General features: G+C 43.1%; 11 protein-coding genes across 28 annotated transcripts; 7 read left to right on the forward strand and 4 right to left on the reverse strand.

Annotated features, from left to right (window-relative positions):
* Positions 1-205: 205 nt before the first annotated feature.
* LOC128754479 (prostaglandin E2 receptor EP1 subtype-like) lies at positions 206-4,986 on the forward strand. Of its 2 annotated transcripts, none has more exons than XM_053857127.1 (3): positions 206-282; positions 3,157-4,037; positions 4,432-4,986. In XM_053857127.1, exons 2-3 carry the CDS (start codon positions 3,264-3,266, stop codon positions 4,690-4,692), a joined length of 1,035 nt encoding a protein of 344 aa, XP_053713102.1. In that variant the 5' UTR covers positions 206-282; positions 3,157-3,263; the 3' UTR covers positions 4,693-4,986. The 2 variants fall into 2 exon arrangements, with proteins under 2 accessions (XP_053713102.1, XP_053713103.1); XM_053857128.1 differs by lacking the exon at positions 206-282 and adding an exon at positions 1,369-1,754.
* A 275-nt stretch (positions 4,987-5,261) lies between these two features.
* Positions 5,262-15,585, forward strand: LOC128753834 (interleukin enhancer-binding factor 3-like). Of its 2 annotated transcripts, none has more exons than XM_053855958.1 (20): positions 5,262-5,351; positions 6,274-6,405; positions 6,552-6,663; positions 6,799-6,989; positions 7,061-7,235; positions 7,673-7,805; positions 9,102-9,193; positions 10,417-10,512; positions 10,592-10,703; positions 10,999-11,096; positions 11,314-11,407; positions 11,487-11,624; positions 11,767-11,957; positions 12,037-12,150; positions 12,381-12,512; positions 12,579-12,734; positions 12,803-12,932; positions 13,003-13,041; positions 14,818-15,096; positions 15,165-15,585. In XM_053855958.1, the coding sequence occupies exons 1-20, from the start codon at positions 5,326-5,328 to the stop codon at positions 15,254-15,256; spliced, it is 2,532 nt and encodes an 843-aa protein (XP_053711933.1). In that variant the 5' UTR covers positions 5,262-5,325; the 3' UTR covers positions 15,257-15,585. The 2 variants fall into 2 exon arrangements, with proteins under 2 accessions (XP_053711933.1, XP_053711934.1); XM_053855959.1 differs by lacking the exon at positions 5,262-5,351 and adding an exon at positions 5,814-5,903 and having other exon boundaries at positions 15,165-15,584.
* Positions 15,586-15,648: 63 nt separating this feature from the next.
* Positions 15,649-18,387, forward strand: LOC128753835 (tartrate-resistant acid phosphatase type 5-like). 8 transcript variants are annotated; one of them, XM_053855965.1, is made up of 7 exons: positions 15,649-16,035; positions 16,137-16,236; positions 16,298-16,388; positions 17,128-17,327; positions 17,408-17,532; positions 17,597-17,942; positions 18,005-18,387. In XM_053855965.1, exons 3-7 carry the CDS (start codon positions 16,298-16,300, stop codon positions 18,248-18,250), a joined length of 1,008 nt encoding a protein of 335 aa, XP_053711940.1. In that variant the 5' UTR covers positions 15,649-16,035; positions 16,137-16,236; the 3' UTR covers positions 18,251-18,387. The 8 variants fall into 8 exon arrangements, with proteins under 8 accessions (XP_053711940.1, XP_053711941.1, XP_053711939.1 ...); XM_053855966.1 differs by having other exon boundaries at positions 16,140-16,236; XM_053855964.1 differs by having other exon boundaries at positions 15,650-16,035; positions 16,095-16,236.
* Positions 18,388-23,112: 4,725 nt separating this feature from the next.
* On the reverse strand, positions 23,113-27,172 carry LOC128754189 (glutaryl-CoA dehydrogenase, mitochondrial-like). The gene is made up of 12 exons (XM_053856628.1): positions 27,085-27,172; positions 26,666-26,769; positions 26,517-26,549; positions 26,300-26,440; positions 26,155-26,217; positions 25,919-26,089; positions 25,720-25,849; positions 25,399-25,615; positions 25,229-25,332; positions 24,793-24,918; positions 24,566-24,726; positions 23,113-23,998 (listed from the first exon to the last, which is right to left on the reverse strand). The coding sequence occupies exons 2-12, from the start codon at positions 26,763-26,765 to the stop codon at positions 23,925-23,927; spliced, it is 1,320 nt and encodes a 439-aa protein (XP_053712603.1). The 5' UTR covers positions 26,766-26,769; positions 27,085-27,172; the 3' UTR covers positions 23,113-23,924.
* Positions 27,173-29,036: 1,864 nt separating this feature from the next.
* Positions 29,037-50,139, forward strand: LOC128753488 (choline transporter-like protein 2). Of its 3 annotated transcripts, none has more exons than XM_053855239.1 (22): positions 29,037-29,194; positions 36,483-36,531; positions 36,611-36,684; positions 36,762-36,846; positions 36,934-37,018; positions 37,244-37,363; positions 37,436-37,496; positions 37,567-37,693; positions 38,939-39,022; positions 39,125-39,237; positions 39,303-39,434; positions 39,516-39,615; positions 41,128-41,220; positions 41,295-41,379; positions 41,452-41,714; positions 43,037-43,131; positions 43,286-43,389; positions 43,458-43,531; positions 43,606-43,676; positions 44,652-44,740; positions 45,145-45,229; positions 49,020-50,139. In XM_053855239.1, the coding sequence occupies exons 1-22, from the start codon at positions 29,158-29,160 to the stop codon at positions 49,127-49,129; spliced, it is 2,136 nt and encodes a 711-aa protein (XP_053711214.1). In that variant the 5' UTR covers positions 29,037-29,157; the 3' UTR covers positions 49,130-50,139. The 3 variants fall into 3 exon arrangements, with proteins under 3 accessions (XP_053711214.1, XP_053711211.1, XP_053711213.1); XM_053855236.1 differs by lacking the exon at positions 49,020-50,139 and adding an exon at positions 45,444-48,487; XM_053855238.1 differs by lacking the exons at positions 29,037-29,194; positions 49,020-50,139 and adding exons at positions 35,419-35,535; positions 45,444-48,487.
* LOC128753490 (ral guanine nucleotide dissociation stimulator-like 1) lies at positions 48,493-79,347 on the forward strand. 3 transcript variants are annotated; one of them, XM_053855241.1, is made up of 18 exons: positions 48,493-48,503; positions 62,663-62,895; positions 68,933-69,222; positions 72,345-72,389; positions 72,504-72,673; positions 73,293-73,402; positions 73,478-73,777; positions 73,856-73,959; positions 74,037-74,121; positions 75,674-75,742; positions 75,871-75,957; positions 76,515-76,547; positions 77,148-77,269; positions 77,341-77,436; positions 77,670-77,775; positions 77,858-78,127; positions 78,206-78,320; positions 78,437-79,347. In XM_053855241.1, the coding sequence occupies exons 2-18, from the start codon at positions 62,728-62,730 to the stop codon at positions 78,580-78,582; spliced, it is 2,316 nt and encodes a 771-aa protein (XP_053711216.1). In that variant the 5' UTR covers positions 48,493-48,503; positions 62,663-62,727; the 3' UTR covers positions 78,583-79,347. The 3 variants fall into 3 exon arrangements, with proteins under 3 accessions (XP_053711216.1, XP_053711215.1, XP_053711218.1); XM_053855240.1 differs by lacking the exon at positions 48,493-48,503 and adding an exon at positions 61,613-61,803; XM_053855243.1 differs by lacking the exons at positions 48,493-48,503; positions 62,663-62,895 and adding an exon at positions 66,839-68,261.
* LOC128753492 (outer dynein arm-docking complex subunit 3-like) lies at positions 50,312-55,056 on the forward strand. Its single transcript, XM_053855248.1, has 12 exons — positions 50,312-50,516; positions 50,734-50,864; positions 51,000-51,161; positions 51,228-51,329; positions 51,426-51,551; positions 51,621-51,743; positions 51,817-51,954; positions 52,046-52,206; positions 53,079-53,235; positions 53,321-53,470; positions 53,758-53,845; positions 53,909-55,056. The coding sequence occupies exons 1-12, from the start codon at positions 50,447-50,449 to the stop codon at positions 54,028-54,030; spliced, it is 1,530 nt and encodes a 509-aa protein (XP_053711223.1). The 5' UTR covers positions 50,312-50,446; the 3' UTR covers positions 54,031-55,056.
* Positions 55,531-61,144, forward strand: LOC128753491 (outer dynein arm-docking complex subunit 3-like). 4 transcript variants are annotated; one of them, XM_053855244.1, is made up of 13 exons: positions 55,531-55,662; positions 55,876-56,006; positions 56,570-56,731; positions 56,812-56,913; positions 57,083-57,208; positions 57,278-57,400; positions 57,488-57,607; positions 57,680-57,840; positions 58,703-58,859; positions 58,932-59,081; positions 59,168-59,255; positions 59,338-59,448; positions 59,556-61,144. In XM_053855244.1, exons 1-13 carry the CDS (start codon positions 55,593-55,595, stop codon positions 59,633-59,635), a joined length of 1,581 nt encoding a protein of 526 aa, XP_053711219.1. In that variant the 5' UTR covers positions 55,531-55,592; the 3' UTR covers positions 59,636-61,144. The 4 variants fall into 4 exon arrangements, with proteins under 4 accessions (XP_053711219.1, XP_053711221.1, XP_053711222.1 ...); XM_053855246.1 differs by having other exon boundaries at positions 55,534-55,662; positions 55,862-56,006; XM_053855247.1 differs by having other exon boundaries at positions 55,534-55,662; positions 55,862-56,006; positions 56,575-56,731.
* An 8,329-nt stretch (positions 79,348-87,676) lies between the features above and the next one.
* On the reverse strand, positions 87,677-95,040 carry LOC128754706 (uncharacterized). The gene is made up of 2 exons (XM_053857512.1): positions 94,716-95,040; positions 87,677-91,259 (listed from the first exon to the last, which is right to left on the reverse strand). Exon 2 carries the CDS (start codon positions 90,789-90,791, stop codon positions 88,980-88,982), a length of 1,812 nt encoding a protein of 603 aa, XP_053713487.1. The 5' UTR covers positions 90,792-91,259; positions 94,716-95,040; the 3' UTR covers positions 87,677-88,979.
* Positions 95,041-101,515: 6,475 nt separating this feature from the next.
* On the reverse strand, positions 101,516-102,838 carry LOC128754625 (nuclear factor interleukin-3-regulated protein-like). 2 transcript variants are annotated; one of them, XM_053857363.1, is made up of 2 exons: positions 102,726-102,838; positions 101,516-102,531 (listed from the first exon to the last, which is right to left on the reverse strand). In XM_053857363.1, exon 2 carries the CDS (start codon positions 102,525-102,527, stop codon positions 101,697-101,699), a length of 831 nt encoding a protein of 276 aa, XP_053713338.1. In that variant the 5' UTR covers positions 102,528-102,531; positions 102,726-102,838; the 3' UTR covers positions 101,516-101,696. The 2 variants fall into 2 exon arrangements, with proteins under 2 accessions (XP_053713338.1, XP_053713337.1); XM_053857362.1 differs by having other exon boundaries at positions 101,516-102,527; positions 102,726-102,774.
* A 2,867-nt stretch (positions 102,839-105,705) lies between these two features.
* On the reverse strand, positions 105,706-108,090 carry LOC128754408 (Kruppel-like factor 1). Its single transcript, XM_053857007.1, has 3 exons — positions 107,966-108,090; positions 106,678-107,494; positions 105,706-106,607 (listed from the first exon to the last, which is right to left on the reverse strand). The coding sequence occupies exons 1-3, from the start codon at positions 108,023-108,025 to the stop codon at positions 106,432-106,434; spliced, it is 1,053 nt and encodes a 350-aa protein (XP_053712982.1). The 5' UTR covers positions 108,026-108,090; the 3' UTR covers positions 105,706-106,431.
* Positions 108,091-109,072: the final 982 nt, after the last annotated feature.

Here is a 109,072-nt window from a genome sequence, read left to right on the forward strand (position 1 = left end):
CAAATAAAAAAGGTGCTTTTATCCCCAGACTAAAGAGTGTTCTGTAATCAAACAGACACTTTGAGTCTTCCAAAATATCTATAAACATATCCAAATAGTTCCATCCTAAATACCTGACTTTAAAGATTCCAGTGGTTTTGGAGATCTTTGTACTTTGTGGTCTAAAGAGCCTCAATCCAATAAACCTCAGACTTATTATTGGAAGAGTGAAGAGGCCAGATGGCAGCAATGGAAGAACAGAGGGTGAGGGGGACACGAAGGTTTCTGTTTTCAAAGGAAAATGTGAGTGAAGTCCATATGGTTTATGTTCAATGAGTCAAAAAATGTGGGTCATTTGTTCTGATAATACCAAATATTTACGTTTTTGTTTGCTTGAGTGATTTTGTTTGTCTGAAATTCACGAGCTCAGTGAAGACACTTCTCATGTCCTCAAAACACCTTATTTTCTTTCTGGTCTTCACACTTAAAATTCACGTTAACAAGCTAATTTCAGAATCCCTCTGCGAACGCCTCTCACGCTCCTTAAAAATACAAAAAAGTCTTTGTTTCTCCGTGAGCTTGTGCTCTCCCCAGCCGTGAGCCCAAAACAAAACTTGCCAAAGCCATAACCAGTGGATTTGCGTGACCAGCGTCGCTGGCTGTTCCTTGTCAAATTAAAACAAGCTCATGGAGTTCGTGACGAAAAGCCAGAAATTGTAAACAAATTATGTCTCATTATGATTTTCTCTTTGCAGCTGCCAATCAAAAATAAAGCAGCATGTTTTCCAGCAGCTGCTTAGACCTTGATGAACATATCCACAACAGTTCTTAGTTAATATTAAATGCATTATTTCCATGTACAAAACAAAGACATCTGCAACCAAATCATGTTGTCACAAACATTCACATGAAATTTGCATTGAAGGTGCACATTTCTAACCACACTGTGTTCTTTAAACAGTGCTGATGACAGGCTTTGAATGCCTTCACTTTTGATATGTCTTATCACAGAGGCAGGCAATTCACTACTGTGTGTACTGTGCGGGACCAAAAGACCTGACCAAAACACTTTGAAAAGCAAAATTTTTATTTATATATTTTTGTTTGATATTGTGTTTGATTATAAAATATTATTTCGTTGTATACAAATATTGACTAAATATAGCGAAATCAATTGAAATGTTCCGAATGCAAATAGATGATCCTGAATATCTATATGGGTCAAACGTGGGTCAAGAAATAAGCATTTCTTATTAGAAGGCAAATATATAAATAAAGAAAAGGTAGGGAGACCAGCGGGTCGACTTAAAAGGTATTACTCCAGTTGAAAGATCTGCGCTTCAGAAAACTGTTGTGGGAAACCTCTTGCAAGAACAGTGTTACTTTTCTTTTTTTTTTTTTTTTTGTTCATTCCCAGAACATAACGGCCGTGCAGCCGTCGCGCAGTGACGTCAGAAGGCACCGCTGCTGCTACAATGGGGTGAAACGGTGACTGAAGTGAGTCGAGATTTAACCATTTATAGAGAGATGAGATACACCCGCGAACTCTGGAACAAAGACTTGATTCAAAATTCAAATCTGCGCTTAAGAGTCGGTTTTGACATTTCGGCAGCATGAGAGAAACGCACCCCCGTGGTGCCTTCACGGACCCCGGAGCAGAGGACTTGCAGACAGGCGGGCATCGCTTCTCAACAGAAGGAAACCTCAAAATGCACTTTCTTTCGGCGGCTTAAACCAAATATTTCAGCTATTTTCAAACTTTGAGTCTGGCGGCGGTAAGTTTATGCACTGCATTTGCATGCGTTTTGTATAATGGGTCGTTTTTCTTCTGAAGGTTATTTAAAATCATATGCACAAGTGGGGTCCTTAAACTTGCATAACGGCTGACAATGGAAATATAAACCTTTTTTTCATGTCCTGTGATTAAATTGAAACAGAAATTGGAACAAATTTTTTTTTTTTTTTTTTACAGTATATTATAATATTAGATTTGCATTCAGATTGAATGTGATTTACTGGTGTTACAATTTGTTTTTGGCCCTGTTAGGCCACTTAAAAATGATGAAAAACTCTTGTGAAGAACATGTACTTCATTTACCACAAGTACTGGCTGACTGAAGATAGAAACAGCTCATACTGTGACGGTCTTTGATCAAGTCAGCTGCCTCATTCTCGCACAATATGAAGCTAACATGTCACACACTTCATGGTTGTCATCCTTTGCTGTGAGCAGTTCCACAGCCTGGGTGTGTTTCTGTCTTTCAACACAGGTTTTCTGCATGACTTATGGCATGGTCATGGTTACTTCTTGTATTTTGACCAGTCTCACTGGAATGGTATTTTAGCCGGTGCCAAATCTGGTTATGAAATGTGGATGTCATTTTGGTCCATGTGGAAGAACAGCACAAAAACAAAATAAAATGTCTGTCAGGGTTAAAAATGTGGGGTGGTGTTATGTGCCATAGTTGGACCTGCCAAATAAATACAATCAGAGGGGGTTTAGTGAAATGTGAAAAACACTGTGTATCACCACGGATCAGGCTGTTGTTGACGTCACCTCAGAGGCCGATAATGACTTGTTTTTTCATCCCTGAATTGAAGATAAGTTTCAAGGTGATGTTGCATTGACCAATCCAAACAAAATCATGTGACCAAGTCCTCCAGTTATTAGTTCTAGGATCTATACAATATCTTGTACTCTAAATATCACCTGTGACACTTGTAGATACTTGTGATTCTTGTTCCTTGGCCTATTGATTTGTATAAGCTTTCCAAAAGGTCCATCCAGGAAACTGATCTCCTTCTTGTCTGAGGTTGTGTCTTCAATCTCCTTAGGTACAGCTCCTCCAGGTGAGTACAGAGGCGTTGCCAGGCCAACCAAGAGTTATAATCTCGCCAGTGAGGCCATGGCCTTCTATGTGGGCTTCCTCCCTTTTAGACCACCTCACCAGTATGGTGTCGACTGGATGCATGAGCATCCTCTGGCATCTCTGGAGTGGTTCTTCTTTGAACATCTCCCACTAACCCTAAGAGAATGATGACACTCTGTATTCAAGTACATTAGTAACGTAAATGTTTCAGTGCAAAGAGTCGTGTGGCAGTGTGTTTTCAGAGACAAATGCCAGACAGCAAGACTGCACATGTTCATTCTATCATCAACTCATCATTGTCTTTCAGATGGCCGTCACGATGGACCACCTGCCGACACGGGCTGCTGACCTGTTACAGCTCCTTGGCTTTTTATCGCTCGTCTCTTGAATGACAGTGGAGGGCCGGCGCAGGACATGGAGGCAATTGAGGAGCCGCAGGGAAACGTCTCCTTGCATCAGTCCACCACCAGAGGAGTTATCATGACCGTCTTCTCCATGACTCTTGGAATCATCTCCAACATCGTCGCCCTCTTCATCCTAGTCGACGCCTATTCGCAGCAGCGCCGCCGCTCCAAACCCACTTTTCTGTTGTTCGCCGCATCACTTGTTGTGACAGATTTTTTTGGCCATGTCATCCCCGGGGCCCTGGTAATCCAACTGTATGTGTCTGGTGGTGCGGGCCCAGTTAGCACGTCGGATGGCATGTGTCAGTTCCTCGGGGGTTGCATGGTGTTCTTTGGCCTGTGCCCTCTATTCATGGGCTGTGCCATGGCGGCAGAACGCTGCCTGGGGGTGACCAGGCCGCTCCTACACGCCTCCCTGGTCACCACCACCCGGATTAAAGTGTGTCTGGCTGGAGTCTGGCTGGCAGCTCTGTGCGTGGCCTTGTTACCCTGCGTCCACCTGGGCTCCTATAGCTACCAAGAACCTGCCACCTGGTGCTTCATCAAAGTTCTCAGTGACACCGAAGCTGTGGACGTCGCTTTCATGGCCCTCTTCTCTGGACTGGGTCTGGCCGCGGTGGTCATTGCTCTGGTGTGCAACACCATCAGTGGACTGACGCTGGTGCTGGCTCGGATGAGACGGAAGCCAGGCTCCCATCATTCCACACATTCACATGACATAGAGATGGTGCTGCAACTGGTGGGAGTCATGGCCACTTCTTGTATCTGTTGGTGCCCCCTGCTGGTGAGTACGTGGAAATACAGTTGAACGATACACTAACTCAGAGAAACACTTTCAGTTTAAAGTGTGAAAAAGAGTTTCCACCTAAATTTGGGGAAATAATTTGATAGATATTAATTTGAAAGAGAACAGCACAAATAGTTGAAAGTAGAGAGAAAGCGACCAAAAGTTATAATGTCCCATAAATAAATTTACCTTTGTTGGTTTCAACCCCAAAAGAGCACCACAAAATTCATTCTCAGCATTCATAATTCAAAATGTTTTTTTCTCGCGTCATAATGATGATATTATATTTGTTACTTCTAATTTTAGCAGAATATATTCATGTTGGTTCGACCAAACATTTAGTTTTAATATGATTGCTGTAATTCATTACTCTTTTTTTCTGTGTCTGCAGATCATCGGCCTAATGTCAGTGATTCAGTCGTACACAGGATCCCTGACTGAGGTCCATTCCCACTACAGACTGTTGATGACTGGGGTGAGGCTGGCTGCCTGGAACCAGATCCTCGACCCGTGGGTCTACATCCTGCTGCGACGCACTGTCCTGCGCAAAATCTACCTCTTCATTAAGTGCCAGTTGGGATGGGGAACAACCAATAGCCAATGGGAGTCTTCGTCATTTGCCGGTTCAGACAAGAATGTCACTCAAGTCTGAGTCGAGATCGATATTCATTCACGTTTCCAAAAAAAAAAAGCAGCTAGGTTTTGATAAAGGTATTACATAAGACTTCAGTCCCTCTTGATATCAAAGCACCAACTTTCATGAAAACACTTCCCAGACCACATGTTCCTCTTATGTAACCACGCTGTAACTATTCGCTTTCAATGTACAGAACAGCTGAATCATTGCAACCAGCAAAGGTCGCTTGCATTTATAGGTGGAGTGAGTAATGACCATTGAATTCTCGGGCATGCGGTTCAATGATATGTTTAACTGGTGTTGTTTCAATGTTAAGGGAATTATATTGTTGCGTTTTAAAAGAATAAAGTGATGAAACATGTTAGCTGGGGACGACAATCTTTTGTCAACCATTATCTTCCACAGGTGTGGAGGCGGAACGTGATGCACGTCTGGAAAAGCTTGAAAATCGATAAAGGAGGGTGGGTGTCAGCATATGCCTGATTCCTTTATGACAGCAAAATTGTTTTATTAAATCATTAAAGCGTCACATGACGTCACATAGACAGGTGCTGAATAACTACAGGTGAAAGGCATAAAAAGATGCAGCAGACACAAGTGAATAGTTGTGAAGTGAATTCTACTGCTTTAAAACCCACTGCTCAAATTATGGAAAGTGCTCGTCTGAATTCCAGGTAAGAGTCACATTCATTGAGGCAACACGTGATGAAAATCAATAACACAATTTGTATTTAAATGCAAAAGCTTGCAGGATAATGTTCAAGATGATCTTAAATTGAATTTTAGTGAAATATTAAATGAGTTTGGCCCATACACTCATATATTTTAAGTCAATGGTTTTTGCCAGGCTTTCCAGCAAGCATAATAAAATAATTTAATCTTTATTCTGTAGGCCTAAAATACACTACTATATATTCTATAATGGAGTCCTATAATAATACAAGGCTTTATAAGGCACTGCTTTTTAAGTATGCTTTATATGGGCTACACAAATGACATATAACAATGAATCAAAGATATTCTGCCACTAACGTCCAATCGTATTTGGTGGCATTATCGAATTGAAATAGACATTTCGTTGTTTCAAACCAGAGTGTAGTTGCAACGCCTTACCTCATGAGGCCAGTAAAGCGACATGTCCCTATTGACATTACATTCCCAAATTTAGAAGAAGTTGCTGCACTCCATGAAAAGGACGATATAATTCGTTTTATTTGCAAGAAAGGGTAGGATAAAAGACTCTTGTCGTCTGTTCAACAAACCAAATGCTTGTCGTTAAGATAGACATGCTGTGCTTTGCCTGGTGCGGCACAACGTTACGTGCTAACCCGTGTGTAGCATACGTGCTGGCTAGCTCAGCTCAGGTACAAATAGAAACACCGCAATGTGCTGTGGTCATTTGCTCATTGCACAGGGCAGAATTATGTGTTGTTTTGAATATATTCGGGGGCGTATTGTTGTCACAGATCATATTGTTGCTGCTGAGAAACACCCTACGCATGGCTACTACGCTGCTAAAATAAAACATGGATGAGGGAGGCTGCATCAGTCTCTGTCGGCGATGTTTTAAAATAGCGTCTTTCTTCGGTTCCACAGACGTCAGCTTGGTCGCGGAAGACGCAGGGAGATGTCGCACTTTTGGGATGAGCGACAGGCCTACGAGGAGCTTCTGTACTGGGACAGCTTGATCCAGCAGGGTCACCGCCTCTTACCAAAAGACTTCGCCAGGTGATGTTTGTCAACACATGTTGCTGACGTCTGAGTGTCCCTCTGATGTTCACTGTGTTGTTTTAGGGTTTAAAATAAAACGGTGCTCTGTGTGCAATATCAAAATATATTTCGTTAAAAAATATTTTTTGTTTTTATGGTTTCAGATATGATGAACTGCGGTATTGGTATGATTGTCTTTGCTATGAGGATGAGCTGAGAAAATACAATGACTACGTTGCAAGGATGGAGGAGTCACATGATATACGTCCACCAAAGGTTCCACTCAAAAAATCCTATCTATTGCTTCCATTTCATCTAAACATCTGCTTCATAAAATCTGAGTTACTGCTGTTTTTGTCAATCAATACATGGATTCATAAATGGTCTGACTCAACGTGACTTCTGTTCCAGGAGCCTAAGCCGATCCAGGTTAAGCAAGGGCCTTATGATCGGCGGGTGTTGTTCAAACACTCTGAAGTGTACCCCTCCACAGAAGAACTGGAAGCTGTGCAGACCATAGTGTCAGACGTGGAATGTGCCCTCAAGAATGTGTCCGACCAGATGGATAGAACCGATGTGAAAGTAAAAACAGAACCTGGAAGGTAGGGGAATGTTTTTATTTCTCACCCGTGTCACCTGTATGGAAGTTGAATTATATTTTTCCTGTTCATAGTAAAAGTCTGGAGAAGAAAGAACGTATTCTTCGGGGGGTCATGAGGGTCGGTTTGGTCGCCAAGGGTCTGCTGCTGAAAGGAGACAAGGACCTGGAGCTGGTGCTGCTGTGCTCCAACAAACCAACCACTCACTTGCTCACAGAAGTGGCTGAGAAGTTGACCACACAATTAGAGGTAGACGACCACAAACAAGTAGTCTCTTATTGCTTGCTCTATCTATTAAGTGATATATTGAGTTTACATGGACTTTAATGGTATATGTCAGTAGGTGTCGAACTGCAAAATACCATCCAAGTGGAAGCAGATCTTGAACATGATGAAGTTTCTTCTTCTGGTTTATTGTAATCCACAAGTTACTGTGACATAAAATAAACTGACATTTTCAGTTGCATTTCAATGTTCACTGAAAAAAATCAATGCAACAGTAAGCAGATACACGTCAGCCCGTTGTGATGAGTTCAACGTCGTACTTGTGCATGTCTCAACTGGCGGTTATTGAAGAATGTGTTTTGTCATGTTTGAATTACTTCAGAAGACATTATCGGCCCTGTTCTAGTTATGGACAAGATCTGAAGTGTAGTTATGTCATGTGGTATTCCTCTCTGCTCAAGTCTATTTCAGCTGGGTCATACGTTGTGAAAGAAAGTCAGAGCGACGGTGACATCATCGTGACGAGCACAAAGGAATCCCCCCTTGTTCTGACCATCCACCTCACGTCGCCTCTTGTCAGAGACTGTGCCGACGGTAGGTCTTTTAACTGCAACTACATTGTCGTGTCTTGAACTGTACTGCTCCGCTGACCTGCTGCCAGATACTAATGTGTGGCACATCAGATCCTAACTAGATCTCAGTGGAACAGAAACATGTTGGATTAATGCCAGTGAACATCACAGGAACAGCGGGTCTTCACTGGCATGAGACGTTTGCTGCACGTGTTGGTGGCAAAATCAGTAGTCACAAAATCATATTAGTGTCTTCTTCCTGAATTATTTTCATGTTTGTAATGAAGGCTTTTCAGGAATGACAAGCGCGAACTGCATGTGCTAATGCTAAATTGGTTCATTGGTACCAGCTGCAGCAAAAATGATCAGTAGTCCATGCAATTTGAAAAACAGTGAATAAGGGTAGTCCCAGATGTTTACTTTGCTTCCCCTCTTATATATTGGTGAAAGGCTGCATCAGTTTAGATTATGTTTTAGTCAGAGTCAGAGTTCATTTCATTTTCCGTCACAATCATGAACTAGTCATGTTAGTGAAGGGCTAAATCCTAACAGAGGAAATAACTAAACCTTGAGTTTACAGTTGCAGAGGAAGAGGATTAAGGGGAGTGGGGCTCACCGGAAAAGGGGACATGGAGAGTGTGGCAAGCAAGTCCATGAGCAATCTGAGGTGATCAAACTTGAGCTGTTGAGGGAGCAGGGCCTAAGGATGAGAATTGTCTTGGCTAAGATTTGTTGTTGTGTAATGTAAGTTTGTGTTGTAATTTTGCTTTCACTTAAAACAGATAGGTATTTCAGCTTAAAAAAAATCACAGTCAAAAATAAATTGTTCATTGGGAAAATTCTGTGCAGTGTAGAAAATGAGATTCAACCTCGCCTCTCACTCAGTCACACAAGTAAGTCCTGATTCCTATCAGTTCTCATGATCAATTTTGCTGCAGAGTGGTGCAGAGCACACAGCTCTCCATGTTTGTGATTGACAGTTAATTGCCCTCTAGTTTGTCAAGTTTTTTTAGGAGTGCTGGACCTTTGACCAACTGGATACACTGTCTCAGAAGTGGGAGAGCAGCAAACCCAAGCTTCACAGAGAGAAGGGGAACATATTTAGTCACCCCCATAGTTGCTTTGGAACCAGACAGCACATACTTCATTGTTACACCCGAGCAGATCCGTATTCAGGGGAAACAAGAGCAGTAATTCTGGCCCCCTTCCCTCGCTGCTGATGGTTTGTGGCGGGCTGCGACTCCCTGAGCTGCAAGACAGATCCGAGAACCCCTTGGTCAAACTGTACCTGTTTCTTCTTACCTACCCTCGTCAATAGAATCGCAAACTGCCGACGATCCTCTGGATGTTCTGGACAGGCAGAAATGCCTAGCTGCCTTGGCGTCTCTCCGCCACGCCAAGTGGTTCCAGGTTTGGATTCACGTCATTATCTATTCGCTGGTTTTGCTTTCTATTGAGTTTTTTTTCCCCACACATTTGGAGAGAAAGAAGACATTTATTTTCGGCTCCCCGCTAAAGTCGCTCTTATCTCATCCAACTTTTTTACCTTGACTTACTATCCAGCTGTCCAGTTGGTGATGATGCTGTCGTATCTTCATTGGTCAGTAACAGAACCTTCACACTGGCTGCTGATTTACTGCCTGTTTTCCATTCCATTTTTTATCCTGGTGATCTTTTGCTTCGCATAACTGTCGCATATTTATTGTTGTACCGTAACAAATGTAACGGAATATAATCTGGAGATATTAGTTGCATTCATAGTTCAGCACTTACACCGGTTTAACTTCAGTATTGGTTTGCTGTTTTGAAATTTTGAATTTGTGTGTGTACGTATGCCCAGTATTACAAGTGACTTGCTTTAGCCAGCACATAATGATGAAACACAACAACAAACAAGCCAGATCCATCATTCGACTTTTTTTTTTACCTTTTATTTATGTGTTTACAGATGCACTAGACAACAACCTTCATTTTGCTAGTTAAGTCAGTAGCTACAACCTAAGTTTGCTGACTTATGACAAGTTCAGACAAGAAATGAAAAAACCCTGTGCCTTGTACAATTTAAAAATGCTTAACAAAAAGACTATTCATAATGACCGAAATTAGTTGTTATAAATTGTTTGTTGTTTGGATTGACATCAACTCAAACAGGCTTGACCACGAAGCATCTGCAACTTTGTGAGCTCTTTAGTTGGTCCCCAGCTGTTGACCCTCTCATGCTGCAAATCTGTTGACAGTAGGTCTTTTCAAGGTCTATGAGCTCAAGTGCAGAATCCACGTGAAGGATGAAAACAAATTCACTACATCTGCTGTCGGGTTTTAGAAACTTGACAACCATATTTGTCTCCCTTTACTGAACCTGAATTCATAGATTTTGAAACGCCATGCAAAGATGGTTGAGCCCAGCAGCAGTTGATGCAGTCAGTGTGAAATAATATCTGAATTATTGTGAGCTGACAAATTCATCATACTTATGTTATTTTTATTTGTGCAAATTAAGAAAAAAAACTGGTAAATGATGTGTCTCAATAATTGCCTAATATAACTTCAAATCTTGTTTTATTTAACTGTTTTGTTGTTTTGTGTGTGTTAACATCTGAAGCACCTTGAACCCACCTTTTCTGTGTCTTCAGGCTAAAGTGAATAAACTGACATCTGCCATCGTCGTGATCCGGATATTAAGGGACATGTGTGAAAGAAGCCCCTCTTGGGCTCCTGTTTCTGGATGGGTGAGGAGACCTGACTTGGTTTTGCTGCTCTCCTCCATCAGAGCTTTGAAGTCATGGAGTCCTCGTGATCTCTTCACAGCTGCTAGAGCTGCTCGTGGAAAGGGCCATCAGTACGTCTGATAGGCCGATGGGAGTCGGCGAGTCGTTCCGCAGGGTGTTGGAGTGCATTGCCTCTGGAATCCTTTTACAAGGTGAGCTCTGAGGTTATTACAGATCCGGTCACTTCTAAACCCAATTCATGGTCTTCCGTGGTGGCCTTGGATTTTTGTTGCCCCTGTCATAATTCCTGTTTTAATCCCTGCATGTTGTGTAAGTGTATTGTAAAATAGACTTATGTAACCATTAAGCCTGAGTTTGTGTTGGTTTTGAATTTTGGCAAAATCACAAAAAGACTCTCATGACCCGACCTCGGATAACGGGGAAAAAAATGATTGAGTTGTGCAGTGGTCGCTGATGAAGCTAAACAACTTTGTTCTTTGTTATTAGGGGGGCCTGGTATTAAAGATCCTTGTGAGAAGGAACCTGTGGATGCGTCCGATGTTCTGACTCTTCAGCAGCGTGAAGATGTCACCCAACAGGCTCAGGTAAAACAAACTGAAATATCCTCTTTCATATGCAGACTAGTGGATGTCGCTGGTTTGTTGCGCTAATATTGTTGCTACTTTAAATTTGACATTCAGGGAAGAAAGCAAGGTGTGAGTCGAGATGAAAATGATCAGCTTTCATCTAGTACCGTCCTGAATGTATGATCAGAAGGATGTGCTAATAAACAGCTTTACGTTTTTATTCTATTTCCCCTAGATTGCCTTGAGGCTGTGTGCTTTTGGCCAGGTGTACAAAGTGCTGGGACTGGACCCGAAGGTCGTTCGAGCTGGGAAGCCCTACTCACCTGGCGGTAACTGACTTCTCCTGCTTCATCACCAAATGGTTTCTTTTTGCGAACTTAACGTCACTTCTGACTGTGTGTTAAGCAGACCAGATCCCACCTGCCGGATTCTCCAGCACGCCTTCGAAAAGACGCTTCACAGAGGAGACTGCTGATGAGGAGGACCATCTCGATGGCAAACAGAAGAAGTTTTTTAAGTTCCAGAAGCGTTTTCCAAGGAAATCATGTAAGTCTATGCCATGAGAGATCCTTTATGTCTTGTAAATGTGGAGGTGTTGAAGGTCAAAGATCAAAATAGTGACATTTCTTCATGCATACAGGAAGCAGCTCCCTCTTCTTTCCTCTCATCTGTTTCTGTGTTTCTCCAGTAAGCGACGATGTCAACTTGAACGCAGTGATGCGTCTTAACCAATACAGACCCGGACTGGAATACCGCCTGATATCTCAGACAGGTCCGGTTCATGAGCCGGTTTTCAAAATGGCTGTGGACTTGAATGGAAAAACGTACGAGGCCACCGGACCGTCCAAGCGTGCGTCCAAGCTCAATGTGGCGATAAAGGTGAGAACCCAAAGATGATTTCCTCCGTGACTCACAGTTTTATCTAAACTGCAGTATTGTCCCTCTGATTGTTTCACAGGTTCTGCAGGATCTGGGTCTTCCAACTGGTGTAGAAACCAAGACAGAGTCGGCAAATGTTGCTAAAGAAGGACAGGAATCTGCGAAACCTGCTGCTGCTGGAGCCTCAGAAGACGTAAGTGTGTTGACCCGATAACCCCCACCAATCTATCAGTCATGGTTAGGTGGTACTGGTGCTTGTGTGCTTCACTGAAGTGTCAACTTTCTGCGAATGCAACAAGATGTTTAAGCCATGAAGTCTGCTGCTTGATGGGAAAAGTATTTAATGATATGTCTGCCAGTTTTGGAGTCTTCCAAATGACAGTTCAGAGCTGTAAAGATGGACTTTGGACTTTCTCTGTGCAGGCTGGCCAGAATCCCATCCTGACCAAAAACGGAAAGAACCCTGTAATGGAGCTGAACGAGAAGCGCCGCAGCCTGAAGTATGAACTGTCTGCAGAGACGGGCGGCTCTCATGAAAAGTGCTTTGTCATGGAGGTGAGACAGAATCCACAGTTGTGTCACCATAGATCAACACTTAATAGTCTTCATCTGTTTCTTCAGGTTGAGGTGGATGGACAGAAGTTTAAAGGGCGGGGCTCAAATAAGAAGGAGGCAAAAGCCTACGCTGCACTGGCGGCTCTAGAAAAGCTCTTCCCAGACAACGGAAATACATCAGAATCTAGCAAGAACAAGAAGAAGATGACCTACACTGACATGGTAGTGGTGTCGTAATATTTCATACATGTCACTTATGTGACAATAATTCACCAACTCTGCCCTGACAGCACATCCCGGGGTTTGGCACCATCCGTGGGATCCCTTCAGACTCAGGGTCCCGGGGCTGGGGTCATGGACGGGGCTGGGGATGGGGCAGAGGACGGCAGTATTCGTCTTCAGGACCTTCATACAACAAAAGTAGGAGATATTCCTGGCTCAACGTCGTCTTGCAAACACCAGACATTAATTTCCTGTTTTATTTTGAAAGCCAATTACAGTTACGAGAGCAAGACTGGCTCTGGCTATCGTGAGTATCACCTGTCTGTCCCCTGTCCATGACTCACATGTCCTGCCACAACACACTCAGAGTGTGAGTCACATGTCATGTTTGTGGAAAACAATGCAGAGGGAAACATTGTACTGGAATATCTATCGACTGTTGATGGAGTTAAAGTAGCTGCAATAATTGCTTGATGTTTGACATATTAAACTTCAACATGAGTAAACTGTGAGGTCCCAACAAAACCCCTGCAGTTGACCTCAGTGGCCGTGCAAGACAGTTGTCCAACACAAGGCCCTTGTTGTTTTGATGGCCAGTGTGAACTCTAATACAAAAATGAACTTTATATCATTTTAATCTAGACACATTTTATATACCTCTTCAAGGTGGCAAAAATAGAAAAACCTTGCTGAATGCAGCAATTATTCTGTCAAAAGGACAAGTGAAAAACATTTAATTTGATATGAGACGTGGCAGGTGAATCTCTAGAGATTGTGCTATGTCCGTGAAATATTTGAGACAGAGAGCACTGCATTTATGAAAGTTTCCACTCCGGATGTTTTCAAAAGTTTCAGATTCAGGTGGCTAACAAACGCTGCACCCGACTCCAAAACGGCGACGGATCCTGTTGCTTCCATTTCCGCGTAAATGACACATGAGAAAGGCTGGTCATCTAACACGGTGAAATAAATGATTATTTCTTAACGTTCCAAATGTCACACTCGGACCGGCGGGTGTTACTAAGCATCAGCGGCGCTAACAGCCTGCTGCTGAGGAACCAGCGATCTCACTTTCATGAGCCTATATCAAATCCAGCAAATGGAAGATAGCTGGGGTGTTTGCTTCACACTAATATTTGTCTCCAGTAATTAAAAGGAAGACCAGTCGATCTGCACGGTGACACTTTTAAATCGATTCCTAGAGAGACCTGGCCTAGAACCAGTGTAAACAAACAGAGTCACACACGACACAACAGTGGGATTAGGTGATTATCACCCAGGGCAGCAACACGATCTGATTGCACCTAATTCTCTGTTTCCTTGCTCTGTATTCCTCTGGAGTTACTTGATCTGTCAATTTGAACTCCTTCTGTACACGGTCGACATTGAGCGGCTGAGGTTGCCGCTCGTGTGTAGACTCACAAATGTGTGGGCAGAAGTCCCTGAATTGGTTTATAAATAAAGATCAGCGCGTGAGCGACGTGTGCAGTTGCAGATAGGGAACAGTGAAGTTAGCTGATACAGTACTATAACTAAAAACAATGACTGCATTCCTTTAGAAACACGTTTAAACATTTAAAGTGGTTATAGCAGGTGACTATTTTATCTTAACCTCATGAACTGTTAACAATTTCGGGAAGATGGAGTTGAGTCAAACAGGACTAAACCAGGAAGGAAGGAAAGAAGAGCTCGAAGGGTTTTATAGCAGAAGATGAACTTCAGCATTATCTTAAAAATGGGACATAGCATCAGACAAGTTATCGCAAAGATTGCTCAGATTCATTGCTATAGACAGTGGCCCTAATACGGAGCCTTGGGGAACACCCTCCACAACATGAAGGGAAGCAGAAGACCAGACAGCGTTTGCGCAGCGCGCAGAAGTTTGTGGAGTCTTCGTGACTTTCATGGTGGACAGTGAGTTTCATGATATTAGGGGCGGAGTATCACAAGCCTCCTGTTGCAGACTGTTTAATAAAAATGCTGTTTCTTTTCTGGTCACCATTTGTGTCCTTTAATGGCTGCCTCACTAGTTATTAGTCCCACGGAGGAAGCTGAGGGCTTCAACATCCACCTTTGCTTCTAGACAAACTCTTCACCAACAATGGAGCAGACAACAGCGGGCACACCGAAGGTTACGGCACTTACTACCCGGAGAGCAGCACCTCTGAAAAGTCCAAGGACAACACGACAGCAAGTTACCAGTCCGTCACTTCTTCTGCCGACCAGCAGAGTCCCTACAGCTATGGCTATGGCGAAGAGAAGAAGAAGCAGCTGACCCAAACTCAGAGTCAGGGAGGAGCCTACTCGTACAGCACGGCGTACCCTGCCTCTGTGACAGGGGCGCAGGGCTACAACGCCTACGGTACGTCCCGCAGTAGCAAGTCTCAGTCCTTCTGTAATTCACAGACTAAATGAAATGTCTCGCCACAGGTTGGGGAAGTCAGTCGTCATGGACCAATCAGCAGGGTTACGCGTCAGTCCCGGGCGCCGCAGCTCAAAACCAGGGTTCTTTCTACGGATGAAACCTTTCACTCTCCTGGTCCAGCTTTTCATTTCAGGAGGAGATGGTTGATACTACTGTTTGTTTGCTCTTGTTGTGTAACCGTTTGTCTTTGAGTCAGGCATATATATACATATAAATATATATATATATATATTAAACATGTCTTTTTGAAATTGATTTTTTTGTGTGTTTGATTCATATTTTTGTGCGATTACAATTCAAGCCTCTTCAAAAACATAAATCGCTAATTCTTCTTAGGTGGTGAAAGGGCCTTAGTACTTAGCACTCAAAACTGGACACTAGCAGAGAAATGTTTTTCACTTTTTTGTGAAACTGCAGGCAACACTCAAGCTTGTTTGACATTCAAACCTTGGCCAACTTAAACCTGAGGTCGTAATGTTGTGGTTGATGGTGTTGGTTTAACACCGTGCAAAATTGGCGCCTTGTCCCTTTAAAAAGGGTTTGCATGTCTGTCAATCGAGCGAGTCAGAGTGGCCAGTAATTCGCTGACTAAGACTTTCCTGTCGTGTTTTCTCACCAGCCTGTGAGGAAGCGAAATAAAGAGGCTTTGTGGCAAACATGAGTTTATCTCTGGAAATGGGGTGCACAACAGGAACTAGAAAACAGGAACTGGACAGAGGTGTCTGGACAGCAGCTATTATAGTAGCCATAGTGGGTCAGGAGACTGAGTCAGGGTGTGAGCTGGGATCATGTGCCGGACTCTGGGCTGGTCCCTCTGCTGCGGGCTGATAAAAGACTGAGGTGGAGCTCAACCAGGACGCACAGCCCCGAACCCAAGTGAGTGTTTCTGACTTCCATTTCTGCTGCAACTCCTTTCTTGACACTCTTTGCTCTAGGAATGTGTGGAATGACCTTTGACCTGCTCTGCTTCTGATCAGCAGCAACCAGCTGCAGCTGGGTGACCACAGCACAAACAGGTGAGGTTTCAACAGAGAGGTCTTCCTGCCAGTAGGTGGAGGAAGCGGAAGATTACACAGTGTGAGTTTGACTTCTCTCTGGTGCGTTTGGAGTTGTTCTCAGGTTTGGTTTGTTCCCACAGATGGAGCTCAGACTGGTGTCCGTCCTGATGGCGGCCATCCCTGTGGCCTTCTGCTTCCCCACGGCTTTCCAAGACCTGGAGGGAGCCGCCAGTGAGTATCTCATCATCGTATTTGAGAGGGGTCACTTTTTTTTCCATTCACAACAAGCTCACTGAGCTAACACAAAGCTTTTGTAATGAGTCATGTCATCACTTTAGCAACCCACCAAGGAACTGAGCACTACTCTCACTGCGACAAATATTTTATAAGATAATGTGGAGGTGCATTGTTTGGTTTATAAAATAACTCAACTTTGACTTTTTCCATCCTCTTGGTGATTTGTTTTTTACACAGTGCTGTTGCCCTACATCCATTTATTTTTTAGCTGACCTTTGTGTAGCATTATAAATTTCATTGCATGCTGTCAGGTCAGTTAGACTGCAGGTGGCACTAGAGCTGAATATCAAGACCTCAGCTGAAACTTCAGAAAACCACCACCCTTTCTTTACCTCTGTCCAAGTTTAGTCGCCATGTTGCTGTAACCCGTCCATCCCCATATGAAGGTTTGCTGCTGTTCTGTTGTAAACAATTCAGAAATACACTGATGTTTCATGATCTAATGTCTGTTTTGACTTTCAGTTCATAAATTATTGAACACATTCTGAATGAAGTCATGTATTTGGAGTTGGTGAATCAGAGTAAAAAATGATGAACTGAGGTGAAGAAGAGGGTGCAGGCAGGGTGGAGAAGCTTTATAGGGCTCTCAAACTGGAGCAGGATACGGAAGGGGAAGACAGCCGATGCGAATAGGTGTGACTCGGGAGGATGATCTAGATTTCTCCATCGACAGAGAACAGGACCTCCATAAAGTTCTTGGCTGTGGGGGACTGGGGCGGGGTGCCGTACCCACCCTACATCACTGCGGTGCAGAAGGCCACTGCCCGGGAAATGAGTAGGATAGCTGCGCAGATGGGAACCGACTTTGTTCTGTCCCTTGGCGACAACTTCTACTACAGTGGCGTGGACAGTGTGGACTCCCCACGGTTTAAGGTCAGCTCAGTATCCCTCGTGACCCTGGAGGTGTTCTGAGAATCGGATGTTCTGTGGTGACTTGTCTGCTCTGAACTCAGGACACGTTTGAGATGGTCTACACAGCGAAGTCTCTCCAGGTGCCTTGGTATGTGCTGGCTGGGAATCATGACCACGCTGGGAACGTTAGAGCTCAGATCGAGTACAGCAAGAAGTCTGACCGATGGTGAGGAGCTTGGCCTTTCTTCCGCTCTTGCTGTCGCTTTACTCTTCCTCTGGCCGTGCATCAGGAGGTTTCCTGGCTACTACTACGAGCTGAACTTCCGCATCCCGAGCACAAACAAGACCCTGACCATCATCATGCTGGACACAGTGCTGCTGTGTGGGAACTCTCTGGACTACCTGGACGAGAAGCCGCGAGGGCCGCTGCGCGCTGTGGACGCCAACCGCCAGCTGACCTGGCTGCAGCAGCGGCTGGCTCAGAACAAAGCGGACTTCCTGCTGGTGGCCGGTCACTACCCGGTGTGGTCCGTGTCCGAACACGGTCCCACCGAGTGCCTCCTGCGAAGGCTTCGCCCCCTGCTGTTGAAGTACAAAGTCACCGCGTTCCTCTGTGGGCATGACCACAACCTACAGGTAAGTGCTGACCAGGCACTTTTCTTTCAATCCGGATTTGACCGGCTCCTTCTCCTCCTCAGTACATTGAAGAGTTGGACGTGGGCTACATTGTCAGCGGCGCTGGAAACTTCCTGGACCCCGACGTCCGACACTGGAACCGCGTTCCGAAAGACTCTGTGAAGTTCTTCACCGGTCAAGCGTCCACACTGGGCGGGTTTGTCCACGCCGAGGTCACAAAAGACAAGATGATAGTGACCTTCCTCCAGGCCAAAGGAACCTCCCTGTACCGCACCGTCCTCTCCCCGCGGGACAGAGATGCTCTCTAACGCACCAGATGCCCTCCAGATATGAAGCCTAGTCACCAATCCAGTCTTAGCAATGCCTGTTTTTAAACCCAGATTTTAAATTTGATTTTGTGTCACAAGAATAAATATGTCGTTTTTAAGTGTTCAGCAGCAACTTTTCTGGTTTCGTAAAACATTTCGACGGAATCAAGCATTCATTCTCATTCGGGGGTTTAAAAGTCCGAGCCAGTGATGCAGGTCCCTCTTCAAAATCCAGTCATTAAATATTCATCCTGGTGTGCGAAGGCTGCAGCAATTCTTCAGTATGGAGGCGTGATCTTGTGTAAATCTCCTACTCCCTTTTAGAAAGAGGCCTCTGATGGCCTGGAGAGGTCGTGACCTTCACGGTCATTATATATAAACCACATGACTTGCCAGAAGAGCTTTAACCTGAGTGGCAGACACTGATACCAAGTTAATCCAGGCCGAGCGATGGCTCACCAGTGGGACCTGTTAGAGGGACTCGTGCTGTTACCAGCCACGTGTTTGAACCTGCATTCTCATGATGCTGAGGATCGGTACCACGTCACCCGGACTGTGTCCGGTATAAATAGAAAAGCTGCTTAGGTATTTGCGTGAAAACAAGTTCCGATCATACTTTTGTGGAATTGTCCATCATGAAAAGAGCATTGTTTATAGAAGCAACACTATTGTGGGTTGCTGTTTTCTTCTTCCACTGTGCACTCCTGTTTCCTCCCACGGGCCAAAAACGATGTTCACAGCAGATTCAAAGTCAAAGTACAGCTGACTCTTTGTGTGTCACAGCTTTAAAGTGTTGTGGCCGACATGTTTTTTGGTTGACGATTTTAATTTAACCAATTAAAAGTCTGATTTTACAGTGACAAGAGGGAGAATCATCTACAAACGGGAGAAGTGAATTGGTAGCAGTCACAGGGATTCACAACGAGCACCGCTGAAGGATCTGCTAGACAAGACACAACAGAGACTCGGCCTCTCTGATCTGCTCCGATGTGGACTTGCCGCCAACTTTACAGCTCACTGACGTACTTTTCGAATGTTTAGCTGAGAGTCGCTACCGTAGCACAACAAGGTGTCATGGTTGAGAACACTGAAGCCCAAACCCAGTGTTCAGGACTCGCATTGGCGCTGTTGGTTACGGAGACTGCGGACCACACGTTGGTCCCCAGTGGCCCCTGCGCTTTAAGCGTAACAGCCTAAGAAAAAGTGCATCATGGGACCATGTGGTAAAAATATATTTTTTAAATCCAGAGTGCTTTGTACCGAGACACACCTGACAGTCTAATTCTGTGTCTGAAAAGTAATAAAGGGATATTAAAGTTAATCTTCTTATCTAATCTGCTCTCCCTAATCTCAATCCCTGACTGAGCAGACTGGGCAGATGCACTGTTTAAATGAAGTTATAGTTTAATACAGAGAAATCTTCAAGACTGAATGTTGTTTCCTCTGTAGCAATAACGTTGCATGCTAATGTTCATCTGCCATGTCGTGTTGAAATCCCTCTACATTGGGAGGGATTTGGGTTATGTAACTGTTGTTTTAAGATTTATGCCAAATGATATCATCCAGAAGGACAGCTTCCCGGCCTCACACCCCGACTGGATCGTTTTTTTAGATTTTTTTTAGGAGCTATTTTTGAAATACTACATTCATCTAATGCAACAGAAACATTTAAAAACTAATTTCTGAGGTGTGTTTTCCCACTGGCTTCAATATATCGCCACTATTCTGGTCATTGCTCTTTATTTTAAGCAAGAAACAGTAACAAAAATACATGAAACACATTTGAGAAGTTTAACCGACTCATGTCCGGATTATGACAGTATAGTATTTTGTGTCACCAGAGTTCAAATCCCAAAAGAAGTCCATTTTCCTCCTGCTTTGCCTTTCTGTTCCAGTCATCTGGGTCTCCCTCAAAGGGTGATACCAGCCTGTGTAAAGCAGGTCAAAGGTCAGGGGTTCATGAAAAAGCTGCTCTGGAATGTCTTCATTGCATCATGGGTTTTCAGGCATCAGTCTCCTTGGGGATGTGCAGGTTGAAGGATGGGCTGCTGATGTTGAGGCTGGTGGGGAAAATGGAAGGTATGTAGGGGATGACAGCCATCAGAGGGCTGGTCGATGGGCTCTCGTCTGGGGGGGTCACGGGGATGATGACGTCATCCTGATCCCACACGTGAAAGGCGTTCGGGTGCGAGTGGGTTAGAGATGGGGGGATGTTCAGGGGGCTGACCCCGTCCACCTCTCCTTCTTTTCTCTTCTCGTCCGTCTCGACTGGACCGAGCAGACAGTCTGCAATAAAATGCACCAGACAAGACCTTCATGAAGAGCACAAACGTCGCTATAAAACAAAGGGCTGTCCCTAAAAACAAGCATGCAAGATGCTGATGATGAAACCATGATCCGTCTGAGGAAACATGCAGTTTAAAATGTGTAAAAAGAAGTCTGGATAGATTTTACAATTTAAGACCCACGATCGCACATTATTGTTTATCAATATTAGAAGCCCAACAGCATGGTACAATGCCCACTCCAGTTTAGGAATGTGCCTGTCGCAAGTCGGTCAGCTGACCTGCAGAGGGAGGGAGCTTATCAGTGCCTCCCTAAAAATGTGCTGCAAATGTCCTGCACTCTCATGTGAATGGATTACACGTCATGGGGGGCCTCAGTAGTCCCTAAAAAAAAGCAAGATCCAGGCTGCGGGCCACATTTCTGTCCACTAAAATGCTCACTAGTTCAAGCAATGCAATGGAAGAAAGTGATAACTGAAGTGGGCTAACATGCACTGGAAGAGCTGAGAGAGGGAAAATCCCTAGATCAATGATGGTTGTTCCTTTTGTTTGGGCCAGATGAAGAGCAGCGACTCACTAGATTCACTTGAATTGAAGTAATAATATTGAAGCAAGCGATGATGCGTGGCTGATGATGTTTAAAAAGCAAGGTCAGAATAGCGGGGGTTTACTCGTCACTTACCCATGATGTCCAGCATGAGGTCTTTGATAAGATGACCCACAATGGCGTAGGCTACGGCGACCACAACCAGGCCAGCCATCAGGAGATAAAGGACTGACTTAGGCAGCTGGATCAGGTCCCTGGGTGGAGGGCTGTACTCCTTATAGAGGGGCTCCATGCTCTTCACTATAATGGGGAATGTACGTCGCCCATCTGTGTAGTTGTAGCTCTCCATGTCCCTGGTGCAGGGTCCACTGCTCCTCCACTTAGTCCATCAGGTCAAGCGTGAAGAAAGTCATCAATTCTGAGCTAAATCAGAATAAAAAGTCCGGCTCCATTTGGGAAGTCCAAAACAAAAGTTGTTGGGTTTTTTTTGTGAATGACCAAATAATAATAAAGAATATTTACAATGAACAAAACATGTATTACAGGAGGCGGACGTCCATCAGATAAGCATGAAGCTGCCCATCCAGGTCCAAGTGCTGTGTGTCCTTAGTGAGGTTTAATCCAGAGTGAGGGCGGTGACTCAGGAGGCGATATGAGAGGGATTATGCTCCTAATCACGGCAGAGTCCAGAGAGCCTCTCATCCCATCCAGCTATGATTAGGCTGCGTGATCTGCAGCTCACACTGAACTACTTCCTTCACCTGACACGCCAAGAGGCCTGAGCGTGCACCCTGAAACAGAAGAATGACATCTTGCACGTACAAAAATAAATAAAAATAAGTGCTTATTGCTCATTGAAATGGGGGGCTGAATGTTATGCAACAACTTTCATTCAACTTTCAGTCACTCTATCATGGCAAGTCTCACTAAAGTGCCTTGCCTGCACGCTCTTCATCACCCCCCTGGATCTCAGCCTGTTACTCTCCTTGAATCATGCCAAATACAAAAACAATTTCCCCTCTATATTCCTATTCTACTTCCTGCCTCTGTCATTCACACGTCTCTGTTTAATTCAACCTTCTTGTGCCACTCACACTCCACTCGTTTTCTACAACTCTGTCACTCCAATGCCAACAGAATGCAAACAGGTTAAATTTAACATGGAAAACAATTCACAATTTATTTTTTCATAATCTTCAGCAACATCTTTAAAGAAAAAACATGGTCAGTTCATATTATAAATCAACACAGCTAATGCTGCCCTCTTGTGGAAGTGCACTTTCCCTCATGTAATAATTTGGCCTTTATTTTCATTCAAGACGAGCATGGTAAAAGTGAAGTGATAGGGAAAAACGTTTTGTGCTTTATTGTTTAACTGCGCATGCAACAAATTATTATTTTCTCAAAATACTTTGTATATGATTCAATATCTGCAGTGTTACATACTCTGTAACCACGAAAAAGCGATGTGAGATGAAACGAATAAACAAAAAAATCAAATAACAACATAGTGTTCCTTCCTTATAGTCATGTATTTCTCCTATTTATTTATTTCTGTCACTTGGACTGCGACACGTCTACGACCACACTATAAAGGCACGTAACAGGATTCGTCGATAGGGGTCGCCATCACATCAGCTTCCAGTACACTGTCACTCACAGGATCCCAGCCAATCAGCGTGTGAGCTTTGAAAGGATGGGCGGGCTAAGCTAACCATTTTAGCTACACGGTTCATTGAGTAGTTTTGTATTAGCTCCCAAAAGACATTAATTGGAGTTTTAACAATGGACTTATTCTTCACCAAACCTGCGTCCACCCCGCAAAAGGACGCGGAGACGGAAGAGGAGCCCTTGGTGGTAGCAGAAAGAAGCGGGTTTAATAAAGTGACTGTTAACAACTCATTTATATGAATGTACCTCGCCTATAGCTCCTTAAATGTTAGAAATATTGATTGAACACTAACTTTTTGCCATGTTTTCTCGCTACTTTATGTGTGTAAGCAGCAAGCAGAAGTTGAAACTTCAAGTGGGAGGTGGCTGAATGAGAGTCAGATACAAGATTCTAGGTAGAAAAACGGTGTCATCGTCTGTGTTTGAAACCCAGGTTTGACCCAGTAGTTCATTGTTCTGCAGTTCGACCATTGACGACATCAGACAGCAAGTCCAACTCTTGGTGGAGAAGATCAACGACAGGCGAGCCGGTGACCAGGACGTCATCAAGAACTTCAGCAGTAAACTGGTGGAGGAGGTAGCTGTGTGCTTCACCTCTGACCGCTGAGGTCTGTCACTGAGAGCCGCTGCTCTGCTCTGCTCTGCCAGGCCACACGAACATGCCAGCTGATGCAGGAACACATGTTCACCTTCTACGAGGCCAACAGCAATGACATGCAGGTGAAGCTGCAGGAACTGGGCGAGATTTTCGAGAGATGTAGCACCCTCAACAAAGAACTGATGGAAGCCATGAAGATCCTACGTTTTCTCAGACCAGCCATGAACAAGACAGCTGAGCCCCAAGATTAATTTGCGGTTCGTCCTCTTCCTCCACTCCAGTTTGTGTTGGAATAATACTAAAATTAAGATGTTTGTTTGAGCTCGCAAGACATTCCCACTCATATGTTATTCATCAGTTCACGGCATGAGTTAATAAAGAACAGTTCAACTCCCGCTGATCTGCAGACTCTGGCTTCCAGCTTTTATTTACAAACCATAAAATAAACCTTCCCTTGCTTCTCTTGAGGTAAATATTACCTGTACAGATTAGATCTCCTTTGGACCCAGTGCTATATTCAGGAGACACTAACAATCCACCCAAGACTGTCTGTCTAAAACGCTCCGTCTTCTTTTACTTTCCAACGGTGAACGACTGAAGTCCAGTGATGGCTCTGCCCAAGATCAAGGCATGGATGTCATGAGTTCCTGAAAACAATGAATGGATTAGACACATTATTAAGTTGTTGGTCGGGACAATAAGTAGAACATGAAGAAAGATTCTACACACCAGCTCATTCAAACAAAAAGAACAATTGAAAACCAACATATAATGTACTTGTAATTTCAAATTTTCAATATTTCAATATTAATTAATATTAATTTTCAATATTTTTCAATCAGTGTTCTGTTTGAATAGTTGCCTTCATAGTGAGAAATGTGCCGAGCAACACCTTCACTGACACAACGCCTTCACTAATATGACATGTGACATAATGCTCATTTCACGCTCATTTTTTGTGTCGAACAATGGCTCAGAAAACAGTGGGTGTGAAACTTTAATAATCTCAATTACTACAATTCATTACACTGTGTTCAATAGAACGTATAGTGTTACAATTTTAGGAAAAAAATATTTTTTAGAAAACCTTCCTCAAGTTCTTGTAGGAATGGAATTTATATTTAAACTTGAGAACTGAAATATGAGTCTTCTAGTTAAGGAACATTAAAGTCAATGACTTGTTCTCACTGCATAAATGTCTGCCGTCTCCTCACCTTCATACGTGTTCACCGCCTCCAGGTTCATGACATGACGAATAATGTGATACTCGTCTGCGATCCCGTTCCCTCCCAGCATATCTCTCGCTTGTCTTGCAATATCCAACGCCTTCCCACAGCTATTCCTCTTCAACATGGAGATCATCTCTGGAGCCGCTCTATTGGCACATAAAAGGCATTTTTACCATCTGGACCAAAGTGCCAAGTCTTGTGAGCTGCCTTACTTCTTCTCATCGATCAGTCTTCCCAGAGTCAGGCACGACTGAAGCCCGAGTGTGATCTCTGTCAACATGTCGGCCATCTTCTTCTGCATCAGCTGGTTTCTGGCCAGTGGGACTCCAAACTGAATTCTGGTTGAAGGACAGAAATAGTTATTATTAGGATATTTAGTTCAATAATTTGTACATTAAAGGCCAAACAATAGCCTGAGCATCCATGTTAACTGGTTTTCAGGCTAACAAGACAATTCAGTTCTGTGGTTTTGTTTTTCTCGATTCTTTTTTATACGTATTTCTCCCACAGTTATTTGTGAACTTTGCGAAGTGTGAAGCCAGGGGAAGTGTGTTTGTGCTTCAGAAGTGTATGGATCCATGTTGCGCTCTCCTAGTGTGGACTTTAACTTAAGTAAACATGTTTGAGGGTTGAGAGAAATCCATGCACCTGTCCAAAGTGTACTGCCTGGCAGCGTGGAAGCAGAACTCAGCCGCTCCAAGAGCTCCCCAGGCAATTCCATACCGAGCATTGTTGAGGCACCCGAATGGACCCTGGCAGATAAACAGTTCAAACATTTCACAATCTCACATCTGTTTCCATGAGGATAAGATACTCACAGCCAGGCCGGAGACATGGGGCAGCATGTTCTCCTCGGGGACCTCCACCTCATCCATGAGGATCATGCCAGTTGCAGACGCCCTCAGCGAGAACTTTCCCTCGATTTTGGGGGTCGTAAAACCTTCCATGCCACGTTCAAGAATAAAACCACGGACCCTTCCGTCTTCACACTTGGCCCACACAACTGCAATGTCAGCCACGGGAGAATTTGTGATCCTGGAAGACGACAAAAAAAAATGTCATAATAGTGTTGTTTAATATGAGTTGAAAGTCTTATATCATGTGAAGTCAAAATGAAATGATAGCAACAAGCTGCTAACCATGTTTTGGCGCCACTAATAGTGAAGGTGTTACTGGAAGAGTTGTACTTGGCTTTGGTCTCCATGCTGCTAGGATCACTGCCGTGGTTCGGCTCTGTCAGACCAAAGCAGCCCAGGATTTCACCGCGAGCTGCCCAGACCAAAACACAACAAGTCAGCCTGCAGTCAGGAACGTTTTGACCTGCCACTCGACTCTCACCAAGCCTGGGAAGATACTTCTCCTTCTGGGCTTCTGTGCCGTAAGCATTGATGGGGTGCATGACCAGGGAGGACTGGACACTCATGACCGAGCGATAGCCGCTGTCCACTCGCTCTACTTCTCTAGCGATCAAACCGTATGCCACATAGCTAGTGCCCGCACACCCATAACCTGTCAAATTCAAACATTAGGTGAATATAAACGTTGTTAGGATCGGATGCAGATTGACGGGTTACCTTTAATGGTTGGCCCCAGAACGCCCAACTCTCCCATCTCTGAAACAATCTCACGGTGGAAATCTGTAGTGAAGATTTTAGAATTTTTATCATGATATTAACTAGTCTGATGAACTTCTTTTTTTTTATGTTAACTGTCGCTTACGTTCATGTCTGTTGGCCATGAGGATGCGGGGCATGAGTTTGTCCTGACAGTAGTCACGGAAGGAGTCCCGGATCATGATCTCCTCTTCTGTAAGTCGACCCTCCAGGTCCAGGCTGTCGCGCCAGCTGAATTGCACCTTTGCTGAGGGTTAAAACATACGCACTCGTGAAGGGTCACCATGACATGTGCCCGAAGGACATTCAACAGTTGTACTTACATGGCTTCCCAGATTTTTTCACCTCTTCAGCATCTTAAATAATCAAAATGAAAACATAGTTATAAAGAGAAACATGATGAGATTTGTATTAGAAATTTAAATTAAAGTAATTCTCTTAACAAACAAAGGTTTTCCATGTGCATGTGTACCTCTGGCGGCTGTAGCAGCAGTGCCTTGGGTTCTGCATGCATTGACAGCAACACACTTCTGGGCACTGGAGAGAAGACGACTGACACTTCTGAGAGCCATGGTACTGAGAACAGGAGAACAACAACGATCAACAACCAACCCGCATGTGTTACTGACCGCTATATTGCCGACTCCATGTCGTTCACCGCAAAGATCAGTGATGTCTTGTATCGACATTCACATCAAATAATAAGAAGGTGAGTTATAAAACGAATTAAACGAAACGAAAGAGTAGACCAAATATATACAGTTAGTTATGTCACTATATAAAGATACAAGGTTGGTAGTTAGATGCCAGATTGGTTCTGGACGGTTATCTACAAATAACGTAGACGAACTTCTCAAACAACATCAGCATCAACAGTCTCTTGCGATTTACCTGATGTTTATCTCAGTTTTGCTAGCTGTGGAGATCCTGCTTTATTCAGCGCTGAAAGTTGCTTAAGTAACATACGCCTGTGTGTGTTACGTCACTGTGTTACATGATGCTATATGTGGGAACATTCGTCCGCCATGATAGTTGAGGCAAACAAGCGGCTGGTGTCACGACCAGATGATATTCTATACAAATATCCGTCATTTAAAGAAAATATATACAATTTCAACACGTTAGTGTAACGAAAATGTGTGCTAATTTTATTTTTAAGCGATAGTAAAATACATGGCATGGCATTTGCCACATCAAAGATGGCGGCCTCCTACTACCGCTTGTAGGGGGTGTGTGGAGGGAGTCAGCAAGTTAACTGGCTGTTAAAAATAAAGCTCCACACTCCGAATGTCACTTGTGTAAGTGCCACGTTCGTTGAGAACATCAACAACAGCAGTCATGGTCATGGGACTGTTCTTCCTCAACCTTCATTATATAACTGCTTTCTGTTGTGTATACAATTTGAGTAGTGAGACATGTAGTATTTCCTACTACTTATTCAGTGTGGCATTAATTCGATTCAAATACTTTCATTGTCTCCCAAGACTAAACTCCACACTAGTGTAGTACAGCTACCACATTCCTACGGATTACTATGGTGTCAATGATTTTTTGTTAAATAGCATGTTTCTTTTTTTTTTTTTTTCTTTTCAAAGAAAAACAATTTGCAATATGATCCGAGAAAATAACTTTCTAGTCTTGGGATTTGTCCCAGCAGTGGATCAATTGTGTCTGGCTTCTAGCGTCATGAGAACCAGTATACGTTTTTAACCAACTACGTCAATTAGGTTTAGGTTTTGGTTAAGAGTGCTGCTTAAGTTTAGCCAATTCTTTTGGAAGGTATGTGTGAGAGGCTGGGGAAAGCATTATGTCAATGAGAGTCCTTGCTAAGATACAAGCACAAACATCTGTGTGTGTGTGTGTGTGGAGAATATGGGTTTAAAAGATGATTTAAAAGTTGTTGTGAGTTTCAGTCACTACTTTGGCTGTAAAAAAAAATCATACAATATGAATTCACATTTTTCAGAAATTAAATACTGTTTCGCACCCACTGATCTTGCCCACACATGCTGGCAGATGACATATTCATGCCTTTGCTTTGAAGTCAACACATGCTTCATTTAACAGTAGGAGGAGCAGGGGTTAACGTTCCCCTTGACTTATATAATACTCATCTAAAAGGTATGCATATTTTAAAGTGTTTCCTGAAGTTATTATTTCATTTTCTTTACTTGTGCTGATGCAATCGTGACTGAGGGATCTGGTAGAATCAATGAAGAACAGAGATCTTTGTAAAAATAAACGTCAGTGTTATATTTTCTCTGTGTTCTAACCTACTGTAAAATCTCACCCGGATGCGTTATGGGACAGAAGGCCATGTGATGCTGTGGTTTTAAATCCCTCCTACCAAGGAGGTTCATCCAAGTACAATAAAGAAAAGTCAATGACAAATATTTAATTCAGAAAAAATGAATCTTGTTTGGTTAGAAAACAACAACTAAATAAGTATACATTAACACAGGTGTATCCGTGTGACTTCCAAAATCTTTTTTAAAGTGTATTTTGGCTTCGTCGTGCTACATAACAAACCAGTGTTAAACTGTATTATGAAATGAATAATGGATTATTCATCGTAAAATATTTTAACGACTGAAACACACATCTCAGCTGAATAACAAATGGCAAAGTAAATTATCAACCCACACGAAGGCTCAAGGGAGGAGAGGATTTGTATTAATAATTCTATTAGCAGCACATTAGCTGTCGCCCTCAGCACATTCCACTGAAGTAGCGGTGACATGAACGCGCGCTATGATTGGCTATGTGGCCTGGTCGTCACAAAACAAGGGCCTCTGATTGGCTGGCCACGCCTCGTCGGTAGCACGTAGTGCACAGTAGCCAGAACTGGGATGGTCCCTCGCCGCCACGGAGCAGTCCCCGCCACTGACATCGACGTGTTTTTCTCCCAACATTTCCATGGTAACAGCCCAGTCGAAGGTCTGAGGAGCCGAACGCGGAGTGAAAATGGAACTGGAGGAAAAAAATCCCGACCCCAAATACGGTAAGTAGACAGTTCTGCTGTTGTTCCCGCCCCGGCGTTTGATAGTTGACGAACATGGAAACAATGACTGCAATGGATGGATGGGTGTGGACCCCGTGGATCTCCTGCGGATCTGAAGGCATCTCCAGCCTCATTTCCCGATGGAGTCTCCACATTTCCCTCTGAACTGGAAGTTTTATGGTTCAATAATAAGTCTCTTCGTGTGGAGTGATGTGATCGCGTCCCTTGTTCTTCCACCTGGGCACGACTCAACCTCATTCAAAGTTAAACATGACGTACCCGAGCCACGTTCTCGTGATCTGTGAAAACAAATCGAGAGCCCAGATTGTCTGAGCGCTTCCCGCAGGAGTGAACAGAAGCAGTTGGTGTCCTGACATATTGCAATTTCACCCACCGATGCACAAACACCTCCGAGATATACCGCTGATATATGAGGTCTATATTAAGAAACTCCACTGGAGTGTGTATTGGTGGCAGCCCTCACTTGCTTCTGTGTCTGGGCCCCAGTCATCATATGGACTGTTGAGTCATCAAGTTTCAGTCATCGGTGTTGTCTTTGCTTTCAATCCACCGTTTGTGGCACAGTGGGAGGACGTCCACAGCCAAACCCAAGCACGCAATGCTTCTCCCTAACAGCCCTTTCTTTCACAATGATCAGACTCCCACACCCACGACCTTGTGTGCACATCCCCTCCAGACAGTCTGTGGCGAACCCACAGTGGATGACTTTACCTTCCTGTTTCTGTTCACGTTCATGACTTCACTTATACATGTCTTCCCTGTGTATCTGTATGGCTCCTCTGCCCTCATGAGATCAGATAGTGCAGACAGGCTGCAGCATGCACAGTCTAGTCTGGCATCCTCCATAAGATTGATGTGTCAATATTAAACTGAGAGTCGGGTAAATTGCAACAGTCTAAATGTGTGCAGTGCACACACACACTGCACACAGTATCAGTAACACGCCATCTATTACGCTGATTGTGAGTTGTGTGTACTTATTTAAATGGCCATAATAACAGTGTAATTGTCTACTAAAGACACTGTCTGACTTTTCAGCTGTATCACTCCTGCTGTTAGTCTTGACAGCACTAATATGACCACCCACCCATTCATTTTCTTCCCGGCCATGGACCTAATTCCACTCATAGAAACCACAGTTCCCACTATTCCATTAAGGTAGGCTGAGTAGGGTCATGTGATAACCCCTTTGGGCCCATAAAGACCTGCATCCGACGTGACATCACTTACGCAAAACACACTCTCACATCTGAAAGACACACCAGGCTGTCTGTGAGCATGTAACGCACTGGCAGTATGAATATTAGGTCACCATTTCTAGGGCAGGATCTCCAATTTATTTAGCCATTTCACACCGCTTTGCATGTTTCGCTCATGTCTGTCTCTGAAGAAATGAAGCGCTTTTACATTTGTGGTCACATGAAGACATTTTTTGTCACTTTTGTCACGCCCATGTGTCATCATCTCATTGTCTCATTTGTTTGCTGATCTGCAATGTTTAAGTGTGAAGAAACTGCAATCTCAGGTCTAGCTTCAGTCAGACTTCACTGATAATCTGATCTGACCACCTCACTACTGTCAAGTCAAAATGCCTCAAGGTACATTTACTCACATACTGTCATGCACTTTCTGAGCCTAAGACTCTTCTCCTACGATCTATCTGATTCATTTCAAAGAAATGTTCTTCAGCTGTTGTCATATTTTGTAGTTCTTTCTACCTATACGCAGGAAACACTGCAGTCTTGCAGCAATACAAGGCTGAGTGGTGTGCATGCAACCAAACATAAACAATGATGCTGAATGCGGCACAGCTTTATTATTAACCTTCAAACTTCATTTGTCAAATAATTCCATAATCCGACTAGAGCACACACACAATAAAGCCAACCATTTGAAGTCACCTCGAATGTTTTTCACCCGGCATGAGGAAACACCAGGTGATAAAATTAGAACGGCCTGTAGAAAGAAAGGGAGTTACTTTTCCCAAAACATTTTTAATGTCTCCTGGCTGACTTTTGTGACGACCTGGACAGCTGAAATAGGAATAACAAAAACCAGCACAAAAAAAGGTCCTACTCTTGTCACAATTCAGTTTCCATTTATCAGAAGAAAGGTTTTATGTAACAGTTGGCAGCTTTGTGGCGGCATCTCTGCTGGGATTCTGTTCTACACAATCGAGTACTGTTTTATTGGACGGAACAGGCAAAGACTCGTTTTGTTTTCACAGTTTTAATGAAGCTGCCACTTTCTCAGTCACAGATGGTGCTACAATGAAATCGTTGGGCAGACACATCTAAAGTTTACCCAGTCAAGATAACTGGTTTGCGCACATGGTCTGATGACGTAAGTGACAGCTCAGATAAATCTACTTACACACGCTACTATGTGTCATCCTTGGCATCTGGTCACTAACTATGAGATTGGATCTAGAGACAGTTGTTTTTTTTTAAGTGTGTGGTGGTGCTTTCGAGGACCTGCTCGTGCACAGGCATCGCAACTGCTGGTAGAGACAGAGGAGGAAGCATTGGATAAAAGGGCAGCACCTCTTGCAGCAATAGACTGGACAACTTGTGGCATAGATCATTTTTATCGTACAGACTTATGCTTTTCTGTATTGCTCAGATTTGCTTACAGGGTTAAAAACATGGGTCCTTATCTTAGTATGCAGGCTGTCGTGCAGTATGGTGGTTTTATCATGTACTGTTAAGAGTGGATCCATTAGATTTATAGCATATACAGTATAATAGAAGTGATTCTGAATGGGTTATGTAATCTTCAAATTAACAAATAAAATTAAGCAAAATGTGCTTTGAGAACTCTGGTTGAGCATCTCAAAACTCAACCTTAAAACTTGGGAAATATTTTTTAGTAGCTTCATTTATTCACGATAGATGTTTTTGGGGTTAATAAAGTGCAAGAGTGCGATATTGTTTCGTATGTTTGTCCCCACCAAAAAAGAAAATGGCAGCAGATGTGTGTGCTGTTGGAAATATTAATACATTATGTCCGCTTTGTCGCAGCATCTCTGCTGGGATTCTTTAATTTGCTGAGATGAAGTTACAAACATCTGGGATCACTCAGGCGTGCATCTCTTGTTGTCACTCATCGTCTCATGCAGCCACAGTGTAACCCCACAATGAACCTCACAGAACAGAGTGTGTGACGCCCTGAACACACCAAGGTTTTACACCCCTTGCAACTATCTCAAATTCTCCCACCAAGTCATTCTCCTGGCTGCTAAATCTCCAAGATTCACTCAAAGTTACTGTTCTTCTTTTGCCCTTGTATCTGGGCACGACCTGTCTAAACGCTGCGTTCCTTTTATACTGTCTCAGCCAGGCCTTGCAAATGGGAAGTCGTGATCGTGGATTCTGACAACCGTTCTGAAATTAGATTTTGAATTATTCATAAACCTTACTGGAATGATGAGAAAAGAATGGATGTAACCAAACTCTTTCATGAATTCTGTTTCAGCATATGAAAGACTGAAGGTTTCTCCTCTAAAAAAAGATTTATTTATTGTTATTTAATCCGACATTATGTTTGATTTCTCCCACATGATAGTCGCAAAACACTCAAACAGGAAGTGTGATAAAAAAAAGTTTCCTTGCCTCAAGTCAACGCTTGAATCGGTGTCTGCAGCCAAAGATACTGTTTCTCTCCATGCTTGAGCAGCCAGCTGAGCACATCTGTGACATGAGAGCCACACCTGGATCCCCATGACCTTGTGAGTTGCTCACCAGGTTTCTCTTGCATCGCGATGTTTGGCATCTACAGAGAGACTAATCTTCTCATCTTACCCAGAGATATGCTGAACACACTGTACTCTATCTTAGCCTGTCATCACATGACTCTGAAGTCTCAGCCATTGTACACAGCAAAAGATGATAATTCAGTGTTGCATGAAAATAAAACAAACAAGTATCCAAATTAGCGAAGGAACTGAAAGAGTAGGAGATAACATCATTATTGTCTTTAAAATATCTGTGATCTCAGCCTCCAAAATATCTGCTTTTCGGTCCCAAAAACAGCTTTAAGACCAAAAATATCCAAGCATAATATTCCCTTCCCTTTTCTTGACACTTGCCGGCAGTGGTGCTACTTATTACTTTATTAGTCATCAGACCAAAATATACTAGTCATGTTCCGTCAATATATTTACTCAGAAGTCTTGTAGGCTCCTGCAGCAGGATGTACACAGCAATATCACAGGCTTGAACCAGATGCTGGGTATCTGACCTTCAGTTTTGTCTATTTCTAGATTGCTGGTGGTCACCCCACTGCATTCCGGTGGCAGTGGGCAGCTGGAATCAGTATCATGTGCGGATGATCTTTATCAATTGAACAAGTCTTTGTGTATTGTACATGACTCTTTATGAAGGAGCATTTGAGCTTTTTGGCTTCGTTGTGGAGGTTATGTGAGCGTTGCTCTGCTAGCTTTTCCTGGAGCTCACTGAGATGACAAATAAGAGCCAACATGCTGCACATAGTGGTCGTCTTCTGCTTTGTGGAGACATTCTTAAACTAGTGGTAACAGCTTGTCTCAATCCTCCCACAGTGTGAAGTCATGAGAGCGGACTGACTCCCTGCACGTGGGTGTGGTAGTAGTTGGCTGCTGCTGGTGTGTTCACCAGTATAGCCACCACTTTCTAATCTACCCATAGGCTGCTTATATGTGGCATCTCACTTTAGTCTATGTATCCAATGTGAAATGCTCCCGTATGTTTTGAGTTGCGACTCTGGTCCCAGAGTGAAAGCCATTGTTCCATTTTCTGGAATTCGTGTGTAAACTGAATGACTTATTTAATAGTTGACTATCGTCGACAATATCTATGTCTCTAATTGTTAGTGTAATGTTAATGCTCAGCTAATGCTACACTCACCTAATGAATTGTATTATTTTTAGTACAGTGGTACCTCGGTTCTCGACCACAATCCGTTCCAGACGGCCGTTCGAGAAGCGATTTGTTGGAAATCTGAATCGATTTTTCCCATTACAATGAATGGAAAAAGAAAGAATGCGTTCCAAGCCTTAAAATAGTCTTTTGTAGGAGTGAATGTAGAGTGTCTGCTGCAGGTGCGCTGTTCCTCTATGTGTGTGGCCGCTGCATGTGGGAGGGGTTGCTGAGTGAGTGAGGTCTCTCCAGAAGTGAAGAGGTGCCCGGTGCGTGTCCAGTTCTGAATGTGCGCTTCTGTGCAGTTTGGCTGTGACAAAGTCATAAACCAAGTCACGCTCTGTCCCAGACTCGCCTCATCCCGTTCTGGGTTTTCGTTGGAAATCATAAGCAAAAAAATCTCTAAATTTTTGTTCGAACTCCGATTTGTTCGAAGTCCGGGACGTTCGAAAACCAAGGTACTACTGTATTTCACTGCTTTTCATTTTTATTGAACACAAATAAAACCTGCCTCCACCATTTGCTTGAGCTGGCAGTTAAAGGGTTAATGAAGAAGTTGACGTAGCTCTTGCCACTGGACACTAGTGTGAAATGGTGAAGCTTCATTATGGTTTACTTCTATACACTTTTACATCACTGCTTGGACAACAATCTGATAACAAATACACAATGAGTTCATAAAAGGTATAGCACGCTTCACTCTGATCAATGAAATGTATGGGCCAAACATGGTTCCTGGTCCAGTGGTTGAGAACATGTTTAGTTTTTTCAGTCCAGTCGATTCTCATCCAGTCAAGATCCAGTCAAGTGGTTTCAGCTTCAAGTCAGCAAGTGCGACTGAGAGTCCCCACACTCTTCTTCTGAAGTGTCATGTTTAAACTTGAATGAACTTCTCTGCACAGTATTTGGGTTCTTGAACTGCTTTTTTTTGTTCCAGAAATCACAACTGGGACCTCATTTTGAAGTCACTGCAGCGTGGCAGCTTGTATTACAGTCCTAAATACTGTATTAGAATGTAGCCTGCTGGCTTGTTGATTTCAGCAGCGTGCTGGAATATCCAGTGGAGAGGGTGGTTACATTACATTTTCCTGGCTGTAGGCTATAAAAAGAAAGATAAACTTGACTGGAACATGCATCAGTTGATGGACCTTTGGTTGTAAGAGGGGAAAGGTTAGTTACAATGATAATCTCTCAGGCTGTTACTGTATTTCAATGTTGTTTATTAGGGTCCATTGGGTTGTATTCCCTGCTGGTTTAAGTCCGTTGTGACGTTGATCCAGGAAAGGTTGTATCAGGGCGAGTGCAGAGGTTACAAAAAGAAGGAAGTGAAGACTCTGCAAGCGGAGTGTTAAAGAGCCTCCGCATGCTAGTGTCACTGAGAGAACAAGACAAAGACCGTTGGGATGGAAACACATGGCAGGAAAGGTAAAAAGGTTTTGTGTTTTTATCTGTTGAAATCAATTCTTTTATTTTGAGGGTTGAGTGCAACGATTTCTGTATAGAAAGTGCGGCTTGACTGTGGGAGCACCAGAGAGAACAGGCATATTATATTAGATAATTGTGGCTGTGGTCAGATGATCAGCGTATGTGTTTAAAGTGTGACAGTGTTTACCGTGTAACACCAGCATGCGATGAGGACAGCCACAGGAAAGGAAGTCCCCCTGTGACTCTGATCTGTTTTGTTTGTGGTGCATGTTCATGAGATCTGGCGAGGCGTCGCCATTAAGTCTCGATCATGATCTCAGTGGGCAGAAGTGCGTTTAGTCAATATTTCCCCTTTGGCATTGCTGAAGGGTTTCCATGGCGGCCGAGGATGACTGAGAGATTCTAGTCACCAGAGAGCCTCTTGGCTGGTTGCTAGGTGCGACAAGTCTTTGTGTTTATAGTGAAAGTGTTTCGCCAACAAGCCATCAGCTTGGATCTTCCTCTTAATTTTAACTCAGATTGATCTTGAAAAGTCATTGATTCAATAGAGAAATGTGACCGTTATAAATGCAAAGTGGTTTCGTTTTTTGTTCATGCCTGGGTTGCTTTTGTATATCTTTTTTTCTTGTCGTTTTTATATTACCACCCCTCACCCTGACCATCAACCCACCATTTCCTGTCTATATTTACCTTCTGACTGACATTTGCAGTTAACACATTCTCATTGTGGTATGCAGAGCTCTGGACTCGCACACAACTAAACACACCACCTGCAAGCCACATGACCTACTTATCTTCCTTCCTATTGACTCCTTGAACTGTCCAGTGACAAGCTGACTTGGACCAACAAACTGACTTAAGCAGCCCCTGAGTCCAGTCCCAGGGAAACAGAATTCATACCCTCTATCTTGTCTGCCAAAATTGATCATCAGAAAATGTTATTTCAGGGGAGTCCCGGAAGTACGACCCTAACTTCAAAGGACCAATACACAACAGGTAAGGCTCCAGTCAATTTCTCTTGACAAAACTGAACATGAAATTTGTCAGTGACTATGTTCCTCCACGTTCTTCTCAGGGGGTGCACGGATATTCTCTGTTGCATTCTCTTCATCCTGGCTGTGTTGGGCTACTTTGCTGTGGGAATCATAGGTAGGTTCTTTTCAAGAATCTAAATCATCATCAAGCAGTGATGGTTGGTCGTGGTTTGACAAGACTTTCTCCATCAGCCTGGTCCCAAGGCGACCCTCGGAAGGTGATCTACCCCACGGACAGTCGAGGGCAGTTCTGTGGGCAAGCAGGAACTCCACTGGAGTGAGTGACCACTTGAAAATTTAGATCAAAGCAGGGCTGTGTGATGGCTGTGACTTGAATGGTGAATTGTCCTCTTGAATAATTCAGGAAGAAGCCTTTGCTCTTTTACTTCAACATCGTGAGGTGCGCCAGCCCGCTGGTTCTGCTTGAGTTGCAGTGCCCCACGACGCAGGTGAGGGATCTTTTCCTTCTTAAAATATTTATTAAAAATCCACTTTATGCGAGCATCACTTTTATGATTAATCATAATAGCTTTTTGAATGCAGTATTTGATAAAAACGAGTAGGTCTAATCTTAATCTTAGCTCAAAATCTTCTCCTTCATCCCCCGAAATATCATCCAAATCAAACTTGTACTCACCGAACTTGTGAACTGTGTGTCGTGTCTTGTGTTCCAGTTATGTGTAGAAACCTGCCCAGACAGACATCTCACTCTGGTGAAAGCCAAGCTGGGCACCAAAGAAGACCGAGAGTACTATCAACAGTACTGCAAAGCTGGAGTAGACTTTGCCAAATTGGTACGACCAGACAAAGAACAGCATTTGCCTTCAGTATTATCGACTGACTGTGTTCTTTGTGCCTTGATTTAGAGCCCCCCGGAGCTGTTGAGGGATGGTCTGTGTCCCGCCATGCTCATGCCCAGCAAAGCTTGTAAGTGACGTACAGCAGAGTGAAGTTAAAACCAAACAAATGAGTGATGAACTTCTGCTTGTTCCTGAAGTCACGCGCCGATGCCTTCCTGCTCTGGGAACATTGAAAGGCGGGGTGGTGGTGGTGGGCAACGAGACCTCTTTCGAAGATGGACAGGGCGTCACTGTAAACGCAACCGAACTGCTGGATGCATCAAAGTAAGTGCCTTAGTTAAATTGTAAACATAATAAAATAAGCAATGAAAGGTAAAATTCCTATTTACTGTTTTCATTCATGCATGATTAATATTTATTATGCAGCCACACACAAGTAAAGTGAAGAAAAAATACGTGCTACATCTTTTTTTCCAAACATTTACTGATTTTCAAATATACATATAAAGACACAATGTATACAGTAATCACTATGCAAGACATTAAGAGAGTTGTACATGAATATAAAGCAAACTATGCATTTTCTTCTTATGCAAATATACACAAGAATCAGAAAAGATCATTCAAATTGTGCATGAACAAAACTAAGCAAATCATAAACCTCGAGCAAATAAAATGATTCTATATGTGAGTGAATAAACTTATCAGTACTCTTCTGCTGCAGTATTGATGGGCAAGTTGACACCTAGTTTTGCCCTTGAGACCAGAACTTTGACAAAGCCAGACTTGTGGTAGCCCAGAAAGATGAACGGGACTCTCCTCACCAGTCTCCAGTGCGTCACTGATCTCACCCAGGTTGTAAAAGCAGATGTGCACCAACAGAGCTGCTGAAATAAAATAAAAAAGATGACGGCTTGTGTTTTAAAAAGTGAAGGGCAATACAACACAACAATGAACCTAACTAGCACGTGAAAAGCTCGGCAGACGACAGAGAAGAAAAACATACTCTGAACTGCGGCTGCAAAATCCTTTGCACGGAGCTGAAACCCAGCCTGCTATCATCTCCTCAACCCACTGTGCCCGTTTGACAGCCTATGTAATTGGCCTATTTATTATCCTTGCTCCATAATTGCCTGCACGCTGCTGTCCGCCCACTTGTGGACTGAAATGTTCCTCACTCGTTGATAATTGAGGCGAGAGTGATGCAGTTCTGCAACAAGACAAGCTGTGGAGAGATGGCAAGGTTTCACTTCTTGTTTCGGCCTCATAAAAGCATTATTATCTGTTATTATTCAAAGCCCTGAAATATAAATGAAGCGCCATCTATGGGACTGCGAATATAAAGACAACTTGAATAATTGTGTCCCAAATGTTTTAGTTGTTATTTATTTTACGATATTGCTCAGATAGTTATAGCGAATATTGAATTGTGACTAGTGAAATTAAAGGAACATAAAGTCAAGCAAATTATATGTGTTTAAATCTTAAATAAATCTTAATGGTAGTCCAGACTTGCCATTACATTCTTAGTTGTTGCTTTTTTAATGTGATATTTTGATTTATTTTAAGGAAGTCCAACGTGGTTGTCGAAGCTCGTCAGGTGGCCATGAGGATCTTTGAGGACTACACACAGTCGTGGCATTGGATTCTGCTGTGAGTGATTGTTGTTTTATAGCACACGTTTTACACACACATTATAAATAGTGCACACAATGTGTTTTAGCCTTCTTCTTACGATGTGGTTTGTCCTTCTAGCGGCCTGGTGATCGCCATGGTGGTCAGCTTGATTTTCATCGTCCTGCTCCGCTTCTTGGCAGGAGTCATGGTCTGGGTCATGATCGTGCTGGTTATTCTGGTCGTTGGATATGGTGTGTTCAGGCACAACACGGTGCAAGTGGCTCTGCCTTGAGTAACCCATCATGTTGTCGCTTAGGCATTTTCCACTGTTACATGGAGTTTGCGAGCCTAAAGGGGGAACCAGGAGCTGACGTCACCATTCGAGATCTGGGCCTCCAGACAGACTTCTCCATCTATCTACAGATCAGACAAACCTGGCTTGCTTTCAGTACGGCAACACACACGCTCGCCTCTATTTGCATGAGGCCAACTGATGATGAGTTCATTTTTTTCTGTTTTTGTCATGCAGTGATCATTCTTGCCATTGTGGAAGTGATTATCATCCTGCTGCTCATCTTCCTCAGGAAGAGAATCATGATCGCCATCGCACTGATCAAAGAATCGAGCAGGTCAGTGGGGACTGTTATCGATCAGCAGCAACATTGTGATGTATAGCATTCCCTCTTTTAAAGGGTTTCCTATAAAACAGTGTGTGAACATGTCACTGAAAAATAGGTGAATTAGTACTCAAGCCTGACTAAGGGGGACAACGCAAACACACTAACTCAAAAGGCCCAATATACAGAAAATGCTCTGTGGTGGATACCACACACGACGACACAATGATAGGGAGAGGAAAACAAAACGTGAGTTTAACGAAACACTTACACATGATGTAACTAGAGAACAAACCAGGAACAGAAACAGAGTGAGAAGAATGAAACTAAGGAGGCAGCTGAAAATGAAATGAAAAAGCACGCACACAATTTGGAGAGATTCAGGGAGACAGACCGAGAGAGTGGAGTCGCAGCAGAGTTTACCATGGGAACGCGAAGTAACCATCTGGCGACAGGAGCTGACGCCGAGGTACAGATATCCAAGAAAACATGATTAGCAGGTGAATGCCGGCTGTGTCGCTCGGGAAGCTGGAGAAAAACAAGAAAACGGAAACACAGAACAGAACCGGAAATCACACAAATAAAAGCACGAAAGACAATGGACATGACAAATTTACTAGATCATCATAGGTTTCAAAAAAGACATCTATTGTCGCTTTTATTGAAATCCGATTGATCTGTATCTGGATACATGGGTGCATGATATGAGACAAAAGTGAATTAGAAACAGATTTTTGCAGTCAGGTAAAGCTAAAAAAGACAGTGATACATACAGCGATGCCACATAGAATTCAGTTCAGTTCAGTATTATAACCATATTTTTAAGCCAAGAAATTGTCTGTAAATATTTTAATTGAAACATGTATGTTCAGGCCACGGCAGCGGTCCGTTCAGGTGGATGTTGACTCCTCTTGCTCGGTGCTGACAGAGAAATAAGATCAAGATCAAGCTGATGTCCGAACTATTTTGTTTGTTGCGGCTCCAGCTGAGTAGAGAAAAAGGACGGAGCGTATCAGACCAGGTCCCTCATGGCCAAAGATTTGCAGCGTGAAAGCCCTGTTACATTAGTGCCCCACATAAATTCAATATAATGAAATAATAACTTGTTTGACTGGTCAGGTCTTTTCATATGGTTATTGATTCAGAAATGAAAAAGATGAAACAACAAGAGGATGTAGCATATGTAAAATTCAGTTAATCCACTTCCTGACAAGAGATGTTTGAACCCAGACAAATGAGTGGGTGCTCCAGAACGGATTGAGATTTGGCACTTGACAAAAGCCTCAGGTTCTCATCAAAGGAAGCCGCCTTCACACAATTTTAGCGCTTGTTTGTGTCATGTGTGCCAAACAAACTTTTAATCTTTAGGTTTCATCATAACTGTGTGTGTGTGTGTGTCACTATCCCTGTCATCTCCACAGGTGATTCCATCCATGTTGTGTAGTTGTCCTCAACGTAGTGGGATTTCTGTATATTTATTTTATCACGTTTCTAGGCCACGTCTGAGACGTGTTTTTCTTTCAGGGCCGTCGGACATGTGATGTCGTCCTTGTTCTACCCACTTCTGACCTTTGCCCTGCTCTCGCTGGTCATTGCTTACTGGGCCGTCACTGCAGTGTATCCTTCGAAACAATGTGATTTTGACGTGTCACAGGCATCGATTGCTGTTGTCGTCTTGACTCCCTGGTCAGTTTCTTGTCCACGTCCAACGAGCAGGTGTATAAAGTGTTCAACAACTCCGACTGCGAGTACGCCAGAGAGACCTGCGACCCCAAGGTGACCTACCTTGACCCTGAAGTCACATGTTCCATTTCATAGAAGCTAACCAAATGTTCTCTTCTCCTGTAGACATTCAACACGTCGAACATCTCGGCTCAGTGCCCTGATGCCGACTGCCTCTTTGCCTTCTACGGTGGCGAGACTCTCTACCACAAATACCTCATTTTGTTCCAGTTTTACAACCTCTTCCTCTTCTTCTGGTGTGCTAACTTCGTGACTGCGCTTGGTCAAGTTACTCTGGCTGGTGCCTTTGCATCATATTACTGGGCCTTCAAGAAACCAGATGATATTCCTGCGTACCCCATCTTCTCCTCTCTGGGACGGGCGCTCAGGTGAGGTGTCATTTGCTTGGTTTGGGATCCTTTGTGTGTGTATGTTGTTACTGATTCATTTTTCATCTATCAATGTTTTGTTCAGAATAAGACCTATAATTATCTCAGATTTACTTTCAGAGTATTTTCAGGGCTCCTCTCTGTTGCTTTTGTTTGTTAAGTGCGACTCAGTAGTTCAACCAAGTTGTCAGTCCACAGTCATATCTGCATGCACCTTCCGGGTGTTATGCTAATGTAGCACGAAGCTTTAGCATCTTGCTGCGGCATGATGGCTCACCTTGTTGTTTGTTGGCTTAGGGTTACACTGCCACCCACAGGCCTGCGAAGCCATGGATTGGCTTCATTATATTTGGCCTTTAAAATACAGTGGTACCTCCGTTTTCGAATGTCCCAGAATTTGAGCAAATCAGAGTTCGAACAAACATTTCGAGATTTTTTTGAACGCCCCCGAAAAAGCCGGAAAAAACATAATGGACCGATCAGCTGACCCACGACACGCTTTGTTATTGTGTATAATGCAGCCTCTGTATGCAGACGTGTCCCATTTACTGACTGTTTTTTCTTCATATTGAGGTGTCAAACCTTTGCTGTCTCCACACTGGACCGTGGTAGAGTGTCACAGGGGAGGTGCTCGCTCTCCACACCACTCCAGGGTTTGATGTCCTGTTGTGGGCTGGAGCTGGGACAGGGATGAGGCGAGTCTGGGACAGAGCGTGACTTGGTTTATGACTTTGTCACAGCCAAACTGCACAGAAGCGCACATTCAGAGCTGGACACGCACCGGGCACCTCTTCACTTCTGGAGAGACGTGCAGCGGCCATGCACATAGACGAGAACCGGGGTACCACTGTACTGGAAATAGTGATTCTGAGTGTGATTTCTGGTGCCCAAAGATCCCCTTATGATGAGAAAAAAAATACTGGACCTATAACTTTATATTTAATTAAATTTAATTTAATTATCCATGAAAATAAGGATTTAAACTGGATCTTATTTATCAACAAACTATGATATCAAAACAAGGCAATATGTGAAGAATCACTTGCGTTTTTTTTTCAGAGCTGCCTTTGTGACTTTTTTTCTGCTGAGTTGAAAGAATCATAAATAGGAGGCAGATCATGCTTTGTGCCAAGTTGTGTTTGTTGTGGTTGCCGATACAGAGACAATCAGCACTGTTTGTTCATTTTTTTCAGGTTCCAAAATACAAAGGTGCATCACCTTATACATAAAATTTATTATTTATAATGGAACAAAAATCTGTTGAAACACAGTCTAGTCTTGAATAAAATTTGGATCATTAATCAAGTTTGCCCTCCTCTCAGGTACCACACTGGATCTCTGGCGTTCGGCTCTCTGATTCTGTCCATAGTGCAGGTCATCCGTGTCATCTTGGAATATTTGGATCAAAAGTTAAAAGGTGAGGAAACTGAATTCAGTGCACACACAACTGAGTTCATGCAGGTAATATTTAAGGGACCTGCAGGTCTGTCCGCTAAAACGATAAATAAAAGTGTGGACCGATCCTGAATGATTTTGTGTCAACACTTCTTCACTGTTCTGTAATTTTCTAGGTGCACAAAACAAGTTTGCAAAATTCCTTCTAAGCTGCATGAAGTGCTGCTTCTGGTGTCTGGAGAAATGCATCAAGTTCCTCAACAGAAACGCCTACATCATGGTGAGTGCTGTCGATCTGGACTCTGGTCGGACTGACGTTAAACCGACGATGTCGTGTCGCGTCCCCAGATTGCCATCTATGGGAAGAGCTTCTGCACATCAGCCCGAGACGCCTTCTTCCTGCTCATGAGAAACATCATCAGGTTAGTGTTTGTTTCTGGATAAACATTGAAAATAGAAATTCATTTGATATCTAGACTGTGTTTTCTGAAAACAGGGTGACTGTTTTGGACAAGGTGACTGATTTCCTGCTCTTCCTGGGAAAGCTCCTCATTGTTGGCATTGTTGGTGAGTGTGTCATTTAACTCCACATCTTTTTGAGATTGTATTTACTTCACTGTCAGTGTCTGGTGTGTATAATGAAAGCGCACGCTGGAGGGAGTTGTCAATTTCCTATTTATGACTGTTCTTGTGTTTAATTTCTGTTATATGAAGCACCTTTGTTGCTGGTAAACTGGAGGGCTCTGCTATGAAATGTTGATCAGCACTGTCAATGGGCTTTTAGCTAGTGGTGTGTCTGGGCGTCCTGGGGAGGCAAAGCGGCAAAACCTGAGAACCTGGATGCATGTATTCTCAGCAGGACGCCCTAAATTTCTGATTCTTAGTGCCTGTATAATACCTTACTTATAGTGTCAGGTTTCCATGAAGATGGTGACAATGTCACCGGATATGATCGAAATCTGCTTTAGCAGCTGCAATTTGGCCATGGTGAGCGCCATGTTTGTTTACAGGCGTAATCTCCCGGTTATCCTTTTATATTGAATATTGAGTACTACAATTTTTTTAGGAGGGCAGAGGACTATTTTGGCATTTTTTCGGCTCAAAGCCCACTCCACCCGCTGCTCAGTGCCGTGCAGAGAACTGCACTGGGGAGCCGAGGGGTCACAGCGCTGGGGAAAAAATAAAAATAAAAAATGTAAGGAAACCAAAACAAACCAAAAGTCGGAACAAATAAAAAAGAAATTTGCAATGAATGTCATGATAGACTTCAAACAGTTGCCATATTTGCTCAAAACATCCGAACCTACGCGGTGGGATACATGCAGGGCGACGAGACTCAAATATTTTATTCTATATTATTTTCTGTATTTTTCTATATTATTATTATTATTATTATTATTATTTTTAAATTCATTTATGCTAAAAGCTCCAGTGTTGTTTTTCGATTCCTAAATAATGTGGTTTCCTGATGCGTCCTCTGAAAGTGAGTGAGCTAATGCGCCCTTGTCTTTTGATATAAGAAACTCTTGCTACTCTCCTCAGGGATTTTCTCGTTCTTCTTCTTCTCTGGGAGAATCAAAGCCGTGGAAGACGCCGCTCCCTCTCTCAACTACTACTGGGTGCCAATTCTGGTGAGAGAGGCCTTTCGACTTTCCCAATTTATATTTAGACTTGAAGAGGAAGTAGTAATAATTCACCAGGGCTGACAGTCCCGATGAATTTCCGCCTATTTCAATGAATTATGAAGCTTTATGTGAGGGTTTTAAATAGCTTCTGGATGGTGAAGTCCACTGACACTCTAATGAAAAATGCAGGCTTCAACCTTGTTTTGAACCTGAGTGAAGAATGTTTACATTCTATATCTGGTACATTCTCTCACCCTGAGGCGTGATTGTTCTTTGCACGTAATAAGTAAGTAAAGTGAATTGAAAAATATACATTTAACAAGCATTTCTGTCTCTATGTTGGGGTTAATTTTTAATTGCTATTATTTAGTCACATTTAATGCTGACCATGGATTTTTTCCTCCACTCAGACGGTGGTTTTTGGATCTTATCTGATCGCTCACGGCTTCTTCAGCGTCTATGCCATGTGTGTGGACACTCTCTTCCTCTGCTTCTGTGAGTACATCCGGACCAACGCGGAGTGTTCCATGAACAACTGCTTCTCACCTACAACTGAGCTTCTGCCAGTGCTTCTTCCTGATCTGTTTCTGACCTGTCTTCTCTTTGTCTCCCCCATTAATTTCACTTTTATTAACCCTCTACGTCACATTTCCATTCCTACTAATCCCTCGTTTACGCAATATCACATCACGGCATGATGAAAAATAAGGCGAGGATTTGGAAAGAAACGACGGCTCGTCTGAGAGGCCGTACTACATGTCCCCCGAGCTGCACGAGATCCTCTCCAAAGCCGCGCGGCTGGAGGAAGAGCAAGACGGCGAGGTGCAGGCAGACGGCGTGAAGCAGGTAGACGACGTGAAGCTGGAGGAGGAAACGCCTCTTCAGACGCAGCAGGACGGAGAGGTTGAGCTGAAAAAGCAGGATGTACTAAAACAAGGCACGGAGGAGGAGCAGCCCCTGCAGACCAAAGTCGATGACGAAGCAGCGAAGGAAGAGGAGACAAACGCTGCAGTTGCAGAGGAGGTCGTAAAGAAAGAGGAAGCAAAGGTAGGAGAAGTTATCGAGAAAGTGGAGTCGCCCAAGGAGGAGAAGATGGAGCCCAGTGTAGAGGCCGAGAAAAAAGAGACTGCTGAGAAGACAGAAGAAGCCAAGGTGGACGCCCCTCCTTCCTCAGAGTAGAAAATCGTTAAACTCGCATAAAGAATGAAATAACTGTTTTCAACGTCGTGGTTTGGGCCTTCTTAGTGTGTGACGTGACAAAATTGACATTGCCTTGAGCGGGTGTAGCGGGTCACAGGTGTCATGGTGTGTCCATCCGTTTGGGGGGGTCGCAGTTCAGTGCAATAGAAAACAACTGACACATAACTCAATATTAGTCAGTGAGCCAATTTAGTTGTTTTCTTTCTCACTTTTTTTCGTACAGGTTTTAAACAATTCACTACATTTAGGGGCTGAAAATGAAGTAATTATGCATGTACGGAAATGTATGCAAACCTACTGCAAACACAATTTTTCAAGAGTGCATGGAAAGCTTTGCGTGCTTTGATACTTTGACACATTTCTGCCTCAATTTTGCGTGTTGTTGGCTGAGGAAGTGCCGATTAATTTAAGTCACGTGTCACAAGACACCACAATGGAAGGCGAGAATTTGTGGCAAAAGTACGAGTACTTTTGCCACAAATTAGGAGCCGATAGTTTACATGTCAGAGCTTCTCAAGGAAGTGGATCTGGAGTCGATCAGACAAAATATTTTTCCGATCAAGTTTTTTCACAGATGCTGTTGCCAGTCCTAAATCAGTTGTGGCACTCGGAATCTGATTTTGAATATAATGTCTTCTAATATTTGACGGACAGCAAGCTCTATAAAGTTCCAGGACGTAGGTTGCAGGTGATCTTGACCTTGAAGCTTTCTGTAGATGTATGAAAGCTTTTATATCAGAAATTGTGCCACAAGTGAAAAATGTCATTGAATGCAATGCATCAACTGAAACAGTATAGTGCTTCATGAATATAAACAAACTGAGCTGTGACCTCCAAAACGGGGCGGTTGGGGGTCGCTCCTATCCCCTTGTAACGTTGGTGATGTGATGTCCCGCCGAAAGTAGCCGCAGCTTCAAAAGCCCAGCGCATCTCGGTAGCGGTGAAGAAAATAAAACGCTCTCTTGTGTTGGTTCTTTACGTTGTGAAGATCTGTCTGTGAGTGCTGACTCTGTGCCTGATACTACTGTCACTGATGTTTGCTGTCTCCCGTCAATGCACTACACAACCTGTTTACAGTCAGAGCAACCCGTTCGACGGCGAAGTCACAGCCGCCGTTTACAATAATACCAGCTGACGCCAAAATGCTCCACACGTTTATAAACTGGATGAAAGTGTGTCATTCTTTTCTACATACGCACAAATCTCTGTGTTGTGTGTAATCCTTTTGGCTTGTAAAGAAATCCTCGCCATTTCGGCATCCCACGCATTGTAATGCCACCTACTTGCCTTGGTATATCAGACTGGCGTGAGTTCCGTGATTGTATCTCCTTGACGCAGCCGTCGTGACCTCATGAACTCTGTGGACCCCCCCACTTGTGAGTCCTTCTGCCTTGCTCTGTCCTTCTATTCCAAGTGCTGCATGATGTTTATATGACTGCTTGCAACTAACATCTTACTCTGTGGATGCTTTTTGTACATTTCTCTCTGTTTTTCATCTTGTGTACGTTCTACTATTGATATCTACTGATGACATTCCATATTTATTGGGTGTAAATCTTGATTAAAGTGATTGTATTTCATGGCTGTGTGGTGGTTAGAATCCAGCGAGCAGGTGAGTCGTGACTTTCAGACCTTGTAGTTCAGCGCTTAGATGTGGCATTATTAAGAAAATGAAGAGGCCCAGAATTACATCTCAGTGACCACCTCTTGCTCCACCTGAAGAACACAGAGCCCCTGGGGCCTCTTTTCTGTTGAGGTCACGGAGCCGCCCCATTTGGCCTCTTATGCTGTAGAGGAGCAGTAATTCTACTTTGAGTCACAACTGGAGTGCAACTGCGTTCACATCAACAATATATACAGCAGCTGATTTACATGAAAAATCATCGTGGAGCCACGATTACATGCAACCAACTGCTGTGCTTTGAAATGGGAGCAGTAGGTGGAGCCGTTTCAAGGGACATTTGTGGCATAAAATGCTGAAAATTCATTGTCAACATGAAGAATTGACTGTTGACAACATGAATAGATGGTAGCTCCTTTGATGGACGCAAAGGCGGCAACGTCCTAAACATTTCTGGTTTTTCATAGACTTCCACCGTTGATATGTGGCTACAACTCTGCATCATCTGGTATTTAACTTTTGTTCTAGTGCAACAAGTGTGAGAGCAAGAGAAGAAAATGTGTAGTAAGAGCTCAGACAAGGCTTATTTCCGCTAGTCTATCTATCTATCTATCTGTCCGTCAAATCTTTCTACCATGGGTGGTGGTGAAAATGCGGCACTGATCTGTCAGTCAATGCGCCAACCTTTGCTGACTCATGAACAAAACCCTCCTCCTCCTGGGGACGTAACAAGGCTGATCATCTCCTGAGATCTCTAGCAGATCCCACAGGACTATAGTAAAGCCCAGACCTGGGCAAAGCGCGGCCCGGGGCCATATGCAGCCGGATGCCTGCATTTTCGTTGCCCTTTTGACATCAAACTAAAACGATAGCGTTGTAATATGTTTAATAATATGTTGACATTTTTTTTTTGTTCTTTCTTTTTTAGTCACCACCACCACTTCAACAGTGAATATAGCATGTTCTTGTTTGAAGACTATAGTTTTCTTCTTTTCTTTGGCCATTTTTGTGTGTCTTGTTCCTTGAAATACATTGAAAGAATATTGAAAATATATTTTGAAATAAATTGCCTTTTAAAATATAATATTATAATAAAAATTTACACTTCTTAACATCATTACTTACATTTAATTTTGTCCTTGTTACTCAAGTACATATTTTGGATATTTTTCCGTCATGTTTTGTAGTCATCGCTGTCTTTCTTTTGATGATGACCCCTCAGAGGGTTTCTAACGTGGCCCTTTAGGAAATGTAATTGCCCACCTCTGGTGTAGCCCTACTATAGTCCTGTGAGTTAAATGATGCTCTCCACTAAAATCTGTCGTCTATATCTAAGACCCAACGGTTGAGATGAGTAGACGTGTGTAGACACATAGTCAAAATCTCTGTCAGCTTTTATTGCATAGTCTTTACGTGAGTTTTGTTTTTAATGTTCTGTGTGAATTGTTTCTGTCCCCAACACAGTGGAAGACCTGGAGCGCAACGACGGATCAGCTGAGCGGCCATACCTCATGTCCCAGAGCCTGCTGACTCTACTGAAGAAGTCCAACCAGGAGGCCAAATCTGTGGAGTAGTTTGCTTTTTTCCCCTCTGTGTTCCTTACGCTTCAGAAGGGCACATGAGGTCGTATTCACCAGAAAGTATTGCAGTAACCATTAAAGTGCACTTGGGTATTGTATACCTGTACGAAGGACGGGATTACAGTTTTTTTTAGGAGGTCAAAAAGTGCCTTCATCTACCATGAAGCTGTTTGTTTGTTGGAGCAAGGTGTAACTGTAAGTGTCAGTTACTTTTTGACTGTTACCAAAAATATTTCCTTTGATGTACATACATTCATTCATACATTCTAACTTTATCGACGTTTTAATCTGCAGGGACCAACTATGATGTCTAACAAAATTGCCTTATGAGATTCTGTGCTGTTTTGCCATGAATTGATGCTCCGTTGCAACTGTTCAGTCAAGACGTTATGACCATGGGCTTCCTGTTGTTGCCCTTGAGCTACCAAAGATGAAACTGTTGTTGTTGTCACTGAGCAGATCCCAGGAACGGGCTAGTTCACATCTCAAACCACGGAATGAAAAGGCCTGGGCACGTCCTGTCGGAATTTGATGAAATGTGGTTTGGATATGTAGTTGCGGAGCCGTCACTTTATCCCTGATCGACGCCAACAATGGGCAGGTGAGACCCAGCCGTGGAAGTCAGAGCAAAGGAGGAGGAGCCAACTCCGTCTGCTGAATGTTGGCCATCCAGGTTGTCTTTAAACTTCTTCCATGTTCGTTGTATTGCCCCTTTTACATCAGTCCAGAGTAGGTTGTGCAGTACAGGAGCAGTCTTTTCTGCAGAAACAACGAGTGGTCATAATGTTATGTTCAATGATTGGTGTTGCTCTGATTACAAAAGGGTTTATTTTGTCAGTAACTTTGTCATAACAATAAAAAAAAATGTCTAAGTGTCTTTGTAGTGTGGGTTGACTTCCTAATCCAAAATTACGATTGTAGGGAATGGAACAGCGATACTTGAGGTGATTCTATGAAGTATATAAAATCAACATTAATACTAATAATAACACATTACGATATGTAGTAAATCAGTGCAAAATTGAATGACACACTGTTCATTTATTCTATGTAATAAAACTGACAAATCAACGTTGTATTATTACCATTGTCATTTGTCCAGTTAAGTCAGTATTTGTTTTGTTTGTTTCTAAATTAATTTAATTTTCGAGGACGATGTTAGTAATCTGATTGGTTTTAAACGCAATACATTTAGTGTGGACACTCGCCATCGCTGTTGGTAGTTGCTTAGCAACGGCGGTGGTGCCGCAGCGCTGCAGGCCAACCTCGTTATTTGTCTTTACTTGTCATTATATTTAGCAGTCGTGAAGTATGTCGTCCTACAGGGACCCAGATTACCATTTACTGTGCGAGGAAATGCAACACAAAATCGAACTTTTGGGTAAGTTTTGCTGTTAGACAGAAAACACCTAGCTGTTAGCTAGCTACACATGGTTTGTTTGTTTGACTGAAAGTAGCTGAAACTTTAACGATGCAGGTTTTTCAGCTCACCACAATAGCGATTGTGCTTCAATGATATACTGCAATGTATTTGTGATAAGTATTTGTAATAAATGTCAGTAAGGTTTTGGGTTGCAGTAATACAGTTTGTCCACCAGAGCGCGACAGAACAGCGGAGTACGAGAGCTCGCAGGCAGCGATGAAGAAGAACCGAGACCTGATCCGCCAGCTGAGAGAGGACAACAGGACCCTCCACAGGAGACTGGCTGATGTTGTTGCTGACAAGGAAGTATGTTGCTGTTTCAGTCATAATAAAGGAGTGATTTGCCCAATGAACAGCTTCTGTTTGAGATAAGTGAAAATAATGATCACGCACTGAAGTCACTTATTTAGACTTTTCTGTGATTTATTTATTTCGTGGCAGAGCAACAGCGAAGCGCAGCAACGCAAAGCAATGGAAAAAACAAAATGTCTCAACGCCATGAAACATACAACCTTGACTTACCAGAGGCAGCTTGAGGAGCTGAAGAATCAGTATCAAAGAATGAAGCCCAAAGACACCGGCGGTTTGCTGGATGACGCCATGGTACGTGTCACTCACCTTTCCTCTTGAGCTCTTCTATGTGAAGAGGGTTTCGATTTTTCTCTACAGAAACTACGAGATTTGGAGAACAGACTGAAAAAGACTCAGTTGAAAGTCTCTGAGGTGGAGGACTTGAATACGTACTACATGAAAGTCAAAAGGCATCTGGAGGTGATGGAACTCACTTCAAAATATTTTTGCTGTTGCTCATGTTTCTCTCTGCACACCTCCTTACTGAACATTTTGCTTTCTGTCATGGTCCCAAAGGAGGAGAGTGTGTGTTTCCAGAGCCAGCTGGACAACCTGGAAGCAGAGATACTGAAGGACAGACAGGAACTTAGCAACCTGGAGGTCATGAACCAAAAAGCCCAGCTTGCTAAAGAATCAGTGAAGGTGCATGCAAAGCTAGGAAAATAGACTTAGAGTGGAAAAAAAATGTGTAATATGTTCCTTTAATGTCAGACTGAGCTGCAACAGCAGGAAGAACGTCTCTCCAAGGAACGGCAGGAGAGAGAAAAATTTATAGCCGGCTACAACAGGAAGATGGAGGAGCGGAAGGCGCAGGCCTTCAGAGTGGAGAAAAGGGTGAGAGCCACTTTCTGATGAGACGTTTTGAGATGAGGAGGACAGATTTAGCAGTTGTTCATAATGACCACAGGTTCCAAAAACAAACCTCCCGGGTGAGGAGGTGAGCAGTCAGGTGCGCTGCAGGATCAACAGTGATGAAGAAAGAAAGTCCTCCATGCTGGAAACCTTCCAACAGATCAAGGAGGCGACCGGAGTCAAAGATGTCCAGGTTTGCAATTCATGATTCTCTTGTTTTCATCCACAACAACAACAACAACAACGAGAAGGATGTGGCCTTTCTCTCATGTGTTCAACCCTAGGAACTGCTGGAGCGTTTCGTCACACAGAAGGACACTCAGGATCATCTGGAGACAATGAAAGAAGAAAATGTGAGAGTCCTGCTTCAGCTGAAGGAGCAGAGGGACCAACTCAGTCAACAGTTTGAAGATATAAAATATTCTGGGGAGGCACACTTCTCAAGGTGATCCAGATTGTTATGCTGTTGGAAATATTGTGTTATTTTTGTGTTACCAAAACATTCTCACTTATGATCGAGATGAATACAATGTCAAAGTGGCAGCAGAAGATAAGCAATAGAATGAAACTATTATCGGGAATATAGAAGAATGAAAAGTCACAAATTATTAAAAATAGTGTACCAAGTATTAAACATTATCTAATAGAATAGGAATAATAATAATAATAAAGAATAATAGATGTAATAGAAATTTGATATTTGTGGAAAGAAATATATAGTATAGAATTTATATATTATAAAAAAATAGGTATATATCATAATAATACTCATACACACACCAAGGAAATAATGCATAAAAAATAAATAGAACATCAAGTACACGTGAAAAAAATGATTCTAATTAATAAATAAATAGAAAAATATTTTAAATGTGTATTTTTGGAAAAAACAAACAGCAAGAATGATGCTATTGCTAACTTAGTTTTGTTCATGTTTATCAGCTGAATGTGCCGTACATAAAGCCTAGCCCTATTCTTGTATTTAAACTCAGATGAATGGATTTCAAAGAAATGGAAATGTTGTATGAGCGAGTTCTGAAACATCACTTCCACCTACTGTCACTTTCAGATCATACAAACAGAATAAATGTTGGACACTCTTTAGTGCGTTTAATGATGCTTTTCAAGTTAATAGTTTTGAGTCCCAGGTGGTCAGTGGGCGTGACCTATGGGTCATGTCCTAGCTGTTCATAATATTGATTTACCAAGGGTCATTTATAACTTTTATAAGGGAGTTTTAGGGCTGGTCTGTTGTGTGTTCACACTGGAGTCTCGGATTTAGCGCCAGTAGTAGATTTGCTTGTGTCTCTCCGTCAGAGACCAGCAGCTGCTGGAGGAGTGTGAGCATAAACTGCTGGCTCAGCTTCAGAAGAGTCACGCTGTTAAGGAGCAGCTGGACAAGCTGGTCAGGACACATGGCACCATCCGCGCTGGAGTGAAGCACGTCGCAGACAAACTGCAGCATATTTCGCTGGTACTCTTCCACTGCTTTGTTTTTTTTTTTTAGCTCACATGTCAGCCATCTCCTTTTGAGAATGCAGAGTCATGATCTTCCTCAGAGTGGTGACTCCTTGCCTGAGGGGTCGGAGGGCTCTGAGGAGTCGGTGTTGGAGCTGATGGTCCAGTGTGAGAGGAAGCTGAAGGCCCTGCAGGACGAGCTTCAGGGAGAAGACCAGGCCGCCATTTTGAAAGAGATAGAGGAGCAAGAGGTCGGTGCAAGCGTTTTATGTTGGGGTCTTCTTGCGTCCACAAGGTGGTGACACTGAGTGGGGCGTTCAGAGTGACTGGGAGGAGGCCATGGGACAGACCCAGGGCTTGCTGGTGAACTGAGATCTCTCAGTTGAGAGCAAAGTGTGGGCTTTTTTAGAGTAAACACAGTAACACATTTGACTCAACAAAACAATTTTGCTCAGCAAAACTGTGTTTGATTTAAAAAAAAATACTATAGAGTCATATTTATATGATGTTAATCTCATGACTCTATATTCCCGAGTAGTTTTTCATCAAAGTTGAGGAGGAGCTGCCGGATTACAACACGCGGGTCAAGCTGCCGGACGATGACACAGAGGAGCTTCGCCGAGGTGGTGAGTCATGGTGAAAGCATGTGGTTATCCTGGCTTCTATGATTGTAACCGCTCATATCCCAGAGGACGAGAGCGAGGAAGAGGACGCTAACATCGTCACACGGGAGGCCTTGAAGAATCAGTCCCAGCAGATTATTGAGTCCAGGTCCAAGAAGAAGCACTGGGCCAAGAAGGGCAAGTTCTGAAAGGCACGTCGCAGCATGATGGATATGTTTTTGTGATGTAAATTTCAGGTAATTTTATACAGTTAGTCAGTCGTTCAAGACTCTGAAACACCATAACCTCCAGGTTTCACCGGTTCTTGTGAGAATATTTGCCTCTATCTTTGTATACAGGGAATTCTTTACCAAGATTTTGGTTTACTAACACATAAAATAGCCTTGAACTGAAGTTTGTTAAAGAAAAACTCATGATGTTGGGGAATTAAAGGCAGAAGGAGCGGCCTGCTGACTGCAATGGAACAATGTTGGAGAAACATGGATGGCGGAATGAAAGGAGGAGGGTTGGTGGATGCACAGTTAAATAAAATGTAAGGAGAGAGAGCTGAAGTTTAAACATGGATGAAGCACCAAATGATAAACAAAGTAATAAAAAAGGGGACATTAGTAGGAAGGAAAGTGGAGGATGAAAGGGAAAGACGAGAAAAGGCAAGAAAAGGGTGAAAGGCAACTGGACTGAGGGAAAAACAAAGAAGAAAACAGTAAAGAAGTGAAAGAAATGATGATAAATCAATACTAAAGTAGAAGGGACAAAAGGATGAAGAAAGAGTGTAAGAAGAATGTAGATGCCATGGTGATTAAAAGGAGACATGGACAAGGAAGGAGAAAATGGAAATTGAAATATGGAAAATACAGAAAGAATAAAGGAACTACATTAAAATGAAATACAAGATGGTTGGAATAAAGAAAGAAAAAGATGAAAGTGATAAACAATGGAAGACAAAGGAATGGTGTAAGAAAGACATTAGGGGAATGAGGAAAAATGGAATCAATAAATTATAATAAAAATCGGAATTAAAATCTATTCGAACGAGAGATAGTGGAAGGAAAACCGTTGCGGTAGAAATGAAGGAATAAAGGGATGAAGAAAAGGAGATAAAAGACAAGCAAAAAAGGAAAATGATGAAGAGGTAAAGAAGAAAAGAGAAAAAAGAAAAACCCAAATATGAGCAATGAATGAAGTACTGATGAAAATAAAGACAATAAAACAGAGGATGGACTGATGAAAACAATAAGCAATGTGATAAGAACAGGGACAAGTGCGAAGAAGAAAGTGAAACACATTTTTCTGTCAAAAGAGTGGCTGAACTGAGCTGGACAAATAAAGTCTTCTCACTCAAATCTGTGGTGTCATTGTAAAGTGAGCATGTTTCAGAGACACACAACCAGCCAGGATGCATACAGGTTGTTGCTCTGTCAAGACCTGAGTGAACCTTCTCCAGTTGACAGGACCAAAGAGGGGCTTCCTGCCCAGGGTTCCAACCTGCGAAATCCTGAAGTGATCGCCATCGGTTGGACAGAGCCATGTGGCGCTTACAGGAAAGCTTCATCTGTGGAAGGAAGTTTGGGTTCATGTAACCTTTCTTGTCTTTTTTACAAGATCAAAGTGACAGATTTATCAACAAAGTCATCGCTGCACCGGGCAAATATAAGTAAATGTTGTAATGATAACAAGCATAAACGGCTAGAGGTCGGTGTAGAGCCTGTATTTTGTTTCTTCCTGCTGGAGTAATTTACAGGCTGCTGAAATGGCGGGCACCCAGGATCCACACAAACATGCGCAATGCGAGGAGATGCAGAGGAAAATTGAACTTCTGGGTAAATTCCAATGAACAATTCCTTCATAATTGAATGTTCTTTGAATTGTTTACAAAAACACAACATCAGTGGATATAGTGGCACTTTAGTTCACACTTGCATCTTGTTGTGATGTATTAGCGATGTTCATGGAACCCTCCACGTGCCTTGAACGTGCTCCCTTGCGCACTAGTCCATCGGAAAGATAAAGGCATGACAGCCTGTGTCTTCCAGAGCGCGACAGAACCGCAGAATATGAGACGTCACAGGCTCTTCTGAAGAAGAAGAAAGACAACATCCGCCAGCTGAGGGAAGAGAACAGGAAGCTCTATAAGAAAGTTATAGAATCTGATTTTGACCCCTCGGTGGGTAACACACACACACACACACACACACACACACACACACAGAGTTTAAATACATTCTAAAGCTGTTTTAGAGTTGGTGTTTTACTGGTGCCAAAACTGTCTGATCATGGTTCGAAAACAAAATAGAACACAACGACATGTCAATCTTAAACCAAATTTTTAATTTGTCTATATAAAAATCAAATAAAAAATATTACATCAAAAGTTTGAATAAAATCAAAATCAAGTTTTAATCTGAATCGTAAATCTAAATAAAATTTAAGTTTTAATGGATATTAAATCTAAATTTAAAAAATGAAACTATAAAAGCTATATAAAACAGTAAATCTAAATCTGGAATTTTTACTCAATTTCTCAATTTAGATATATCTAAAAAAAAAAATGTAAGTCTAATTACAACTCCATTGCCATGAAAGCTGGCAATCTTTTAACCCGGTTAACCTGGTGAGTGTGCGTAACTTGCAGTCTTCTACAGTGGAGTGTAGCACATCATCTCCACCTGTCGGTCAAAAGGTAGAATTACCATTCGTAAGAGGGGCCATATACCACTCATCCCTCAGATCAGCCGAGACAAACTGGTGCGCAAGATCATGGAGAAAACAAATCGCCTCAACGCCATGAAGCACAGAAATAAGACCTGGAAGAGCCAGCTGGAGAATATGAAGAAGGAGTACCAGAGGATGAAGCCCAAAGGCAACCTCGGTCTGCCCGACGATGCCATGGTAAGTTGCCCTAAAACTCTCTTGTGACCACCGATCATAGTGTTCAATGAGGGCAGCGTCTTTGATGTCTCTGCTCTCAGAAACTTCGTGATTTGGACACCAGACTGAAGAAAACTCAGCTGAAAATCGACGAGGCTGAAGACTTGCAAACCTACTACATGAAGGTCAAGAGACACCTACAGGTGAAAGAGGACTGGGCCATCATAAATGATAATTCAAATGAACGACAATCCAGGAGTTTGAAGCTTCGGTTCCCCACTGACCACCATGCTGACAGCTGGCTCCTCCAGTTCCTGTGAGCCCCTCTCAGATTTTCTTGCATCTCTAACCTTCTTATTTGCTCATGGCCAGGAGGAGAGTGTCTGCTTCCAGAGCCAACTGGACAGTCTGCAAGACGAGATCACTCGGGACAAAAAGGAGCTGACAAGCTTGGAGGTCATGAACAAGAAAGCCCAGATGGCTAAAGACACCGTGAAGGTGAACTTCTGTTACCGCTCTTTTATCTATGCATTATGATCCTTGAAAGTTATACCATCATTATCGCAGGCTGAGTTGCAACAGCAGGAGGAGCTTCTCTCCAAAGAGCGACAAGAGCGGGATAATTTCATAGCAAGCTACAACAGGAAGATCGAGGAGAGGAAGGCTCGAGCCAGACGACAAGCCAAAAAGGTGAGACGTGACCCTGGGTGTTCATCATAACAAGGATTCTGTATTTGTCATGCAGTATATTGGAGTTGATTCATTTGCTCCGCGCAGAACCAAAGAGGAAGTGCTGCGTCTGATGACATGGTCACCACTTGGGAGGAAGATAAAAACACAGCCGTGCTAGAGACTTTCCAGCAGATCAAAGAGGCTATTGGAGTCAGGGACGCTGAGGTCTGAAGCTGCCAAAATAATGTTCTGCTCCACCTCAAAGTGTGCTTTGTGTAAACCAACGTTTTCTACCAGGATCTGGTTCAGAAGTTTAGCTCTCAAAAGAAAACCCAGGAGCATCTGGAGAAGATGAAGGAAGAGAGCGTGAAAGTGCTCATGCATCTGAAGAGGCGGAGGGAGCAGCTGCTCCAGCAGTTTGAAGACATGAAGAATGCTGAAGAAGCAGACAACTCCAGGTCACACAATACTCATTTAACAAAAGCAAAACTCCCACCAGCGAATCAACCAATGAACATTTCTCATTTAAACTTATGATGATTCAGAGTTGTTAAGTCCAGACTTGAAGTCACCATCAGTGAGCAGCAGTATGGTTTCATGCCAAGACAGAGCACCACCGTTGTTTGCATTCAGGATATTGGTCCAGAAGCTCAGAAGGAATTGCATCTGCCGAACACTTAGTTCCTAGAGCAGTAATGTTTGAGCATGTCTGGAGCATTGTGGAAGAGGATGGTGCAGGACACGTATGAGGACAGTGAGACAGGGGTGAGGTACACTATAGTACTATTACAGAAGAGATCAGCTCCTTGCAACAGACCAGGCTAGGGAAGAGCCACCTAAGGAACATGTTTGCTGATGATGTAGTGATCTGTAGTGAGCAAAGGTGGTGATGTGAAGGAAAGAGATGAAGATTTTAAAAGTATTTTGGGGTCAGACATTGGATAAAAGAGCAGGCAGGGTAAAACAGAGTGAAGAGAAAGACAACACACATTTATTGTATGAAGATATGTAAGAAGATAGGTGTGTAATGTGACTTTGTAAATCATGCCGCAAGTGAGTGTGTTGTCCATAACAGTGCTGTACATATTTAGTTAGCGTTGTCATCACATGACCAGCATCTTAGTCTGGCTATCCACACATGATAGAGGTATGTTGATGACAATATTTCATTGACAAAAACAGAACAATTGGTGCAGACGTTCACTGCCTGTGGCATGAATTGCCGTGTAAACTCAATCGTCACAGCGCGTCTCTAGTAAAATAAAACAAGTGAAAGATGCAAGAAAGGTTTGTGAAATGAAATGTTTGTGCGTTTCCCAGAGAGCTGCGGAGTCTGGAGGAGAGCGAGCAGAATCTGCTGGTTGAGGTCCAAAGGTTCGATGCGGCCACTGACCAGCGGGACAAGGTTTTCAAAATCCTCAGCACTGTTCGGGCCGGAGTGCGGCACATCGCAGACAAACTTCAACAAGTTCCACTTGTAAACCTCAACAACAAGGCAGTGTACTCAGCCACTGGTTTGTTACTTGAACACTTGTGGTTGGACCCGCAGGTGCAGGAGGTTTACCCCGAAGTGTCTCCGGACTCAGACCAGTACGTGTTGGTGCAGATGATCCAATGTGAGATGAAGCTGAAACTACTACAAGGGGAACTTGAAGGAGAAGATGAGGCTGACATTTTGAGGGAGATGGAAGAACAAAAGGTGAGACTCTCTAGAAGTCATGTGACTGCTGTGTTGCTGGGTATCATTTGCCAGGAATGTTATAATCTCCTCCTGTTTTGGTGCAGTTCTTCATGAAAGTAGAAGAGGACCTGCCGGATGAGAACACACGAGCGAGGCTGCCTGATGACGAGACGCTTGAGATTCATGAAGAGGGTGAGTTGGAGGGCAAAAACAGGAACACACGTTGACCTTTGACCATTGCCCCTCATTCAAAATGTCTCTGGTTGTACTCCAGAGGTTGAAAGTGACGAGGAAGACGCTAACATTGTCACCAAGGAGGAACTGAAGAACAGGTCCAATCAGATCATCGAGGCCAAGTCACAGATAAAACATCGTTCCACAAATGGTTCGTACAAGTATTCAAAATATCTTCTCAGCGGCCATTCATTTTACAAACTGATCATTTGTGTTTTAATGGACTAATCATTGGAAATTTGTCTCTTACTTATATAGAAGTCGGAATCAGCCGTTATCTTGGGGGTGAAGCTTTAGAGGACCATCTGAGTGGAGTCAAAAATACAGGCGATAAATGAGACAGGATGTGAAGAAGCACCACGGGGACAAGGAAGGAGCCCTGTGGAACACCACGAGAGAAAAGTTGAATCATCTGGCACTTTGATCAACAGAGTGTGCACAATGTATTTGTCCAGCCAAAAATATATATCTGGCAACGTGAAGTTTTAGGAACAATTCAACTTGAAACAATGTATTCTAAATGTTTTCAGCTACACAAACACTAGCAGTTTGTGTGAAGTATCACTCTCAAAACCTTCAACAGGTGGGAACATACAGTATATAGATTTGCCTGGTTCCAAATACCACATGACGTCATTAGTCATTGATTTACTGTAGAAGTATTGTAATGTTTTCAGTCATAGCAGGAGTAGTTTTTTTTTCAGTTCCATTCATTGTCACTTACTCGTGGCTCCTCGCAGTTTACATACTCTATTTGCTTCATCATTGATAAAGATCAAGATGGAGCAGAGTGAAAAACAGTTCTGGTTTCGGCCTCAATTGTGTTTTTGTTCACATTTCTTTTTGCAAACAGATGCCCCTTATTTTTTTTTATATAGTTATGGTTTTAAAGCTGAATGTGGATGCATCTGTTTTTTGTTTTTTTTAATGTAATTTTTTAAAAATGTATTCGTGTCATGATTTTTATGCTCTTGTTGGCCATCCAAGTAATTTCTGCCACAGCTTTATGATTTTTAGGTTAAAAATAAATAAGTAAATAATAATTAAATACATTATGGTGTTCAGCCCTATTGTCACTAAGTTCCTTTTTTTTCCTCTGTATATTTCCATCGTATCTTCTTTGTTAGTCTACATTATATATTAGTTTTTGCCACATCTCTGCTACTTAACTAATTTTGGCTCTGTACAAACTGTCCATTGAGAAAACCAAACAGTAGCCGTTGAACATCTTGGTTGTTTGTAATGTACTGAGTGTATTTTCATCAGGTTCTATGTGACATTATTTCCTCTTAGCTTCCTGATCGATTCGGCATCAACCTTTGTATTTTTCACGGGTAAATTGAGTTCCATTTCTCGGTGTGACTCAGAACCTGAGGTGACGTTCTGTGGACGACCGCAGCAACACCTTAAAGCACTTGTGCTATGTGCTGCTTCCAGTCCTGTCCTTGTCCTGCCACTCTGCCCAAACAAGTTGATGGACCTGTTTTTAACACTTGACTTCACGCTAAATCAAACGTACAGCCTCCCCAATGTCCTTGTGCAAAGTCCAAGAATGTTCTGTACCTTTTGTGGTGAAGCTCATTATTTTCTTATCTACCTGTTCTCAGTAAAATCCTGTTTGAAAATATGTTGTTGGTGTTTAAGCTCTCCAAATTATTGCTGCAGAATTGTTTTATATTGTTTGTTTGTCGTTGTTTTTCCCTTGTTGTTACCTCACATGTATTAAATTATAAATAATATCTGTATTTAATATTAATAATATCAATTACTTTTTTGTTCTTGTTTTTTTAATGCTGTTAGTAAAATGCAACTTAAGTGTCTTTTGTATATTTATCTTGAATGACAAAGTACTTTAATTTAATTCAGAATGTGCCCATCTAATGTTAAGTTTGTGGAATGATATAAAATTACAAATTGATGTGAAACACTTCCACATAAAAAAATAAAAACTTATTTGGTGTTAGAAAAACAGCCTGTGGTTTAGACATAAGTCTTTCATGAATATTTAACATTGTTTATTTTATTTATTACTTCGTCCTGCGTTAATGACGTCGCCCAGTCCACTCCCAATTGTTGACGCCTGTTTCACCATGTTTCTCCCATCTTACCCTATTTTAGCGCTTCTGAAATGTTAGACTCATGATCATATACATTGTTTACCTATTTTTTTTCCTCAATTCAAGCAAGCAATTGTGCTAGAATGTCGTGAAAGATAACTGATCGTGTCTATAGGGATTCGGTTTGATGACGTCACGGCGTGAATGACAGGAAGCGACATGAGGCGGAATAAAGCCTTATGAATCACTGCGGAACATTCCGTCACTTGAGGAATGTAGCCTGAGGAGGGAGGAGGGAATTCTCTGGCTCACACACCCACATGCTGCTCAGCATCACTGTCCTCCACACCGATCTCGCTCAGTCACGCTGTGTCATCTGCGCCTCTTCTCTACGACCTGGGCTTCTGCCGCTCGGAACACGGACCGGGCCACACCACCTCACTTCAACAGCTGAGTTGCTTTATTTACTTGGTCAGGTTTTAGGGTTTTTTTTTTATCGTCGTGTTAATGCTACGCTAATGCAGTTTTTCACTGACTTATATGGATGCTTTAGCCAAAAAAATGCAACATGCAAAACGTGTCCAGTTTTGTACTTTTCCTTTTGTTATTTTCAGTTATTTTATCTGTTACTTGAAACCTGCATGTGTGGCTCCATACCACAGTATGGTGGGCTTATTTGCTTTACATGACATTAAGGTCTGAGTTATTTGTTTATCAGTTGGTGATCAGTCAGTCAGAGATCAGCTGATCTGCTGGGAGCCGGTGAGAACCTGGGGCCAACTCCAGGCCAAAGATAACAGCACAGAAGAGAAGGATTGCGGTCCACCTCAAGGCTGCTCTGGGTCAGGGATGCTCTAAGCTTAGTTCTACAGACTGCAGAGCCTTCAGTGAATGTATATGCATTGTTTGACCCATGTCTTGGACTGAGTCTAAAATTTCGATTGAATTGAGTTGGACACTCGGGTGTATTTTACGACAACACTGTCCTTCAGCAGCATGACTGTGTCTCAGTCTGGTGTCATTCTGAGCCCATATGCAAACAACAGCTGCACTGAGAAAAAAGGACTTAACTCAAAAGTGTAGTATTTTCTGCTCTGTTTCACCATCTTTTGCTATGAAACTTTGGGACTTTGAAGTTTGGACAAAGACCGCTTTTTAGTGGGTATTTCCTGAATGTGATAACAGGACTTTTTGAAAGGCTTGCAGTTGCAAGTGTGTGCTGTGTTCTTTTGATCCCAAAAATCTTGTTATGGCTGCTGAAAACCACAACGGGTCTGTAACAAACTGCTCTCACGCTCTCCCTCTCAGATGATGCAGCCGGCGCGGGGGTGATCTGACGTGCGGTGTGGGCAGAGAGCCTGATAGCGTGGGAGATGAAGACTGTCCTGCCAGTGTGTGGAGGAGACTCCTACGGCTTCCGTTCCAGGATGAAAAAGCTTTTATGGCACCGGCCCAGTCACTTGGTGGACTTGAATATGGACGCCGAGACTGGAGTCTGGCTCAGGAGTTTCCAGCTCCTGGATACTGACGGCCAGTGTGAGGTAAGCCAAAGCTGTAGGGTTTTCATGTGACAGGAGTCAGAGCTATCAGTTTACTTCAGGGACACTCAGATGTTGCAGGTGTTTGCCTGTTCTCTAACTAGTGAAGTGCTCATTCACGCAGGGTCAGAAGAAAAAGGCAGCTTAGATTCAACAGCTCTACTGCCTCTAAAAAAAAACCAAAAAAAAAAACCGGACACATAAAAAATTATTTTTACATACGTGGAATGCTTTGTATGCAAAGGAATTTCCAACGGACCTTAACCCGTGAACAGGACTTTGACACAGTTTTTTTCTGCTTCAGTTCACCATTATTTTTATTTGAAACACATCTATTTACTTGAAAATACAGTGGTAGAGTGAGCATAATGGGACGAGCATGGAAAAATAATGGATTAAAGTTTCTTTCCCCTTAGTTTGATACCTTTCCACAGTTGAAGACTAACACTGGATAAGATCTGTTTTGGCGTGATATGTGACATAACTCTAGAGATGAATAAGTGAATAAGACTTTCCTTCACGAAGCTGTCAGGCAACTTCCATTTACACATATGGGCGTGACCACTTTTTGACCTTTGAGTATGGTTTCTAAGTAATGTTATTGCACAATATTTGTAGCGCATTTACAGATGAATGAGATGCAAAAAACACACGTTCATTAAAAAATGTACTTTTTATTTTTTATTGTAACAAAGAAAGGGGGCGTATAGTTCTTTAATTTCCTGGTGTGATCTTGTTCTTGTGTCGGGTGACTTTTAATCTTTTTGATACTTCTGGGTGTGCGGAGGTTGACAGCGAGAATGCAATGTCCTTGTTGTGGTTTCTCCGCCGTACATTTGGATCCTAGGACGGGCATGTGGTGATGGTGGTTTGGCATCACCTGTCAACCACCACATCATCATTCATGTGTCTAATGAGTCGTAATTGGGACAGTTTCTCTTCCTCCTCGTTTACTGGATGAGTGAGGGACAAAGATGCTGCAGACGTGGGGGGGAAACCCATTAGAGGAACTGAGACCTCATTCTTTGTGAGGCCCATTAAAACTTGCTCTTGTGTGTTTTGTTTATGCCCAGAGTTTTAGCATCCACTACGCTAATTCTGTTCCCACTTACACACTGGCATTTCCATTGTTTGGCTGGTTAAAATAATGGTACCATTGCGACCCAAATGGATTAGATTAGATTAGATTAAAGTAGATGGCCTTTATTAGTCCCACATTTACCAAACATTCCTCAAACCACGTTTTGAGCAATTCTCATTTAAAGTTTAAAAACATTTACACTTTTCAAAACTTTACCCATATATATATATATATATATATATATATATATATATATATATACACACATTTTTATTTTTTATTAATTTCATCATAATTTTCAACTCAACAAACAGTTATATGGCGACTCTTTGGCGCAAAGGGAATATAAATGAAAATGTTTGCCGTGGGTGTAGTTGATCACTCACAGAGTTTGATGAAGCTCTTCACTCTGTGTCGGGCTTTTCCCTGTCAGTGTTACTCTGATTCAGATAGGGTTGTGCTGTAGGTGAGAAGACAACGCTGCTTGAGTTGGAGCAGCTTGATGGAGTGAGCTGGAACTATTCCGACCATGTTTGGCATCTTTAAAGTTGTTCTCCAGCTCGGATGATTCTAGTGAGCTGGTGGATCAACCTGTTTTACAGCATTTGGCACATTGTGGAAAACCAAACAGGTCTTGCTGCTGTGAACAAAACCTCTTCTCACATCTCATGCGTCTTTAATTACGCCCCTCAAACAGTTGCTATGATAATCCGTGAACGACCAAGAAACCCCTTACCGTTCGGAGAATCTCTTGGCCAAATACTGCCTGTCACTTAGTGACCTAAATGCTGCACTTCTCACTGTTCTTAACTTCTCTACTGATGAGAATTCAATGTCTATTCATGATTTTAGTTTGTAAAATTGGGCCTAGTCTGTCAGTGTCTGTGACCAAAATGGGAGAAATGGGGTGTTAATCTTTACATTTGTGGCGTATTAGGATGGTTCTTATAGGCTCTGATCTTTTTGGCTGATGCGTCTATTCACCTTCATGATAGTTTAAAAAAAATCTGTTTTATTTAAAATGTGTTGCCATGATGTGTTCATGTAAGCCTGAGGTCAGGTTTGAAGTATTTCCTTTATGTCTCCACTTTTTCTTCGCTGTCACAACCATGCGACCGAGTTACCGTCTGGTTTGTCGAGAAACTGGTGTGACCCATTGTTTCGACAGCTGATACGACGTTCTTGTTTTTTTTGTGTGTGCAGTAAGGCAGTGGGTGTCGGGTCAGGAGGTGCACCATATTTTTAAATCCAATTTCCTTTAAGCGCGGATTGTTTACCCAGAGAGCGTATCTATTCCATCTCACTCATTTCCTCTGTATTTCTCTGGTGTCATTCAGTATTGACACACTCGGATGTTGAATGTAGGCCTTTGTTCAAATTGTCAACATTAGTGTATTGATGTTAAGCTTGGAGATATTACATGTTTTCTTGTTATCATTATTGTAACTTTCTCCGGGGTCAGGAATGTTGCCTCTCAAGAGAATAGTGTCAGGTGTTACATTAACATCCGTATAGTCCACAAGTCCACCTTTCAATGCAGTACTTGAAATCCGTGGCATCAATGACCTCTTCTCTGTTATATGAGTTTATAGAACACTGGGAAGAGGTGACCAAGGCTGGTGACTTCTTTTATACTTTCTCCTTCTTTGCCATATTTTTATTCGTCCAGACTGGTTGAACTGATCAGTCAAAGGGATGGTGAGTCTGGGCCAGGTTAGGATTGTTTATATTAGGACTTTATGTGTTTTTGCTTTCAGAAAGTGCTAGCAGATGATTTTGGACAAGTGTTTTTTTCTACACGAAAACAGCCATCATTGCTCCTTGTAGGTCAAGTGACACACATAGGCAGGTCCAGTTGAGTTTGAGTAACCTTTGTAAAGAAGGGCAAAGTGCGTTGCAAAAATGAAAATGAAAATAAATCCCAAACAAATCAAGGAAATGACTTTGTAGTTACCGGACACTGTTTGTCAGCGATACCTGTATAATTGCTCAGTATCTTTTAGTATGGAGATCACAGAGGCACTCAAAACTACAGTGTAATAATGATGAAGTATGGAGCTGGGTTTATGTTCTCTTTATCACTGTCTTCACTCAGTGTAGAATGATTTTGTGTGTAATACAGGCTAATAATTCCCCCCCCGACCCACTTAACTCTACCGTGTCCTGCGTTCCCACAAGTGCTTGTAAACACACCGCTGAGCCCAGTTTTCCAGGACAATACTTACACAGCTTTAAAGGCTTTATCTAACCCTGTAATAGTGCTCAATTTAAAAAGAGTTTAGTTTCTTATTGCATTTATTTGAAGTTCAGCTTTGTTCAAGTTTGCTTTCAGTCAGTTTGTTGTGTTGAGACTCAAACCTAGTGTCAGTACCAAGACGTTGAATCGAGCAAAATGAAAGCTATTCTCACAAGAATTTATGATCAATTGATAGAGAAACACTAATATGTATTAGAGCATTTTACATCTACTGTTTCAAATTCAAACAAAAAATACCACGAGTCAAGAGGCGTTTCTTCACTTTTCTGGCAACTTAAGCAAAGATCTAACTTAGTATGTGGTGAAGTCAAGATTCACTGTCACGAGCCAAAAGGTAAAATTTCAACCGGTTAGTCTTGTTGCAGGATTCATTTCAGTTTGGTTTTGGTTAACAACCATTCGGGGAGCTGACTGTGTTTGAAGGACTGGAAAATGGCAACAATAGCCACCCAGACGACAGAACTTGACGGTCATCGTGCTGTGTTAAAAGATAAATTCAGTTTCGTGATAATACATTTCTCCTGTAATTGAATCCTATTCTTTTAAAGAGCGTACAAAATGGCTGCCTGGCTGGAAACACCATACTTGGAAGAGTGACATGGACAACAAAAATGGCAACTGATCAAAAATGTCAGCCGCCATTTTGAGGAACTTCAAGGGACCTTTTGTTAATAGCATCAAAACAACACTGACTCACCTGTCATCCTAGATATGAAACATGATGGTGTCACACTTAGTTCATACTGAAACGCTGATTTGGCCTTATTTTTGTCAATTATTGGCGTGGTTGGCGTCTCAACATCACTTGAAAACTACCACGAGGTATTGCAAATGGAAGGTATCCATGGCCAGAAGGGCAACTCTCATGAGGAGTAATTGTCACAGAGGGACGCACCCAACCCCTATTGTTCTCTTATAGACTAATAATGCGTCACATCTTTTCAGCACAGACGTAAAAGTGGACAATGCCACTATTTATAAAGGCTGGGAATCCAGGCCAAACACAAACAAAACAATCCTACTTGTTGGTACGCAACACATCACCCGAGTCTGCTAATCCGTGTCAGTTCATAGAAGATTGTCTCGCCTGTGGGAATGATGACCTTTTAGGTTACATTGGCTCAGTTCCACCGACCATTGAGTGTGGTACCAGGTCCAGGTCGATGGTCAAGCTTGAGAACCTCACCAGATTCCTAGTGGTTATAATGAGTAACAATATAAATCATTGTCTATTTTTTTTTTTTGTTTCTACAACTTCAAACCATTCACACATAATAAACATGCATACATTTTTGACATGAAGAATTTCTTCATGTTTCAGTTTATATTCGCTATCTTGGAAACGATTGTAAATGTTTGTAAATTACTTCTATTTGTCATTGTTTATAATAATAATGCATTATAATCGGTAAATAAACTCCAGAATTTATTTCACGAGTGTGTATCAAACTGACTCGCCTTTTTGGTTGCTCAGTAGTTTCAAAATAAATAGTGCTTGATCAACAAATACATTCAAATACAGTTTTAAAGCTTATTATTCTGAAGCTTATTAGTTGTTTTCTCATCACATTTCAATTTGAATCACTGATATCAACATATATTCAGCGATGTATGAATATTTTGAGGAAGCAACATGCAGAAATTATAAAAAGTTGTGAAGTGAACATGACGGTAGAATACAGATGTAAAGCACCTGCTTCTGACCGTGAACGCGTCACATACGTGGAAAAATACGTCATAACGTCATTGGACCCGTCGCCCACCAAATCCCGCCCACATCTCCTTTCCCTCGCTTCACTGCCCCAAATCTCTGCGGTCACAACAGACCCGCTCGCAACTCCCTCTGGACAAATGTCAACGGAATGAAAAAAAGTGCAACACGCGTTTTCAACGCGCTGAGACGTCGGTAACATGTTGCGAGAGAGTTGTAGTTCAGTCGGTGGTGACGTTGCTGCGGTCCCCTCACTGTTGCCAGCAGCTAGAGAGTCACCTGAACGCATCACAAAGATGGGGAAATGTCAATTGTCGATGGTAGGTCGAATTTAATTCTGTTTTCAGTCATTTGAAATATTTACGAGCACAGCGTCTTTTATGCGCTCATTGACTCCACTATCAAATAATTATATTCGCATGTGAAGGAGTTTCTTTCGCTTGTCAAGTTCATGTTTCCTCACTTTCTTGACTAATGGAGCGATAGAACTGGACGCAAAAGTTCAAACTTTTTCTTCATTCTCTGTTGGCAAGGAAGATACCGACTGCATCTGTAGCACAATCCATTTTCTCAGTGGTCTGTTTTTGCGTTACATGATACCAGGTGTCATCAGACCTCTATTGTGTGACTCGAATACTCGATGTGAAAGGAATTTCTCCAGTGAATGTAGCGTGTCCTGTCTTCATTCCTCAGCTGTGACAACTCCAGGTGATGTTTGTTGTCTTGTTGTCATGACTTTAAATCATGTCCTTAGTTGTTGTTAAGCCCAGAACAACCTGCATGACGTCATAGCGGGTGAAGAAATTATGGAGTTCCCTTTTCATATAGAGTGTCTTGAATGTACCACCTCATGATGCATAAAAATAATCATAATGCAATATTGAGGAGTCAGTCCTAGCGCCACCTTATGGGCTGGCGAAAAGTTTAGCACCTCTGGGACATTGTGGATTGCAAAACCACTATTAACCTGATTTTTTTATTGTTCCTGCAGGACCCTGTTCAGGAGTGGGGGGAAGAGGAGGAAGATGGAGCCGTGTTTGGCGTCACTCTGCGTCGGGAACCAGCCCTGAAAAGCCCAGACACGACTGACCACACTATGACGACAGGCTTCGTCCAGTACCACACGGTGAAGTTGCGCAGGATGAAAGCTGGAACACTGGAACGCCTCATCACCCACCTGCTGAACCATGAGCATCGGGAGCCCGACTACATACCAGTGTTCCTCTCCACGTACAGAGCCTTCACTACTGCCAGCACCCTGATAGAGCTGTTGTTTCAGAGGTGAGATTCATTCAAAGACATCACCATGTATAAAAAAATGTTTTTGCCGTTTTTAGGATTAGTTAGAAATTGCCCAATAATCCTCTCAGTTCTTTATGCACACTTGCATCAGAAAAACTGTAAAAACACCGAATACAATGGAATCTCTACAATCCAGGGCATCCTGGACATAAACTCTTGTTCTTAAACTTAAGAAAAAACCTTAAGGTTTCCCCTTCTTTTTATAAGGAATAAATTTAAAACATCTCCAGAAGTCTTTCTGTTTGTCTAACTAGTAGATGGTAGGGGATAGACCTTCTATGAGACGCAGAGTAAACTTTGAACACCTGTGGATCAGAACTGACTGTAGCGTGAAGCTTGAGTAAACAGTTTCACGAATAACCTGGCAACAGATCTAAGGTCTCAGCCATCTTATCAAACATCCATTAAGCAATCCCCCCGGTTAAAAACGGATTTCGGGTGCGTCATTATGCCCTCAATAAATCAGCCTTTATTGTGTACCTTTGTTTGATAAAAACCCTGATGGATCTTCGCATCACTGCACTGTTTTGACAGGACATACAAATAATAATGTTGGTGGTGATGCTTACAGGAGTGAAGCAGATACAACCCTGCATTTATCAGAGCTTTTGATCATATGGTCTTGTGTTCCACAACATTCTTTTAACACGCTGATCTTTCACCTGCTCAGACTCTCTGTCTCACTGCTAATATTTATTTACAGGCTGTTGGATGACTCTCTCATCCAGTGTTGCACCTTCTTTTTATCATCATGTTACATTGACAGTGCTTGCGTTCTATCTGATTGCTTTTGCAAACACACTCCCCACTAACCACACCACACCTGACAACTGATCCGGGTTTTTTATATTGCTCACTTCAGTCAGCTTGACCTCATGCTGTCATCCAGATTGAATTGTTTGTCAAACATACACCCTCATATCAGTGTTGCTGCTGGCAACACATCCTGCAAAACCAGTTGAAAGGAAGTGTTTCCCCTGTGTCTGACCACCCATCCTTCATATGTCTGAGACTTTGTTACAAACCTAAAATGAATGTTTGGACGTAGATTCTGTGAGATTAGCCGGTTTATTTTATTGCGTATTGTTAAGCACTAAAAGTCAATTTATTATTAATTTATTTCATTATTCCTGGGTTTACTTTTTCAAGTGGCTGCACTGGTGTTGGCGAGTCAAAGTTTGCAAAGGTCGCTCTAAGAATAATGTAGCCACCCCTCTGGATAGTGAAACCATTGATATAAACTGTTTGAATCACTAATGCAAAGATGTAAGAAGATTTGATTGTGGATCAACTTAACATTTTAATATTTGGTGATGAATATAGTCCTGAGTTGCAGCTCTCCTCTCAACAACTACCTGACTCCCTCACACGTGAGCCAAAGTCAGTGCGTCTTTCTATTTGTTAGCAATTACAGTTCTGGCCTGTTTTGTATCTTAAAATTCATTCAACAGGATTCAAGGCTGCACTTTAATTGATATGAACCTTTCACGCTCAGTGAGTCTGACCTGAACAGGCGTGACACGTGAGTGCTTGCATTTTGAGTTGGAAGTGGAGTGTGATCACGTTTTGTACTAGATTGTAATTATGTGGTTTACCATCAAATTTGATGTGACCCCAGGAGCAGAGACAAGCTCCATTTGTGGGTTGCGTGACATCACTGTTAATGAAGGGCTCTCACTGGCGCGAATTCCTAAGCTTTTATTGTCTGATGATATCAGTTATATGTCCCAGTGAGAGGCAGAGGAAACCGTCCTGCGTGAAAATATTCCTGAAATTCAGTGTACAAGATGATGTCCTGAGTTTGTGTGAGTTTTATTCACACGTCCAATTATCCTCAATTTCAGATTGTATTCACATTTATAGGCCTCTGTTTATCTAGGAATGTATTCAGGGTAAACAGACTCCGAGGCAGGAACTAAAGCGCTTGTCTGTGCTGAACTCGATCGACACGTGAGTGCTGATAATTGACGTTGTAATTGGAGTCTCGTCACGTACTGTAATGGTTTTATTCAGTAATGAACCTAATTTAATAAGAACAACATGGCACGGAGAACCGATGACCTTGTGGTGCGTATGCCCTCACAGTTGGAGTCTGAATAATATTGGTTGAATGCTCCAATGAGAAACCCCAGAAACAATTCTTCAGACATGTGTTTGTGGACTTCTTGCCTGTTGCTTGCTTGGAAGGAAGGAATAAATGATGCCATATGTTTGTCTATCTCCTGGGACTGTGTCTCACATGTTGAAATGATGCGACAACTAGTTAATAATACTGGGCGTCTTATTCGGGTGAGGGGGATTTGGGGCCATTTCTGGAAGTTGAATGAGCGCGGAGGACACATTATTCACATGTTACTGAGTGTGAACTTTTTTTTTTTTTTTAGCTGTGCAGCCGTGTATTTTCTTTTATAAGGCAGAATTCAAGGCTGCACTTAAGTTGATACAAACCTTATACATTCACTGAGCCAGTCCCAACACGTGATGTTCCTGAATTGTGATCACGTTCTGTTTTTTTTAACTAATACTATCAACTAAATGTACTAATTGTTGTTTATTGTACTGATATTTCTTACGCTCTATGACAACTTGTCAACTTAAAGTTGTTTACACATATGTGTTATAAATTTTATTTTATAATACAGAATTATAAAATAAAATACTTAAAATAGTTGTGTGTGTGTATATATATATATATGTATATATGTATATATGTATCAGAATTCAAGGCAGGAATTAAGGCGTTATCACTCTTGTGACACGTGAGGGCTGGTAATTGAAGTTGTAAGTGGAGTCTCATCACGTTATGTATTGGTTTAATTGAGGCGATAACCATCTACTTGTGAACTAGGAACTTAGCGCTGAGATCTCATAGTTCTCAGGTTCCCACCCTGTTGTTGTGCTTGCCGTTGCGGTGGCTATCATTTATACATTCGCGAGTCTGGAGTCCTTCTCACTGATCTGACTTCTTCTTCTGAATGATATTGAGTGTGAAACCCTTCTGCGTGATGTGTAGGATTGTTTGTCATCTGATTCGATATTGACTCCAAAATGAAGCGCTGAAATGCTCTGAGAAGTAATTTTGTTCTGCTTTTTATTCATAGAGACGACACCATGACAAATCTGGACAACACTGTCTCCACTCACAGGTAAACACACCCTGCTTGGGACACCATTAATGAAAGGAATTGTTTAGAGCATTTTTCAGGTGTTAAAATCTTGGTGTTGTAATCGATCTCTGCGAACTTCACCCCGCCCCCCAGTGTCCTGCCACCGGTCATCAAACTGTGGCTGGAGGAGTACAGCGCCGACTTCCACGAGCCCCCGCAGTACCAGGCCCTGCGCCTGCTGTGTGCGCACTTGCGCCTCCGTCTCCACTTCAGATGTTTGGCACAGATGGCCGAGAGTCTGCTCAAGCGCCTCCAAGAGCAAGGTATGCGAAAACTGTGTGACAGCTTTGCTGCCACAACACACATGGTACATGGGCTGCAGTGACAAAGCAGGATTTTCTGGTTTGTCAGTTGCAGTTTTATTGAGTGCTGGTTGGGCAGGTTGAAGGCTTCTCATGATGTCACCACGCTGCCAAATTCAGACACCAGTGTTCACGCTACATCTGAATGCCAAAGTGAGCTGTGTTCTGGTGTCTCCAGTGAATCATCACAGCTTTAAGTGGCAGAACTTTTCTGTTCTCAGTGTCTTCATGATACGCCTTGTTTGTACATTAAGCTTCTACATCAGTTGTTTTCTCGGAGCTTGTGCGGAGCTATGAACATAATTAACGTCTGCAGTCTCCCATGCAAATTTCACATGCCTATGTTATTGTCAGGTATTTTTTTGCACTGATTGACGTGCAGTGGCACACAGCCTGCAAAAGCACAACTAAGGACACTGTATGTGTGTGTTGCCTGTTTATCTGTCCTTGTGGGGACCTATTCTTACAATACACCACCTCCAGAAGACAACAAGTCCATAAATAATCATGGGGTATGCAGTCCAGAAAAATAGACCTTGTTGAATGCTTTCACTGACCTTCAGTTCCCCACATTTGACAGATTGCTGTAAACCAACGACAGTTTCGTCTTGTCCCGAGGAGGAGAGAGTTCACCAATTGATGGACTTCCCTGAACGACTGGTGGCAGAGCAGTTGACCCGTCTGGACGTTGTATGTTTCACTACTGGATGATCCACTGTTGTCACCTGCTTCGGCTGTTTCAAATCTTTAAAAACTGTTTTCCAGGAATTGTTTGTGAGAATGGTACCGTCTCACTGCCTGGGCTGCATTTGGTCTCAGCGGGACAAGAAGGAAAAGGCGAACCTCGCCCCCACTGTCCGTGCCACCATTTCCCAGTTCAACTCCGTCACTAGCTGTGTCATCAGCTCGCTGCTTTGCCCTCTTGGCTCTCCGACTCCCAACTCATCACCCACTTCCAGCACCAATTTCTGGTTCCCTTCTTCCGCACCAAGTTCCCCTCGCTCTTTACCCACTAGCCCTGCCCACCGCGCACGCCTTATTGAACGCTGGATTGGGATCGCACAGGTCCGAGCTGAAGACACAAAACCAAAGAATTGTGCCTTTAACAGGCAATGTTTTTAACACTGGTGATTCCTTTCATAGGAATGCAGACTACTGAAAAACTTCTCTTCCTTGAGAGCCATCCTCTCTGCGCTCCAGTCCAACGCAGTCTTTCGCCTCAAGAAGACGTGGGCCGCGGTCAACATGTACTCATTGGACAATTGTCCCACTGTCATCAAGTTAGTTTCCAACAAAACCTGCTAACAGATTTGTTTTCTTCCAGGGAGAGCATGACTGCATTTAACCACCTATGCGAGACCTTTCCTGACGTGAACTGTGTCCTCACGAGCAAAGAGATCCTGATGGAGGTAACTGATGTTAGACTTACTTACTTCATAAATATATTTGCTTTTTTAATCCCAAAATGAGAAATTGGAAGCAGCATATAAAGCCAAGTCATGTTCATGTTTTTCATGTTTATTACTTCATAAAATGAGTCAGAAAGCTATTATATTAGTTAAAGAGCTAGTTTACAAGTGTTGTTTAACATTTTGTAGCTTGAGTCTCTGTCCCAGTGGGAAGACCACCAGGCTGCTCATGCTGAACCAAACTGGCTGAAAACACCTTGACGTTGCTCTGATCATTTGGCAGAAAAAATGAGGAGTTAAAATTTGAAACGCAGTTCCTGTCTTCTTTATTTGCTGTTGTTTTGAGTATAGCGTGTCGCCGGACCAACCTCAGTGAATGGCCCTTTGGTTTGTTGACAAAATTCTTTGTGGCCCTCTCACATTACTGAGTACAGTGTGTAACAATGACAGTGCGCTTATGTAACGATGGCCTGGGATTACACACAGACAAAGCATTGATGTGGAGATGGATGGAATAAGGAAGAAAGGTTTTCCTGTGTCTCTCTAGTCTGCATCAGAGCTGTGTCAAGAGGTTTTGAAGTGAAACATGTTGCAACACTCTGCTGCTGCCACATATGTAGATCATTGTTTTGTCACTTGAACATAGTCTAGAATTTATGCTAATAATGCTGGGGTTTTCTCCTGAGGAATGAAGTGTTGGAGGTATGTGGATGTGACGGACCAGTGGGGTGACTTGGTGCAACTTTGTTTGATCAGCTGACACTGAACCTCACCTTGCACCTGTACCAACATCCTGACCAGTGTGGCCGTGATGTGGGTGGCCTGGTTTTCCAGCACAACAAAAAAGTCCTGGTCCCTTACATAATAAAGCGGTGCAGTAGTTGCGTAACACAACTCTTAAGCAAATTAAAGAAGTTTTTAGGCACTCCCTAGAAACATGACTCTCGCAGACGTCTCTCTTTCATCAAACCTTTCACACATGCTTAAGCTTCATGTGCGTGAAGTGGAAAGTTATTGTTTGTTTTTACTTTGTCTGCTCGGTGAAGCACTGGACATCAACTGAAGCTCCAAAACTGAGTGGCTATGTTCCTCATTGGGTTTTACAGGTGCATGGCTTTGGCTTCAGCTTCGCGTCTTTGAAATGATTCTATTCAGACTTAAATGTTAAGCTCCTCCTCACCATAGAGTAGAACTGATGGCACAGTTGGTGCTCTTGTTGTCTGTTCCAAAGTTGTGGCTCAAGCCTACACTTTTGTGACCAGGTAATTAGCAGATGCAATAAAAACTCCATTTCACAAACTTGCAACCACAAAATGGTGCAAAAAGGTGCAATATATCATATGTAGACTACATTATTAGGGTGATCTGTTTTGAAATGAATGTTTTATTTCTCTGCCACGTCACAGAGAAGTTAAAAGGTAGAAATATATTGTTCATTTTTTGAGTTATTTATCAAAACTATCTGATGTATTTACATAATTTTTGTGAGTGTAATAGGAAGCTGTTTTATTTATTTTTATTGTTATTGATGTATTTGAATGTTTTATTTTAGAATGAGAGTCAGACAGAAGGCAGCCTCTCGTCCTCAGGCTCCAAGTCACCAGATTTTTGCGCCAAACAGGTAAGATTTGCTAAAATAATTGCAGTTGAAGTTACTGAAATGGACGTGTTTTGTTTGTCTTTTAAGTGAGAAAAACCTAGTTGTGATTATTGACCATGAGAGTCATAAGTCTCCTTGTACTTTTGCAGAGTTATAGTGGTGGTGCTGTTCCTTACCTGGGCACGTACCTGACCGTCCTCACCATGCTGGACACGGCTCTCACTGACACTCTGGAGGTGAGTATGATCCTGGGCTGTCAGGTGCTGTGTGGGGGTAACGCTGGAGCACATTTGAAATATCTGTTGGTGTCAGTGCTGAAATATGTTGTCAGACATGAAAAGTCAAACATCAACTTGACAACATATAACAGAAAAAAATGGGTTACACTTTATATTAGAGAACGTATATTACCATAAATAAACTCTCTCTCATTGGTATGAGTATTACATGCATATTATCTAGTAATTAATTGCTATAAAGTACTGACTAATATCTTGCTAAACCTCTGTGTTTTATTACTTACTATTTTAAGGTAATTTAAATACAAATGGATGTCAAGGAAGTACTGTACACGTGGACCCCCGAGCCACACAGTTCTCAGTCCTTTTTGTTTCTCACTGTTTGACAAATCTACGTTAAAACGCATTCATGCTAGGAAACTATTCAAATGTTGTCACAGCTGAGGAGCTTAGAAGATAAACACTTGGCATAAGAAGTTGGTAACTTGCTGACTTGATAGCCTGTGAATGACATGTCATTGATATTTATGTTTTCGTCTTCTTCTCCTTCCAAGGGTGGCCTCATCAACTTTGAGAAGCGTAGAAAGGTACGTGTGTTTCACTCTTTATGAGCGTGGCCTGAATGAATTCAAGAGAGCAGTTCTCAGTGCTCCCATGAGACACGCCCTTTTTGCCTTGGTTGGAGTCTGGAGACGCGTTTGATTCTGGAGATGCAGCAAGCTAAATGATAAAGTTGTCAGCAAAATGTTAGGGGTACACAGTGCCCTGGGGAACCGAACGATAAATGCCGCTCATATTAAGGGCGGCGAGAGACTCGCCATGGTCACGTCAGATCATGCAGAACGTCAGACAAATCTTGAGTAACATGAGTCCCAGTGAGAAGTGGTGTCAAAACTCATATTTCAGAAAGGGAAGAGTGCGAGTGTTGGCTGTTGTCCCATGAGGATAGTAAAAAAAGCGGCTGCTCGTCTTTATGATGAGGAAATCTGACTGTTACATCATAACATTCTCACATGCAGCTAGCGCTTGTGTTTTACTGCCACCCTACGTTCATCTTGCGCAGCGCCAAATTCCTGCTCTGTGTAACTTCAATTTCACTTTCTGTCAAATATAAACAAGGAGGTTTAAAGTTGTCTTTAACCGTGAGGTGGCGCCATCTATAACAGTGTCGTCTACTCTCTTCTCAGGAGTTTGAGATTCTCTCTCACATCCGGCTGCTTCAGGCCTCATGTTTCCATTACAACATTCCTGTCAATAATAAAGTCACCAAATGGCTTCAAGGTCACCCGCCGCTGTCGGACCAGCAGAGGTGTGACAACTGCATCACAGACGTGAGTTGATGGCTCGTGGAACTGTGCTGACGCTGTTCTCTCCCGAAAGCGACAAGCTGTCACGCAACCTGGAGCCTCCGGTCGACCTTTGCCCCTGGTCTCCCAACTCCTGGAGCTCTCGTCTGCACGCGAAGAAGATGTCGTCGTGAGTAGTTTCCACTGTGATGTGATGTCTCACCGCACTTCCATTTTAAGCTGAATAGATTCGGTTTTTCTGTTCACCAACATACAGTTAATTTATTTTTCCTCATTTACTCCTCCTAAGTTTTGGCACTCCTGATATTCCACACTGGTAGTTGTGTAATAGTGTATCAATAAATCCATTAATTGTTTTTGCACATATTTATTTATTCGTTACTTTTAACTGCATGTGCTCAGATTACAAAAGATGACTCACTTGGACCAGATCAGCTTGTCCTCTGGCTCCAGCAGCTCAGACATGGAAGACGCTTCCAGTCCCTCACCCCTCAAGCTCAACCAGAAGGTGTGGAGACGCACCAGCCACAGAAATACCTTCCTCTCTATCAGCTGAGTGGATGAGAATGTCTCCTTTGCTTCTCCCTCAGTGTCTGTCGGGCTCGCTCCACAATGTGTCCGAAGACTACCCGTCCATGTGCTCCTCCTCCAGACTCTCCAGCTCCTCATGCAGCTCCTCTAACCCTGACCTCAGCTCCACATCCCTCTCGCTCCCTCCAGAGTCTCCTCCTCCTTATTCCTCCGCCTGCAGCTCCCCTCAGGTGCCGCTGCCCGTCTACAACAAACAGATCGCTGACTCTTGTATTATCAGAGTCAGCGTGGAGTGTGTCAGTAACGGAAACGTCTACAAAAGCATTCTGGTAAGTCCTGGTCATCCTGACTGAAGGTGTTCTGCTGATCTGTGTGAAAATGCTGACCAACCGGATGATCTTTTTCAGCTGACCAGCCAGGACCACACTCCTCAGGTGGTCCGTCGAGCTCTGGACAAACACTACCTGGAGGACGTCAGCTGCCGCAACTACAAGCTCTGTCAGATACTAACCAACGGAAAAGGTAAAAGTGATGGAATTTAAAAAAAAGTCTGTTCATGTTCTGAGAAGTCTTTTCAGAGTGAGAGCTCAAAAACAAATGTGTAAGAAGAAACACCATCCTCACTCTTTCTCCTCCAGAGTTGCTGATCCCTGAAAACGCCAACGTGTTCTACGGCATGTGCACCAGAGCCAACTACGACTTTGTCCTGCGGCCACAGCAGGGGACGGCAGGAAGACACCTGGACAGTTCAGGGGTGCAGTCCAGGTGCCGCCAGTTCTGCTGAGTGCCATCCACAAGTCGTGTTCCCTGTAGAGGAGCCACTCGTCTGAAGCCATAAGAGGGCGCTCCGTGAAATGGAGATGAAGCTGCTAGTGCTAGTCATAGTGAGACTTGTGACCTGAACACTGATAGAAGTCAGGATCTGAGCAGCTGCCAACAGGGCCGGTTGTCTATCTCAGAGCACACACTTGACTTTTTTTTTTCTTTTTTTGGACTGCACAACAACCGGAACACAGAAAACTGGAGCTCCAACGGAGAAGAACCTAACGTGACATAAATGTCTGACCTTGATGGCGTTCTAATTATTTCAACTTTATTTGTCAAAGATTATAAATATGTAACTAAGTAAGTTATTTAAATTCACATCAGTATTCTGCTTTCCCGGCAGTGATTGCCTAGTTAATGTGCCTATCAGATTTGTATGTGTGATCGATCGAGCGCTGCTGACTAACACTTAGTTAAATGAAGGAAGTTTTTGATTCAGGTTTTACTGTGACTTTTACTGTCGCGTGGTTCAAATGAAGGACGCGTTTGTGTGAAGATCCCAACATGTGAAGCACTGATGTGAAATCCTCCTGAAAGCTCAACCAACCTGGGATTTGGCATCAGTGTGTCGCTGTGGTCTGGCAGCTGTTCGTCAACATCTGTCTTGGTTAGTTTTGCCTTTTTGCTTCTTTGCACTGTGAGAGAAACATGTTGCTTCTCTTCCTCTCCTGAATGAAGTTTTAGTCAAGCACTATTTATGACTGTCGATAAGTGAAATAAATACTAATTTACATCACTCAGATTTGTATTGATTTCCTGGATGTCTACCCCTCTGTCTGTCTGTCTGTCTGAATCTGATCCTTATATCTATTAATGTGTTCTATTTATCAGCAACAACAATCGTCGCTTTGCGTGACGTGTGTTGTAGTTTCTACTTATGACCGCCAGAGGGCGGCAGAAGACGTGTTATGAAAAGACGGTTGCCAAGCGGGAACAATGGCGCTCTGATGCAAGTGACCTATAGTGAACTCGCACAGCCTCGGTTTGTTTGGCGGTCTTCTGGGGTCGCACTTGAACTTCGCTCGCGATTAAACATTCGGTGACGTAAGATGTGCTCGTATGCATCTAACTTTACACTTTCGAAAGACGACTCTGGCGTTCTACACCTGAGGCGCTGCTTCAATGTTGTGTGGCGGATAGTGAGCTATCCGTCCATTAAACTGCTGCATTGGAAAAATGAATTCAGTTTTTTTGTGAGGAAATTCAGGTGCAGCTCAAATGACTCAAATGACTATTTCTGCGTTTAGAAACAGGAAGTACATCAAGGTTTCATTTTCTTCTCCACGTAACAATCCCTCCGCCTCCTTTCGTGTTCCATTATGAGCTTCCCAACTTCGTCTCCTAATTATAGATGTCACTTGGAAAACAACATCCGGGAGAGATCTGAATGCAAGTTGTGTGAGTGACATCGTTTCAAGTACAAAAGGAATGTGGCCATAGAATCTATTTTTCTCAACCATCAAGTTGTTGCATTCCATGAACAAGTTTTGCCACTATCTTCATGGATTCCCGACCCAAACTTGTTGTCATGTAGCTGACTATTACACTGCAACAGGTAAACTGTTTCACCACTCCGGGCGGTTTGGCAAACATTCCGCCGACTCAGAACATGTTCGCTTGTGTCACACTGACACATTGACCCACTTACCGAACCCACACACACACAAAGCTGTCTGAAGGCAGGCGCCGCTACCTCCACGTCAGAAGAGTGTGAATTCGCTCGGCTGACAATAATATCCAACGACTAAACACAGATTAGCGTTTGTGCAAGAGTGTGTGCCAAGGTCCATACGCACACACGCACAGACACAATCACGTAAACAATTCCAATACAGTGTGTGTGTGTGTGTTGTGATGGTACAGTAGCTGCAACAGATGTCCCCAGACTAATCTGAAGGAGGGTTAATCCACTCCATCCTCATGTAGGCTACCTCACTCACGACCTCGGCGAAATATTTTGTTGGATACCAAAGTGTGAAGGACAACAGACACATGGGCTATTATTCATGTCGGCCTTTGCACTTCAGCACTGCCAGTTGTCTTCACAGATCACAGGACAGTGATACAGAAAACATAGATGTCTATGACTTATTCATGAATTCAGGTATTATGTGTTTCTTTTTGTAATTGTTTCCAAGTAATCTTTAGTAGTGATATTCATTTTACACTAGACTGAAAAGCCTTTATTTAGACGTTTCTCCATTTGTGTGTTCACTACAACCTGTGGTATTTCATTTTAATCAATAACTAATATATATATATATCACCACTTTGCCTCTTTTTGAAATCTTTGTTTATTTGTTGTTTGTGTTTGTTATTTTTTGTTTGTGTGAAAAATGGGGCTGCAACGATTAGTCATTGACAACAAAATTTCGTCCGCGTCTGAACCTGTGCGTCGATGCGTCATGTTGCTGTAAACACACACGGGCTGCAGGATGGGCATCGTGAACTGGTTGTTATTCAGCAGTGACAAAATGACACATTCTCTGGAATCATTAAGATACGTTAATTTCTGTTCCTTTAATTGGTTCCCGGCTGAGGTCCGACTCCCGCGTCACCCGCTCCGACTGACCGCCTCAGTCACAGTCACGGAGGAGTTTGAGCGGCGATGGGTCGTAGTGTTCAAAAGCCTGCCATCGTTTTGTTTGTGAAGCTAACGTGTCTTAAGGATGAGCAAACCCCTTCGACACCATGGTAGAATGATGGAAAAGTGTTCCGTGTTTGGTTTGTGATGCCACACACCCTCGAGCTAACAGCTAGCATGTCGGTTAGCATGGAGCTAACTTGTAAGAGGAGACTGTTTGTTTCTAATGATGTCACACACGTCGCATCTGCGCTACTAGAGTGATTTATTTTGATTTATTTTACAGTGATGTAGTGTCCTCAATGTCTCTCCGCCTCCTAATAATAACCAGAACTGAACTAGGGAGCTACACTGAACAAATCGTTTTAGATTATCGTTCAAATAAGACCTTTTAATATGGATGTTGATCAGATATTTTATATGGGATACAAATGTGTATAGTGATGATTTTAAATTCTCCTCAAGGACCAATAAAGACCTCTGTTTTAAAGAGCTGGAGCTCTCGGTCACCTGTTTTATACTTCATGCTTCACAGGTTTAATACATGTTTCAGGATTACGTGTCATTATTTAAATATACCCGGTCAATAATGCCTGGTGATGGAGTATCACAGTGAGATGATTTAAGCAAATTCAAAATACACCTCGGTTTTCGAACGTCCCATAATTTGAACAAATCGGAGTTTGAACAAAAATTTCGTGATTTTTTTTGCTGCGGACTTTGAACGAAAATCCAGAACTCGATGCCGGAAAAAACATAACGTGCGTGGACCGATCAGCTGACCCACGACACGCTTTGTTATTGTGTATAACGCAGCCTCTGTATGCAGACGTGTCCCGTTAGCTACATTTACTGACTGTTTTTTCTTCATATTGAGGTGTAAAACCTTTCCTGTCTGGGCTGGACACCGTTCCTGAGCTGGACACGCACCGGGCACCTCTTCACTTCTGGAGAGACGTCACTCACTCGGCAACCCCTCCCACATGCAGCGGCCACACACATAGAGGAACAGCGCACCTGCAGCAGACGCTCTACATTCACTCCTACAAAAGCCTGTTTTAAGGCTTGGAACGCATTATTTCTTTTTCCATTCATTGTAATGGGAAAAATCGATTCAGATTTCAAACAAATCGCTTCTCGAACGGCCGTCTGGAATGGATTCTGTTCGAGAACTGAGGTACCACTGTAGGTCCAAACAAAGGTAATCGCGATTTGTCGAAAAAATAATGAAGAGATTAGTCGACAACAAAAATAATCATTAGTTGCAGCCCTAGTGAAAAAAATAACTTGTTATGTTATGTTATGGACACGTTTCGATGAAATTTTCAGGAGGTGTAAGATGCGACAAATGCATGATTAAACTATTTTTTCATATTTGGGAGACACAACCACTTTTTTTAAAGGATACTACTTCTTCATTGGAAGATGAAGTTGGGGTGGATTGAAGCTGCTTGGCGGAGGTCTGCGCTCTCTGAAAGCTTTTCTAATTTGGGCCATCTTGATCTGAGAGAGGACAACCTGGAGCTGTTGACAGAGGGATTGTATTTGTGGTGTCATAATTCAAGATGACTGTCAAATGATCGGATCCTGATGACTCACACACAACCGGAGAGTCAGGCTTCTTTTGAAAAGGTTCTGCTATTGCGTAACACCCAGCTTGAACACACACTGGATGGCCTACTTTCATTTCTGAAACGCATCATTTTATTGTGTGTGTATTGGAGAGGTTGTCGTTCCTCGGTTCAGAGAATGTTCACACGAACATTGACCTACTTTCCAACAGAGGCGGCAGCACTGAATGGGCAACATAACTCTGCTCTGGACTGCAGCCAGCCGAGGAGTGTGATTCCTCGTCTCCGTCACACATGAAGCAACGCAGCTCAGGTTTTATGGGCCTTCAGTGCAATGATTTACTTGTTTCTTTTGGTTTATTGGTTGTTGGCAAATTGCACATTGGTGTGAACCGTAGCTGTAACACCAGATGCAAAGATCCATCCAGGTCCAGACCGTCCCCCAAACTTGCTCCTCTGGGGGAATGCCATGGATTCCTCAAGTAGGATGTTCCAGGTTTGGCCATGGCCTCCTCCCAGAGCACCCCTCTAGGGAGTTACCCGTAGCACCTTACCAACTGAAGTGGCTCTTAGATTGAATGGAAGACAGAGACCCTCACCCAATATGTCACTTTCTTTCAGTCACTGCTCAAAGTTTGCGACCACAGGTGAAAGTAGACCCTTCTCCTTCTTTCCTGTGCTTCTCCTCAGGCTGCCGTTTTTTACTGACCATCAGTGATCACTGTCTGAATGAATGTCCTGATGCCGAGAAGCAGAGCGTCTGCTTTGCGTCGCAAACCTTCCTCTTCTTTAGCTGGTGTTGACTGAAGGAACCTGGCTGGTCTTCCCCCGAAACCTCTTCATTCATCCACACACTGATCTGTTTCTGGAATCACTGGCAGCAACGGTTCCATGAGGGATTCCAGAAATCTTCTTGTACACCTTAAACTGGGATCTTTGTGTCCTAAGAAGCAGTTGCCATGTGGAGTCTCTTATCCTGACTCTCAAAATCTTATCAGTTCTGGTAATCGGGACCTTAGATCCCAACCCTACCACTAACCCTGGCTCACTGGAATATAGAATTTTCTAAAACGCTTCCTGTTCCCCTCTATGTTTTTGAGGGGGACCCAGAATCCTAATCTAGGTCATCATTTCACCCAGTTTGGACCTGTCCTTCTCACCCTAGCACTGGTGTTTGGCCCTGACACTCGGTTTTGCGTGTTCATGTGTAAGTGTTGTGTGTCCCGATACTCCTAAGACTGCGGTCGGCGACATACCTCACCGCAAAATGGCGCCCACACATTTTTTTCTCTGTTGGTTCGCCAAACGACGAGATTATTGACGCTGATCCAAGAGGTTGCAAAAACGCCGGAGCTGGCATTTCCAAAACATCTCCAACAGCCAGTGAGGGTTAAGTTATCTTTACACGTGACGTAAGTAAAGTGCAACGTCATGAAGTGCTGTCCCAATTCTTAGGGTCGAAGATCACTTCGTCGATGGAGGCCACTCAGAAGTGCCAGTGTTGAGGGTGAGAAATGGGACTGGGCCTTAGTCCTCATATCTTATCCTGTGCTTTAGGGGAAACAGCACGCGACAGATGCTTCGCTGACTTGTGGCTCCACTACTCCGTCACACAGTGATACTTTCCCAGGTGACTCTCCACTAGGGCTGAAAATAATTATTTTGGTTGTCAACTTGTCACCCACTACCGTAACGATTAGTCGACATACAACATTCGTCTGGAACATGACGAACATGCCAACATGGCTGATTGTATTGTCATAAATAAAAATCCATGTAAAATGTTGTAATGACTGTGTTCATGTTAAATGCTGTTTTGAAACTTCATATTTCAATTTTAGTTGCTCAAAATGTGGTGTGAAAGGTATACTTCCTTTGATGTGTCCTTTGATGTGTCCTTCGTGAAATGGTTTCATGCTTTCATGCTTTCAACGTTTAAGGTCATGGTGGTCCTCTTACTTCGGCTTGTGCTAAGAGAACGATGACATCACAAATAGCCAAGACTAGACAACTACTGTTGACTGTAGGCTATGTTGACTAGTAGTTGCAGCCCTACTCGCCACTTAAAACTGTTTTGTCAGATGTCAACTTGAGGCTGCAACATTCAACGTTTCCACGTGTTTATTATCTTGAGTGAACCCGTGTGGACTAAGAGCTTATGATTTACGAGACACACACACACACACACATCCCTCCTCTCCCTCACCCCATGTTGTTGACCTACATACTGCAGCATCATAGTTACATAACCAGCCCGGGTTGTTGATCACTGCAGGCAAGTTCGCCCCCCCGTCCCCGCCCTCCCTCAGCCTCTTCCTCTCTGCGACACTAATGTTTCAATACATTCCCACATGCAGCACTTAAAATCAAGAGGTCAGACAAGTTGTCAAGGTGGGTGGTAAACATGTGAGGGACATGGTGTGTGTGGATGGAGGCTCAGCCGGAGTCGCCTCGGAGGTGGAGCTGAGAGTGTGTAACCGGACAGTGTGTCTTGCCACTGAACTCAGCATCACTGCTTCTTTTTTTTGTGTACTTGGGTGAAGCCGCTGATGTAACGTCCCCTCCCCCATCTTGCAAACACACACAGCTCTTTACTTTTGATAACCCCTCTCTCTCTCTCTCTCTCTCTCTGTGTTCTCACTGACCTACTTTTGTTCCTTATACAACCCTCCTCATCAGCCAAACATGCTTCCAGCACACACAGGTGGTTGAGGGTGACACAAGAAAGGGCTTTTCAAACCTAGCAACCAGAGGAAATGGGATATTGAGGCAGGAAAGGGCGGGTGAAAAAAACAGTTTCTCTCATTAAACCCCAGGTTGCAGTGAATCCTAGAGGCTGCGGCAGGTCGACTTAACATCTGAACATCTGTCTCCGGAGACCTGTGTGCAGAGTTATGTAAGGTGGTCGACAAGCCACCGGATTTTGTTCGACTGGGTCAGAGAAATGCCATCGCAGGCAGCCGGTTGCTGTGCAGGACTCACGCCTTCATGTTTGTGGTTGCTGTTGAACAATGTTCATACAGATGGTTGTTTAACAATTTGTTTCATTTGGACTAGAAGGAAAACCGTTTGAGAGTCAACTTTGGAATTTGAAATTTGGGGTGTTCAACGTAGAAAAGTAATGGAACAATTTGTGATACATATGTTTTAACAACAAAACATCTGTATGAAGTTGACACAAATCTATATTGTTAAGTTGACTGATAGATTAAAAACTTATTTTTAAAGTTAACAAGAAAAAAACTGCACAGATCAAGTAAACAAAAAGTTGTAATCTAAAAAACTATGGGTCTTAAATGCTCGGCTGTCAAAATAATAATTTGATTGATAAATCGAGGTCAGTAAGTTACTGAGCTCATTTTCAGACTTAACTACAAAATCTGGAAGTGAGGTTCATGTGTTCGCCCCGCGTTCACTCCTGATGACGTGGGGGTCCAGGAGAGGGAGTGATGTGAGCTGTGAATCAGCAGTTGGTTGACAGAAATAGATCAGCCACTGAGTTATCACAGATTCTGGGTCATCGTGACGATTAGACTGTGGTCCGCGCTTTCATTTTCTTTCTGTCTACTTGAGCCATCTTATGTACGCGTACTGTGGAAAATGGTTGTGAGGGAGAATGTTAGAGATGGAGGAGCACGGTGAAGGAAGCAAGGAAGACAGCCAGGGTTCATGGGGGTGGTGAACCTCCTGGGCTGTAGAATAGAAACTTAAGGGTGACTTGCCTTATTATATACATTAAATACATTAAGATATACATTAGGTGAAGAACGTAGCTACATTTTCGCTTTATATACATATATAAAGTGTTTACAAATGGTTAAGTATGCTCTGTAGTTCTGTGTGCATTTAGGAATCAAGACAAATTGTGTGTCTATTGTTCATTCTACATGTTTGTAGTTTATATGCAATACTGCTGTAGATATTACTACACTGTAACATTACAGAGCAAGCAGAACTGAATGTCTGTAGCAGCTTTAAATAAAGATTTGGGCTCATGAATGGAACATGTGGAGGTAAAGCCAGCATATATATAAATATGTATTCTATCAAACATTGTTGGCTTCTGATGCCTTTGTTTTCTCCTTCTCTCTCACCTGTTCTCTGTAGTTGATCTTCTACATTTTGACCATTCCAGGCACCAGTGATGTGCATCAGGTTGGATCAAACCATCCTGGTATGGGGGAGACTGATTTGAGCCTAAGCCTATTGTAAATAATAATCTATATTAAATGCTGTTATTTTAAAGAATATTACTAGCTTCAGTGTACTTTAAATTTTATGCATTTCTGTTTTTTTTAAGCCTTATGGATTAACTTAGATTTAATTCATCTGGGTTTTTTTTTCGTATTTTTTTTGCTGAAAATACAGACAAAAAATGTTCAAAATGAATGTACATATATATTTTACATAGTTTATGTTGACTGAGCTAGTACTTTCACAACACAACACAACTGATGATTAATCTGAGTAGTTTCAGTGTACTCTTAGACTGTTTTCTACCTCACAGTTGTTTTAGTTTAAAAAAAAATAATAATAGAAAATCTGTTTGATATAATGTAATACTTTAATTGCAAAGCCCATTCTCTCGTCTGGTCATGTCCCGCAACTGAGATAGTTTTATTAATAAAATAGAATATTTATTTATGTTTTATTTATTTTAATTTACTATTTATGTTCCTATTTAATTATTAGTAATAAAAGGCTGTCGGTAGTACTTCATTAGTGGTTTTGTGCTCCTTAATATACAGCATGACTGCATTTTTAACCCTTAAATATATTTCTTTATTTATCTAACTTTCATTTATTCTCGATATGGGCCATGGCTTGTCAGCTAGTGATGTGTCCCAAAGCCAGACCAAACCTACAGGTGTATGTGATTCCAGTGAAAACATCAGAAACAAATTTAACCTTTTATTTCCCCTTTTTTTCTCAGGCAACCACAATCAAAGTGTTTTTGAAACCATTTTGCATATCCATGTGAAGTATAGCAATACACAGTCACGTACGGACAAACTCCCAACCCCGTCATTTTCATTTTTAACATGTCTGGCGATCAATATACGTTACAGTAACAGAGTACAAAAGGTAGCTGGGTCAGAGGGCAGATCAGATCAATACACAGCACGACAAATAGGAGCACAGAGCATAGTGACACGACAGGAAGACAGAGAGACACAAAAATAATAGATAAAAATAACAATAAAAATAGCTATATTAACAAAAATATTGAAATAATGACAGCATTATACCAATAGAGAGAGACAATTTACATTTATACATTAGGGGCCAGAGGCAGGCACGTTAGAACTTGCACAGGTCTACTACAGCTACTGGAGCTAAAACAAGTTGGTACAGAGGTGAGAGGACTTTAGAAACAAGACTGTAAATAGGCACCTTATTTCGAGACAGCAGCAGTGCTGGTTGAAACTGGCTTCATCTGTGAGACGAGTTCAATTTAGAGAGAATGCAAAGCAAACTTGTGCTTGTCGGATTCTCCGCACATCACTGTGTGTTATGCGGAGTCTCTCGCTGACCGTTTTGACGGCTCGAATATTAGAGTGCTCATCGATCCACTCGTGGGTCTCACCGTGGATAATTCCTTTGAGGCATTTTCTAGTCTAACATGGACTGTACAAGGTGTTTCAGCACAAACAAGCTGATCTCTGCTAATCTAGTACTTCAGCATCCCACAATCCGTTTTTTTTTTGTCTTGGTTTTGTCACATTTTTATTCTTAAAATATATGCTCCATATATGCAAACTTATATCACAGTAATATACAATGTAAGTGCTTTAGCAGTGATGACCTGTCGACAGTGAGAGAGATGTTCCGAGGGAGGAAGAATTATAGTCCGAATATGGAGACAGAAATGTAATGTTTTGATTCTTTGGTCAAATGTCCCCATAATGCCACAGTAATCGCACCAAGGCATAAAAACGCAAGAGACTGCAAGGATGACTTTGGATCTTGATGGGTGACGCTGGTCCTCCCCGTGTCCTTCCAGGTGTGGAGTGAAGCTGGAGATGAACATGGGAGGTCGGAGATCATAAAGGGGACTCAGGAGACTTGGTGAATCAGGTCGTTGTTGCAAATCATTGCCTTGTTTCTGTCACATCTATTGACTTGAGCTGTACCGGAGGTGCCTTCTATCCAGTGAGGCAACAGAGGTGATGAAGAGATTCTTTGGTGGCCCCTAATATGTCAATCTCGCTTTTTGTTTCGTCCACCTTTTGCGTTGTTGGATCCCTTTTTACCTCCCTCCTTCTTCAGCTCTCCTCGCTCGTTCACATCAGACTGATCCTCCATGTACTCTGGGTCATTCTCCACCTCTTTGTTCTCCTCAGTGGGCTGTCCATGAGCCGGGTTGGTGGGTAGAGCCAAGTAAGGGTGCTGAGGCAGGGATGACGACGGGGACATTGGAGCGGTGGTCGAAGTCTCCAACTGTGATCTTGCTGAGCCGTTGCTAATGGCCCTGTACTTGAGCCGCAGTTTGTGGGGCAGCGCCGTGCCTTTGACCTCGGCTTGGCAGTCACCGTAAGAAGAGGCAGCACTGGATGCTTTCTGGTGGTAGCTGCTGATGTCGGAGGAGGAGGAAGAGGGAGACTCATCATCTGTGGAGCCCTCCTTGTCAGAGCTACGAGGGTCGCCGTCACTGGAGGAGGTGTCTTTACCAGAGGAATTCTCTTGATAAAAGCCATTAGTTTTGGGGCCTCCTTCATAGGTGAGAACTGGCGGTTCGTCGTCCATCGTGTTGAGGTAACCGTCGTGTTGTGAGAAGGGGTGGCCTTCCTCTGTGCTGTGGATCAGATTTGGGGCGAAAGGATTCTTACTGTGCTGATGAGTGTTTTCTTGACCCTCATAGTTGTAATGCCCATGACGGTTCTCATGCTGGGTTTGGATACTGGGACTGTACCTTATCTGCAGCTCATCAGCTGACCCGCTTGGGCCATTGACGTACTCATACTTCTCAGAGTCTGAAGTGTTTGTCCTTTCGAGCTTCTCAGCAACTTCTGTGATGCTTGCTGAGCAGTCAGAGAACTGGTGTTGGCCACTTTGGTTGGGCCGGCTCTCTGCAGCAAGCTCTTCCTCTGGTCTCTGGTTCTCCATGGTGTAACAGGCGCTGCTGGAGCGGTACAGAATGACACTCCTTTGGGCAGACGTAGCATGGGGGACCGTGACTGACGCCTCCACATGGTTCTGCTGATGATGCTGGAACTCCATTGTCCTTTCGGGCATGGGCGCACTCTGCTGGTGGGAAGAAACCAATCCGGGGTGGTTACCATTATAAGCCCCATTTGGCAAGCCATTGGGTATTCCATTACTGTCCAGCATGGCCATCTCCATATTTGCGGGTTCCTTCTTTATGCTGTAACCCAAAGGTTCAGGACTGTCTCTGGAGGATCCATCAGACATGTCAGACACGGAACCCATTGGGGAGTAGTGCAGGTTATTGTGTCGCTCCCCTCGGGTCGACTGTTCTGTCTCCGAGGAGTCGGAATTCATCATCACCTGGGAAGCACTTGAGTAGCCGCTGCTGGAATGGTACGCGTGGCTGTTGGGCGTTCCGTTGGCGCTGCTGCCGCTGTTACTCAAGTTGCCACCTGCGGCGCTGTTGGAGATCTGCTGACTTTTTTCCATGTAGGAGGCTGTGCTGATGAGGCCGAAGCGCAACTTAAGCTGTAGTAGCTCCGTCTTCAGACGAACATTCTCCTCATTTAGCGCCATGACCCTGTTCTCCAACACCATGTCATTGAGCCGACGCTTTTCTCTTGAGCGCTTGGCTGCTTCATTGTTCTTCCTGCGCTTCTCCCAATAGGAATCATCTTTCTTCTCATCAGAAATGAATTCTCGCTTACGACGAGATGTTACGGTCGGCTTGGAGCCTTTAGCCTGGCGGTTGGATCGCCCGCCACCATCGGGGGATGGGAAGCTCCCGTTGAAATCTGAAAAGGAATCCACCTCCATTGAACTTTTGTTGTTGGTGGACGGGATGAGGAGACTGAGACTTTCCATATTCCCAATTGGGGCTGGAGCTTGACTCCAGCAGAGGGGAGGTTTGGAGAGAGACGTAGAGCTGTTCTGCTGTAGCCAATTGTTTTATTTTCAAAGACTTATGTTCCTGGGTCGGCAAAGATTTTTAATATTTGTGCCCTTTCTGTCGAGAGCCTCATGGGTTTCCTTTATTTGTTATTCAAGATCAGAATTCTTCAAGTGTCCAAATTGGCCAAGAAGATTAGAAACAGATGAAACTCCACATAAACCTCAGACATTTATATCCTTGACTTTTGGGAAAAGGCCAGACAAGCTTTGTATCTGGAGCAATATGGCCTGCAAGATGTCCAGTATGGTAGTCGAGTGTCTGACTGGGGGTGATTGTGGTCAGTGGTCGGGAAGCTGCGACGCCTGTTGGCCACTCCAACACAGAAAAATCGGTGGATTTTGGAGGGATTTCCAGTCCAGCTTCAGTTTGCAGATTGTTTCCTTAAATGAAGGAGATAGAATAGAATGATTTAGAACACAGTGAAAAAGTGAATGGCACATCATATTTTACTTCAACAAGTAAAACGGTATTCGTCACCATCTGACTTGTTCCCACTGCGTAAACAAAGCTTGCCTTCATGCTTAATTAACCTTAAATTGGCGGGGACATTTCAGCGACACAAGAGTGAACAGACAGTTCTGTTCCCTCGCAGCGAACATGCGGCGTGTCTGACGCCAGTGCTGCAGAGCTGTTGTGTAAGAGAGAGACGCAGTCACATAATAGGGACTGGGGGCTGGCTGACCATGTGCCAGCGCTGCAGAGCCAGGCAGATAAAGGTTGGTGGAGTGGAGTAACAGGAGTAGGAGTGCAACATAAAGCTGCGCAGCCCCTTTACATATAAGCTTGACTTCATCTCCGGAGCTCGCAGTTTGAAACTGACTTGGTAACATTTCCGGGTCGCTTCAACACTCCACAATTACACAACAAGCAGCAGAACTTCCGTATGTGGCACCAACATCACAGCACAACAGGAAGCCGGGCCCGCACCCACGTCTCCCAACATCCAGCCTCAGAATGCGGCAGGATGTTGACAGCCCAGCGGGATTACGTAATCACTCAACGCGCTCTTGTTTCTGGTTGAATTTGTCTCTTTCACCGACTGAACGAGTTTGTGTTTCCATTAGCGGTGCATGAACAAACACACGTTTAATGAGATGCGCGGCATAAAAATCTAGGTCAGAGGGCATGGGTGTCAACAGCCCAGCGAGTTAGGAAGTGACGTTTTCGTGAACTTACATAAGAGCTACCTCAAGGTAGAAATAAGGTAAAGAATTCAAGCACCTTTCGCCTGACACGCCTCCTGTTTGCCCTAGACATGGCGTGAGCAAAGCCGAGCCTCAGACTGTTCTACCAAAGCCTTCAGGTTGAGCTGAGCAGACACCCTCAAGCTGACCTCCTTTTGTCTGCGAAACGACTTACTCTGTTCTCACCCTACAAGTTGATCAACTCACGATGCGATGAACACACTTTTTTTTATCGGAAACTCAATGACTTATTAATGGGGGATTTGAGGATTTGGAAACTACCATTCACAGATGAAGAACAATGTCCGGTTCTGTCTCTTCCTGGCTGTGAATCATCTTTGTAAAAACTTGGGCGGACAACACAAAGGCGGGAGCGAAGGCACACGTCTGCGCTGTCCCACTGACCTAGAAACGACACGAAGCAGTAAACACTCCTCCTGTCTTTGACGGTGAGCTATAAAATAGGTCAGTGGGACTGCAAGGAAGGGAGGGCGGGAGAGGAGAGTATTAGAGTACACGCTAAAAATAGAGAAACAGACAGGGGTGAGGGAGCGAGATGGGGCGATAGAAAGAATAGACAAGGAAGAGATCGCTCTTGCAGCAGGGGAAGGAAGAGAGGAGCCTCCATACGTCATCAGTTTATATATCGCATTATAAAAGCCGCTCCGGTTTTCATGAAACATTAATCCGCCCCCCTCCCCTCAGCGCCACATCAGGGCTGCATTTGAAAAATTGGAGTTATGGCGGTGACGTCAGAGCTCTCCCTGTTCTCTGCAGCCAAAATCACACATAACAGCTTCTCTCTCAGCTCTGCATGGGGAGGGGCGGCTGTTGTTGCTCATAATGTACGTGCTCAGAATGTTTCATGTTGTGCGGCAAAGCTTGTGTAACACGTATTACATTGGAGCTGGAGGCTCAGCGTAACTGTCTCTGAAGGGCAAATATGGGCGTTGTGCTACTCAAACAAATGAGCTTATTAAACTTCTGATGGTTGAATATGAGGCTGGGTGACCTTCAGAAGAACAGCTCTCAGCTCTGTCCAGGCCATTTCTGCTCTGAGGAATACACAGTGAAACACAAGGCATCTTTGCTCCCCTCCTCCAACGCCACACACGTGGAGAGGCCCCTCACTTGAAGCATCCATTTTCCCCACTGCTTTGTGTCAGAAATACAAATGTCAACTGGAGTGCCGACATTCCTGGCAAAGTCATTTCAACAACACCACTGGCTGCTATTAAACATGCACAAGGCTAATAAATGACCTTTGCTGCACCAGCAGAGCTATTTCTCTCTCATGTTTGTGAAGAAAATCTAATTTCCTGTTTGAATATTGGTGGTCACCTGTTTTCTCTGCATCTAACAGTCAAATCTACTTACAGCCTGTGTCCACTTGAGAAGCAACAGCCTTGTTTGCAAAGTTAAAAAACATGGCTCACAATCCAGATCCTTGTGTTAGACGTGACCCATGTGGTCCGCGACTTGACTCATGTGTCCTCACCCAGATACAGATCTGACCTATATTCAGAGCTGGGATGGAGCAATGCAGACAGTTTTGAAATCAGACCAGCTGGCAGCAACTCTCCAGAACTTTGGCTGCCTTACCAGACATCAGTTTTTTCTCAAGTATTGAGTTACTGATTGCTCTTTTTTTAAGTCTTTGTTTCACTTTGATACCAAGTTTCTCTTTACAAATAAACATCCTACCCTACTGGTTTTGTTTTCCTATTTTCCACGGAGGGAACTCAAAAATAGCAGTAGCTGTGTTACATCATTCCTGAGAACAAAAGGTTTTCAGTAGGGGTGGATCTCGCATTATGCGCTCAACTGTTGGGAATCAAAAGGGGTGTAAGGGAACATTAATTACAGGTCTGAGCATCCCAGGAGTGAGACTCAGTTTACTGCTGCTGTTATGTCATACCCCCAATTCCATCAAGCTCTGCCCTTCATACTCATGTTAGAATACATTTACTGTGGTGAGAGATGCGATTGTAATGTGACAAATTCCATTTTAAACGAGGATTATTATTATATAAATGATTATTATTATTATTTTAAGGTCACAGACGTCCACCTGCAATCCTTAAATAGGTTAAAATTGAAATTGTTTTTGCTAAATGTTTTGTTTTATTGAGTTACATGTTAAAGGTTTGCCCTGACACACTCCCAGTCAGTCAATCGGCCAAAGAGGAATTCAGAGAACGAAGTGATCTACTGACCTACATAAAGAAAAGCTCCGCACACAAACATCCACCCGCCACGTGCAGCCGCCAGCGCTCTGCCCCGGATACTGAGCACGTATTCCGGCCACTAACCGGCAGCTCTCGGTGTATGCGGCAGCCACAAGAAAAAAAGAAACCCCGTCGCAAATATCCTCGCCTTGACATTGAGATCGATAATGTGGGACACGGCGAAACACCTCCCGTTTGACACCAATATTGAGGCATAAAATGACACTCGACCTCGTTTCAAGCGAGTGTTCCGGACAAAAAGAGCCGACAACGTCCAAAGTCACGGCGGACGGAGAGTCGCCATGTGGAAAACAAGCCGTCACGGTGACACATATTCAGGCAAAATGTGTTTAAAAAACGCTTCAATGTGGATTAAATAGAGCCGCGAACACACAATGACGCTCCGCACTCAGTCAAAACATACCTCTGGTCCTGGAGGAGGGGAATCCACGATCCTCCGACACAAAAGCTGCCTCGCTCGCGTCTCTTCCTTCGCCGTCTGCGGTGGAAAAAACGTCCCCAAAATACCGAGAGAAGTTCAGCTCTGATTCCTGCTTCGGTGCTGGCTGGAGAGAGCGGGTCGCTGTGCGGGTTCGGGCTGCCTGTACGCCGCGCTGTGTCGGACACTTTGCTCTAGTTTCTCCGGCTCCTTTCTAGAAATATGTGTTAGTAGGTCAGCGGTTGCGTAACAGCTCTTCGGCTGCACGGTCACGTTTCTGTCCCCGATTTCTCCCTGAGAGCGCCGGCGTGGTGCGGCTCGTCCACCTCCTCTCCGAGACAGGTTTTAACAGTTCGTCTGGAACTTTCATTAATATCTGAAGCAGAATTTCCGAGAAGTTTGGAAGCTATTTGTTATGTCGTAATCATGGAGACTATCATTCAATATAAGTATATTATAGTGTAGTGTAACTTAACAACGATGCACTATATTATATTATATTATATTATATTATATTATATTATATTATATTATATTATATTATATTATATTATATTATATTATATTATATTATATTATATTATATTATATGTTACTCCTCGGAGACATTATATTATATATGCCATTCTATACTATATTGTATTATACTTTATTGTACTGTATTATACTATGCTATGCTACATTAAACTAGATTTTAATATACTATACTATACAATACTACACTACACTACACTACACTACACTATACTATACTATACTATACTATACTATACTATACTATACTATACTATACTATACTATAATACTATAATATACTAGACTTTAATGTTAATGCATGCATCATCATGTAGTGACGTTGTTTTTGCAAACAAAACAAAACAAATGTCCTTGTTTTATTTTTGTTTGTACACTCATCTTATAACCACTCACCATTATTATAACTGCACTGTATCGATGCTAAAGATGTAATTAAATATCATGAATTGTGTAATAATGTTTTCAATTAGAAAATACTGCATCCAGTTTTTGTATTGAGTATTGAGTCCTCACTGGGCTGAGTGTACTATCACAACAAAATGGAGCGGGCTGTGCCCGTAATTGTGGCTAGTGGATGAAGCTATCATGATGCTGCTTGAGTGAGGAAGAAACGATTGATAGATCCGAGACTCAGAGTTGAACCTCTGCAGCTTCACGCCGAGAGGCCAGCGGAAGTGACTCGGGCATGTTTTCAGAATACCTCCAACTGGGAGGAGGCCCAGGGACAGAGCCATTGGAGAGATGCTACTGGGAACTACGGGGCCTCTTTGGTCCAGATGCCCCTGTCGACCCTGAAAAATGGGTGGATTGATCTTCCTGGACTGAAAACAAAGAATATTCAAGGTACTTGTGTAACGGTGCTCCTTATTTTTAATTGAAAAGCAAAAATAATACTTCATTCAAATAATCACTTTGGGTGTAAACACCCGAGGCCCCTGATTATATTATTATTATATTATTACTGATTATATGATTTTATCTTACCAATTTATACCTTTATTGTTGTGACTGACTTCGAAAAAAAAAAAAACCTTTACAGAGCGCCTCATCTCATCTCATAGAGTCACAGCTGAATGGTCAAAGATAAGAGAAACAGAAAAAACCTCAACAAGAAAGCCAAATATGTATTATGTAATTGGTTTCATGGGGTCCATGTGATTTAATGTTGTGTTCCCTCACCGCCCGCCACCATATATCTGGAGTTACGTCAGCTCCATTTTCTCCATTACACACCACTGTGTGGTCTTGAACTTGCCCGGCCCCTCCCCCACCTGCTGTTGCATTCACCAACCCCCACCACGGTCTATGGGGTCTTCAGCTGCCTCTGCATGCAGGCATTCCCTTGGCAACTCCAGAGTGAGTGTGTCTGCCTAGCAACCACAGGCCTCTGCCGGTCTGACACGCTTACCTCCGGCAGACTGAGATCTTTCTTTCACATCCACCACAAGTTCTTTTTTTTTTTTTTCTATAACATATTTTCCACTTCAGGCAGCTCACTACTGCTCGATTCTCTCTGACACATACCTGCATGAGTGTGACACGATTCATGGAATCATGTGACACAACAGGCAGACACACCCTACGCGCAGCATGAGAATAACCAGAACAATGAACACCAGACTTGTTTGTCATTTGAACCACAAAGCGTGTGGAATATATCACAGCAGACACACAACATGTCAGATCAACAACCAAACGCCTTGTCATTCAAGATTCCAAATTACAAATCATTTCTCATTTAACCCCCCTGCCACGTTTTTTTTTTCACAATAAATGGTGAGATTATGACTCACAGTCACCTGCTTATACTTTCATACAATGACTGTTACTATCTAGTATTTCTTTCTTCAATGGGAACAGACTGTGCTGAAGCTTTTAATGAGGGGAAAACTTTATTTATAGAAGGTCAAGTAGGAGTTAGCGCCTCAGCGTACAAAGGTGGTTCTGCACCTTTTATATTTTCCCTTGACTACCCTCTGTTTCCGCCCAAAACAGCCGTGGTCAGTGAGTCAGACTTAGTTCTGTTTATGGCAGTTTATTTTACTAGTTGGCTCGTGGCCTGCTCTCCTGAATACTTTCAGTTGTGTGCCACCAGTGGAACCAGCCAGTGTCTTTGTTGGGGTCTGTAGGATTTACTGTGAACGAAACGGGAGACGGTGAATCACCGAAGCACCTCGTGATGCTGTACACACGATGCAGCATGTGTATTCAGCAAGGCACAAGTGGGCATTTCCTGGAGTGAAGCAGGTCAAGATCAAAAAAATATTCACCATGATGCTCAGCCAGAGGGCAGTTTTATGATATCTGCTAACAGCTAGGGCCATATGGGGTGATGCAGATTACAGAGTACAAAACAGCTCGACCACACGTGGGCAAACTGTGGCCTACGTCCCGGAACATTCTGCACCGCATCGTCACAGTTTTCCTGCGTTTCACTTTTCTAATGACAGAGCAAAACACAGAGTCAGAGGCCTAAATGCTAAGCTTTGGTTCACACTAGAAAGTTGAACTCTGAATAAATCAGCCCCTCCAAGATTTGTCTGACATTTATTACTGATTTTTATTGAAGGCCTGATTTTGCGGCAAATTGAACAAAGATATCGAGGATATATGCTTTACTTACTAAAAGCATGTTCAAGTGCAAAGAATACACAAAATAAATAAATAAATATATATGGTAAGTAAAAATGATGATAAGATAAGTGAGGGATTTTTTAGGAGTAGTTCTCGAGGTGACAGCGTGTAATGTGTGCTTGTTGTCTTGTGTGGGATCCTCACGAGAGCGGAGTCTGACGCACGTTTGGCTGAGTGAGTTGTTCAACGGCTTATTAATACTGCAAATTAAAACCATAACCGATATGGCATGTTGTACAGCAGGGGTTCTTTAGACACTTGGACTCTCAACCTCTCTCCTCAGGGCTGTGTTCTCTCTCCATGGCTCTTCTCCCTCTACACCAACTGCTGCACTGACCAAGTTTGCGGATGACACCACCATCATCGGGCTGAGTCGGCTTATAGGAGGGAGGTGGAGCGGCTGGTGTCCTGGTGCAAGCTCAACGCCCGGAAGACAGTGGAGATGGTCATAGACAAAACAGTTTCTCTGTCCCCTCTCATGTTGGCTGGTTTACCCATTCCTATTGTGGACTCCTTCTGCTTCCTACCATCACTGAGGACCTCAAATGGGAGCCGACCATCAAGTCCCTCATCAGGAAGGCCCAGCAGAGAATGTTCTTCTTGAGGCTGCTACGAAAGCTACGACTGCGACTGAATGAAGTTGCTGGCGGAGTTCTACACGGCCATCATCCAGTCCATCCTCACCTCCTCTATCAACAGCGCCACCTCCAGGGACAAGAGCAGACTGCAGCGCATCGTACGTTCTGCTGAGATCGGTTGCAGCCTGCCACCTCCTCAGGACCTGTATGTCTCCAGGACCCAGAGACATGCAGGTTGGATCAGAGCCGACCCCTCTCACCCTGGACATGGACTGTTTGTTCCTCTTCCCTCTGGCAGGAGGCTACGGTCCATCCAGACCAGAACCTCCTGTCACAGGAATAGCTTCTTCTCCTCGGCCGTCAGACTGTTGACTTCGTGATCAGCTTTGTTTGAAATCTGAATGAATTTTTCCCATTACAATTAATGGAAAAAGAAAGAATGTGTTCCAAGCCTTAAAATAGTCTTTTGTAGGAGTGAATGTAGAGTGTCTGCTGCAGGTGCGCTGTTCCTCTATGTGTGTGGCCGCTGCATGTGGGAGGGGTTGCCGAGTGAGTGACGTCTCTCCAGAAGGGAAGAGGTGCCCGGTGCGTGTCCAGCTCTGAATGTGCGCTTCTGTGCAGTTTGGCTGTGACAAAGTCATAAACCAAGTCACGCTCTGTCCCAGACTCGCCTCATCCCTGTCCCAGCTCCAGCCCACAGGACATCAAACCCTGGAGTGAGCTCCAGCCTCGGAGGTGTCGAGAGCGAGCACCTCCCCTGTTCCACTGTATATTGCTATATGTGTAAGCAAGAAAGAAAATCGCCAACAAATCATTCCTAAGTTGTCAGAGTAGCATCCAGTATTGTTCCACCACATTGCTCTGGTCAGTGCTACATTTTGAATGCTGCAGGTGACGGTCCTATTGCTTCTGAATCAACCATCGTATGGTTCATAAACAAATATATCCAAGCATTTACTTAATAAATATATATAGAGTGGCCGTCAAATATCGATACAGTAAACAGATGTATCAGTTTGCTTTATGTTTAAAGGCTATATTGTTTTTGTAAAGAAGATATTGCTGAGTGAGAAGAAAGTGACTTGGCCAGTAAGAGGGAGGAGTCTTCTGGACTGCCTCTCCAGAGATGGTAATCGCAAGGCAGATTTTTGGCGCAATTTGAGTTACTTCCTCAAGTGTTAATATAAACCCTTGTAATATTGTAACAACACAGAGCTGCGGCTGATCTGTGTTACACTGTGTTCTAGTCCAGTATGAGTCCCTTATGTTCCTAACTGAGCGTCACCCATCCCTGCATTCTCACTTAGTTTCTCCAAGTGAGGTGTTTGTATGAGAGAACCGGCATCCAGGCGACATGAATTGGGAATAATGAACTAAACACACCTTGTGCGGTTATATTTGTGCTTATATTTGTGTGTGGAAACAGTCTATAATCCCTCGGTGACGGGAGACAGACTGCATGTGCCCCACATGGCTGGAGTTCCACACACCTGTTCTAAATTGACCCACACATGACAAGTTCAAGGGCTGGTTCATATTTCACATATTTGTCAACAGTTTTCTTTTTATAAGATTAAGAACGCCAACACACTGCTGGGGTGCATTATCATGTCAAACCATGTTATTATTGCATCATCCCAGAGGGCTCACAAACCTGGTGATTATTGATGCACGCTGCGTCTTCACCTCCCGCTCCGTTCAAAACAAATTTGATATTCTGAACTTGTATCTTTTGAGTCCACATGGGCCAATCTGTCTCCACTACAGCTGCCCCGCTGCTAAAAATAGGCCCCTGTTGACGTCGAGGATGAGTCATATCTTTTTTCCTGTGCATCTGTACTTCCACTCACCTTTATTTCAGCCGCATGAATGCAGTTTGTCCCAAATACAAGCTTTATGCTGAAAACATTGCCGATAAGAGCGGTGCGTGTTTGAGGTCATAATGAGTAGAATGCAACCATACACAAATGCATCTCAGATGGAATGACCTTGATGGACTAGTTTAGCTGACCAGCGTTTATTTTATTCTCTGACGCTGATGTGTTGCAGTCTAGCAACTGCAATGGAGACCAGTTATGGCAGACCTGGCTTCATAGTTTCTTATTATTATCTAAATGAAAATTCATATTTTTATTCACAATTTAAAGCTTTCTCAATTAAAGTGAAGCTTTACTTTCACATAGTGTTGGTGAAGCATTCTGTTTTGGACCATAATTTCGTTTGTAAATTATATTTTTGAACCGTGTAAATGTTGTTTTAGGTGTTGTTTAATATTTTATTATATAGGTGTTGAGAGATTTTCCTTATATCCTCCTGAGGCCACTGTGTTTTGGAGAACTTGTGGCTTCCATGTGCTCAGTGGAAACCGCAATAGCAGGTTGTAGTACTGCCATGTAGTGAAGTAGTTTAAGTTCCCCCGTAATACTGGTTATGAATGTGTTAATGCAGAGGCAGGATATGGAGCCAGAGACAAGTCGCTTGAAGGGCGACGTCGGCTGAACATGTTACTTCTTATCAAAGCATGTGTGTTGAAACACTTTTCCCCTCCACCACCTGAAATGTTTCGTGTGAATGAGTAAGTTCAGACGCAACAATGTTTTTGTTAAGTCGAGTTTGATCAATGTTTAACCCAAGTTTACTCACCATGATGAAACGTTCAACGGACCGATTATATGAACTACTCACCTGGCGCGCGACCGCCCTCTATTGGCGATTGCGTGTACGTGCAACAACGCCATAAACCAGTGGATTCTGTATTCTATTATTACATGTCTCTGCTAATGTCAACACGAGTCTGTACAGCACAGTGTATAACCTGCACAGTGACAAGGGTTTCAGCAGAGAATTTAAGGAATGTCGCCTCTCCTTCTGCCTACAAGACTCGCCTGTTCCAAAAAGTAACTGCCAACATGTTTATTTTCCTTGAAGCCAAATGAAGTCATCCTACCTCCCTTTGTTGGAGCTGTTGAGTGTTATGAACCCAGGCCTTTGACAACAAGAGCACATTAATCATTCACCTTTATTGGCCTTACGTATTCAAGACAAAAGGTACATCTTAAACCAACTCAAAGTCCAGTTGCATAGTTAATGCCCAACCTATGGAAATATACTTGGTTTTGACTGTGGAACTGGTTTCAAGGCCCGAGTCTTGTTCTTGCCAATCGGGAAACTCCTGAGCAGAGTGAGTCACAGCATCAGCCTGCACGGCGAGATGGCCTCAGATTGAGGGCATTTTGGTGAGCAGCTGCTGAGAGAGAAGCCTCTTGAGCTGGGTCACTTCCTGAGACAGACCAGTGAGCTGAGTCTGCAGGCTCTGACACTGGCAGCCTGGACCTCTGTTGGTGTGATACGTCAGGTTCGGGCACTGCTCCCTGGGCCCGTCTGATGGAGCCTCCCAGCCTGTCTGCTGGAAGTTAGGTCCCGCCGTGGCGACAGGTGGTCCTCTCTGTCTTCGGTTGGAGCATGAAGACACGTCCCCTCCTGGTGCTTTGAAGCGAAGCTTGTGCGGAAGACTTCTTAGTCTCCCGTGCACCTCAGGAGGGGTCGTGACATCTTCCTGCTCTGTGACAGAAAGGGCTTCCTCATCCACGGGGGAGGAGCCTCTTAGAGCGTTGAAGGTCTGCGGTTGTCTGTGAATTGGAAGAGGTGAGAAAAGCCCCTCAGGTGTTCCCTTGACCAAACCAAATCGGAATTTAAGGGCCAACAGTTCCGCTCTCAGGCTGGCGTTATCCTGCAGCAGACTCAGGATCCGCCTCTCCAGCACCTGGTCATTGGCTCGACGCTTCTCCCTGGACCTTCTGGCCGCCTCGTTGTTTTTCCTCCGTCTGGCCCAGTAGAACTCATCTTTCTTCTCATTAGGAGTCAACTGTCGCTCGCGTCGCACACTAGCGTCCTCGTCGCAACTGCTACCGGTTTTAGCGTCACTGCTGCAGAGGTTCTCCTTGCACATGAGGAGGAAGGTAGCGCCACGGAAGGTCTCGTTCTCAAGTTGCGCGTCCATGCTGCTCCGAGTAGCAGATGAGGCCTTCAATCGACTTAATGGCACCATCTGGCTGCAGCACAGGGAATAACACTCGTTTACTATTCAGCAGAAAAACAAACATATCAAAGTTAGTTTTAAATGATCAACAGTGAAAATCCAATTGACGCAGGAAAATTTCGATAAGGACCTTATTACTCACAAAATTTCCAAGAGGCAAGTTGCTGAAATTAAAAGCGGGCAAAACGTTTTGGAATCAGTGCTCACCTTCAGCAGATGGACGTGTCTGCGGGTCGTCGGTGACATGCGTGAATGTTTCCACTCCGGTCTCCTGTTTGTGGTTCCTTGTCTCAGCGCGCCGGTTCAGTCGGGGACAGTCGTCACCCCGCATGACCGTCCTCCTGCCACCACCCTCCTCCTCGCGCCCCCTCCCTCAGAAAACAACCTATTAAATCCAGACGAGTTATAATCTGTGTTTTTCATTTATTAGTTGTTTGTTCAACTATTTCCCCCTAAATTTAATTCAAATTATGTAGTAGGAAATGCTATGTATATGTAAATTGTAGCACAATGAAGTGGTCAGTCACATTGAGTGAAGGTTTCTACCAAGCTCTATTTACATGCAGTTGTGATGTCACATTTAGTTAAATATTATACATTAATTATATAATATTTCCACCTATTTTCCCCCCCTCAAATTTAAGTGCACCACATCAGTGTGACTAATGTAAACTCCTGTGCACAGTTTTTTCTTTCTCTTTTATTTATTTATTTATTTTTCATCTGACACAACATAACATTCTCTAAAACAAATTTGAATTCCCCTCTCTGGCCATTAAATCATCTGCAAACCATGATGTAATAATTTCAAGCCCAACAAATGAAGTACACCTTGATCTGTCGTCTGGTCTTAAAGGTTGAACATCCATCCATTTCTTTCTTTTTATTCCCTGTTGGGGTGTTCTTTAAGAGCTCTATTTGTGGCCAGCTGATCCTGGTACCAGCCACTTTTGGATCCAAGTCTACGCACAGACCTCCTGATGCGTCGGACAGTTTCAAGTGTCAATGAAGAAATCAGTCTGTCAAGGTGGGAGAAAGTTGGGAAAGGATTCAATAACCTTTTTTTTTTACAAGAAAGGAGAGACAAAAAGCATGGTGGTTGTAAACAGAGAGAACTGAGCTGTTACATCAGAGCAAACACGCTCAGTGAGAGCATCAGAGGGCAGTTAGAAGTTCATCTGAGGTGAGGGTGCAGACTGAAAGGGAACATTGTTTGACAAAACAGCTGCTGCCCAGAGATGCTGACATTGTATGCAAAACCTCCCTGTTCATCAGCTGGAAATGATCCAAGAACTGTTCCTTTTGTAAACAGTGTGGAGCCAACGACCTGCTGGGTGATCAACGCTGAAACCTCTCCCTCCTCTGGGACCAGGCTTTTTTTCAACCCATTCAAGAGAGTAGGCTCTCAAAATAACTGTGAAACACCAGTGAGATTACAGATCAGTCTGTGTCAAACATCCAGGGAGGAGGAAATGAACCAAGAGGACTGTGTAGTTGTGTGTGGAACGTGTGTACGTGTGTGTGTGTCTAACCTGTGCGTTTGTGAGTCCAGTTCAAATGAGGAGAGTACACTGACTTGACTCTCTCACTCTCACCCTGAATGGTGGGATCATTTTATCTCACGTGTGTTCCATCTGGACTTGCACAATTCAGACAATCACCAGTTCGTGTTCCTAGTTTGTCATTTCACTCTTGTTATGCTCTTAAAAACTTAATAACTCTCTTGTTTTTCATATATATATATATATATATAAAACTCAAGGGAAAAACAAGAGAGTTATTAAGTTTTTAAGAGCATAACAAGAGTGATATATATATATATATATATATATATATATATATATATATATATAAAACTCAAGGGAAAATAAATAAATAAATAAATAAATTAAAAAAAATTATATATATATATATATATATATATATATATATATATATATATATATATCATTGCTATAGTAACAGTCGGATGGTTGTGGGGTGGTTTATGTGTTTCTCACGGAGATCCTGTGTGGTTGATGTTGCTTTTGCGTGTGCTGTGACAGTGGTTGTGGTGGTTTCTGAGCTCCTCCTGCTGCTGACTGTTGTGGTTCTTGAGGCTTTTGGTAACGCTGTGCCATGTTTTGATGTCGGCAGCTGTGGTTGTTCTGTTGTTTTGCGTTAAATTCCGTGATATTTGCTTTCTTGCTGTGGGTTTGGTGACTTAACAGTCTATTATGGCTGTGGTGATGACAGTTGTCGCATGGTGTGGTTGCTGATACTTGTGATAGCTGGTTGCAAGGAGAGGGAGGTTAATGCAAGTATTAGTTGAGTGGTTGTTTATGATCAAACATTTGGGTTTATATGTGATGTGTTCCAATTGTGATTTCATTGTTGGCAGCCATTATGGCTGTTCATGTTGTCTCACCTGGCTCGTTCTATGTGCATTCCGACATTAGAAAAGAAAAAGAAATTGTCTTTTGTTAAAGATCTATTCTCCTTTAACGCATCACCACATTGCTTTAGCTCCTCAAGCCGTATGACATAACAAGTTATATAATAACGGCACCCTAAATTCAACTTGTCCCAAATGAGACAGACGCGGCTGAGTGCGGCGCTAACTGTAATCCTTGGCTGCAGATAGATAAAGGAACCAAGAGCTCTGAGCAACAGCAGCGACCACAGTCTTCTCACGTCTGACGTGACAAACACATAACTCAGTTTCCCATTGACCTGAAAATGGAGTGAACAAGCAGCAGGAGGGACGTGATGTATGTGTAGCGCACACGCACGCCCTCTGCTGGACATATAGAAATCCGCTCAAGTTTTCAAAGCTGTCGAAACTGTCCGTGATCCCGTGTCAACGGTATTTCATTGCAGGATGATTTAATTCTACATCTAAAATGGAAGTAAAAAGTACCTAATGTCAGGGTCAGTGACAAGCATTCAAAGTATTTACTCGCCTGCAATCGTAATTAAAAGCATTCCTTCGCATTTTTTGTTTTTATTCAGTACATTATAATGTTGCTTTCTACTCAGTCAAGCTTATTTGTTTCAAAGCATAACAATAATATACGAATTTGGGTGTGAAACATTGAATTCTAACCCTGAGTCTACTGTGTGTTGAGATGTGCATTGTAAAACCTGTTCCATCCCTTTTAGTCACGTTGTCCGCCCATCAAGGAAACATCCACAGCTGAGTTTTTATTTCAACATTTTAGTAGTGCTGAAAAAACAAACAAACAAAAAAACATCATTTCTACCTACACAAGTCAACACTACTGTACAGCAATTCACTTGACATGAAGCGTTAAGATATGAACAAATAAGGCTTACAATCATGACACACAGGGAATATTAAATTAAACACACACATTAAAGTAAAACCCTGAGTCTTTAAAAATATGCTACGGTGACATTTACGGGATTAGAAACAATCATTTTGTCCCTTGAACACACCTGTGGTCCGTTAGTGTTTAAGCCTGCACGTGTAGTGTGTCTGGTGTTTGTGACGTGGGACACACACTGCACAAGTTTCTTAGCTTCATGTTGAGTCTGTCATTGTTCTATTTTATTATTATTATTATTAGCAAAGTGAAAACACACTCACTGGTCATCATTTGGTCAAAAAGTTAAGAATCCAGTTGTTCAATAAAGGTCCTTCCGAACAATGTTAAGATTCGTGAAACTTCAATTCCAAATGAATGTTAAATAAAGCAATGCAAGAACTTGTTGTGATGACCGTTTTGCATGACTACAGAGGAGTTTTAATTCACCAATCCTTGGGAATGATATGGGACCTGTCTCTACAGTGTCAAACCAAATGTGAGCTGTAAGTGACTGATTGGTTTCCGTTTACTGAGACAGGAATTGTAGAAACGTGGGCTCCAGAATACTGCTAATGACGTGTGTGATGGTGCTGTGTGTGATGGCCTCAGGCGTGCCTCTTCATGTGCAGAGCCAGGTGGTCCGAGCGGGAGAAGGCCCTCTGACAGAGCACGCACTGATACGGTTTCTGGCCTGTGTGTTTGCGGTAGTGACGCGTCAGCTCATCCGAACGTGCAAACTTCCAGCTGCAGCCGTCCCATGAGCACTGGTACGGTTTTTCTCCTGTGGGGCGAAAAATGATGACATCACGATTAGGCTAAATTCAGCTGTGTGCTGCGGTAGAGGAGCTCACCTGTGTGTGTCCGGAGGTGAGCTTTGAGGTGCGAGCTCTTGGTGTACGTTTTGCTGCAGCCAGGATACTCACAGCTGTGAATGGCGGGTCTCTTCTTGCCAGGAGTCTTCCTGCAGCGCTTCCCCTCCACACCACAAGGGGGCATTGGTGGCCCAACCAGCAGGTGCTGATGCTCCAGTGGCAAGTGGGCTGACTGACTGTGGGTGAAGCTTGAGTAGAGGTTGGAGTTGTGGTTAAAGTATGGATTGAAATTGTAGTGTTGGGCGTCAGGAGTCATGGCGGACGGCGGGTGGAACCTCCTCTCAGGGATGGTCACCACAGGGGGCGGCTGCTGGGCATAATATGAATCGATTTCCCAGGAGCTGATCTTTGCTTTGCCGTGTCGCCACGAGCTGGTTCCTTGCTGGTGTGAGAACTGGTCAGCGTACGGTGCGGTCTGGAACGCAGGTCGGCGTATCTGGTCGCAGAGAGCCTGCTGGTACGCTTCCGCCTTGACTGGTGCGGGAGGAGACACCAATTCTGCCATGACGATTCCGCTGTCCATCAGTGGACACCCGGGCGCCGCTTGCTCTTTGAACAACGCCTCCTGGTATTCGGCGCCCTGATATGTCGGAGGGAGGATCTCCTCCTGGCCGCCCTGGCTCTGGTGGACATCAGAGGAGAAGCTGCTCCACTCTGAGAGGAGGAACTCGATGTCCCATGAAGCCTGGCTGTCATTGTCCAGCAGCTCATCTGATACTTGTTGGCAAACCTGCAGCTGCTCAGAGTCTCCAAGTGACGTCTGGCCGTTTGGGGGGTCTGTGTCAGACCTCCACACCTGGGGGTTTGTTTAAAGTCATTAAACAACGCATGCCTTAAACTCAGCATCATGACCATCTTCATATTATACTAGTGCAGTTGGTCGTCATCTGGTTTGCAGTGGTCAGTAGACTCTCACCAACATTACTTTTTTTTTTTTTTATAAATTGAGTGCATCCTTTCTGTTATGGGTGATAACAAAATGACACATGAGGTTGAAAAAGCATTCTTTTGCAGGTCATATGATCTAACATAATATGAAGATCTGGAACATGGCTTGTCTGAGGAACATGCACGTATAAAGAGTAATCCACTGTTTACCATCACCACCCGCTGGCATCACTGAGCAGCTCCCACCTTGACCTCTGTCCCATCCTTGGACAGCTTCATAGAAAACTCCTCGTTTTTAGCATCACTGGACCCGACTTGATGATAAGTCAGAACAGATGGCATGGACATTCAAAACCGTCAATCTTGAATAAAGACTTACTTTGTTGTCAGCGGCTGTAAAGGAGCTGAAGGAAGGAAGCACCGCCTGGGAAACAGCCATTTAGCTATTATACAGATATCCAGTTGAGAAATGATGGACTTTAACTTTGTCTGTTTTATCTTTGCAATGCTACTGCAACCTCATAAAGCATCTGCTGAAGAGTCACAGGCCGCCAAAACAGTTCGCTCTGCTATCTCCACTCTGTTGTCTATCAGAGTCAGCTGCAACTTCAGCTTCAAATCTCTCTTCTTCATGAAGGTTTCAGCCGTTAGGAGGTGGAGCGTTCACGAGACTGATCTTTCTCCCTCCGAAAAGTCATCACACATTCAATAAAAAAAATGGAAAAATTCTCTAAAACAGTCGACCAGAAACAAAAATACTGTTCACCTGAAACCACGTTATTAATGCTATTACTATGATCACAATAATGCAAAAGTAAAATTCCTTTTTTTTGTTTGTTTAATTCTATGAGGTTTCTGAATTGAATTCAAAAATGTTCTGGGAAATAAAAAATAATGCATATGACACGATTTAAATGGTTAAATAATAATAATAAAAAAACTCTTCTGGCTCCCTGTTTTTACAACCCTTAAATAGTGAACAATATTGGTATTTAGGTGTCACATATGAAGTATTCTGAAGATGTATATCTGAAAACAATGCAGTATATTTTAATAATTCTTTTCCTCGGAAGAAGCAATGGTGAAGCAGCAAATTACAGTCACTGTGTAGTTAATGTTGTAGTGCAGTGCACTTGCTGACTTCTGAGAAGACGGTGTGTGGAAGGTGATTATAAGTTGGATGGTGTTTATCAGAGGGTTCTGGCAAAGACAGACGGCGGCTGACTGCAGGCTGATAAAGGACCCCTGAGTCCTGCTGATCGCAGATCAGCTCCAAACTGATCAAGACTTTCCATCTGAGTGACGGCAGACAACAGCACAAAAGATGTTCACCCGACCGTGTCCAAGGTTCAGCTCCAGAACAACAGGCAGGAAGCGCCAGGAACACTGACCAAACTGTTTATTCATGGAAAAAATTAAATAAGGATATATATATACCACCACCAAAATTCTATTTTCTAATTCTATTTTCCCATTTTTATTAATT

Source organism: Synchiropus splendidus, chromosome 2, assembly GCF_027744825.2.
Source record: "Synchiropus splendidus isolate RoL2022-P1 chromosome 2, RoL_Sspl_1.0, whole genome shotgun sequence".
NCBI classification, from domain to species: Eukaryota; Metazoa; Chordata; class Actinopteri; order Syngnathiformes; family Callionymidae; genus Synchiropus; species Synchiropus splendidus.

Excerpts from the sequence above, each read along its gene's own strand:
- LOC128754189 (XM_053856628.1), bottom strand. The coding sequence starts at position 26,765 with ATGGCTCTCAGAAGTGTCAGTCGTCTTCTCTCCAGTGCCCAGAAGTGT. Across the intron at positions 25,616-25,719 it reads ATTAGTGGCGCCAAAACATG|GATCACAAATTCTCCCGTGG; the intron begins GTTAGCAGCTTG and ends GTCGTCTTCCAG. Across the intron at positions 25,333-25,398 it reads CCCATGTCTCCGGCCTGGCT|GGTCCATTCGGGTGCCTCAA; the intron begins GTGAGTATCTTA and ends TTTATCTGCCAG.
- LOC128753835 (XM_053855965.1), top strand. The coding sequence starts at position 16,298 with ATGGAGCTCAGACTGGTGTCCGTCCTGATGGCGGCCATCCCTGTGGCC. Across the intron at positions 16,389-17,127 it reads AGACCTGGAGGGAGCCGCCA|AGAACAGGACCTCCATAAAG; the intron begins GTGAGTATCTCA and ends CTCCATCGACAG. Across the intron at positions 17,328-17,407 it reads TGGACTCCCCACGGTTTAAG|GACACGTTTGAGATGGTCTA; the intron begins GTCAGCTCAGTA and ends CTCTGAACTCAG.
- LOC128754408 (XM_053857007.1), bottom strand. The coding sequence starts at position 108,025 with ATGGCTGTTTCCCAGGCGGTGCTTCCTTCCTTCAGCTCCTTTACAGCC. Across the intron at positions 107,495-107,965 it reads TTACAGCCGCTGACAACAAA|GTGTGGAGGTCTGACACAGA; the intron begins GTAAGTCTTTAT and ends ACAAACCCCCAG. Across the intron at positions 106,608-106,677 it reads TCACCTCCGGACACACACAG|GAGAAAAACCGTACCAGTGC; the intron begins GTGAGCTCCTCT and ends TTCGCCCCACAG.
- LOC128753490 (XM_053855241.1), top strand. The coding sequence starts at position 62,728 with ATGAAGACTGTCCTGCCAGTGTGTGGAGGAGACTCCTACGGCTTCCGT. Across the intron at positions 76,548-77,147 it reads ACTTTGAGAAGCGTAGAAAG|GAGTTTGAGATTCTCTCTCA; the intron begins GTACGTGTGTTT and ends CTCTCTTCTCAG. Across the intron at positions 77,437-77,669 it reads CACGCGAAGAAGATGTCGTC|ATTACAAAAGATGACTCACT; the intron begins GTGAGTAGTTTC and ends GCATGTGCTCAG.
- LOC128753491 (XM_053855244.1), top strand. The coding sequence starts at position 55,593 with ATGGCGGGCACCCAGGATCCACACAAACATGCGCAATGCGAGGAGATG. Across the intron at positions 57,401-57,487 it reads CCAGACGACAAGCCAAAAAG|AACCAAAGAGGAAGTGCTGC; the intron begins GTGAGACGTGAC and ends TGCTCCGCGCAG. Across the intron at positions 59,082-59,167 it reads GGGAGATGGAAGAACAAAAG|TTCTTCATGAAAGTAGAAGA; the intron begins GTGAGACTCTCT and ends GTTTTGGTGCAG.
- LOC128754479 (XM_053857127.1), top strand. The coding sequence starts at position 3,264 with ATGGAGGCAATTGAGGAGCCGCAGGGAAACGTCTCCTTGCATCAGTCC. Across the intron at positions 4,038-4,431 it reads TCTGTTGGTGCCCCCTGCTG|ATCATCGGCCTAATGTCAGT; the intron begins GTGAGTACGTGG and ends CTGTGTCTGCAG.
- LOC128753492 (XM_053855248.1), top strand. The coding sequence starts at position 50,447 with ATGTCGTCCTACAGGGACCCAGATTACCATTTACTGTGCGAGGAAATG. Across the intron at positions 50,865-50,999 it reads ATGTTGTTGCTGACAAGGAA|AGCAACAGCGAAGCGCAGCA; the intron begins GTATGTTGCTGT and ends ATTTCGTGGCAG. Across the intron at positions 52,207-53,078 it reads GGGGAGGCACACTTCTCAAG|AGACCAGCAGCTGCTGGAGG; the intron begins GTGATCCAGATT and ends TCTCTCCGTCAG.
- LOC128754706 (XM_053857512.1), bottom strand. The coding sequence starts at position 90,791 with ATGGAAAGTCTCAGTCTCCTCATCCCGTCCACCAACAACAAAAGTTCA.
- LOC128753834 (XM_053855958.1), top strand. The coding sequence starts at position 5,326 with ATGGAAAGTGCTCGTCTGAATTCCAG. Across the intron at positions 9,194-10,416 it reads GCCACGCCAAGTGGTTCCAG|GCTAAAGTGAATAAACTGAC; the intron begins GTTTGGATTCAC and ends CTGTGTCTTCAG. Across the intron at positions 10,704-10,998 it reads CTCTGGAATCCTTTTACAAG|GGGGGCCTGGTATTAAAGAT; the intron begins GTGAGCTCTGAG and ends CTTTGTTATTAG.
- LOC128754625 (XM_053857362.1), bottom strand. The coding sequence starts at position 102,764 with ATGTCACCGACGACCCGCAGACACGTCCATCTGCTGAAG. Across the intron at positions 102,528-102,725 it reads GACACGTCCATCTGCTGAAG|ATGGTGCCATTAAGTCGATT; the intron begins GTGAGCACTGAT and ends TGCTGCAGCCAG.
- LOC128753488 (XM_053855236.1), top strand. The coding sequence starts at position 29,158 with ATGGAACTGGAGGAAAAAAATCCCGACCCCAAATACG. Across the intron at positions 36,847-36,933 it reads CAAGCAGGAACTCCACTGGA|GAAGAAGCCTTTGCTCTTTT; the intron begins GTGAGTGACCAC and ends TGAATAATTCAG. Across the intron at positions 37,364-37,435 it reads GAGTAGACTTTGCCAAATTG|AGCCCCCCGGAGCTGTTGAG; the intron begins GTACGACCAGAC and ends GCCTTGATTTAG.